This window comes from Silurus aristotelis (assembly GCF_946808225.1).
Source record: "Silurus aristotelis genome assembly, chromosome: 11".
NCBI classification, from domain to species: Eukaryota; Metazoa; Chordata; class Actinopteri; order Siluriformes; family Siluridae; genus Silurus; species Silurus aristotelis.
The window spans coordinates 6091609-6235067 of record NC_139584.1 but is presented as its reverse complement, the minus strand read 5'-3'; the positions used below and the strand labels follow the sequence as shown (position 1 = coordinate 6235067).

Sequence of the window (143459 nt, the reverse complement as noted above, 5' to 3'; positions counted from 1 at the left end):
AAACAGGAAAGGGCTCAGAGCCGATCCTTGATGCAGTCCTTCCTCCACCTTGAACCAGTCTGTCGTTCCTACTGCACACTTCACTACTGTCACACTGTCCTCATACATGTCCTGCACCACCCTCACATACTTCTCTGACACACCTGACTTCCTCATACAATACAACAACTCCTCTCTCGACACTCTGTCATACGCTTTCTCTAAATCCACAAACACACAATGCAGCTCCTTCTGACCTTCTTTATACTTCTTTATCAACATTCTCAAAGCAAATAAGGTATCTGTGGTGCTCTTCCTCGGCATGAAACCATAATGTTGCTCACAGATGGTCACCTTTTCTCTCAGCCTGGCTTCCACTACTCTTTCCCATAATTTCATGGTGTGACATATCAAATGTTTAAACTTGGGAAATGTACCATTTCAAGGAAAAAGGTCCTTTTGAATTTGATGCCTGCAATATGACTCATATGAACATTTTAGAGTTAATGAGGTTAATTGACAACATGTTAGTAACATGAATGGTATAAAAAGTGTATCTTAGAGAGGCAGAGTCTCTCAGAAGTAAAGATGGACAGTGCTTCACCAATCTGTGAAAGACTGTCTACAAATTGTGGAATAATTTCAGAATAAAATTGCAAAACATTTAAATATCTTATCATTTACAGTACATAATATCATCAATCGTTTAAAATAATCTCGGAAAATCTCTGTAAACAATGGACAGTTTTCCACTTCTGAAGTGGAAAACTGTTCTGTGTTTGGATGAATCTCTATTTGGAAACCATGGAAACTATATCTTCCATATTAAAGAGGATAGGGATCATGTGGCTTGTTGTCAGAGCTCAGTTCAAAAATCCACATTGCTGATAGTATGGGAGTGCATTAATGCTTGGAATGGGCAACTTGCACATTAAAAAAGCTAGATCAATGCTGAACAGTATATACAGGGTTTAAAGCAACACATGCTTCCACCTAGTAAATGTCTTTTTTAGGTAAGAGCGGGAGCTTCCGTTCTTACTTATCCTTTTCCTGTCATTTTTAATTAGAAAGTCAACAAAAAGAGAAAGTGGGTTGTTACAGGTTTTAGAGTAAGAAATGCTTCCATTTAGAAAACATATTTTTCAGGGAAGGCCATACATACTGTATTTGAGCAAGACAATGCTAATTGCATACTTCAATTACAATAGAATAACTTTATAGTATAAGCATCCTGGTGCTGAATTGGCATGTGTGCACTTCACCATTTGAAAACATTTGGCACATCATGAAACAAAAAATACAACAAAGGACACCCAGAACTGTTGACCAGCTCGAACAAATTTGGGACAACATTCCTCTCCTTTGCAACATACAGCTGTTGTCACTTAGGGTGTACTCACTTTTGTTGGCAGCTATTTTGACAATAAATGCTGTATGTTGAGTTATTTTTAGAGGACAGTAAATCTTTACTGCTATTGTAGCTGCACACTGACTACTCTAAAATATATCCAATTTTATTTTTCATTTGTGTCTACATTAAAGCTGCCATTTTATCACATTAGACCAGGGGTGGGCAATTAATTTTTACAAGGGGCCACATGAGAAACCTGAATTGTGTCAGAGGGCCACACCAACGATAATATTTTAGGGTTGCACTGAAATGAAAATTCTTGGCCGAAACCAACCCAAAAATGAGGAAACCAAGGCCAAAACCGAAAACCGAAACAGAGAAAGAAAAGATTGTGTCAATTATTAGAACCATTGCATTTCTGGCTGTGAGTGTGTACTAACCTCACTAAAATCAATGCATTGCAATTCAAAGAATAAATCAATTACAAAAGTGTTTTATTTATCATTATAAATTGTTATTTATTTGTTACCATTCATAGTACTGACAGACAGACAGCGGTCAATTATTATTAGAAACGTTAATGTTAAATGAAAATAATTGACCGCCGAACGTTTGGAAGCCCATTCAAGTGAAAGGAATGTTCTAATCTACAGCATTAAGAAGAGCCATGTAATAAATAACATTATATTATAATAATTATTATTTTCGGGATCCATGGGGAATGCTTCAAAGATCAACCTGTCGATCCACTGGCGACCAGTGATCTATGCAATGAATTCCATCATTTTTTGTGTTATGCCTTTTGCCTTGGCACCATCACTGGAAAACTTTCCTGCCTTTTCAAAAACGTCCTCTACAGACGGAGTGCGCATGCTCGGATTGACTTTACTGTTCTGCGCCGCGTTCTTCTCATATTTAGAATGGCAATCAGGATGTTTGGATTTCAGGTGATAAATTAAACCCGACTTGGAGAAACTCTTTGCAGATACACCCCCTCTTGAAATTTCAGCATTGCATGTTTTGCAAATCGCTATCAGCACACCGCAGACATGATAACCGTGTGCTGGCTGCGCTTTTTTATTGCATCATTACAATTGTGTTTCTGCCGTGTTGTTTCGGTGATTTAGGTATTTCGGCCAAAAGTTTTCGGTGGCCGAATTTTCAGTGCATCCCTGTAATTTATGTTTGGCCTCACGCGGGCCGAACAGGGACGTACAAAGGGCCGGATGGGGCCCGCGGGCCATAGTTTGCCCAGGTCTGCATTAGACCTTGATTTTAGCATTAAACTGACATTTGAGATTAGTGCTTCACCAAATGGTTACTCTGTGGCTGTAATTCTTGTAACAAGAGGGCAAAGGTCACTCACTGTAAACTGAAAGAAGAAACAGTCATTACAAGAAAAGTGCGTAAAATGAATGCAGAGCGAGAGATTACCAGGTCAGCAAACTCCCCACAGAAAAAAAACACGCTACTGTTTATATATAATAGGGAAATTAAGCAGAACTGAAACTTTACTGTTCTCTTTTTTCAAAAAGTAGGTTACAATGAGACTCTTCAAGGTCAGGAAGACAATGTTATATTTGACATATAATACCACAAAAAACAACAAAAAATACAGTTCTTTTATTGATAAAAACTTTGTTATTGCTGTAGTTACATAAAAAAAAAAGAGTAAATTTCTAAAAAAAAATTTAATAAATTAAATAAAACATGCCTTTCTGTTTCAGCACTGTTATTTTAAGACAAATGCATATGGCACAATTAAGTTCAATTAAAATCAATCCTTATTCTCATTAGGACTTCAAACCAGGGGTCATTAAAGAAAATGGTCCTCAGAATTTCCCGTACTGAATTCTTCTTCAAAAAAAAAAAAAAAGTTTGCCTACAGAAAACATGAAGTAATTAAAGATGAAGGTAATTGAAATTAAGAAATTAAAGGTAAATATGAGGGTATGACAATTTATCAATTAAATTGTTTTAATTGGTGCAACTAATTAGTTTCACTAACTAATACTAATTAATTAAATAGTAGTTAATTGTCCTTGTGGCAAATTTAACTTCAGATCGCTGCTGAGTTCACTCAAATCATCAGTGTCCACAAATTCTGGCACTTATGTCAAAACTGGATGGTTACAGAAGCAAACTGACCAGGAGCACGCAAAATGTGCAAAATAACTGCTGCCATTGACCAGGTCTGTGACGCATTTATGATGCTTGTGAAAAATTTCAGTTAATGTGATGTCATTGTCTCTACTCAGTGTGTCTACTCTTCTACAAAATGATATTATTTCAACTTGCATTCTCAGAGGACTTTCTGTGTATCTTAATGAAGACTATGAAAACCTAATGAAGAAATGTGCAGTACTGAAAGTGTTCTCAGGCATTCTTTTGTGAATATTTAAAGAAAATAATACTCCCTAAAATCTCTAGACAATACATTACAGTGCTCAAATACAGTATGGGCAAAATTCACATATTGTTACGACTTCTTGTTGTTAGTCTAGGGTTTGAAGCTGTAACATTCATACTGCGGTCTCTACGTGGATAGGCAGGGGAAAAGGACACGCAAGCCAAATATAATACAAAAGGTGTATTCAACCATGGGGAAGGAAGTGACAAATTATATACAATATTTACATAAATAATCAATAACAAAAACATAAATAATCCCACAGGAGAGCGGGGCGGGGAGTGGCGCTAAAGAAAGCAGCTAAGCAGCGCACACTCCTAGCTAGTGTCTCTATACATAACATTGTCTACGTGTTGCAAGATGTAAGTCACGTGACATACTACCTGCCCCAACACTCCTGGGGAAAATGCAAAGGTTGTTATCAGAATATAAGCACTCATGAAACAGGCAAGATAACAACAGCCCACTTCAACAGGGTGCAAATCAAAAGGTGCTCTCCTGAACATTCCTGCAGTCCTCTTTTTAAACCCCCAGCAGCAAACCGGATTGGCCACAAGAGCAGTCACGTGACAAACGATGATTACTTCCCCAGCCAATAGCAGTCCACATGGGGAGGAACCTTAAGAGAATGACAGGAAGGAGAACCAATAGAGAGAGAAAAAAACCCACACAAACGGACATCTACTGGGACGTAACACTATAGTTACACTAGGTATATTTAACTCAGTTCAAAAACAAAAACATAAACACAGTAGAGTAGTCTTTTAATGAAACTCTTAAAATGAATAGTTTAAGGTGCAGTTGCAGAAGCATCAGTTGTGTTTATCAATGCTGGTACCTTGTGTGAGATATCAGGTTATACATTTTTTTCTGGATGTACTGCTAAGTGATGTAAAATTTCCAACCTGCATTTGTTAATGCAATTAAAATGGCTGAACAGTGTTACTGTTTTTATGCTTCGTAGGACTCCGACTTTGAAAATGCAGAGTCGTGGCTACTAAAGTCACTGGAATTTACATCATCAGACCTGAAAATGCAGAAGCCTGTGACCCACCATCGGAAGTTGGTCTCATTGTTGAGGGAGTGAACGTTTTTCATAATCTTGGCAATGTAACCAAGGCTTGTGTTCTTCTTTTGGGAGCCTTGAATCCTGTGACATTTAATTTGTGTTTTTGGTTTTAATACTTTACCATTTTTAATGTTACCATTGTTGATTGCCAAAATTTAAAATTTGCAGCTTTTTGGGGTATGCTGCCAATCTTGAGCAGACTGATGTTTTATTGTTTTTAAAACTGTGAATTTTAAATTGTTCATGGTTGTACAGAAGAGTTGTAGTTAAAAAACTAGAGGACAGTTTTAATGTTACCTTTAATAATGGTTTAAAAGATCTGAAATAACATAAATGGAGTTCGGCAGCATTTCTGGCCATTTTGCTTAATTTCAACTGCCATTCCATTCATTTAATGTATTATTTTTATAAGTCAAATTACTACTTTTTCTTGAAGGAGGTTGCATTTTGGAAGATCTTGTGAAGTCTATTGTTAAACACAGTGGTGGACAAATTACCTTAGGTAAAATATGACTCCAGTAAATGTTAAAATGCTCCCTTTAAACTTTCACTTGAGTAAAAGTACAAAAGTATTTGCCTTTAAATGTATTTAAGTATCCAAGTATTATGATTTATTACGGCTATAATGTTCCTATTATCATTTTTAGCACAAAACTCTCAATCAACTCAGTTTATGTGAAAAGACTCTAATGTTACTCTCAGCACACAAATCCACCAATAGAATGATTTTAATGAGTTAAACACTGATTGATATCTAATAAATTATCATGAGGGCAAAACCTTTTTTTTCAAATACTTTTGCTTTAAAAAAAATCTATTTATTCCTCTCAAAATGTTCTGCTTTTTGTTGAACTGATGCTGAACTGTTTGTTGGTGATAAGTAGATGCCACCAAGCCAAGGGTTTTAGCTTAAATGATGCTCTTGGTGAATCACGCCATGACCCAACATCTCCCCATTGATTAGTTTCAGCTTTGAAAAGCTCCTCTCTGCTTCAGCTACCGTCATTGGATGAATAAGACATATTCTCAGAGCAGTCCACAAATCTGGAGACATTTCTGAGAAATCCATTTTATGTATAAATATTTTATGTATAAATATCCCACATTTATTGCACAATTAAATTCATATCATTTTGTACAATTGATCAAACTCAGAACCAAAAACCATAAAACTCCTTAGCTAATTAAAGCCATAAAATACATATGATACAACATCTATATCTGTATAATATATGCAAATGAGCAGTAATAAATAAATAAATAAATAAAAATTATGTTCGATTTTTTTGGACACCCCATGCCACCCCTCGGCAAGATCTGAAAATGCCACCAGGTCAGCTGCCCAAATTTGCCACTGTCAAGCGGCAATCAAAACAAATTTAAAACAGGGCGCACGCTCTACCCTGATTAGTGGATTGCTGCATGTTTGACCAGTTACGTTTTTATTCACTCACAAATAAAAAGGAACGACTAATTTTGCTAAATGTAGTTAAGTAAAAAAGTAAGATATTTGACCTTGAAATGTAGTGAAGTTAAAGTAAAAGTCTCCCCAAACAGAAATACTTCAGTAAAGTACAAATCTGTGAAAAAAACTACTTAAGAACAGTAACTAATTACATTGACTTCATTGTCCATCACTGATTAAACAGAATGATGTTGTTGTAGTTTAATTGTTTCTAAGGACATGTGAAATTGAAGTTGTTTCATAGTTTTTTGGCAGTTGAATAATTACAAGACCTTGCAAAAAAATAAATATGTTCACCGTATGTATTGAAGGATCATAAAAGTAACATTATCAAGTAAATGAAACATAAAAGTAACAGATCGGAAAGGGTTTTATTTATTGAAAGAAATTGTCAAATTTTCCTGAATTTCTTTTGTTTATACAATTAAATAGAAACTACTCAACATACTTGCATAGAACTACTTGACATTTTTCCAGCATATCATTTATTGAGTGTTTTTTCTCTTTTAAAAGAAAACGTGAATTAAAATATCTTGGCTTGTTCAAAGATTAACTCTCAGCAATTGGTGACAGTGTTTCCATTTCTGAAATAGTTCTCAATCTCCTCTAACGTTTTTCCTTTTGTTTCAGGCACACACTTGGCAGTGAAAATTATGTTCAATACACAGATAGCAGAGAAGAACAGAAATGGAACGTAGAGTCCGAATGATTCCTGGGAGAGGGAAGGGAAAAAAAAGTTATACTAGAAGGTGCATGCTATGACACATTGTGTAACAAACTGAACAATGATCTTTTCTTAACCACGTATAATTCAAATGAATAGTTTTCCGTGCTTGCTTTATTGAGCCTAATGGCAAATTTACCACTGCCTGCATGAAGAACTGTGTCAGCAGAAAAGCTGTGACATAACTGGCCACCACACAGACGCCTGAAACAATGCCACGCACTTTCACTGGCAGGATCTCTGACATCAACAGCCATGTGATAGGACCCCAGCCTACAGCATAACCTGCTCAGAAGAAATACAATTAGAACTTCACTTACACCACCGTGCTGTTGAATTCATGAATCTGATTGGCCAAGGTTAAAATTAATGCAAATGTTTTTTTACTTTGTCGTTTCAATAGGTATTTACATACTGATCTCTAATGTGGACATTTAAAATTAACAGATTTTTTTAAACTAAATTGTTTAGATCAAGAGTCTCCAGTGCTTTGAAAAGTCAGATGTAAACCTGCAGAAGGGTCTACAGGGCACAGCTTTGCATTTCATGGTTTCTTGCTTTTGCTGAGAGGCTGCTGTTATTTGTTTTTGATATTTTCTTTTCAAGGAATTCAAGGTTCTTTTTACTTGTCACATGTACATTGCAGCACAGTGAAATACTTTCTTTGCATATCCCAGTGTTGTTAGGAAACTGAGGTCAGAAGGCAGAGTCAGCCATAATACAGCACAGAGGGATAAGACACCTGTTCAAGGGCCAGAAAGTGACAACTTGGCAATGCTTGGATTTAAACCGCAAACATACCGATCTGTAACCCAGAGCCTTACCCACTGAGCTACCACTTCCCCCATACTGTTCAAGTAGCATGTGACCTCCTACAGCATTTTTTCCACCACACACAGTTTAAATATTAGCATCATCCAAGTATATTGGTGGTCACCAATAGATCAGTTAAGACACTTAATGTTCATATCAAAAATTAGAATGGAAAGTGGTGGCTCAGTGGTTAAGATGTTGAACTTCTGATTAGAAGTTTGTGAGTTCATATCCCAGCACCAACCAGTTGCTATTGTTGGTCCCAAGAGCAAGGCCCCCTTCAACCCACTATTCAAATAAGTCTAAGTAGCTCTGGATAAGTCAGTTTGCCAAATGCTTTAAAGGTAATATGGTTGTTGCCTGATTTTGTGGTATCTTCATCCATTTTGCAATGCACAACTGTCTGCACAGTTTACTCAGAAAAAAAGTCCTTAGAAACCACAATTCTATATGTGGAAGCTCCTTATTTCTGAGAGAGGTCTGATGAGTTGATAGGAAGTCTATGGTAATTCAAAAAAACACTAATTGAAAAAAGGCATGATAAACAGAAAAGGGTCTCAAAGGACCTTCAGAACAGGAATCTGTGGCTATAGTGAAAACAAGTTCAACAAAGTTATTTAAACTGTACTGTAAATGATTGTGGTATTAAAGAAATGTCACACTCCGGTTGAGTTTATTTAATTACATATGTAGCATAATGGTCTGACGTCATCTAGTCAGCTGAGGCTGATTATGCTCATTTACCTGCCTATAAAGTCGTTTTGGTTTGTGTTGTGTGTGCGTTTGCGCTTTGTCCGCGAGCGAGCCGAAGTGCTTCCGGGTTTACGTGTGGATGGTGGCAAGGTAGGAGCTGTTGGCAGTGAATGTTTTGTAATATTATGGTCTCACACTGGGTCTTTATGAAATAATTTCATTTAAGGGTGGACTGAGGAGCTTTGTGGGGAAGCCGCTAAGTGTTTAGGAAGACGTGCTTAAAAAACGTCTGCATCCGTGCCCAGAGGTGGCAAAAGTACACACATCCATTACTTAAGTAGAAGTACAGATACTCATGTTTTAAAATACTCGGGTAAAAGTTGAAGTACTGATTATACCTTTTAACTTAAGTAAAAGTAAGGAAATCTTGGCTCTGACATGTACTTAAGTAAAAAGTAGTTATTACTTCTACCTGTTTTAGCTGTTAACTGGACCTCACATCATATTAATATTTGACAGACAGATAGAACGAACATTGTCATTGCATAGTACAGGTACACAGCAACAAAATGCAGTTTGGCATCTACCAGAAGTGCAAAAAGTAGCAATCGTGCAAATAGTGCAGATAAATATGTAGCATATGTACAGCATGTGATAGATATGTAAGCATATGTACAGTGATTAAATATAAAGGCTATATCAGTGCAGAGACGTGTGGACATCATTAAGAGCCTTTGCTATGTTTCCACACGGACAGTTAATGAGGTGATACCGGAGAAACTGTACCTCTTCCAGTCAAGAAGTATATATATATTATATAAAATCATAGACATTTTACAGGTTTGAATGATTTATTGTTTTTTTATCTGTACGATCAATAAAGACAGTCATTTATGTTCGTGTCGCCATTATGAGTGAAAAACCCACAAAACGCCACCTAGAGGATTAATTGTGTAAAACATGGCGGATTTGGTGTTTGATTTGAGACTTTGTGCAAAAATAGAGCAAAAGTTTACTGATTAAAATAATTTTTCGGTGGAATTTTATATCTAAGTAAAGAAAGGACGTCGTGAATAAGTATGTTTTGCTGGTGGGTTTTTTTTCGCCTTTCATATTTATTTATTTATGTATTTACATTTTTTTTTATATAAAAATGGTAGAAACAGAAATGTGCGCTGAATTGATAGCGTGTTAATAACATTTAGTGCTGTTTAAAATCATTTTAATTTTGACAGCCAAATATAAATATATTAATACAAAACGAATTAAAAATGTTGTTACCTAATGAATGTATCCAGGCTGAAGATCCACATACAGAACACAAGCAGAGAAAAGATGATCATCATGAATGTGTCTGATCTCAGTCATGTTCTCATCACTGACTCCCTCTGTCTCATCCACATTAACCCCAAACTTCTAACTGCCTTCTGCCTGCTGATTCTTATCTTCGTAAAGAGTGAAGGTCAGGACTTTATACACCAGCGGATTGAAAAAGACGCGCAGTAACAGGAAATCGGTTTTTCGGCTGAAATCAGCGCGCAGTAAAAATAAAAAATTAGATATTTCACCAAATCAATGGATTAAAACTAAAGTAACGAGCCGGTTTTAAAAATGTAAGAAGTAAAAAGTGTAAAAATGTAATGAGTAAAAGTAAAAAGTTTTATTTTTAAATAGAAAAATTTTTAAATAGATTTTTAATAGAAAAATCTATTTAAGTACAGTAACGAAGTATTTGTACTCCGTTACTTCCCACCTCTGCTCGTAAGTCATCGTACAGGTATGTGTTGACACTGACGTTATTATTAACGATATATGGGCTTTAACAATCAGCTGATTAGTGTTTTTCCCTATTTAAGGTGCGGGTCAATGTGCAAGGGCTGCTGTAGTGGGCTGCTATAGTGGGCTTTTCGCTTGCTGTGTGGCTTTCCTGTGCTATGTACATCGTTTACACCGCTTTGATGTTGGCTTGACTGTCTGCTTTTTCCGACTGCAGCTGCTCCACGCTACATCATCTGTGCTCTGCTTTGCCTGCTTCGCTCTGCTTTGCCTGCTTCGCTCTGCTTTGCCTGCTTCGCTCTGCTTTGCCTGCTTCGCTCTGCTTTGTCTGCCTCGCTCTGCTTTGTCTGCCTCGCTCTGCTTTGTCTGCCTCGCTCTGCTTTGTCTGCCTCGCTCTGCCTCGCTCTGCTTTGCCTGCTTCGCTCTGCTTTGCCTGCCTCGCTCTGCTTTGTCTGCCTCGCTCTGCTTTGTCTGCCTCGCTCTGCTTTGCCTGCTTCGCTCTGCTTTGTCTGCTTCGCTCTGCTTTGCCTGCTTCGCTCTGCTTTGTCTGCCTCGCTCTGCCTCGCTCTGCTTTGCCTGCTTCGCTCTGCTTTGTCTGCCTCGCTCTGCTTTGCCTGCTTCGCTCTGCTTTGTCTGCCTCGCTCTGCCTCGCTCTGCTTTGCCTGCTTCGCTGTGTTACTTCCATTTGGCACCAGCTGATTGACATTTTGCTGCTCTTGTATGCTAAGTTTCCAGCGGTAGTGTGAGTAACTGATTTAGAAGTGGCGTGTTACAGGGTAGTCCTTACCTGATTCTTTGTGTTGATTTAATTACTTATTTTTGCATTAGCTTTATTTTGTTTATTATTTTTCTAACCTTATCGGGTTGAGGTTTCCCTACTTTAATGGGAATCCATTTCTTTTGATTTCTATTTTTATTAGTTTGAATTTGTGGTATAATGTTCTTTTTGTTTTAAGTGTAGTGATTTTTCTAATTTCTTTTTTTATCTGTGAAGTGCCTTTCCTCTGTTCATGTGCCTCTGTGAGGATCAAGTAACAAGCAGTTTTTGGGCTGTTGACTGTGTCGAGAGCCAGGCTGTTGTAATGCGATGCTTGTTTTAAGTTGTTTTAAATTACTTTTGTCTTTTCTTTTGCCTTCAGGAGTGGGGTGACCAGTGGCAGCAGATTAGCATCTTGTGGTGGGGGGTTCCTTACCTGATTGCAGTGCAGTGTTCACAGTGAGGTGTGGTGCGTGTGCACGTGTGAGTTCTCTCTGCTTAGGACCCTGTGTGCTCTCTGCTTAGGACATCAGGCCTTCTCCCCTTCTGAAGTGTTTCTTTTCTGTTTTTACTATTTGATGTAGTGAATAAAATTTGATTATTTTAAATAGTTTTTGTTATTTACTCAGCTCTGGTCTGATACCTGACCCAGTCGTGACGAACCTGTGCCTTAAGGTTGAGGGCAGTCCCGGAAATAGCCGGGAAATAGTCGGTACAAATTATTAGTTGGTAACGCCGCAGTTGGCGTAGCCGGTACAAATTACAAGTTGGCACTGCCACACATACAAACCTTTTGATTGTGGGTTTTATGGTCAGGCTGTGGTGTAACATTTCATTTCTGTTGGGAAACTCACCTAGAACTGTAAAAATGATGCTCATGAGAGGGATAAGTGTGCCAGAGCTTAACTCAAAGCCACTCATGGCTCCGAATGGCTCTCTTGCAGACAAGGCTTCACCGGTTACATTCCTATTGCATGGTGTTTTGTGGGTATATACTCCCAGTACCATCATGGACAGATACATTATAAATGCTGAAAAGGTATAGTGAATGTTTATTATTTGGGCCGTTAAAAAAGTAAAGTATTTTTATTAGTGATGTTTTGACTGGTTCACGCAAACCTGATGCATGGAGCAGAGATTTCCTGCCAGTTTTGTCCATTATACAGGCTGCAATCAGAACAGGGAACAATCTAACAAAACCCACTATGGCTGCGTCAACCTTGGGTTCCTTGAATAGTATTCGGAAAATAACAAGACATTAGCTCAGTGGGCAAATAGTATAGACACAAGTGTCTTTTGTTTTAGTTGTTTTTGTATGTGACTCACCAGTGAAACTGCTGTTTTCTCAAAGATTGGCTCCATATAAATCAAGATGGGTGTAATACCTGTCATTTGCTGCAGGATTCTCATAAACACAGAGATCAAGATTGGTTTGAGGTAGAATGACTTCGTAAAATCCGAGCAGCGCATTCCGCCCCGCTAAAACAGGATTACATTTTGTTAATTACCTGTTAACCCTAGGGGTATTCATCTAAAGCTCCCAGAAAATAAGAAATATATCCAGCTATATGAAGCATAAGTGTACGTCATCAACATTTTATATTTTAATGATTCAATTATTAATTAGTTTAATATATGAATAAAACATCAGGAGAGACTATGGAATAAATATGGGAAAATCCTGAGCTCAGGATTATTCCAGAAACCCTGGAGCTGTAAGATGACATACTTCCTACAGTATGCAGTAGGTTTTACCATATTAATTATTGTTTATATATTATATATTAATAACTGCTTGCTTTTTACCTGGGAAATGACACTTTGTTTAATTTGCTGAAATTCACTTTCGTAGTCTGTATCAGGGCCTCTGAGCCATTGAAGTGCTCTTTTAGCCTCGTCATCTTTGTCTTTGGTAAGGAGGAAGCGTGGGGAGTTTGGCATGAAGCACAGAAGGAATAGCATAATCAGACCAGGAACCTCTCCAGCTACAGCCAGCCACCGCCATGGCAAAACCAAGCCTGTTGTGCAAGAAAGGAAATTCCACTTAGATCCTGGACAGGCAGGTATCACAAAATGATGAGGGTAGTATTCATAATCCTGGTAGAGTCTTATTTTTAACACTTGCTTTACCAGATTGTGAACATTACAATGCCCAGAACATTATACTCATATGTAAGAAAATTCTGTACACCGAAATGCTAAAAAAAAAATACTTACCAAAAGCGTAGAGTACCAGACCTCCAATGACGGTCATGGTCTGAGAGCTGGATCCCAGGAATCCTCTAACACCTGGATGTGAAATCTCAGACACATAGACCTGCAACCATAAAGCACAATAGTTGTTCATTTAAAAACTCCCATTATACAATTTGTGAGAACCAAATGGAGAAGTTTATAGAATTATCTATTTGTTTTTTAGATGCAATTAAGTAAATTGAATGCTTAGATAAATATTGCAATATTTCTGAATGTATACTTTTGTAATGGAAAATGACGCTCCAATTAAATTTTGTATTGTTTATTATCATTTTTTTGTTAAAAAATGTGTATATATATAACCATTTAGAAGTGGAAAATATTCCATTATTCCTGTTTTTGTAACAGAAAGGTTCAGCATGGTATACAAGCCTCTGTGGAGCTGCTTGTATTTGCTAAGGAAGTATTTCAAAAGAAACAACACAGGAATCTGAGACTTGAATCACCAGGAACAGAAGTGTACCTACAGGAATGGAGCTGGCTGTAATGCCGGCAGCGATGCCTGTGAACAATCTGCCCAGGAGAAGCCACAACCATCCCTTAGCTAGTGCCATCACGAAAAAGCCTGCCGTAGAGGGAATTACAGAAATCATGATGCTGTGTTTCCTTCCAATTTTATCATTCAACACCATGGCACTCAAGCCTCCTGCTATAGCGCCGATCGCAAAAACAGACTGTTCAACAAATAAAAAAAGAAAGTCAATTTTATTAGTATTTTATAAATAGTATGCATGACATTTATTGTGCAGCCATAAGAGAGAAAATAAGTCACTGTATTAGACAGTGTCTTCTTTTCACCTTTAATGTGTATTGCATCTAGAAACATTTCCAACAGTTTTTAGAACAGCTCTTACCCCAAACCAGGAAATCTGACCAACATTCATGTGCAGATTAGGATCATCATCTATCTGAAGCTGTGGGATAGCAGCCGAGGGAAATACCATGGCGTATCCAAAAATAAAACTGCCCAAAACAGCTGAAAAGGCTGCAAGATAGAGCCGGCCATTTCTAAGAAAAAAGATTTACAGCATAAATTAAAATCCACACACAGTGTCATCTGCAATTCCACAGGATATCTAAGCTATAACATAGAAAAATGCTGAATAAAATAAATCACACAATGTGAAAAGTCACAGATGGAGCATCTAGTACAAACTCAAATCTAGATTTTTCAGGACTATCAGGCAACACAATACACTGCAGTGACACAGTATGCAGATCTATAGAAAGTTCATAGTATTAGCAAAGAGCATTATGCTCTTATACACAAAAAAGTAAATACTAAAAACTATAAATTTACAGGTAACTGATTTTTCACCTACCATGTAGCACCCACCAACCTTATGCGGTGGAAATTCAATTTTTCAATAATTTGGCTCTCTTCTGTTTTTAAAATAGTTTAATGGAGATCATTGATTAAGATAATTTTAGAAAACAGAACAATGAATATAGGCTCAGTTTACATTGATACATTTGAGTCCATGAATAAAAATGTTATTGAAGTGGACTAATACCACTCCTAATTCACATGCATCTTTGCTACCTGAAATGGCATGGATATGTACAGGTTCTAACCAGAAACAAGAAAAAACACTGTGAGAACTGCAAACCGCAGGTTCAGGAAGTCAGCTCTTGGACTACGTCTGTGCAGAAACACTTCCTCAGCATGACACACTTTCTAGTGCTTTTTTCTATATGTCAAATGCCAACATCCTATGCGAAACCTTTCAGCGCACAGTTTGCTTGTCGTTTAAAAGAAACCCATCATTTTGCACACGGAAAGAAAGCATTACGAATAAAAAATTTTAAAACTCAAAAAAAAAATTTATAAAAAAAAATAAAATGAGGTACAAGACTTATCACGCCAGTTCTGCCCCATACATAATTCAATTTATAGTACAGGTCATCACAAGCCTCAAGATACACAGGGTCACACGGAACCTTGAGCTTGATCACAAGGAACTAAGGATACAGGGTGGGTGATACAATTCCAACCCATCACACAAACAGTGCATCTAGAAATTCTAATCTGTCTTTGAACTGGTGGAGAAAGCTGGAGTACCCATTGGAAACCCCCAAAACACAGGAAGAACTTTCATATTTCACACACACAAATCAGGGGTGGGATTAAAACCTCCACCACAGTAAGCCTGAAGGTGCAAGACAACAGTGCAAACCACAAAGTCAGCACTTGACTTGTTAAACTAAAAAAAAGTGGTACCACTTAATCTGTATTTCTATATGTCTGTATATTATTTTTTTGTGCTTTCTGACTTCCTATTAAAAAAAATAGCCTCGATTTTATTTTTGTTCAATCTTTAGCATTGTATTTCTTTTAATGTATTTATTGTTAGCCAGAAAGCTCTCAGCATGCAGAAATAACACCTACATATATTTTTTTTAATTCCATATTTTCAAATGCCTTGAATTACACTGTAATATTGTAATATATGTAGAATAAATAAAAAAAAAACTACTCAAAACAAAGTATAATCCACATTCAGGAAAAATACTCAGGATTATAAATACACAGGCAGTTAAATACTCATAAAAACATTGAACGAGAACAATCCCACGATAAATACTCTAAATACGCTAAATACAAACACAGAAATACTGTCAATAAAGGTCATTTCCACACAAATAGAGGCACCAAGTTTCACAAATAATACAAGTAAATTTAAATTGTGTTTCTTAATTTTGACATGCAAGAGAAAGAGCGTATAGCATTTAAAGGCAATTATTAATATTTACTGTCCACGAACACCTGATCCCTCCAGCTGTTGCATACCAATGGAAAAATGTAATTATAACAAACTGATGGAACGGAATCCAAATTGATTACTTCTCATTGGAACTGATAAAATCAACCAACTGTACACATTAATGAGAGACCCAAAAAGAGTGAACCACAACATTAACAAAACACTTGATCTTTAAAAAAAAACCTTTCTTAAAACCAAGACAAAACAAAAAAAATATTAAAAACAACTCAATTCAGTTTCATGTTCAATTCTAAAGCAATTTATTCAAGTGAGCAATGAATTTCACTTAAAAAGGTTGTCAAATATACACATTGGGTTTTATCCACAAATTTAAATCAGAACAGCATAACTGCTTTAAATGCAGGTCTAAATGCACTAAAGTTCTGATTGAAACTATCAAATATTCGTCCTATTTACTGAACACTTTTTTCCCAGAGATCCAAACACTACACTGCAACCTACATACAGTAAGTGGTTACAAAGAACAGAGGTAAGAGAGAGAGAGAGAGAGAGAGAGAGAGAGAGAGAGAGAGAGAGAGAGAGAGAGAGAGAGAGAGAGAGAGAGAGAGAGAGAAAGATACCAGCCAATAGCATAAAAATACAACAAAAACAATTTTTTAAAGCAGTGTATATCTGGACTGTGCACATGACAGAATAAACAAATGCAAACAATAGTCTAAAACCAGTAAAAACAGAATTTTCACTATTATCAAATATGTGTAAAATATAAACATTTTGGAAATAGTAATATATATATTTAACTAGACAGAATATCTATCTATATATATATATATAGAGAGATATATAGAGATATATAGATATAGATATATACCTTATTTGGTTGTTTTGCAGTAATGGAGTAGTTTCTGTTGCCATTGCGTCCTGTGTGCCCTCAATCTCTGACTTTCAGTCTATATGGCAGCTTCATGGTATAGAATAAGCTAAAAAGTGAAACCGAGACTATACATGCATCTGACATCATGTACTGCATACAGACCAAAGAGTGGGTGGAGTGAGAAAATACTGAGAAAATCGCACGCTTTTTAACGTTAATGACTGCTGATTGTTTAAGAGGTTTAAGAGGCACGCTTGACGTCTCCAAGTGTGTTCAAAATACTGTATACACACATCTCTCTTCACGAATGTGGCATTGAAAAATGTCATCATTCAGAGGTAAAAGCTTTATATAAAAGAAGATTACATGGTTAAAATATTCATATAAGTGCCCCTTTAATTGGTTGGCTATTAAAGTCTGTTTTTTATTTTAACTATTGTGTCAAACTACAGACGCTCCCCACCTTATTGACTACGCATATCTCCTAATGATGTAAGAGCTATAAATACTATCATATAAACAATAAAATATACTAAAATAAATCGAAATAATTGAAATACTGTATACAATATTTTGTTTTAAGTAATAAAAAAATATAATAATAATTTTAAAAAAAATCACTTAAAAAATCCAATGTCCAGTGCGCATCATGTAGACTTGTTGGGGTCGACGACTACCTTAGCTGAGCAGTTCAGGCTGAGGGTCTTGTTTAAGGTCCCAATGGTGCCAGCTTGGTGGTGTTGGCGATTTGGACTCATAACCTTCTGATCACAAGTCCAACATCTTAACCATGGCGCTACCCCTTATCAGTGTCTATAATAATTTTCTCTCATCTTTCTCGTCTCTTTCTCATTACTGTATGTAATGTGTATACACAGTTATAAGTTTGCTAAGAGAGATCTTCTCTGAAATAATAATAAGGCCCAGACAGCATCTGCTCCAGGTTCCTTAAGACCTGTGCAGACCAGCTGTGCGGCATATTGCACATGTTTGGTCTGAGCCTAAAGCTAGGAAGAGTGCCACAGTTGTGGAAGACATCCTGTGTGGTACCTGTACCAAAGACTTTGGGGACTACAGACCAGTAGCACTGACCTTGCATCCGATGAAGACATTGGAGAGGCTGGTGATTACTCATCTCCGACCTCTGGTGAGCCAATCAATGGATCCACTTCAGTTTGTCTACCAGCCTTGCATTGGCGTGGAAGACACTAAGAAGATATTCCTCCTAAATAGGGTTTTTAACACCTGGAAAAGACTGGAAGTACAGTGAGAATCATGTTTTTTTACTTTTCTAGTGCTTTTAACACCATCCAATCTGTGCTCCTGAGGGGTAAGCTGGTGTAGATGGGAGTGGACCATCATCTGTCTACCTAAATACTGGACTACCTCACAGACGGACGATAGTATGTGAGGACTCGTGACTGTGAGTCTGAAATGCTTGTCTGCAACACTGGAGCCCCGCAGGGAACGGTTCTGCCTTCGTTCCTCTTCACCATCTACACTGCAGACTTCATGTTCAGCTCAGCAACCTGTCACCTGCAGAAGTTCTCTGATGATGATGACAGGGAGTACAAAAGACTGATCCAGAACTTTGCGTACTGGTGCCAATAGAGCTGCCTCCATATAAACGCAGGGAAGATCAAAGAATTGGTGGTGGATTTCCGTAAGCACAAAAAAACTTAATTATCATCAGTGAACATTCAGGAAAAGGTCATTGTGAGAGTGGACTCTTACAAATACCTGGGTGTTCATCTGAACAGCAAACTGGACTGGACAGATAATACTTTTGGTGTGCAGGGAGAGCTACTGAGAACCTTTTTTGACTCTGTGGTGGCCGCAGCCATCTTCTATGGACTGGACAAGCTGATCAGGAAGGCCAGCTCATTCCTGGGGATTTCCCTGGACACTGTATAGGGGGTGGGGGAAAGGAGGACGGTAACCCAGCTATCATCATTGCTGCAGAACGACTCTCACCCCCTGTATGAAACAGTTTTGTCTATAACCAGCATCCTAAGTGACAGACTGTTACATCCTAAGCGTCTGAAGGAGCGATACAGAAGGTCTTTTTTTTTTCCTTGCTGCTATTCGACTGTACAATCAGAGCAGCTCCCAGTGAACCAGTCACCAAAATACCCACTGTTATTGTGTTTTTAATGTGCAATAATAACAATAATAACATTTTGTGCAATAACTGTGCAATAACACCAATTTAAACTGTGCAATATTACCTATGTGCAATATGTTTGAAAGTGTAAATACTTTTTTGGTGGTCTCCTTTTCTTTTGTATTTATACACTATGATGTATATGCTTGTATTATGTCTCTACTTTTTATATATTTGCACATTTCTTTTCTTTGCTGCTGTAACACAGAAATGTTCCCACTGTGGAATGAATAAAGGTATATCTTATCTTATCTGATCTGATCTTATCTTATCTTATTAATAATAATAATAATAATAATAATAATAATCTTGATTTTATATAGCGCCTTTAAAAGTTGCATCTCAAAGCGCTTTTCAAGATAGGAATTAAAAAAAATAACTAAATAAGAAGAAGAAGAATTAGATTTCAAAACCACAACAAGAAAAGCATTACAGTAATTATGAAAAAATAAGAATACTGATCAATTTTTCAGCAACTAAAAAAGAGTTTAGCAATAGTCTTGCAATATTTCTGTTGAATTTTCTGAAAATGGATGTGTTACTGTATTCTGGAAATCAGTCGAATGTAAAGTTTTGTCTCAAAAAATCACCCCAAAATTCTTCAGTTTTGACTGATAATCCAAAACAGAGACCTCCACTTGTCTACTTTTCTAAATCTATCTTGGTGTGAACCCATTAACATTACTTAATATTGCTGAGAAATCTAATGACATTCTAATAAGCAGTAGGTGAAGTACCCTCATGTTTTGAACAAATCTTGCTTTTAGTTTTACATTCTCAGACTTTTCCATATGCAGGCTTTACTTTTGTAAATTCTGCACTTTTAAGAGAAACATGTAACATTTGTCCAAATAGAAAAAAGCTTCCTTAGTTAAACAAAAATAGAAAAGCTGTGAGTCTTGATTCATTCAATTGTATTGTTATGTAAACATCAAAATGTAATTGAAAAAAGGCAATTTTTATAAGTTCATCAGAGCTTTGTTTATGTGTGTGTGTGTGTGTGTGTGTGTGTGTGTGTGTGTGTGTGTGTGTGTGTGTGTGTGTGTGTGTGTGTGAGAGAGAGAGAGAGAGAGAGAGAAAGAGAAAGAGAGAGAGAGAGAGAGAGAGAGAGAGAGAGAGAGAGAGAGAGAGAGAGAGAGAGAGAGAGAGAGAGAGAGAGAGAGACTGCATATGGAAATGCTAATCATCCTCCAGCACATGTATTTGGCCTGGTGGAGGAAGCTGGAGTACCCAGGGGAAACCCCCAGAGCACAGGGAAACCCATCAAAATTTACTCTCTGGAAAAAAAGTGCAATCCACTACCAGACCATGACTTTTTTAAACTGAAAGAAATTGGTGATACTTAATCTGTATTTCTGTTTTGTGCTCTCTGATTTTCTTTTGCTCTTTGCTCTGTTAACATACTTGATATCAAATATAAACATTCACTTTTTCTTTTATTTTTAGCACTGACTTTTAAGTATATTTATTGTATATAATCAGAAAGCTCTCAATAAGCACAAATAACACTTATATATTTGACATACCTTGGCAAATGTGTTTTCTTTCATCTTATATAAATGATTTCCTTTTAGCCTTTAGCTAATGATCTAACATGAGGATGTGTTTGTGATATTGACCACAGAGCACTTCAGGAACACAGCAAAGTGACTCTGGACAAAGTCTTCCACTAAATCCTGTAATGTAAATATACATATTCAGAATAAAAAATACTCCACAGTATAATAAAGTTTCAGGAATCTTCTTCTTTTTTCGGCTGCTCCCATTAGGGGTCGCCACAGCGGATCATCCGTCTCCATACCACCCTGTCCTCTACATCTGCCTCTTTCACACCAACTACCTGCATGTCTTCCCTCACCACATCCATGAACCTCCTTCTTGTCCTTCCTCTTTTCCTCCTACCTGGTGGCTCCATCTTCAGCATTTTTCTACCAATATAATTCGTGTCCCTTCTCTGCACATGTCCAAACCATCTCAATCTCGCCTCCCTCACCTTGTCACCAAAACATCCTACATGTGCTGTCCCTCTAATAAACTCATTTCTAATCTTGTCCATCCTCGTCACTCCCAACGAAAACCTTAACATCTTCAGCTCTGCTACCTCCAGCTCCATCTCCTGTCTTTTACTCAATGCCACTGTCTCTAATCCATACAACATCGCAGGTCTCACCACAGTCCTATAAACTTTCCCTTTCATTCTTGCAGATACCATACTATCACAAATCACTCCTGTCACTCTTCTCCACCCACTCCACCCTGCCTGCACTCTTTTCTTTACTTCTCTAACACACTCTCCATTACTTTGCACTGTTGACCCCAGGTACCTGAACTCCTCCACCTTCTCCACCTCTTCTCCCTGCAACCGCATCACTCCACTGCCCTCCCTCTCATTCACACACATGTACTCTGTCTTACTCCTACTGACTTTCATTCCCCTTCTCTCAAGCGCATACCTCCACCTCTCCAGGCTCTTCTCAACCTGCTCTCTACTCCCACCACAAATCACAATATAATCTGCAAACATCATAGTCCAGGGAGACTCCTGTCTGACCTCGTCCGTCAACCTGTCCATCACCACTGCAAACAGGAAAGGGCTCAGGGCCGATCCTTGATGCAGTCCAACCTTCACCCTGAACCAGTCTGTCGTACCTACTGCACACTTCACTGCCGTCACACTGTCCTCATACATGTCCTGCACCACCCTCACATACTTCTCTGACACACCTGACTTCCTCATACAATACCACAACTCCTCTCTCGGCACCCTGTCGTACGCTTTCTCTAAATCCACAAATACACAATGCAGCTCCTTCTGTCCTTCTCTATACTTCTCCATCAACATCCTCAAAGCAAATAAGGCATCTGTGGTGCTCTTCCTCGGCATGAAACCATACTGTTGCTCACAGATGGTCACCTCTTCTCTCAGCCTGGCTTCCACTACTCTTTCCCATAACTTCATGGTGTGACTGATCAACTTAATTCCCCTGTAGTTACTGCAGGTCTGCACATCTCCCTTATGTTTAAAGATTGGTACCAGCACACTCCTTCTCCATTCCTCAGGCATCCTCTCCCCTTCCAGAATCCTGTTAAACAATCTGGTTAAAAACTCCACTGCCATCTCTCCTAAACATCTCCACGCTTCTACTGGTATGTCATCTGGTCCAACCGACTTTCCATTCTTCATCCTCTTAATCGCTGCTCTCACTTCCTCCTTACTAATCCTATCTACATCCCGCTTCACCAACTCCACATCCTCCAACCTTCTCTCTCTCTGATTTTCCTCATTCATCAGCTGCTCAAAATACTCCCTCCATCTTCTCAACACACTCTCCTCATTAGTCAACACATTTCCCTCTCCATCCTTTATTGCTCTAACTTGCAGTACATCCTTCCCAGCTCGGTCCCTCTGCCTGGCCAATCGGTACAAAATAAAGTTTCAGGAATAATAGTTAATAAATAAATTCAAAGTGTTTCATACTCATGGCATAATAAATTAAACTGCTTTATTCTCCTAACACAGTGGTACATAACATACATTATTACATTATTTCTCTTTTATTTATTATCTGATTCTGAACAATGTTTTATTTTGGATATTTACTGGATTCTCTCCGGCACATGTCTATGACTCACACTTGATGCAGGTCAAGATGCCTCGGTCACATGTCTTACCTACATCCGCTACCTTCTTAAAGGGACGGCTCCGGCCGCTAACACATAATACATTACCGTTAAATTGAAACCCCCAAGCTAGCAAAATGAACAAAAAAACAACATATATTTAGAAAATACCAGTTTTTATGCCGTTGTTGTATTTATCCACCACACCTTAAAGGCCGGTCCATGAAAATATTGTCTGACATTAAACCGGCCTGTAAAAATATTGTCTGACATTAATCCGGTCCATGGATTAATGTCGGACCACAGGACCACTGTCCTAACACATGTCTGTAACTATAAATTTTTGTTTCTTTGTTTGATCATTTGCTTTTAGATGCCCTTATCCATAATGACTGATTATCTAATATATACACTTGAGCAGTTAAGGCTGAGGGTCTTGCACAAGGGCCCAGTGGTGGCAGTTTGGTCTCACAACCTTCTGATCAAAAGTCCAACATCTTAACATCTGAGCTATTTCTCCACCATTACCAGTGTCTGTGATCTATACTGGGATTGAATAGGAAATTATTTTCAGGGTGCTTATACTGACTCTATTATAAATCTGCTTTATAAACCCACTTTGTCTTATCTTCAAATAACATCACACATTGTCAGGATTATTTCTCACACAACTTTACGTATAACAACCACTGCTAGCAAACATCTAAATCCTATGAGTACATATTTCAGGCCTTTTTCATTTGGTTCTGCTTCATTTTTGTCCAGTGGCCCTCTGTGTAATTGAGTAGAAATCAGCTACCAACCCTTTTCTTCAGTCAATTGGAAAGGCTTTTACTGCAAAAAACCATAGATTTCAAATTTAAACTGCTATTTGAGATGGTTACTTTTATGCTATAGTTCCTGCACAAGTGAGCAGAGGTCATTCGCTACAAACTGAGAGAAGAAAGCGAAAGTAAAAGAAAAGTGGATAATTGTAGTTGTGATAGGAAATATTTTGTGAGGGTGCAAAAACCCTGAAATAGAACTGAAGCGAATATCATTGTCCTCTGTATATTTGTTCTCCATAATGTCACACTGAGGGATGTTTTCAAAGATGGCAAGATGTTATTGTTAATCGCTGACCTTTTCTAGCATGTCACAACAATAAAAACTTAGTTCCAGGTGGGTAAAACTGCCTATTATATTCAGAGCACTCCCACAGATATGACAACCGAGCTGCCCCCAGTGCTGAACAGGTCCTTCATCATTTATGTAGCTATGTTAGATATAGTGCTCAGCTGGCAAAATATGTCTTATTAAAGCTTTAAAACCTTTTAAGCTATTGTTAACAATGCGTTAACAATAGGTTAGAGTACAGTACATGAACAATTCCCCTTGAAAAAGGAACCAAGGTTGCACTGTGTGTGTGTGTGTGTGTGTGTGTGTGTGTGTGTGTGTGTGTGTGTGTGTGTATATATATATATATATATATGTGTGTGTATATATATATATACAGTGAGGAAAATAAGTATTTGAACACCCTGCTATTTTGCAAGTTCTTTCACTTACAAATTATGGAGGGGTCTGAAATTGTCATCGTAGGTGCATGTCCACTGTGAGAGACATAATCTAAAAAAAAAAATCCAGAAATCACAATATATGATTTTTTAACTATTTATTTGTATAATACAGCTGCATATAAGTATTTGAACACCTGTCTATCAGCTAGAATTCTGACCCTCAAAGACCTGTTAGTCTGCCTTTAAAATGTCCACCTCCACTACATTTATTATCCTAAATTAGATGCACCTGTTTAAGGTCGTTAGCTGCATAAAGACACCTGTCCACCCCATACAATCAGTAAGAATCCAACTACTAACATGGCCAAGACCAAAGAGCTGTCCAAAGACACTAGAGACAAAATTGTACACCTCCACAAGGCTGGAAAGGGCTAGGGGGAAATTGCCAAGCAGCTTGGTGAAAAAAGGTCCACTGTTGGAGCAATCATTAGAAAATGGAAGAAGCTAAACATGACTGTCAATCTCCCTCGGACTGGGGCTCCATGCAAGATCTCACCTCGTGGGGTCTCAATGATCCTAAGAAAGGTGAGAAATCAGCCCAGAACTACACGGGAGGAGCTGGTCAATGACCTGAAAAGAGCTGGGACCACCGTTTCCAAGGTTACGTCATGGTTTGAAATCATGCATGGCACGGAAGGTTCCCCTGCTTAAACCAGCACATGTCCAGGCACGTCTTAAGTTTGCCAATGACCATTTGGATGATCCAGAGGAGTCATGGGAGAAAGTCATGTGGTCAGATGAGACCAAAATAGAACTTTTGGGTCATAATTCCACTAAACGTGTTTGGAGGAAGAAGAATGATGAGTGCCATCCCAAGAACACCATCCCTACTGTGAAGCATGGGGGTGGTAGCATCATGCTTTGGGGGTGTTTTTCTGCACATGGGACAGGGCGACTGCACTGTATTTAGGAAAGGATGACCGGGGCCATGTATTGCGAGATTTTGGGGAACAATCTCCTTCCCTCAGTTAGAGCATTGAAGATGGGTCGAGGCTGGGTCTTCCAACATGACAATGACCCGAAGCACACACCCAGGATAACCAAGGAGTGGCTCTGTAAGAAGCATATCAAGGTTCTGGCGTGGCCTAGCCAGTCTCCAGACCTAAACCCAATAGAGAATCTGTGGAGGGAGCTCAAACTCCGTGTTTCTCAGCGACAGGCCAGAAACCTGACTGATCTAGAGAAGATCTGTGTGGAGGAGTGGGCCAAAATCCCTCCTGCAGTGTGTGCAAACCTGGTGAAAAACTACAGGAAACATTTGACCTCTGTAAATGTAAACAAAGGCTACTGTACCAAATATTAACATTGACTTTATCAGGTGTTCAAATACTTATTTGCAGCTGCATCATACAAATAAATAGTTAAAAAAAATCATACATTGTGATTTCTGGATTTTTTTTATTTTAGATTATGTCTCTCACAGTGGACATGCACCTACGATGACAATTTCAGACCCCTCCATGATTTCTAAGTGGGAGAACTTGCAAAACAGCAGGGTGTTCAAATACTTATTTTCCTCACTGTATACAATATTATTTTAACCTATGTAAGACAGGAAAGTGGAGAGATGTTAGCAGAATGCCTCACCCCCACAGTTAAACATGAGGTGGAAGCTAAATGGTCTGGGGTTGTTTTGGAGTACAGACAGTTGGAGACTTATACTAGTAAAATACTGATCCAACATAGCTACAGTTCCATACCACACAGTCATAGCATACAGTCAACACCATGTAATTCCATCTGGACTGCGAATAATTGGAACCAACATTTTTATTATTTTTTTTTTTTACACACATATTCATACTGACCAGTTTCTGTACAGGAATTTCGGTATGTGTACATGTGTACCAAATTCAATCCTTGTTTTATGTGCAGAACAGTTCAAATCTGAGTTTCCTCACAAACATAATAAGTAGCAGACAGCAAGTTAGTTTAATCTCCAGCTAATTTCACTGTTTCTACTCGATCCATACCGTAAACACTATTTGTACTGCACAAATAAAGACTTGACTCTTCTATGAATGCAGTCTCTTTTAAACAGTGGATGCTGAAATATGTCTGTTACTTTAACAGCAAGAAGCATTTATGTAAATCAGTGTTTTCTGATGCTAATAAATCTAATATCTTATCCTCTGCAGCAGAGGTAGCTCTTGGTCTTTCTTTCCTGTGACAGTCCTCAGGGAAGCCTGTTTCATCATAGCATTTGATGATACATATAGTTCTTATTGACTAACTCTTATTTCCTTGAATAATGATGGACTGTATTTACTCTTTATTTAACAGAGTGTTTTCTACCATAATATGGATTTGTACAGTAGTAGCACTAATAGGGCTACTGACTCTTTAGTCATCAATCCCCTTCATAGAGTCACCTTTTGCTTTAATTACATCCATTAATCTTTTTGGATATGTCAAAACCTGTTTTCCACACCACAAATAAACAATACTTGCCCATTCTTCTTTGCATAATAGTTTTGGGGGTTTTTTTGAGAAAGGTTTAGTCCTATCCAAAAGCTATTGTGTTGTTCTTTTGGCAGAATTTTTAGGATTATCGTTGTGTTGGAAGGTAAGTTACATGCCCATCATCAACAGTCTAGAGGAGGGACGTAGGTTTTTCTCAAGTACATGAATATAAATGGCGTATTCATTTTCTCTTGAATCCTGACAAATTGCTCCCCTAGAACATAATAGTGCCACCACCATGCTTCACTCCATGTTTGGTGTGCTTTGGGTGTTTTTTTTTGCCAAACATAGTATTAGGACATCAGATCAAAAAGTTCAATTTTGGTCTCTTCAGACCAAAGCACCTTTTATCAGATGGCATCAGAGTCTTCTTGGTATGATTTAACATGACACTGAATACTGAGTTAGTTGTCACATGCACAGACCAACCAGACCCAACCATAAAGCTTTGTAAGTCCTTCAATGTTTCCTTTGGCTTCTTGGTAGCTCCTATAATCAATGTCCTCCAGGCTCAGTTATCCAGTTTGGATGGATGACCTAACCTAGGAAATGTGTTGGTGGTACCATTTCTTATTGATGCTCTGAACAGTACTCAGTACTCAGTACTACTTTTTTAGCCTTTGTCTATCTTGTGCCTTTCAACAATTATCCTGGTGGCCTTTTGAAAGCACTTTCCCAACCATGGTGATTTCTTTGCAGTACCATCCACTACTAACAGTGGAATCTTCAAGAAACAGCTAGTTTTATTCTGAAACAGTCAAAAACACTATAATTGATGTCAGGTGGGGCAATTAGTATGGTGTTTGATCTGTCAAACACTGGTTGCACCTGAGCAAGTTTATAATGGTATTCTCTGATGAGAGAATGGTTTCTTCAACCAAACACTGTATCACAAACAGCATTTTAATAAAAATGCAACTTATTTAAAAATTTTATTTTTACTTTAAGGATGAGGTTTACAATGTGTATATATATTTAGTGTTTTATTAAGATTGACAATCAAATCAAAATCCTAAAGTTTTGCCCATAGTCAACTGTGTAAAGTCAGCATAGTCAAATCGTGTGTGTGTGTGTGTGTGTGTGTGTGTGTGTGTGTGTGTGTGTGTGTGTGTGTGTGTGTGTGTGTGTGTGTGTGTGTTTGGGGGGGTGTTGTTGGTTGCGTAAGCTCTAAGTACAATGCAACATCAATGCAGTGGAAAAAATTATTATTTGTTTACAGTTCAAGACATTTACAGAATACATTCCCAGGCATTGCTTAATATTTATATCCCTGCTGCCAAGATGCTCCTGTGTCAATCATAGATCATGGAAAGTGAAACTTAAATCTCTCACAGAGGAGTTTGATTTATGCTTTTCATTACAGCACCATCATATCAGGTTATATATTAACTTATTGGGGGGGGGGGGGGACAGTAGTTCTTTTGTAGGTGAAATCAGGCATTGAGCACCTCCATAAAACCAATATGGTATGATCCTCATTTCATAACACGAATCAGACTCCTCCCATCAAAGCATAGTTAGACATAATTTAGATTAGACTTATTTATATTTTTTTTAACTGTGTAGCCTGTATAAATAATATATATTTTTTTACAGATTATGATGGTATGATGGCATGATGGCTTTCTTTAAAAAAAAATTATACAAAAAGTGCAACGTGCACACAGCTAATTTAAAGATTTATTATACATGTTAAAAACTAACTCTCTGCAATGGTGAAGGTGCGTCCTGTTCTGAAATAATTCTCGATTTCTTCCAGTGTTCTCCCTTTAGTTTCAGGCACACACTTGGCTGTGAAGATGATGTTAATCACGCAGATCACACAGAAGAACAAAAAGGGTGCAAAAAGTCCATATGCTGCCTGTAAGAGAGAAATATATGTAAAGGGGGAACTGTATCCTATTCTTTGCACAATAGTGGAAAGTACAACCAGTGACATTACATATGTGACACCACAAATGATCTTTTAAACTCTTTCTCACTGAGTGACTTCCAATCTGTCTTTTTATTATATATCAAATCAGAATGCATTGGCAATCTTATTTATAAATGCTAGTATGATGCAAAATATCATTTTATTTAGTAGCTGTAAATGTCCTTCTTGCTTCAGTAACCATTAAATAAAACATTTCAAATTTAGATTCAAAAGTTTTATCAAACTTACCACGGCATGCATGAAGACTTGTGTCAGTGCAAAAGCAGTGGCCCAGCTTACCAGGACACACAGGCCTGAAGCAACACCACGTGCTGCCATCGGCAGGATCTCGGACATTAGCAGCCATGTGATCGGACCCCAGCCCATTGCATAACCTGCTCAGAAAATAAAAAAAAATTCAAACGTAAAAAAAAAAACAAATACAAAATAGTAAGTGGTGTCATTTGTTTAATAGATAAAAAGCATCTGTTTGAAAATTGCTGTTATTGGAAACCAAAGCCTAGTCATTGTCATTGTTTATCGATACACAAACGTATTTTTTATGATTTAACATTTTATGTGTGGAAAAACATTAAAATAATTTAAAAAGTACATGGTAATCATAAGGACGTGCTGTGTATATGTTTTTCTTCACATATTGTAGCTTATACTTTAGGTCTCATACAACTCTATTCACAGCTTTTTCTTTTTTTCTTCTTGGTTACACAATTAAAGGTCAGGATTGCAGGAAAGGGGAAGGAGTAATAACAGAAGAGCAATAATCTTTCCTTTTATTTTAATCACTCAATTCTTGCACTTTGATTTACATAAAAAATAAATTAGAGCTTATTCTTTATAAAAACTCCTTTCTTTGGTTTCATATTGTCACCTAGCAGGCTGCTGTACCACCCGATTCCTGTTTGTGTTCATTTCAGTGAAACTTTGGGGGCAATGTAAGAACACATCAGCATTAAGAGGAATAAAATAATCTAAAATGTTGGTCATCCATCAGCAGATAAAAAAAAAAATATTTGGAATAAAACCTTGCATTCCATGGTAGGAAGTATAATTTAAGAAGACAAACATATGGACAAATGCTGATGTCTTCATGCATCAAAATGAAACCTGAACAATGTGAAATTTCTCTGATTCAGAAAAGATTGAGAAACAAATGTTTCCTAATACAATCTTGTGTTTCTGGTGCATAGAACATAACACTACCATAACTAAAAAGTTATATATGTTAACTTATATGTTAACCATAAAGTATATTATGCTTCACAATGATAAAAACAAAGAAGATTCATACCATCAGTAAGTAAAATTGGAGTTCTAAATGAACATCTTATTAACTGGCAAAATCTTCAAAATTGAGAAAAAAAAACCTTATTCTATATTTCCACCTGAAGACTGATGTTCATCTTTATATGAACTTTTGATACTTTATCTAGAATTATTTATAGCCATGGATATGTTTATAAATGTTGGTCAATGCAAGTGTATTTTTGTTGCAATTTAATAATGAGGAAAATCACTTTGTCCACATTTTTTATGATCTTTTATGAAGGCTAATTTAAAGATTATTATTATAGTTGAATGCACAATAATGTTGGTATGGAACAATAATTGTCACTGCTAGAAGGTAGATTATGATTTATTTTTTCTTTATAACAATGCACTCTTAGGTGTGTCATTCCTCTTATATCACACCAAATCAAACCCTCAAAGAAAAACATATCAGATCATTGGATATACCATCCAGGGGACAAGTTCCTGTTTTCAACCATGTGATGACGTCATTCCTTTTGCATATCTTTTTGTGTTGTAATGAAATAGAAACCAAAAGAACCATGGGAATTTACGATCAGGATTTTCCTTCTGATTATTTTAAAGTGCTGATATGGGAGAATCCTATTAAGAAAGCTAAATATTTAAAACGAGTGCATTAATATAAACCTCGCAGACAGGATTACTGTCAGGGGCGCTATTAATCACACCGAACTGACTGCTTTATGTATTAATGATGAGATCACATAAAACACTGTATGTCTGTGTTATTTTGGCTGAGAAATGAAAATATTCAGTAATCGTCTTTTCAGACTTTGATATTAGGTTGTATGGTTGTCATGGTTTTTAGCTTTCTTGTGCCATCTTCTATATAAACTAAAAACAAATAAAGAAAAATCAAACTTACCAAATATAATGAACATGATGCTGATGAGGGGGATAATTGTGCTGGAGGTAAGGGCAGAATTGTTCATGACTCCATGTGTGTACCCACTAGTAATGTTTACATGATCACACTGTGGGTTGTGGGTGTATATGGACATTGTCAGTGAGGCAAGAAACATTATAAATGCTGGAAAGAAAAAGTGCACAAATTAGCATACTAGACAAGAATTATAATATTTTGATGCACAAAGCAAATATATGGCAGAACTGCAACATTACGGAAAGTGCTGAGCATGCAAGAAACTGCTTGAAAGTAACCAAAACTTGTTTCTCAATACAAACCTGATGTGTAAAGCAAAGCTTTCCTGCCAGCTTTGTCCATCAAACTGGCCGCGATAATAACAGAGACCAGTCTAACACATCCCACGATTGCAGCATCGAACTTGGGTTCCTAGATTACATAGAAAAATCTGTGAGACACATTTCATGGGCAAATGGGCAGATGACACTCCATACTGATGGTATTCCTGGTCGAAGGCACTCACCAGTGAAACAGCTGCTTCCTCAAAAATGGGCTGCAGATAAACCAAGATGGGTGTAATACCCGTCATCTGCTGCAGGAATCTCATCAACATTGAGATAAGAATGGGTTTGTAGAAGAACGGACTCTGAAGATCCTTCCTCGTTATTACAAACTGTTGGAAAGTTTAAATTGTGTTAAAAGTTTATTCAGTTACTCTATGCCTGTGGTACACAACCTGATGTTTAGCGCAATATACAATTCTTTCTTCACAATGATCTGAATAATGAACTAAATGATAACAGTATATACATTTTAAGCATTTGTGCTAAATAAAGTTCTAAATAAACTGCTTTACATCTATGCATTCTGGACAAAACAAGCCACAACGGAGAATCTGTTACAAAAGATGCATTTTTCTTAGAAAAGATGGCTTTCACATTGTTATGCAGTCAGTTCATTTAAAAAGATTGGGGTGTAAATCCTTATCGTCATCTATATATCATCTGTACATTTTCCTCATATCTTACATACATAGTACATATCCCATAGTGTATATTTTCTATTGAACATTCTCTACACACATCCTGCATTAATATAAACTCTCAACATATATACAGTATTTCCCTGCTTTCGTGTGGTTCGATTGCTTTGAAATAATTACATTTATTAATAAAAATATAATTAGCAATTATAAAATAAAGTAAAATGTTAATACAGTATAGTACTGTAAACATTAAATACCGTTTTTTAGGTGGCGTCCATTTATTGCGATTTTCCGTTTATCGCGGATTACTATATATATATATATATATATATATATATATATATATATATATATATATATATATATATATATATATATATATATATATATATACATACTTCCCGTGGGCTCGCCACCTGCGGGAGGGACCGCAAGGGACGGTGCTGTGAGGATTGGGCAGCAGTCGGAGGCGGGGGCCTGCTTAGACTGCTGCCCCCGCAACCCGAATTACGGATAAGCGGAAGAAAATTAATGAATGGATATATATATATAGTTTTTTGCACAATTGCTACTATTTGCACTTATGGTAGGTGATAAAATGCATTTAGTTGATGTGTACCTGTTCTATGTTCTATCTATCTATCTATCTATCTATCTATCTGTCTGTCTGTCTGTCTGTCTGTCTGTCTGTCTGTCTGTCTGTCTGTCTGTCTGTCTGTCTGTCTGTCTGTCTATCTGTCTGTCTATCTGTCTATCTGTCTATCTCTCTAATAAAGAAGTGTAGTTTTGAGCTTTTTGATTAATAGTGATAGAAGAATCTGATAAAAGTGTAATGTGGCTGTTTCATTTTACCTGTGAATTGACACTGCGCTCAATTTGATTGAGTTCAGTTATGTAGTTTGAATTAGGACCCCTGAGCCACTGAAGGGCTCTGATGGCCTCATCTCGTTTGTCATTGGTGATGAGGTAACGTGGGGAGTTTGGCATGAAGCACAGCAGAAAGAGCATAATCAGAACAGGAACTTCCCCAGCTACAGCCAGCCACCGCCACGGTAGAACCAAGCCTGTGGGGTAAGAAAGGAAATCCCACACAGATCATGTAGTTTGTTCACATATCATGCATTTTTCTTCTGGTTTCCATAAACATCTCAAATCTTATTGATCAATTTCTAAAATCAAACTTACAGCATGTATTCAACTGGGTCTTCAAAATAAACAGCTGAAATGTGTTGCTCGCGACAAGTGTGCCACTTACCAAGAAGATAGAGTGCCAGACTTCCAAAGACAGCCATTATCTGTGGAGTAGATCCCAGAGCTCCTCTGACACCTGGATGTGAAATCTCTGACACGTAGACCTGCAATGGTAAAAGCATAATGAAGGCCTATCTTTAGAAAAATATTCCCAAAAGAAAGGTGTCATTCTAGCGTTGGCATTATGTTCTATTTACAGCTACAGAGTGGATGAAAGTGTATCATTTTCATGCACGTTTATTGTAGTATCTGAGTTATTATCCTGATGCCTCTTAACTTAGAAAACATTACATAACTTTTTTTTTATGTAAATCTGTTTGTATTTGTCTGTACTCTTTTGCAGAAGTATTCATTCCATTGAAAGTATTCCATTTGTAGTGGTAAAACCTAGAACTGAAATGGAGTTTATTGGGATTTTTACTATTTGATTTACAGAATTTCTACTTTGAGGTACACAAAGATAAATTCTATAAAAAAAGTTTTACATTTTAAATGTTTCTACAATTCTCTCCCTTGGGTCAGTATTTACAGTAGTAAATATGAATGCTAATGTAGAACCACTTTTACCTACAGTTATACTTCTAGTTTGTGTTTCTATTTCCTTTGCATAAACAGATTGTCATAGTTTGGCCATTCGTTCCAGGTAAATTTGCTTAAGCTCATTCAGACTTTATTAAGTCTTTTGTCTGTACATATTAATGCAACATGGATACCCTTTCTTTGATTGGTTTTAAAAAAGAAAAAAAGAAACAGCAAATTTGAGACATGGAATCTGATTCATGCCTGAGGAAATACCTACAGGAATGGAGCTGGCTGTAATTCCTCCAGCGACACCTGTGAGCAATCTACCCAGGAGAAGCAACCACACTTTATTCGCTGCGGCCATCATGAGAAATCCTGCCGTGGAGGGAATTACGGATATCATGATGCTGTGTTTTCTTCCAATTTTGTCATTCAACACCATGGCACTCAAGCCTCCTACCATAGCTCCGATCGCAAAAACAGACTATTCAAGAAATAGAACAGAATCAGAATCAAATGTATTGTACAAGTGCACACACATGTACAAAAACTGAATTGTGGTTGGAGTTGAAGCCTAAATATTGGTAAAAAAAATAAAATAAAATTTAAATAAAAGATTTTGCCAGATTTCGCTTAATATATTGCTCATAAAATCATTTTCAATGCAGTTTAGAATCGAGCGATATTCAGTGTAAAATGAAGAAGCTGCTCTTACCCCAAACCAGGAAACCATATGAACGTCCATGGGCAGATTTGGATCGTTTTCCATCTTAAGCTGTGGAATCACAGCAGAGGGAAATACCATGGCAAATCCAAAAATTAAATTGCCTAGAACAGCCGAAAAGGCTGCAAGAAACAGCAAGCAATTTCTGTTGGAAATCAGCACAAATACAATGTAAAATATGAGTAAATAGTGAATACACAGCTATACAATAGAATATCCAATCACAAAATTAAGTATATCAATCAAAACCTTGTTCCATTCCTGTAAAAATGACATTGTTTATGATATGCTCTCTCTATATATATATCGATATAGTAGAATAGGACTGCTATGAATAGGACACATTATAAAAGTGCACAAAAGTTCCAACAATTGTATGTAACTTATAGACTTTAAATAGATAATAAAAAAAAGTACAAGTAAAAAGAGAGTTTTTGACTGAGAGAAAGAGAGAGAAAGAGGGAGGGAGAAGAGTTACCTTGTTTTATACTGGTTATTCTTTCTATTCAGCAGTAATGGAGTTGCTTCGCTCTTTTCTAAAGCCATGGCTTCCTCTGTCGCTGTCTCTTGACTTTGTGTCTAACTTGCTCTCTGATAGCAGCTTATATATCTTTGTCTAAACCGAACCCGAGACTATGTGTCTGTTTAAGAAATCTTGGACTTTTTCTTGACATGTAGGCACAAAAGGAATTGAGGAAGCAGCTACTAAAATACGGATTAGGTGACCACAGCCCTTGTGTTTTTTGCTAAGCAAGCTGTGTGTTGCAACTTCATAAATCACAATATATGATTCTTAGAATACATAATGAACAGTGTGCGCTGATGCAGTATGCATGAGCAGTTGTGGTTGTGTGTGTGTGTGTGTGTGTGTGTGTGTGTGTGTGTGTGTGTGTGTGTTGGCATGCTTGTTGTCTCCAAGTGCTCCAGAAGACAACACACACAACCGTATCTCCTCACAAATGTTGCTTTGAAGAACTAGCAAGAGAGCTAAAGCTTTAATATTATGGACAATTATATGGTAACGTTTTTCTGGGAAATGTCTAATTTGCTGTATGATAGAATTTTAAATATCTTTTGTTGGTTTTATGAATTTTATTAGATTTGATTATTAAAAATAGCGTAACCCTGTATTGCACTGTAATAAGTTTGAAAAGGGAACTGGCTAGTGGTTCATTTGTCCACCTGTTTTTAGGTTGTAGATGTGATGTGTCAAGGGTCCTTTGGCCTGACTTTTTTTTTGTAGAAGACATACATTCTGGCTTGGACTACACATTGAAGAAGGTATTGAAGAACACAGTGAATGGGTTTATTCAGCTTTAAGTCATTCTTGAACCTGGATAATTTCTGTATTACATTTTACATGCTTAGATGGAATGTTTGGATGAAACTAGAGCCAATCGAAGCCTACATGAGGTAGAGAACCGACTAATTTAACCCTTAACCAATCTCCCTATACCAGACAAATAATTTTGGTTTTATATGCTTTTTTGTTTTTATTTGTAATCAGTTAGGTGTGTGTTGTTCCTTAGCTTTGTGTCTTATCGATGTGGATCATCGTCAGCTACTGAGAGTTGTTTGTATCCTGGAACAAGCATGTAATACTTGTTGCTGGTGTTGGTGTCGTTATTTCGGGTTGTGTACATAATTTGATTGATATATGACAGATTATTTAAGTCATTTTTACATAGATATCATCGTCCCTGATTTCAATGGTGATGAACTGTTCATATGCGACCACCCTCAACATAGTCATTGCCTCTCAAAGTAAGCTAAAGTAAAGGTTTGAAGATACCATTTATATTATTTATCCAGCTATAAATTTGCCAGATGTCTAGCAATTTAGCCTTTTGGCTTCTCTTCATCTTTCAGTGTTATCAATGTCTGTGGTATTTGCCGTACAGTGCTTACAGATGTTCTTGGGACAAATGGTGGATGCACTGGCCTACCTCCATGACAGAAACATTTTACACAGGTTATTATAACGTGTGTACATTATAATACCGATTTACCAAGTTATTGTTAAAATCGTTGTGTTTCGACGTCCAGAAATCTGAAACCATCCAACATTCTGATGAGCAGCGACTCTGTCTTTCGCATGTGATTTTGCAACAGCAACTATCACACAAGATCGAGCAAAGGTTCGTCGAATCAAAGAAAGTTTAACCTGCATTGTGTACAACAATAAAGTAAGACATTTCAATATCTATGTGACAAAATCATGTTAAGGGTCAGAGTTTTCACTTGTTTTCTGGGGTTTGATTGCAAGTGGGAACAGAGGTAACACACTAGCAAATCAACAAAAGCATTTTTTTTTTTAAATATAAGCTTGTAAAAACAATAAAAAAGAAGGGGCTGACATCCAATATTTTGCCTGTTGCCATGTTGCTTATTCGACACTGGTACACCATTGGCAGAGGTGGAAAGTAAAGGATTTTATTTGCTTGTGTTACTGTAATTGAGTAGTTATTTTTTTGTGTGTGTGTGTGTGTGTGTGTGTGAAGAAAGAGAAATGGAGTGATGGACTCAAGTCAATTTCAAATGAGCTACTTTTTACTTTTACCTGAGTAGATTTTTAAACCAGCAACTTTACTTGTACTTAAGTAAAAGTTCACTGAAGTTACAGTACTTTTAATTGAGCAGAGTATTTTTTGAACCTCTGACCATTGGTTGCACACCAAATTAGTTTTACATCAAAAACTCCAATTTTGCCTCTTGAAGAAACAGCTATGAACCACTGCTTTAGAGATGCATTGCCATCTAGTGGTCAATAGTTGTTTACTGTTCTTGAGGTTGCCAGGTTGTATTTAAAATGTTGACATGCAATTGTTCGTCTGCTTTCTAGGTGAAAAGTGTTGGATGGCCCCTGAGAGTGTGAAACTGCTCTGGTGGAGTGAGAAGTCTGACATTTGGACACTTGGCTGTGTCCTCCTGGATATGCTGATATGTCACATACTCACTGTACATTGCACTGTTTTTGTCTTTAGTCAAATATACTGTCAAATAACAAATGGCTGTATTTTCTGTTTTGGTTTGTAAGCTATTTATTAACATAATTCCTCATTTAATGAAAAGTGAACTCTCCGATTTGCCGCTAGATTTGAGGTTTTACAGGTGTTTCACAACAGATCATAATTAATCCTGCATTTCCAGGATGAGGCCTCTTTGGATCTTATCACATGGAAAGATCTTCGCAGGCTCTCTGACAGGATGTTAAGCCACAATCCAAAAAATAAAGCAAATGTCTGGCTAGTTTAAATTCAAAGCTTAAATAACTGTATATTACAGAATATACAAAAAATAATAATATTATATACAGTATAATGCATCACTTAATGTATATTTTTCAATGAAAACTGACAGGAAAGTTGAGGGGGTTTTTTTGTCAATGCGGATTGATCTTTTGGTGAAACAATGTCTGATCCTTTGTGGTTCCTTACCACATTCAGTTAAGAGCACTTTTCCTCAAGGAGTCGCTGAGCCACCATTCCATGAAGGGATAGACAGTGTTTTGGGTATGTACACATCAATCTACACATCCTAAACTCATTCAAAAAACTGCGACAATAGTCAAATTCAATAGTCAACGACAAAAAAAGTCAAATTAAGGACAAACATTAGTACATTCATTTTATCATTGTGTCTTTAGGAACTACTTTTTCTTGGTGACTTGCATTATTGTAACTTGTATTAAGAAACTTGAACAGTTGTTCACTCTATCCTTCAGAAATCATGAGATCAAATTTGGACAATTCCACAACCATTCATAGAAGGCAGATTAAAAGCAGAACTGGCAAGACTATCTAGGGTGGAACGGGTGTCATATTATGTCTCCCCTGACCATCAAATTAACACTGGCCAAACTTGGGAAATGCGTGCAAAAGGCTGGAAACAAAAAGTGTTGCCACTACAAAAATGGTAGTTTTGTACAGCTGTTTGAGACATGCGCAAAGGAGGGACATGAGTTATATTGGTAGGAGAATGCTGAGGATGGAGCCACCAGGAAGGAGGAAAAGAGGAAGACCAAAGAGGAGGTTTATGGATGTGGTGAAGGAAGACATGCAGGTAGTTGGTGTGAAAGAGGCAGATGTAGAGGACAAGGGGGTATGGAGACGGATAATCCGCTGTGGCGACCCCTAATCTGTATTACTTCACTGCATTACGGATTCCTTGAAATCGTCACATGTTGTCAAACTTGATGCCATTATATCCGAATTCTGGCAAAAATCCAAAATGACAACAAAAATATCTGAATATATCAGCTCTAACTATAACAGCTGTTGGATTGGAAATGAAAATGTAACGTAGTTATCTGATACTGGATGTCAAAATGTTTGCTGCAATCAGAATGGAGTTTTTCATCCTTTTTACTTTTGGGAGAAATCATTTTTTTTATTTTTGCATACAAAAGAAAAACATAATTCGGTTCAGGAACAGTTGTGGTTCAATTTGAAATACATTAGAAATGTGACATTTAATGATGATTATTGATTCAATATCTACAGCTTTGTTTTAAAATAAATGTGTATATGATTGTTTTTAATCAGAGAAGGCATGTGAACTGATTGTGAAACTGAGAAGTGTTCATCAAGTATTAAATACAATAAAGGCCTACCCACAGGAGAAGGATGTCATCATTCATGGCTGCAAAAATCATAAAGTGTGCACTAGACAAAGGCCATTGCAATAATAATCACTAATACATTCATATGAACCAAATGACTAGCTAGCAGCATATTACTGTGATATTTTTATTGATATGCATGCAAGTATTCAAAGTTCACTTCAGTCTATTTATCTTTTAAGGCAGTAGTTTTCTAGAATCATTTCCAGATGCTGTTGAAAAATTGTGAATTGTGGGTGAGATGCACCTGCAAGATGCAAATGTGGCAGAATTTGTGTGCACTGCACTACAGTTTCAGTTGAATGAAGGTACAATAGTGCAAGTAAAAGAACCAACGACACACTTTCGTTTCTGATGTATAAACTGAACATGTCTCAGCACTAAAGCTGAGTTTTCTTTCACTTTCATTTCACTTTCACTTTTCATTTTTACTTCCATAGCTCAGCATGCAGATATCGAGAAAGCCACTTGTCTCTTGATTCATGAACTCAAAAGTCATCCAAATGTATCTGCAATAGTGAACCATGTGTTTGTCGCCATGACCAGCTCAATCAAAACCATAGGTACCAGAGCCCACAATCTATGGAGTGTGTACATTGAGAGACATTGTCCAAACTGTCTGAATTATAGTGGCTTCTCATTATAGTTAGTGTACTAGATGTAAGACAGAGATTTTATCATCAAAGTCATGTCTATGAAACTAATGTAAATATTCTATACATTCCCAAAGACAAGTCTCTATGTGTCCACCTCAGGTGCTGCACCTTTACAGCTCCTCCATGTACCAAATGAAAGGAATGGTGTTTTTTACACCATGGCTGCAAGGAGACACCATTTAGAATGTCCGAAGGTCATAGAGAGTTTTTGCCATTTTCTGAAGCAGCTGGTGCAGCATGGTGAGTGCAGGAATATTAGATCTGTGGAAGGTCAATAATTTAGAATAAACATGTTTATTTACAGAAAAATAGTAGTAATAATTGCAAATTAAAGGAAAACCAACATTAAGTGTGCATATATATATATATATATATATATATATATATATATATATATATATATATATATATATATATATATATACAGGGGATTTCATGGACTTTACAGTAGATATATATATAAACAATTAATTGATTGTTATACATTTGGATTTTGATTCAGGTTCTATTATTTCTGAATTGCGTGCTGAAAATGTAAAGGAAGAATTGGAGCAGATTTTGCAAGAACATGAGTCCATCACGGTTTGTAAAAAAAATCATTTTCTATCATATTGCCCCATATGGATCTGACTTCACTTAAATAACTATAATCTCCCACTTAGGAGACTGTACTGGTGGCACAGGATGTCCTGTCGAAAATGATGAGCCTAAATGATGTTGAGTCGGCGAGTTTGGCATGGTCGCGGGGCATAATATGAATAATGATTTATCCTTGCATTGCTTTCTGAGCATAAAATTGTACAAATGATATTTATTTTTCTTTTTTGAAGTTACTAAAACAAATTCAACCATTTGTAATTATAAACTGATAATTTGTGATGGTCATGATGTTGTTTTTTTGTACTATAAATATATATATATATATATATATATATATAACCAAAACCCATATATGGACCAAAATCCATAATTTTTAAGCTACATATCGGTCAGTTTGTGGATTCATACAGGACTCTTGACTCTTGTTTTGCAGTTGTGCAATATTGTGTAAGATGTGTGAATATGTTATGATAATATACCGGTTCACTATGAACCGTTTTAAGGAAGGCATTCGAGACAAAATTTTCAGATGAATGTTTTTTGACTTTCATAAGCAAATAAAATAATTTATTTTATTTGACAAATTAATTCATTGTTATTATCTACCCCAGGTAGATACTTGGTAATGTGGAAAATGCAAATAGCATACACACGTCTCCCACAATGATACAATTCGTTGTTTTTTTTATTTAAAAGTAAACACTTTAACCATTAAAAAATTATTAACAGTTTCCTTCCTATTTTTAATAATGCATTACATTCCAATAAATCAATAAAGACATTTCATCAAAGCAAAGAATACCAGACACGATTAAACACACAAACAGAAGAGCTGCAGTTTTAATCTGCACTCTTACACACTTCTTCATAATTTATGGCTTTTGATACAATACAATATTAATGGTTAACGTAGTCATTAATATGCGACTACAAAAATAAAATATAATTATTTTATAAAATACAAATAGTATTCTAATCTGGTGATTTAGGGCCCCCTAGCGTCTTGGAGGACCCATACAGTACCAGTCAAAAGAGTTTATTTCTTTATTGTAATTTATTTCACATTTTATATAATACTGAAGGCATCCAAGTTATGAAACAACCTGTATAGAATTATGTAGTAAACTAAAATTTATATTTTATATTATTCAAAGCAATTACCTTTTGCTTTGATCAGAGATTGCAAAAGTTCACACATCCTTCACTCAAGTAGAAGTACAGATACTTACGTTTTAAAAGACTCTGGTAAAAGATGAAGTTCTGATTACACTTTTTCACTCAAGTTGAAGTAAAATAGTTTAGGCTCTGACATGTACTCAAGTAAAAATGTAGCCGTTACTACTACCTGTTTTAGTGTCACACTGGTACCTGGACCTCACATAATATTAATACAAAGGAATTTAATTTTTGTTGTATCTAATGAATGTATCCAGGCTGAACATCCACCATATAGAACACAAGCAGAGAAAAGATAGTTATCTGGAATGTGTCTGTTCTCAGTCATGTTTACATCACTGACTCCCTCTGTCTCATCCACGTTAGCCAGGAAATTATAAATTAAACCACTGGTAAGTTGAAAAAGCTGTGCAATAACAAGAAATGGGTTGATGGGCTGAAAACAGAGCGCAACGAAAAGAACAAATATTGATCATGTCTAAACTAAAGGAACGAGCCTGGTTTAAAAATGTAAAAAGTAGAAAGTGAAGATATTTGTGTAAAAAAAAATGTAATAAGTGAAAGTAAAAAGTTGTCTAAAAAATAAATAGAGAAGTTAAAGTACTGATACCAGAATACCAGTATACTTAAGTACAGTAATGATGTATTTGTATGTCGTTACTTCCCATCTCTGGCTTTGATGACCACTTTGCACACTTTTGGAATTCTCTGAGTCAGCCTCATAGGGTAGCTACCTGGAATGTTTTTTCAACTAACTTTAGAAGTTCCTAAGTTGTTCCCAAGTTTTCTTGTTGGCTGCTTTTCCTTCACTCATCAGTCCAATTCATCTCAAACCATCTCAACTGGATTCATATTTAATGATTGTGGAGGCCAGGCCACCTGATGCAGCACTCCATCATGCTCCTGCTTGAACAATGGGCTCTTACAAAACCTAGAGGGATGTTTGGAGTTGGAAAACAAATTATGGTCCCACTATGTGCAAAACAGTTGGGATCCCTAAAAAGAAGTCGTAGACTTACTGGTTAAGTGTACCCTAATCTTGGACTAAATCTCAGAGTGTCACCAGCAAAGTTTCCCCACACCATCACACATCTTCCTCCATGCTACAACAGTGGAAACCACACATTCAGGAACCACCCATTCAAACACTCTATATATAACAAAGACACGGTGGTTAGAACCCAAAATCTTACATTTGGACTCATCAGACCTAAAAACAGTTTTCCACTGATCTCATGTGAAAATTGATTTTTAAGTATGTCTGAGAGCAAATTAATTTCTCTTCCTCTGTCAGTTATTGTGGGTCTTACTCAGATGTATTAATGTGTGCAGAGCTACAGACGTGTTTTGCCAGTTGAACTCGGCTGTAACAGTTTCCCTCTGACCAACAAATCAGAAGACGGATAAATGCTGACGCTATGCTGAGCCAGCTAGCTGCCCTGAGAGGCGAATATGAAATCTGATTGGTTAAAGAAACAGAGCTAATTTTTAAGGAGACTATGGTAAAAAAGGCCAGTAGTACAGACTTTGAAGGCCCTGGGCAGATTCGATTGACATGTCAGCAAATAGAGGCTGAAATCTGATTGGACAAAAAAAATCTAACATCCATATACAGCCCAGAGAAACACTACGAAATTAAGAAAATAAACTATTGGGAATAAATGAATACAATTTAATGGAACAAATATTAGAATTTAGGTTGTAAATGTAGGTCAGTGCTTCTGATAGTGTTTAGGCCAGCAGAGAAGGCTTTACTGGACCTGACCGCCCGCCACTGGTGAATGCACTTGGGGATACATTTAGTTCTTGAGATTTCTTGAACTTTATTTTGTTAAAGTAATGATAACCTGTCTTTTCGCTTGATTGAAGTGTTTTGCCTAAATATGTATTTGTACATTAGTTGTAAACGAGCTTCTGACTCTGTACTCACCCTTTCCTCCGCACAAGAAAACTGATGGTAAAAAGCACATTAAGAAAGCCAGAAATATCATGAATGAACACTCGACCAGTCTTGTGAATGTGATGAAAGGATGCCATGAGTTTCCCTACACGTTCTTTCATAGCTTGGATGTCGTGTGTATAATGGTATTGATGTAAAAGTCTTCTTCTTTCGGCTGCTCCCATTAGGGGTCGCCACAGCGGATCATCCGTCTCCATACACCCCTGTCCTCTACAGCTGCCTCTTTCAACCCAATTACCTGCATGTCTTCCCTCACCACATCCATAAACCTCCTCCTTGGTCTTCCTCTTTTCCTCCGTCCTGGCAACTCCATCCTCAGTATTCTCCAACCGATATACCCCATGTCCCTCCTCTGCACATGTCCAAACCATCTCAATCTGTCACTTTGTCCCCAAAACGTCCTACATGTAATCCTTGATTAGATGAAAAAAAAAGTAAAACAAAAAAAAAGGGTGTGTCTAAAGTTTTGAATGGCACTGTATACATGGCAAGCAGGTAGCTTCACTCCAAAAACCCCGTCCACCATCATACAACCCATGTGACCCCGCCCTCTATTTGCGTAACCACGCCCCCGCGTGCGTGCGTGCGCGTGTGTAGAAATAAATATATATATATATATATATATATATATATATATATATATATATATATATATATATATATATATATATATAAAATCTGATAAATTCGTTAAACCAGAGATTTAAAAAATATGGCCGTTATAAACTAACGGTTATTGCTAAATGAAGCAGGCAGCCATAACTATTACTATCTGTTCTGATAGTGAAATATAAGCATATAAAGAGAAACGTGTTTATTGTACACTACCCCTGCTCCCCCGATGTGTGAGCAGACCTCGCCGGCGTGCTGCAGCGCCACATCCAGCGACCACCAGCAACGGCAAACCGGAACAGCGGGTCTGTGGACGCGACACAAAATGGAGGCGCTGCGCCGCTTTTAACTTTCTGTTTCTTTTTCGATTCTCGATTCTTCGGAAGCTTCGAAACGGCGGCGGCCCGCGCACTCCTACACCCAAACTCAGTTGTGAGAGATTCGTTTTCCCCCAACACCCATCACCAATACAACACAACCCAAAGCGCATTTAAACACTAATGTGACACTTTGGTTTTGTAAGACGCTGGTGTTTCTAGTTACGCCCCGACCTTTAACGGTTTAGCAGCGAGCTAACAGAGCTAGCTTCACTTCCTGGTTACACAATCGTATCCTTGAAAGCTGAGACCAAACCAGTTTTCAGGCGAGCTGGAAAAAAAAGAGACAAGAGATATCTACAGAAAGTATGATCGCATAGCGTGTATGGTTAAAACTCTAATAATTCATTGGAAATCTAAAAAACACGTATACATTTCGATGAAGAGTAATAACGCCAGGAAAGGAAAGTCGATGTGATTTTATATCAAGAGGAACGCAGAAACGCCAGCCAATGCCTCGCCTTCATGGAGAATGACACTAATATACCGAAAGAAGGTGAACATCTTCCTCTTTTCCCCAACACTCATTAAACTAACTCGGTGTTCATACAGATAATGTAAATATTCCCTGAATGATTAATGACTACATGGAAAGTAAGTGTTTAATATAGCAGATGGAGATGTTTTTTTTTAGCAAGCTAACCGGCTAAAGCAAGCGCCTGCGTGTTTATATCGCTATCTCAACCCCGTGGTGGATTTCTGAGCGAAAACTCGAGATCTTTCCGGGGTTTGGACCCTAAAATTAAACCCGGTTTCGAGTCGGTTGACGCGAATAGAATAATAATGGCAACGTTTCTAAATGAGAAGAACCGTATGAACGCTTATAAACGTTTTATTTGGATGTTAGGACATGCTGTGATTTCAACGCAGTGACCAGCGGGAAACCATTTTTGAGGTCTTTTTTAATAAATATTTTGGCCCAAATATTGTGCCTTTATATCTAATAAAACAGAGGGAAGACACGAAGTAAAGCACACCGCATACTTCTGCTTTATTAATTCAATATTGATGTTGATATTGTGCCTGCATGCCTTTACCCATGATGCCATGCACCAATCAAGAATGGTCATGTAGACCATCTGGATCAGAATGACTGAGACCCACATTCCTGAAATGTTTCATAAAGAACAAGGAATAAACAATAATTACACTCATGATCATTGTTAAAAAAAAAACTCACAGAGCAAACCGCACACCTTTCTGTTATACATGTACATGTATATATATGTACGAAGATTTCCGCAAACAAATATACGACTGTACAGACGGCACACTTTATTTTCTTTGAAAAATCCAACCTCGGCATTTGTTCAACAGATTCACACGCTCTTGGCATCTGGACAGTTCGTTTCTCCAAACATTCAGCTGAAATACTTTGCCATGCTTCTTGTAAAACCTGCCAAAGATGTTCGCTAGTTGGAGATTTGTTTCTGATTTTGCGATCCAGTTCATCCCAGAGCAGTTCAATAGGATTTAGGTGGGGGGGATTGGGCAGGTTGTTCCATGGTAGATAACATTCAAGACCACTGTTTAAAATCTAAATAATGATTACGGTGCTTGGACGTACGCTCTTCGTCATTGTCTGGTTGTTTGGTGATGTGTGTGTGTGTGTGTGTGTGTGTGTGTGTATATGTGCATGTGTATGTATGTGTATATGTATATATATATAATATACAGTAATCCCCCCTTTACCGCAGTTGGAATCTCGTGCCCCCGGTTTATCGTGGAATTGCGTTTGCAACATAACTAAATCGTTTGGCTGATTTTCCCGGTCTCTCTTCCCGGATAGCACGATAGACAAAAAACTTATAAGGAATTGTTTTTATGGAGTTTTATGTTGAAATAATGAAATGTATTAATAAGAATAAAATTATTAATTATAAAATGAAGTAAAATGTAAATACAGTACTGTACATTGGGGTGGTGTCCGTTTATCGTGGCTGTTCGTTTACCGCGGGCGGTTTTGGAACGTAACCACGGGGATTACTGTATATAAATATATAAATAATTGAATATACAGTATATATGCAGAATTTTGTATACTATGGTAAATATCATGGTATAACATAAATGAAATGCAGATACTTTGTTAGTAAAATGTAATGGTTTTGATGGTTTCTTTGTTTTAAAGCTTTTTATTGAAAAATGTTGGGGGGGGAAACAGTATTTATAGTCATTAGATAGCAAATTTGATACAACAAGAACCACTGTATTTCCTCTGTATTTGCAGGTCCTCTTGAGCCAGTGCTTTCTGGCTCAGTAACCTTTGAAAACAGTATTTTAGCTCCTCTTCGTAACAACTATTTGTGTGAGGAGTCCAAAGAGTCTTTTACCTACAATTCAGCACTGCTAGTCAATAATCCAGACCTAGAAAAAAGAGTAAGTATACATCTTCATTTTATACATTTTTTTTCTTTATGGCATCTGTGATCTTCCTGAACTTACCCAGATTAATATATGTTTTTTTCTGTGCCCTGTTATTCCACAGTATTCTGCTTTTCGTGATGAAAAACGTAAAAATGGGTACTCTGAAGAGGAACTCGAAGAGTCATTTGGCTTTATGTTGCTTGATGACAAATCCAGGGTACATGTAGCACCATCTGAGTTTTTAAATCCGGTTAATGAGTGATTGAATTATCTGACCACCTGTTCACTTTTATTTAAAGGCAAAGAGACTTGCGGAAACAGGCCTAATTGTTGGCCATGGGACATGCACCATTCTTGGGGATTGTTCAAAGGGTAACTATCATTACATCGTGTGTGGGTGTGTGTGTTTGTTGTCAGACTTTTATGTTTCCCTTTTGTTTAGTTTTTTTTTTTACCTGAAATGTGGTTTTCAGCTTGATCCAAAAGCAACCACGGTCAAGTGCTATAATTAAAGTGTTGAAAATGCATTAGTAAGGCTCAACACACTCAAGTAAAGGTCCAACATGAATTAATGTATCATATAATGCATTGAGTGATACAGCAATAAGACGATAGGAAGCGAACTTGAATTAGTTTCAGTTTCTACTGTAACTGGACTGCATCATTAGAAAGCAAGCCGAGTCAGTATTCTTAAACCCCAGCAGGTCACAGACTGTTTTAAAGACCTCTGAATTTATACAATTTCCAACACTTGATTAGACAACCCCTAAAAATACAGCATATGAAATACGTGTTCTGTTACATAAGCTTGACTAGCACAGCCCGAATACCTCCCACCTTCACAGCCTGTAAATAACAAACCACAATGTGTTCGAAATGAAGAGTATGCATGGTATTAGAACATATAAATTGCTAGCTCTTACCGAGCAGTGTGTAGTGGTCCTGTAGTCTTCCAGGTTTGAAAGTGAAAGCATGAATGTAAAGCTCAATATACTCAAGATCATGAGAAATAGAAACAGAAAGTGTTCGAGGGAAAGGGCATATAAAGCAATCCAGTCCCTTTCAGCCAAACATGAAAATGAAACACACATTCCATTAAGGGTTTCTACAGATATTAATGATGGATTGTTCATGCATGTTTTAGATCTTAATTTCTAGGATCATTAAGAAGCTAGTAGTTAATTATGCCTTTAGTTTTATTAGCTATTCTTGTGTATAGCAAACACTATACTAATTTTTTGTTTGTTTTTTTGTTTGTTTTTTTTCTCTATTTTCTTTCTCAACTTTTTAAATTAGAAAGGATTAGGTGAGGCTCGAACACACTGAGCAGACGTAGCTCTTAACAACACAATCTCTTTCCAGGAAAACACACCGTAGCTCATTCTTCTAAGAAAAGATTGTGGCTGGTTATACTTAGTGAATTATTAGTCAAAGTTTGTTGAATATGCTGGACTTTTTTTATTAGTACTTAACCTCTCTTTTTTTCATGTTTTTGTTTTCAACTTTTAGTATGCTACAGTACATTGTTGGCAAAATCTTATTGTTCCAGACATGTTCTTTCTACTGTTAAGCAACTGAAATTTAATGTCACCACTGTTTCCACTTTTTTTTTCTTTCTTTCTTTTTTTAAATCGTGTCAGTAGTCTTCTTTTAGGGAGTCAGAGCATGTAAAATCAGAATGCAAAAAATAAAACCAAACAACACCGATTCGTGTCAGCAGATTGTACACTGTTAATTGCGACCGTGTACCGTTTTATTGTACACATTTCACCAAAAGAAACATCTTGTTTCTGTGGGACAGGATGTGCTGTATAACCTCTGTCTCAGTTTCTCATGAGGAACTCGTGTTTTTGGCTCACCTATGCTAATATCAATGAACTGGTTTTTCCTGAAAGTTTGGGCCATTTGCATGGGTACACAGCATGTTGGAGCTTGAAATGTTTGTAGGCTTGAGGTCAGAAATATCAAATTCTACAGTATGTTGTGCTTAAAACTCAGGACACCAGCTTTTATTTAAGAACTTTTGAATATGTAGTTATAGCAAGCCGCATTGGATAATAATTTTACATACAGAACTGACTTGTGCAAGGTATCTAGAATATTGGACTGATGTGTTTTATATGTTGTATAAGTGCATAGGAGGACTCGTGTGATCAAATATAAATGCCCTTCATTTGATCTGAAACAGGTGTATATATTTCCAAGTACTCTGACTGCCTCGACCTAAAGCGCTGGTATGATGGGAAGACGGGCTACATCGTTCTGTTAAAGTTGACAAAGGTATTAAAATATATATATATATATTTTTTTTAAGTAAAATGTTTTAGTATTTACATATAATGTAAATGTAACCTTATAATGTCTGTAGTTAAAAAAAACCAAAACCAAAACTTTACTTTGTCAATAGGGTCGTGTAAAGGAAGTGACAGAAAACTACACACAAAACTTCACACCTCCAACCACCGGGTTTGACTGCCATGTGTCGGAGCAGCTCAGAGCAGTGTGTGCAACCACCAGTTCCTTTTTAGCATTTGAAAGAACCCAGGTGACATTCAACTCATTGTTCTTTCGATTCAGCTTTGACATGCGAGACTTTATTTTGTTGAGTTTTTTTTTTTTTAACGCCTTTAAACCGTAAAACCCAATTCTCACGCACTATAAACTTGTCTGTCATCAAAATTCTCATCATTCATGCCTGTGTATATAGTGGTAGTGTGTATGCTGCTTAGTACAGCTATGAGAACTAAACTACTAAATCTCCCAGGCCCCTGCCCCCAATCTCACACACCCAAATGTGTTCTGTCTTACATATCTTAACGTCTGAGCCAGCCCCGGATTATCTTTAACCATTTATCTGTGCAAATGTTACTAATAGATGGGTGGGAAATGACACTTAAGATAATATAAGCTAGGGAGGGGAAGAAGAAAAACAAAAATGAATACAATGTATGATCTGTAAAAACCTACAGTTCAGTGCAGGGGTTATGAATAAAAAATTAATATTTATATATATATATATATATATATATATATATATATATATATATATATATATATATATATATATATATATACAGTGAGGAAAATAAGTATTTGAACACGCTGCTATTTTGCAAGTTCTCCCACTTAGAAATCATGAAGGGGTCTGAAATTGTCATCGTAGGTGCATGTCCACTGTGAGAGACATAATCTAAAAAAAAAAATCCATAAATCACAATGTATGATTTTTAAACTATTTATTTGTATGATACAGCTGCAAATAAGTATTTGAACACCTGTCGATTAGCTAGAATTCTGACCCTCAAAGACCTGTTAGTCTGCCTTTAAAATGTCCACCTCCACTACATTTATTATCCTAAATTAGATGCACCTGTTTGAGGTCGTTAGCTGCATAAAGACACCTGTCCACCCCATACAATCAGTAAGAATCCAACTACTAACATGGCCAAGACCAAAGAGCTGTCCAAAGACACTAGAGACAAAATTGTACACCTCCACAAGGCTGGAAAGGGCTACGGGGAAATTGCCAAGCAGCTTGGTGAAAAAAGGTCCACTGTTGGAGCAATCATTAGAAAATGGAAGAAGCTAAACATGACCGTCAATCTCCCTCGGACTGGGGCTCCATGCAAGATCTCACCTCATGGGGTCTCAATGATCCTAAGTAAGGTGAGAAATCAGCCCAGAACTACATGGGAGGAGCTGGTCAATGACCTGAAAAGAGCTGGGACCACCGTTTCCAAGGTTACTGTTGGTAATACACTAAGACGTCATGGTTTGAAATCATGCATGGCACGGAAGGTTCCCCTGCTTAAACCAGCACATGTCCAGGCACGTCTTAAGTTTGCCAATGACCATTTGGATGATCCAGAGGAGTCATGGGAGAAAGTCATGTGGTCAGATGAGACCAAAATAGAACTTTTGGGTCATAATTCCACTAAACGTGTTTGGAGGAAGAAGAATGATGAGTACCATCCCAAGAACACCATCCCTACTGTGAATCATGGGGGTGGTAGCATCATGCTTTGGGGGTGTTTTTCTGCACATGGGACAGGGCGACTGCACTGTATTTAGGAAAGGATGACCGGGGCCATGTATTGTGAGATTTTGGGGAACAACCTCCTTCCCTCAGTTAGAGCATTGAAGATGGGTCGAGGCTGGGTCTTCCAACATGACAATGACCCGAAGCACACAGCCAGGATAACCAAGGAGTGGCTCTGTAAGAAGCATATCAAGGTTCTTGCGTGGCCTAGCCAGTCTCCAGACCTAAACCCAATAGAGAATCTGTGGAGGGAGCTCAAACTCCGTGTTTCTCAGCGACAGGCCAGAAACCTGACTGATCTAGAGAAGATCTGTGTGGAGGAGTGGGCCAAAATCCCTCCTGCAGTGTGTGCAAACCTGGTGAAAAACTACAGGAAACGTTTGACCTCTGTAATTGCAAACAAAGGCTCCTGTACCGAATATTAACATTGACTTCCTCAGGTGTTCAAATACTTATTTGCAGCTGTATCATACAAATAAATAGTTAAAAAATCATACATTGTGATTTCTGGATTTTTTTTTTTTAGATTATGTCTCTCACAGTGGACATGCACCTACGATGACAATTTCAGACCCCTCCATGATTTCTAAGTGGGAGAACTTGCAAAATAGCAGGGTGTTCAAATACTTATTTTCCTCACTGTATATATATATATATATATATATATATATATATATATATATATATATATATATATATATATATATATATAATCGTTTTCAACATGATTCAATTTTGTTTAAATACTTTTTTTTATCTAATAATAGATTTTACATGTCTCAGGATATGAAGTTTTGGGTTAAAATTCAATCACCATTTTAATACCTTGTGTTTTTTTTTTTTTTTTTTTTTTTTTTAAGATTTGCTGAAAATGATGGTTATCTGTAAATGTGCTGTTTAAATCGAGGTTAAAATTCAAATAAATGTATATTTGTGCCTTAATAAATTAATGTTTTTCAGTATTATATGTATGAGCTGCTGGATGGATGGAAAAAGGTTGAGCCGTGCCCAAGGCACGTGTGCCCATTCGCCGTTGTGGCTTTCTCCTATGGAAAAACTAGCATCTCATTAGAGCTGAAAGAGAGAAGGTGAGCCTCAGTGGTGTTATGTTCAAACATTGTCTGGAAAGTTTGCAAAATAAGTTGGCGCTGAACCGAAAACTAGGTTAACAGACAAAGTATCTGAACACCTGACTTTTCCAGCCGTAGGTTGTTCTACCCCAAAACGTTCCCATAAAAATGGGAGGCTCACAAATGTCTTTAGATACAGTAGCATTAAATGTTCCCTTCTCTTGAATTAGGAGACCGAAACATGTCCCAGGATGCTAATGAATGCTTACTGCATCCCAGGCCTCCTTACCCTGCATCAATACCTGACTTTACTAACACCCTTGTGACTGCATGAACACACATCCATATCACACCCACACTCCAAAATCTAGTGGAAAATCTACCCTGAAGAGCCGACGTTAATATAACAACAAATGGGGACTGAATGTGGAAGGAGATAATCAAAAAGTACAAATACGAATCTCATAAGCAGATTTTTACAATGTTATAAAGAATACCTGCATACTACATCAGCCAATGATATGGCAGCAGCAAAATGGATAAAACCATGGAGATGCAGGTGAAAAACGTCAGTAACATCAAATGCACAAATCCAAATGTTCTGTTCGGGGAAGCCTGTGCCTACAGTTGCCTCATTAGAATGGCTGATAATATTGGCGATATTGGATATATTGGCAATATCCTCTGACCTCCGTCATAAGAAGATCATTTCTGCGGGCGGATTTGCAGCTCACTGGATGTTTTTTGATATGATATTCTTACCATTTTGTATTTACTCTGACAAAGACTGTTGTGTGTGAAAATTTCCAGGTTCTTGAATTATCAAATGGGTCAATCTGGCACCAAGAACTGATATTAACTTGCATCATCATGATTTTCTGTAAATAATTCGATAATGCTAATAATATTTCCTGGTAAATTGCCTATCCAGTTTTGCTTCTTTTGCAGTTTGTAAATGCAACATAATTTCAGATTAAATATGAACACACTCCTGCATCTTTTTTCATTGTATTTTTTATGACATCACCTAATGTTCATGTAAATATACAGTTTCTGAAAATATTTTGTAAATGTTTAAAGGTGCGTCTGTTGTTTTCCTTTTTCAGCCAAGAGAAATTATGTAAGCATTTCATTTATATTTTACTATCCTACACAATTGTTCTAATTGAACACTACTTATTACATATTTTGGTCTCGTTGGATTGTTGTGTTTGCTTTCATTTCAGCATTTCAATACCAACCCTGGAGTGGCCAGCTGAAGATTGAGTCCATTCTGTACGACATTGGGTTGAAATCCAGCCATGGAGCCATGTTCCCAGCAAAACTGTATGTTGGATTATTGAAACTTTTTGATATTGAATTGATAGTGTTTCTATAAATTCAAATTTCTGATATGATCTGGGGTTTGTTTATTTTTTTTGGTTCTTTTAGTCCAAAAACAGTTCAAGTTAACCGTGCCATTGGAGTCTCTGAACTGAGGAAGAGATTACCCCAAGCAGTTTTTGAAACTTCTCCTCTTGGTGAAGGTATGATCAAATTATATTGTAATAATGTTAATGATTGAATTTTATTTCAATATTTAGAAATGGCAACTTTAGAAGACTGGTATTTATTACAAATAGCCACTTGTTTTTTATTTCAAATATATATGGATATTTTTCATTTCTTGTGGAATATTTATCTAACATCTTTTTTTTTAAAGTTTCATTTGATGGCAAATGGTTTACCATGTACGATGTCATCTCCTTTGAGACAAAAAATGACCTAGCTTCCTTAACTGAAGAGCTGAAGGAGAAGGACATGGTAAGCATCGGGCTTGAATGACTTTTAAACCATTGGCGTAAAAGCTGGATGATGGATTTAATTATATTTTTCCTTTTCCATTGCAGGCCCTTGTAATATGCTTGGAAGATGGTGGTTTTCTTATACTCTTACATTCATCTAATTTCCTGTCTTATGAAGGTAACGGTAGTCTAAAGACAATCTTCTGAATCTGATTAAACTTGTTTAATCTTTTGCTTTCTGATTAGTGAAATGTTTGGAACATTTTTCTAGGTGTAAGCACAGATAAAGCTTTTGGTCTTCAAGGAATGTTTGTTTATCCTGACTCCAGAACAGTGCCAAGAGGTAAGTACACATTTTCTTTTAATTGTGAAATATTTCTGGACATTGTTCTTATGATGTCATTACTTTTAATTATTTGCTCTTTTGGGGTTTAGAGACCAAGAGTGGATACCGTAAGACTGCCGTTTCATCCGAGGTTCTTCAAATTCTCCCCGCCCTGAATTATGCTGAATTAGAAATGGAGAAATGTCCTCCAAAGCAGCGTGAGGAGCCCCTTGGCATAATGGAGAAACATTTGCAGAACTTTGCTGCTCTCATATTACCAGGGCTAACTGGCAGCCCAACTAGGGAAGCTAGTATGTTTCCTGATCAGTATGATGTACCCGATGGTTTCCCTCTGTTTGCACCAAAGTGGACGGAACAGACTGGGGATCGCCTCAAGACATATTTAGAAAGTCCTCATGGTTTTCAAATTCCAGTGGCCAGGTCATTGGAACTCCTTGCTGCTGGAAAACAGCAGCGCAGTGATGATAACGATGATGATGTCTATTACTATATTTCATCACCTGAGGCGCCTCAGACTCCCGCTGGAATGGTTCTGGAAAGAAATTTGAATAATGAAACAGATCACATAACTAGCAGGGATGTTTCCGATGACATAAAAAAGACAGCCGAGCAGCAGGCTGAACCGCAAAAGACTGAAGCTGCTGAACTGCCTCATTGTGCTACGATAAAGGAAGTCACACCCGCTGCAGCAGTGGTTGCAGCGCCTGACGATAAACCATTCAAAAGCACAGACCCCTCACCCACATCAGGTGACCTCCCAACAGAACACTATGCTCAGGACATTCATACAGTTAATTCTGCTCAGGACAGTGAGGAAACATCAGAGCGTGTCTCAGTTGATGAAAAATGCAGTGGGAAGGAGAATTCAGAAACCGTTCAGCCCACGAATGTGGAGTCGCCATCCATAGAAATGCAAAACGACTCCTCAACTCTGGCGTCTAATGCCGAAATGGAAGTCGATCGTTCCGAGAAAGTCGATTGTTTATCAGATGTGCTGTCTGAAGTTAAAGGTCAGATACCCGTTGCAGACAAAGTTCTACAGGAAGCCGACCTTCCGACATCCATTTCACCTCTGACAACATCAGTAAACCGGACTGAGGCATTAATTGAAGGTTGTAAAGAAGTACAGCCGGAGGCGAGCGGTAACGTTATTGCTGAAAATAAATCCGTACCAAACCGGCGTGGAAAAAGGAGGAGAAGGAAAGCATTAAAACGCAATGCTAATACAGTCAGTCCGATTACATCCACACTTCAAAACACTACTTTAGCCTTAAGCTTTTCAACAGAAGCTACTCCTGAACAGAGTAGTAACAGCGACACAATACATTCCTCACCCAGCACACTGAAAAAAGATTGGCGTTCTCTCCCACGGCGGAAGAAGCACTGGAATGCTGACGCCAGTGTGAAGCGGACATTGAGGTCAGATTTTAAAAGCACAGAACTACCCAGTGATCAGAACGACGAAACCGAAAATAATATTCTCGTTACAGAACTTACAGGAAATGTTGTGCCCAGTGCACCGAAACGGAAAATGGAAGGATTTAATATGAGGGAACGGTATGGCCTTAAGAATATTGTCACAGATTGCGGCTTCGTCTTTGTGCCCCATGGCTCAGAAGTTGCACCCGGAGACATAAAGTCAAATGAAAATATGCAAACACAAGAATCGTCTAAGGTTTTAACCAGCAGTCCTATTGCGGAGAAGCCAACAACTCCATCGACACTTGATAAACCTCAGCTATCAGAAACGGAAAACACTGGTCAGCATACGCCTGAAGCAAAAAACATTTCACCGAATCCAGCTGAGGCACTATCGTACGGGGACATTACAGCAAAAGATCCAGTACCTTCTCAAAGGTCTGAGGAAACATCTGTCCCCGAACCTGCAGAACAAAAAAATAAAATTACAAAGAAAGGCCATGTGTACAAGGCAATATCCATAAGTAAACTAAAGACAGTGCTCAAAAGAGCAAAAAGGACTAAATCCCCTGCTTCACCGGATCACAGGAAATCAGTATTGGATAATCCGGAGCCTGACCCGAAAAAAGCCAAACCACACAATGATGTCGCGTTGCCCAAAAACAGCGAAGTGACTCCTCATGCTGAATCAGCTGGGAGTCGAAAGCCAGTGGAAAATACACAATCCAAACCACCCCTGAGGACCACGTCATCAAAGGAGAAGCGGATCTCAAAGATCCCAAAAGAAAATGGTAAGAATTTAGAAAAGCCACTGTGCCCCATGTATTTTCACTGTAAAATGATCTCTGCATTATCGATGAGCATGGGACAGATGCATTATTTGTAACTCCAGTACTATTTCTTCTTCTTCTTTCGGCTGCTCCCATTAGGGGTCGCCACAGCGGATTATCCGTCTCCATACCACCCTGTCCTCTATATCTGCCTCTTTTACACCAACTACCTGCATGTCTTCCCTCACCACATCCATGAACCTCCTCCTTGGCCTTCCTCTTTTCCTCCTACCTGGTGGCTCCATCTTCAGCATTTTTCTACCAATATAATTCATGTCCCTTCTCTGCACATGTCCAAACCATCTCAATCTCGCCTCCCTCACCTTGTCACCAAAACATCCTACATGTGCTGTCCCTCTAATAAACTCATTTCTAATCTTGTCCATCCTCGTCACTCCCAACGAAAACCTCAACATCTTCAGCTCTGCTACCTCCAGCTCCACCTCCTGTCTTTTACTCAATGCCACTGTCTCTAATCCATACAACATCGCAGGTCTCACCACAGTCCTATAAACTTTCCCTTTCATTCTTGCAGATACTCTTCTATCACAAATCACTCCTGTCACTCTTCTCCACCCACTCCACCCTGCCTGCACTCTTTTCTTTACTTCCCTAACACACTCTCCATTACTTTGCACTGTTGACCCCAGGTACCTGAACTCCACCACCTTCACCACCTCTTCTCCCTGCAACTGCACCACTCCACTGCCCTCCCTCTCATTCACACACATGTACTCTGTCTTACTCCTACTGACTTTCATTCCCCTTCTCTCCAACGCATATCTCCACCTCTCCAGGCTCTTCTCAACCTGCTCTCTACTCTCACCACAAATCACAATATCATCTGCAAACATCATAGTCCAGGGAGACTCCTGTCTGACCTCGTCCGTCAACCTGTCCATCACCACTGCAAACAGGAAAGGGCTCAGGGCCGATCCTTGATGCAGTCCAACCTTCACCCTGAACCAGTCTGTCGTACCTACTGCACACTTTACTGCCGTCACACTGTCCTCATACATGTCCTGCACCACCCTCACATACTTCTCTGACACACCTGACTTCCTCATACAATACCACAACTCCTCTCTCGGCACCCTGTCGTACGCTTTCTCTAAATCTCCAAATACACAATGCAGCTCCTTCTGTCCTTCTCTATACTTCTCCATCAACATCCTTAAAGCAAATAAGGCATCTGTGGTGCTCTTCCTCGGCATGAAACCATACTGTTGCTCACAGATGGTCACCTCTTCTCTCAACCTGGCTTCCACTACTCTTTCCCATAACTTCATGGTGTGACTGATCAACTTAATTCCCCTGTAGTTACTGCAGGTCTGCACATCTCCCTTATGCTTAAAGATCGGTACCAGCACACTCCTTCTCCATTCCTCAGGCATCCTCTCCCCTTCCAGAATCCTGTTAAACAATCTGGTTAAAAACTCCACTGCCATCTCTCCTAAACATCTCCACGCTTCTACCGGTATGTCATCTGGTCCAACCGACTTTCCATTCTTCATCCTCTTAATCGCTGCTCTCACTTCCTCCTTACTAATGCTATCTACATCCTGCTTCACCAACTCCACATCCTCCAACCTTCTCTCTCTCTGATTTTCCTTATTCATCAGCTGCTCAAAATACTCCCTCCATCTTCTCAACACACTCTCCTCACTAGTCAACACATTTCCCTCTCCATCCTTTATTGCTCTAACTTGCAGTACATCCTTCCCAGCTCGGTCCCTCTGCTTGGCCAATCGGTATAAATCCTTTTCTCCTTCCTTAGTGTCCAACCTCTTATACAGTTCCTCATATGCCTTTTCCTTGGCTTTCGCCACATCCCTTTTAACCTGCTGCCGCATCTCCTTGTACTCCTGCCTACTTTTCTCATCACTCGGTCGATCCCACTTCTGTTTTGCCAACCTCTTTCCCCTAATGCTCTCCTGCACTTCCTCATTCCACCACCACGTCTCCTTGTCTTGCTTTCTATTTCCAGATGTCACACCAAGTACTTTTCTAGCTGCCTCCCTCATCACTCCTGCAGTAGTTGCCCAATCATCCGGCACCTCTTCACCACCACCGAGCCCCTGTCTGACCTCTTCCCTGAACCTCACACTACACTCTTCCTCCTTCAGTTTCCACCATCTTATTCTTCTTTCAAACCTTACTTTCCTCCTCTTCTTCTTCGCCTCCAAAACCATCCTACAGACCACCATCCGATGCTGTCTAGCTACACTGTCCCCCGCCAACACCTTACAGTCTCCAATCTCCTTCAGGTTGCATCTCCTACACAGAAGATAATCCACCTGTGTGCACCTTCCTCCACTCTTATACGTCACCCTATGATCCTCCTTCTTCTTAAAATACGTGTTCACCACTGCCATTTCCATCCTTTTAGCAAAATCTACCACCATCTGCCCTTCCACATTCCTCTCCTTAAAACCATACCTACCCATCACCTCCTCATCACCTCTGTTCCCTTCACCTACATGCCCATTAAAGTCTGCCCCAATCACCAATCGTTCTTTCCTAGGTACACCATCTACCACTTCATCTAATTCACTCCAGAATCTTTCTTTCTCCTCCATCTCACAGCCAACTTGTGGAGCATAGGCACTGATGACGTTTATCATCATCCCTTCAACTTCCACCTTCACGATCATCACCCTATCAGAAACTCTCTTCACCTCCACTACACTCTTACTGTACGCTTCCTTCAGAATCACCCCTACACCATTTCTCTTCCCATCCACACAATGATAACAGTTTAAACCCACCTCCAATGTTCCTGGCCTTACTCCCTTTCCACTTGGTCTCCTGAACACACAACACATCTACCTTTCTCCTCTCCATCATATCAGCTACCTCTCTCCCTTTACCCGTCATAGTACCAACATTTAAAGTACCAACCCGAACCTCTACTCTCCTACACTGCTCCTTTTCCTGCCGTCTCTGTAGACGCCTTCCTCCTCTCCTTCTCCTCCTTCGGCCAACAGTAGCCCAATTTCCACCGGTACCCTGTCGGCTAACGATACCTGTGGCGGTCGTTGTTAACCCGGGCCTCGACCGATCCGGTATGAAATTCTCATTTGTGATCCGCATATTTGATTTGGCACATGTTTTACGCTGGATGCCCTTCCTAACGCAACCCTCCCCATTTACCCGGGCTTGGGACCGGCACTAAGAGTACACTGGCTTGTGCCCCCCTAATGGCTGGGTTTTTTGTAACTCCAGTACACTTTCTTAATTCTCTTTCTTGAAATTTGAATCAGTGAACACTTTATGGCATTTACATGGTAAACAAGGGCCCACCAAATCCAATACACACTATGTTAATGAACATGGGCTTTTCTGTGCTCTCTGAGCTTGGTATCTGAGCTCCTGTGACTTTATTATCGAGTCTTTTCTGTTGGTTTATAGAATTTCAGTTCATTTTAAATCAATCAAGAAAACAGATCATTTCCTTTTTTAACAGACACTTTGTGAACAAACCTCTAAAGAACATTACATTACGTATATTTAATAAGCTCAGCATAGTTCATAGTTCATATTTAATCAACTTGCATGTGGACCTTTTCTTTTTCTCAGCATGCATATAGCTTGTTTAGCTTTTATATATACACACACGTACATATATATACTGTGTGTGTGTATGTATATGTGTGTATATATATATATATATATATATATATATATATATATATATATATATATATATATATATATATATATACATGCATACATACAGGTAGTACTCTACTTACGAGTAAGTCAAAAATATCGTAAGTCCAAGATGTTGCTATGACTGTGACAGTCTTTCATGCTTCATGCCAGGATGCGGCGCTCTCACCGCTGCGGCCCGGGTTTGATCCCCGGTCAGGGAACCAACCCCAGCCACTTTTAGTGCCGGTCCCAAGCCCAGATAAATGAAGAGGGTTGCGTTAGGAAGGGCATCCAGCGTAAAAACATGTGCCAAATCAAACATGCGGATGATCCGCTGTGTGCGACCCCTAATGGGAGAAGCCGAAAGAAAGTTTTTATTTCAAATGTTGTGCAGCAAATTTTAAACGAGCTTCAACTTGGAATATGTTTACTGAGAAAAACTGGACGTGTTCAATACTTATTTTACCCACTGCGTATATGTATGTATGTATGTATATATATATATATATATATATATATATATATATATATATATATATATATATATATATATATATATATATATATATATATGTGTGTATATGTGTATATATATATATATATATATATATATGTGTGTATATGTGTATATATATATATATATATATATATATATATATATATATATATACATATATACACACACACACATATACATATATATACACATATACATATACACATACACACATATACACACACATACATACATATATATATATATATATATATATATATATATGTATGTATGTGTGTGTGTATATGTGTGTATGTGTATATGTATACGTGTATATATATGTATATGTGTGTGTGTATATATATATATATATATATATATATACACATATACACATATATATATATATATATATATATATATATATATATATATATATATATATAATGTATGTATATGTGTGTGTATATATATATATATATATATATATATAAATTTTCCCAAGCATTTTTATGTATTTATTAGTACAAACTCTGTTTTGAAATGTTACTCCGCACTTTCGAGCCAATCGCAGCTTCTCGTAAACAATCTGATTTTTCGCGAGTTCCTCTCAGTCCGGTTCCAAATGAAAAGTCGTGAACTATCGAGGTTGCGAGTGTCGAGGTTCCACCGTATGTGTGTGTATGTGTATATGTGTGTGTGTGTATATATTAGATTCAATATGCATTATATAGAGTACAAATCTAAATATTATTACATATTTAGTAAAGACAGAATCCGTCACTGCTTTTTTCCTTCTACAGCTGCTCCCATCTGTCTTATGCTACTTCATACATGCAGCGATTTTATTACTATTACACTAACGTTCTGCTGCTTTTATTGCCACTAAATTCTGGAGTTCGAGAGTTTGCATGTAGAATTTACAAGTTTATAAAGTAAATGCATCGTATCATATAAGAGGAGGAAGCGTGCACTCTTTGTGATTTGCATAAAAGCGTAAGCACCTAACCATCACATGCTGTCTGTCCCAGATCTATCTTCACTCCTGTTGGTAATTGCTGCACCAGGTCGCTTATATTTTTGCATAAATGTAAATATTTCTCAGCTTTGCCCTGTCGCTGGACACCCCACATGTAGTCATGACCCTGGGTGTCACCAGCTCTTATTGAAATTAATGGTCATTTGTTGCTTTGTTTCTGTGTGTCACTGTATGTGTAAAGGAAGCATGTATGTCCGCCTGTGTCAAATTCTGCTTTTTGTGTCCATTCTCTTGCTGCTTTTTCATCCTCTCTTGTCTCTGTTTTTTGTTCTTTTGTGTTTTTACAGGTTTTGACATCCTTTCCCCTAATGCAATAGTTAAACAAGCCGGCCAGCAGCTCACATCTAAACCGATAGAGAATAGAGTAAAAGGAAAGCGTGTTAGTTCTGATGGCCAAACCAAGAAACAGGAAGTGGCTGTTGGTGTGCCTGCACCTTCAGATGCTCTTAATCTTCTGGCTGATTTGGCCCTCAGTGTAAATAGTGATGAAATTCTGCCTAGCCTGGGAGAGAAGCATCCTGTAGCCAAGACCAGTAGCTCACCGCAGTCAGTCATTCATCTGTTGCAAGACCTCAGGCCCAGATTCAAATTACCCACTGAATCTCCTTTTCCAGAAGGTCTTGTTGTGACTGGAGATTTGATATTAGAAATCTCAAAAGAGCATTCTTACTCACAGCCCACCTCTCTGCCGTCAGGTTTGAAAGGCATATGCCCCCAGGTTCAACCCCCAGTTGGAAGTGTTGAGTCTTGCCTGTCCTTGAAATCTGGCATTCTCCTGAAGTTACCTGACCTCACTAATTGTCCAGGCTACACAAATAAAGGAGGCAAAAATGGATGGAGATCCCTACCATCTTCAAATACACCAGCCCCAGATGCCGTCAAGAACAAACTATGGAGTTCCCTGTTTTTCCGGTGTAGGAGCGTCAGCGAAAAGGAGGGCTCCATTCAAGTGACAAGACGTTGGAAAGAAAACTATGATTACAAATATGACAGCAAGTTTACAAATGACCGGCTAGACAAATGCGTGACAAGAGCACTACATGGGTATGCCATATCTATCTATCTATCTATCTATCTATCTATCTATCTATCTATCTATCTATCTATCTATCTATCTATCTATCTATCTATCTATCTATCTATCTATCTATCTATCTATCTATCTATCTATCTATCTATCTATCTATCTATCTATCTATCTATCTATCTATCTATCTATCGTAAATATGCTTAGTAATGTAGCCAATATTGTCTACAGTGTATCTACTACACATTCTTGTTTTTGTTTTTTCCTCAGCAAATGGGATTTCAGCATTGAAGACACACATGAGCATGTTCATCTCATATTTCATATGTGGATAGGCCTGTTCTACAGTAAGCCCACTTCTAGATTCTTTCACTTTGATCAAATCTGTCCACCTGTGGAAAGAAAAGATCCCGCAAAGGTGTTACAGGGTGCCGTCCAGACTCCCACAACGCTGCCTGATGTCGAGCCGGCCTCAAAGGACGACAAACCTACTTCCTTAGATCCTGTATTAGATGCTCTTGACTTTTCAGTGAAAGCATTTGGGGCCGAGGATCACTGCACTGTTGAAGAACATCCTCAGCCTATTTCTGGTATACAATCAAGACCAGAACACATGAAAGAAAAGGAAATAACCTGTATTAGACCCGATGTAGACTATTCTTCCACTGTTATTGCAGGAGTATCGCTCATGGTAAGCATTCCTAGGGTGAAATTGTGCCTAATATTGAATTTATTAATTTATTTTTTATTTTTTTCCTTCTCTAGAAAAATGGCAATTATATGCTCAATGTATTTCTGTTTGTACAACTGATAATGGTTTTAATCATCCACTTTCTGGACATAGGCGTGGAAAATTGAGAAAAGTCCAAGCAAAAATGCAGTATAGCATTTTTTTATAGCAGTTAAAAAACATAAACACTGATTTATTTATGTTTTGTACATGGGCCATAGTCAGTGTTGCATGAAACAGGATTAAACCACTTAATTCCAATTAAGGGAAATAGTGATTTTACAGACTACAAGACATCTTACAGAATGATGTGCTTCCAATGTTGTGGCAAAAGTTTGAGGGAAGAACCATATATCAGTGTAAGAATTAAGTGCTCTCAAACCTTTGGCCATAACGTGTGTTAAATTCTAGCCGGTACGACTGTCATAGGCTGCCGTTAGGAAATGCTTGAAAACATTCAGATTAATCAACTGGTCATGTTTGGGGAATTCATTAATTCATTGTTAATAAGTATAACTGTTAGGTGATAAATGGCTGAGAATGTGAAAACCTTCATGGATAGTCTTTTTCTAGAAGTCTCCAGAAAAAAAAAGACTTTGTGCAACTGTACTGTTGTGGCCTTTTGTTCTAAAGTAGAGGAAATACACAGCTGCACAAAACTTTATTTTTTCTTTTTTTTTCTTTTTTTTACTTTTGCAGGATTACAGGTCCAATGTGGAGACCTCAGAGGAAATTTCCACCCCTGATCATAAAGACTGCAGTGACCTGGAAGAAGATACGACCGATGTCACCGAAAGCCTTTGCACGAAACCCTTGGAGGGCAACAGTGGATACAGTCAGTTGTGCGATCACGCAGCAAGCATGAGAATAGAGGAGCAAAAATCGGCGAATGTTCAGAAAAGCGAGCCTGCTAGCGCGGAACGGTTTACATCGATGCCCACGAGCGTAAAAATTGCCGGGATGGCGAGCACTACGAGGAAAAATATGGGTATATTTCACCAGATCATTGGGCATGTCAGGCCTGTGATCATTTCAAAAGTGCACGAGTCGTTATCTGGAAGAAAGATTATACTAAAGTCGTTGAGTTTTAAGGAAAAGTACAAAGATGGAGCACGTGTGTCTGTACACAGCGAGAGTGTATTCAATGATGAGCTGCGTGTTGCGGCGGCTAACGAGGGGAAACGCGAACGTGCGTTGGCGCGTGACGATTCCGCACCGAAAGCTAAGACAGGAACCTGTCCTGCTGTGCCTGTTGCTGTGAGTGATGGAAATGACTCAAGAATTGAAGTGAAATCTTTGCTTCTTACCAGAGATGAAACACAGAAGGTCATTCGTGATGGCAATAGTAGTACAATAGAGAAATCCGTGTCTGGTGAGAATAATAATAAAGCAGCCTGTAAAGATATAGGAAACACACCAGTGGATGGGCTTGATGTAAGCGATCAATGTGTGATAGATGACTCACGGAGCGACATCGGAAATGATAAGGTGCATGTGGAGACGTCCGTTAACAATGAAGCAACGATAAAGGTTGGACCTGTACCTGATTTCCAGGATGAAATGTGTACAGGAATACCTGACAGGAGTCATAGAACAAAGGAGGCAGTTAAACCTGTAACTGAACCTGAGGAAGTGCTCATTGATGGTGAGACAAAGGCCACAGTAGCACCTGTGCATGTTGGAGACGATGCAGCTTTGAACGTACCTGATACAGTCAAGTCAAACGAGACCGTTGAACCTGTGAGAGACACCACGGGTTCACAAAGCGATACACATTTGAGGGTACATGTTAACGACGAGACAAGCAAGGTTCCAGTGGAGTCTGATATGTCCGTGAACGATGGAGAAAATACTTGTGACGTATGTATGGACGATGAAGCATTGAAGTCTGTGGTGAGCATCAGAGATCCATCTGTAGATGTATTGGATGAACCCAGAGATAAGCTTGGTATCATAGATGACATTATAGCTGTACGGGACGTGAATAACACCAACATGGAAGCTGAATCTGAGCTCGATGTCAGAGCCGATGTTTCTGCAGATGAACAGGATGTGAAGAACACAAACAAACCTGGGCTTGATGTAAAAAATGAAACACCTGCAAATTTACAGGATGTGAACGTTAGCACAAAAGATGAAACCCAATGTCAGCTGGATGTCAGAGACTGCAGCTCTGTGGATAGGCAGCATGATAGTGATACTACAGAAGATATGGCAATCTACGAAGAAATGTATGCAATGGAGGAGTGCGTGTCTGAGAACGATGAGACCAATACCAACGATAGTGGTAGAAAAACCGCAGCCGAGATCAATCATGATGCTGACATTAAATCATGCTCTGAGGAGCAGAACACTATCGAAGAGTCTCAAGATTGGACAGATTGTATAGATATGGATATCAGCGACGATGATTCAGAACATGAAAATCAAGAGCAGGTGCATGAAATGACTGTCTCTGGTGGTGAAATCCTTCCTAACGTGCTTGAAGAAGATTCTGTAAAGCTGCAAGAGGGTGAAATAAAAGCCGAGGCACACGTGGCAGGCGGTTATAAAGAGCCAGAGATATCTGATTATTCATTTGCAGGTTATGCGAGCGCAACATCCGATCAGTTAATTACGTTGCAGGAAGGCAATAGCTCATCTGCTGTTAGTGACCTTTGCATCCCGGAACAGAACGAGAGTGAAAGAACTATCGTGGTTAAACATGAAACCCCTGAGGTCAATCAGTACCAACCCAGAAAAGTGTGCGATGATGTCCTCTCTGTAGCCGAAGTCGCTGAACCATGTGAAATAACAGACTGTAGCATCCAGGGCACAGCCAAAGAAGCTGATGATTTAGCAGTTTTAAATGAAAATGTTGGGTCATGCATAGAATCCAAAATGCTAAAAAACAGCACTGACCAGAAACCTAATGTCCCTACAATGTGTAAGAAGTTTGCTGCTAAAAGGCTTGAGATACAGGACGATTTTGATGCATCTTCACCAGCTCTGCAAATAGATACTGAGATTGAGGTAAACAGCAGATGCTGTACCCCAACTCTGGATGAACGAACATACAGTTCTGGGACTGATGCAGGTTCAGGCAATCAGGAAGTGAACGTAGAGGACACTTCTGAAAGAGAGGACTGTGGTTTACAGAAGATCCCCACTAGTTCATGGCTAGCACTCGATAGTTCTGACAATTCCCAGTCTGGATTAGAGAAGTCTCCAGTTCACAGAGAAGAATGCTTCACTGAAGATCCCATTTGGCCAAGTGATACGTCTGCAGCCACAGTTAAAGAGACCAGTGAAAGCAAACCATTTACAACCAATGACCGTGCGCCAGAGGAGAACTTGGTTGATTATGACTTTGATGCGATTCCCACATCTAGAAATTTTAAAGAAGTTGAGCTTCAACAAGATCAGTTTGACCACTTTTCCGGGCCGTATGAAGACGAAGCCTACGAAGAGCTCCAGTCACCATGGACATGCAGTTCTAGCTTTAAAACAAAGGAACAAACCGAATTTAGTGAATGGTACGCACCCGATGAGGAGAGACGTTACACGAACAGCATTTCCGTCCGTAGAAAAGTTGCGTACAGGCCAAGAGCGATTACAGAGAGTAACTCCGACTTCATCGGTTGGGTACAAAGAACTCATTATTCCCAATCCACTCCCAAAATGGAAAAGTCAGACGAAAGAGCTTATTCTTTCAGACATCGAGCAGCTTTATACGAATCGAACGACGAGTCCGAGAGTCACGGAACGGAGTCGAAGCGCTGCAGTAAAAAGAAGCGCAAGAGAAAGTCCTGTCAAAATGACTGGGATGAAGAAGACTTTAATACAACCGTAGACTACAGCTTACAAAAAACCTTTTCGTGCAGTTCAGATCAAACAAGCGTATCAAGGACACAAACATCGAGCCCGAAGCAGCACAAAGGGGAAAGCAAGCAGTCTTTCGACTGGCGCAGGTATTTCAGAAGAGAGGGAATATTCGATTCGAACGAAGCGGACAGTGGACCTTTTCATGATGCACCTTCTTCTATCGTTACTATGCTCGACAAGAAAGGTAATAGGGTGATATTTGAAAGTCCTTCCACTCAAAGGAGATCATCAGACACACATAGTACGAATAAGAGTGTGAAAGAACAGCAATCGAATTCGAACACCCAGTCTTTAATGGAGCACGAGTTACTTATCTTTTCAGAGAAGATGACTCATTTGCTCAAAAACTCCAAGAGCACCTCCAGAGCCAATAAAGACAGACGCAGAGCTACTATCAGCCCCAGTGAAAACCCAATGACCATTCAATTCTCGAGACTCGATGAGCAGAACAGTTTTTCCTCCCACAATCATATCTGGCCAACTCTTTCGACGTTTAAGATAAACGTGGACATGTCCGAAAGGACGGCTGCGAAGAAACCTGCAAATTACAGCAAGCCCTTGCATCTTCCAAGCCTTTTCTGCGAAAGAGGCACTCAAGCAACTTGCTCCAAGTTATCCGACATATCCAAAGAATGTTCAAAGTCCTACCACACCATGATGAACGACGTCTGCGTCGGCAAGACTGTTCCCCATCAGAACGACGAGTTGAAAAGGAAATGGGATGCCGAGCGCGCGGCCACCGGCAAACAGTCCGGATTCTGCGGTCGCATCAAAAAAGACATGTTCAACCACCTGCATGACAATTTGAACTCGGTTGTGAGGCAGGCGTGCAAAACCAAGTACAAGTTCTACATCTTGGTTACATCAGCGGACCCCTTTTTTGAGGAAACCAAGGTAGGAAAGTATTGAAGTTGAATTTGAGGGTAAAATAAATTCATCCTGAACAACTTGCTTGTTCATGTTTACAATGAAAATGAATTGAATTTAAAAACTCTATAACAGGCCAAGTTTTTGCCGTAACTTGTCGTATGGCTGCATTGCTTTGGAACGTTGACACTTATACAATAGATTTTGCATTAATATTACACTGTGGAAAGAAATAGTGAGGTAAAGAAGCTAAGAAATCAGGAAATTAACCTCAGAATCAATATTTCAGTATAAACTCATAGTGCTTCAGGGCGGCACTTTACTTTAAGGATGGAAATAAACGACAGCTGTAGAAAAGAACATTGTTCTGATTTTTCTGATTTTCAGGATCTGTTGGAAGCTGAGGGCCACACTGCAGTTGAGCCGTATCAGTTTGACTTTGATGGCAACGGGCAAACTCCTCTACTTATTATCCTGAGAAACGAAGATATTGCAGAACACATATTTGAGGTAAGTCGTGTGGAGTTTGAGAAAAGCGATCTATCGAACTGCAGACAAGAACTCATGTCATGTCTTCACAGGTCCCACATTTGCTCGAGTTAAAGAAGTCATCCAAAGTTCTGTTTGCGGGCATCGATCAGCCCGACGATGTTGTTAACCTCACACACCAAGAGCTTTTTGCTAAAGGAGGATTTGTGGTTTTTGATGAAACCGCGCTGGACACACTAAATCTGGGTAGTGTATTTTTTTTTATATACGGAATATTACCAAAAATAAAAGAAACAGATTTGTTTTTTTAAATAATAATTTTGTTGTAAAAATCAAGATTTTGATTGTGTTCTTTTTTTTTTTTTTTTCCTTTTTGATTTTAACGACATGTATTAAAAGAAAACATGAAAAAGGTCGTGGGCATTATGGAAGAACTAGATAAAAAAGGGAAGTGGAAATGGTTTCTGCACTACAGAGACAGCCGCAAGCTTCGGGAAAATGCAAGGTGAGAACACAGTTTCTGTTCCAGGACAAATAAGGTTTTGTACATAAAACACACAGCTAAATAGGCCAAAAAGAAAATAGTAACTTAAGTAACAACTCTTTACAACAGTGGTGAGCAGAAAAGCATCTGAGAGTGTACAATACATTAAACTTATACGTTAGCTAAGCAAAAGACCAGTTTGGATTCCATTCCTACCAGCCAAGAACAGAAATCTTCTCTTTTCAGTGCTCATGGTAGCTTTAGATTCTTCAGATTGTTCTTGGCTGACCAAAGTGGAACCTGCATTTGAATTATATAATAAATGTGTGCTACTGCCTCATGATTGATTGGATAAATGCGTAAATATTTAGGTGCACAGGTTATGTTTGCTCCTTGTATATACAATTTATAGAAGGCGCCTGCTATTAAGATGTATTTATAATTTCTATATTGTATTAATGGCAAATGCAATGTAATGCTAAATAATATATATATAAATATTATATTGGCAGACGCCCTTATCCAGAGCGACTTACATTTATCTCATACATACAACTGAGCAGCTATGGAGTTAAAGGCCTTGTTTAGGGGCCCAAGAGTGACCAATTGGCATGACTGGGATTTGATCCTTTGACCTTCAGATCCAAAGTCCAATGCCTCAACCGCTACCATCTCCCCATGTGAACCAAACAAGCATGCGATTGAAGTACACGTAAAAAGAAAAAGAAGAGAAGCCGTCACATTCCAAATCAAAAATATATTTGCGGAGCATGAGGACGAAGTACAACATGTGCTGGTATGAGCATGCAAGTCTCAATTCTGCATCTGCATCAGTTAACCAGCGCTGTGGCATTTTAGGTGCAGACCTGAAGCCCAAAGGAGGAAACAGTTCATTGACTGCTGCCAGGAAGCAGGGATAGTGGAGGTCTTGCCTTATCATGAATGCGACATCATTTCAAGGGACAGACCAGACTACCTTCGCTGTCTAGTCCGTCTCCAGATCCAAAACGTCTCTGCCCGGTTCCCTGTTTTCATTACAGGTGAGGTTTTCGTTCTTGTTTTTGTTCATTCAAAGGTTAGCGACGGTGAACTTCACTGACTATTCCGAGCTTGTTTAAACGTTTTGGATTAGTATTTAAAAGGGAAAAAAAGCTCAAATAGAAAGATAGTGTTTTAATGAGAATGCACTGTTCAGTATTAGTCCACCAATTGATCTGACAGTATATGATTGTTGCTTAAAAAAAAAAAACTGTCATATTTAAATAAAAAAAAAATGACAGTAGTTTTATTTTAAATTTAAACTTCAAATAAGCATGATGTTTGTCTGAAACCTATTTTTCCGAAAGGAATATTACACAATATGGGAAAACGCTAGTCTTGGAAAATAATTACGGACATGGCATGACTGGTTACATTTATCTTATTTATGCACCTGAGCAGCTATGGGGTTAAGGGCCTTGCTCAGGGGCCCAGGAATGGCAGCTTTGTGTGGCTAACTCACTAATCTGAAATCATGACTACCTGATCCAATGCCTAAACCACTAAACTACCACCATGCACACTATGTGGACAGGATTCATCATGAGCTCGGTTAAATTGGTTATAATAGCTAGAGTAACGTACCAGGGTTTGCTTTTTTTTTCTTTTTTTTTTTTTTTTTTTTTTTTTTTTTAGATAGGATTTAAAGATTATACACGTTTCATACATATTTAATCTATTCGTTTCTGTCTTCCCTGTTTAGACACACCGGATGACACTTTTGAGAAGAACGGGATTTTAACAATGAACATATACACGTTCTCACGGATTATTTCAAACGATACATGTTCTGTTTCATAAACTACACCCTTTCTTTTTGTACAAATGGATTTCTGTTCAGTTTAGTGCTCTTTTGTTTCATAAATATAAATTATTTGTCAATGTACATGTTCTGCTAAATGCCTGTTACTATTTATACTGTAGACCAAATTAAAGCTTTCAAATGGGAGGCTTTATGTACAAAGTTTGATATGTATTAATTTTAAATACTGTAAAAAAAAAATTATTTGATATTTTAGTGTATCTCAGTTTTTCATATGGTTTTATAAATCATATTGACCAATTTTAATAAATCGGTTGATTTACCTGTGGTGATGGTTTTTATTTTCTATGTGAAAATGCCAGCGCAGCACATCAAGGACTGCACAAGGACTTCACATCCTCTTTTTTTTTTTTTTTTTCTTTTTCCAAACGATGGCGGTGGTGGTGCAATCCGGGAGTGTTACTGCCTCGCAGCTTTAGAGTTTCAAGCCTGAGCTCAGGTTACTGTCTGTGTGGAATTTCCTCTGAGTTCTCTGGTTTATTCCAACCACAAAAACCAGTAGGTATGATAGACTTACATACCATCCTGGGTGTTCCATTTACTGCTACAGATATAAACATTGCTGCTACATAACCAAATAGTTTTTCGCCCATGTTCTCTGTATTTATTGTCCTGCATGCACCATATACTGTTGTATTTTTATGTAATATTGTGTACTGATACACTTGATAGACAAAAGAATTGGGATACCTGACCTTTCCTGCAATATGTGGTTCGTCTCCAAACTGTTAGCACAAAGCAGGAGGCACTCAACTGTATACGGTTATAAATCTTGCGTTCGCTTGAGCCTGTTCCGTGTCCCTGTGCACTAAGCGAGCTCCATGAAGATATGTTTTACATGGTTTGGAGTGGAAGATCTTGAGTGGCCTGCAATAGAGATCTGATCTCAACCCTACTGAACACCTTTGCGATGAATTGGAACACGGACTGCATCCCCAGGTTTCCTCATATTACCTCATCTACATCAGTGCAGGACTTTACTAATACCCTTGTGACTGGTGAACACAAATGTCCACAATCACACTCTAAAGTCCAGTGGAACATCATCTCGAAAGAGTGGAGGGAATTATAATGGATTAAATTGGCACCAATGAGGAACGCAATGTTCGAAAAACACACCATATTTATGAGCAGGTGTCTGCAAACTTTTGGCAATGTAGTGTATGTTGTGCCATGGTTTTTAAAATTAATTTTTCCTATTGTCTCATTCCTTATACACTTGACTTCATAAAGTGAAGCAGATTCTCCATAATACCCTTCATATATACAGCTAAGAGGCAAATGCTGCTTTTTTTTATCGCTCTGGAGATGTAATGATATGAACATAGTGTAATTCACTCACTAAGACATATCGTTCCAATACATAACTATATTAATCATTGACATTCTTACATTTTGTAATTGTTTGCAAATTGCTGCTGTGAAAGAACAATAAAACACAACAGCACTGGAAAGCTGCACTTAAAGGTACAATATGACTGCACCATGTCATTTGTTATTGATTCTTTTCCTATAACAGTATGTCCTGTTGTGTTTTACTGCTTATGTTTATAACATGTTAACTTGGGAACCTGAAATGTAGCAGGTGACCTCCTGCCAATACAAAATGGTATTGGTGATGTTCCCTAAAGATACAATATATAGACAAATGTTTGTGGGCATCTGACCATAAGACTGGTATGTGTTTTTTGAGCATTCCATTCCACTTTTAGTCCTCATTTGCTGTTACCTCCACTCTTCTGGGAAGATGTTCCACTAGATGTTGGCGTGTGCTTGTAGATATTTGTGCTTGTTCATATTCAAGGGCGTTAGTAAAGCTAGGTACTGATGTAGGTGAGGTGAGGTGAGGAGGCCTGGGGTGCAGTAGGATTGAGATCAGAGCTCTATAGCAGGTCATAAAAGATCTTCCAGTACAAACCATATCTTCATGGAGCTGGCTTGGTGCACATGCTGGAAACAGACATCCTATACAATTGTGATAACTGTTTGGGGATGAACTACATATAGCTGCAGAAGTCAGGTGTCCAAATACTTTTGTCCATATAGTGTTCATTGTGTCCTGTTCATGTAAATTGTCTCAGTGATTATAAATACATCAGTATCCACCTCAACAAAAGACTAGTTTGGAAAACCAAAAGCAACAGAGTCGGTTAATTTGGCTCAACTCACTCGTCAAAGTCGACTCTTCCGGCTCCTACACGTTATCTTTTTTTTCTTTTTTGGAAAACCAGACGAATTTTGCTATTTTATCATAGATTTTAACTAAATCGTTTAAGAAAAGGTATAATATAATTAACAAAATGGCATTATTTCAATAGCATTGTTTAAAAAAATTACACGTGTGCACTTGACACAATACGAGTCCCTATTCGACTCACCTAACCCACGTGACCAGTAAAGCGGCTCCCCCACATATATGTATAAACTAGTCTCTCTCTGTCTCTCTCTCTCTCTCTCTCTCTCTATATATATATATATATATATATATAAATATATATATATATATATATATATATATATATATATATATATATATATATATATATATATATATGAATATATATATATATATATATATATATATATATATATATATATATATATATATATATATATATATATATATATATATATATATATATTCGGCTCTCAACGTCCACTTAAGAGTCGGTTCAAAAAAGTGTCGATTTCTCAACGTGCACCTAAGAATCGGTTCAAAGTGTCGACTCGTTCAACACATGACTAGTGAGGAAGCGGATTATTTCGTCATGGAGACTTTCTGATGTGATGTTTTTTTTATCTAGCTTCTGCTGCGGTACTTTTATATGGAAAATGTCGAACTTGTGGTTTGTTAGATGTGATAGATTGCATGCAAAAGTTTGGTTTAGGTCAAAAAGTTTGAGTAAAATTATCTTAATACCTCTATTCAGTCAATCACTGTGATATAAAGACTTGAAAAGAGATCATATATACAGTTTTTTTCACACACATATGCACACAACTGTTAAAAGAGGCAAGACGAGAAACGATAAGATAAAGATCTAGATCTGCACGCATCAACAAAATGACAGAGAAAGCCCATATCCATTAATTCATCTTAATTCTATAAATGTTGCATGATGAGTGCGAGTGTGTTTCCATGTGAAGTTGCATTGTGTTTGCACTCTGTTCCTCTGCTTGTGTTGACCAGGTTATACACTATATTGCCAAAGGTTTGCAGACAACTGGTCATAAATATGGTATGTGCTTTTTAGGCATTGCATTCTACATTTAGTCCCAATGTGCTCATATAAATCCCTCCACTGCGCTGGTCAGATGCTCTACTGGATTTTTGAGTGTGTTTGTGGAGATTTCTGCTCATTCAGACACAAGGTTGTTAGTAAACTGATGTAGGTGAGGTGAGGAGGCCTGGGGGTGCAGCCAGCCTTCCAATTCATCCCAAAGGTGTTCAATAGGGTTGAGGTCAGAGCTCTAGGGCAGGAGATCTTCCACTCCAACCCATGCATGTTCATGGAGTTTGCTTTATGCACAGGGACATTGTCATGCTGGAACAGGTTTGGGTCTCCTAATTCAAGTGAAGGGAAAATGTCATGCTACTGCATCCAAAGACCTCCTGTACAATTGTTTGCCTTCAGCTTTGCCATAACCTTTAGGGGAAAGAACCACATATGGCTGGGAATGTCAGGTGTCCCAATTTCTTTGTCCATATAGTGTTTATACAAACTATATCTAAATGTGCACAAGTGTTAAAAGAGAAAAACAATACAACATAGATCATGCATGCATCTCCAAAATGACAGAACGCCCATGTCCAGCAATTCATCTTTATTCCACGGTGTGGAATACGGAAAGAAAACGAGAAGATAAAATTTTTCTGAAGGAGACAACGCCATCTCTAGATCTAGATCTGCATGCATCTACAAGATGACCGATAAAAACCCATGCACGTTCACTCAGCCATCTCTTCAATCATCATTCCATAGTCTGTGGTTCAAGTCGCCATAAAAGTTGCACGGTGCGCGAGCGTGTTCCCATGCGGCGTCGCGTTGTGTGTTTGCACGCTGTGCCACTGCGCGTGTTCCTCTTTCTGTGCACAAACGGAGTGCACACACAACCGGATGCGCGGTTTTGGTTTTAACTCAACGGCAAAGTCAACCCGGAAAAAGGGCCATGTCACTGCTATCATGTGCTAACGCTAACTCTCGGGCTCGCGCATCCAAATCCGCGTTGAATCGGCACGACCATGCTGTTCCGCCGCGCTCGCGACTTATAACACTGTAGCACGAGGATCCAGGACTGGGTGGGGGGAATTAAATACCTCCTGGGGACGATCAGTAAGTCAGTGTCTCTTTTTGAGTCTCTCTCTATGTGTGTGTGTGTGTGTGTGTATGATGGTGTTATTAAGGTGTGGCAGCTTGACTTGTTGAGGTTCAGGAAGAACTTCAGTCCTGCTCCCAATCCTGCCAAATGACGTCATCCTTCCACCTCCTCTTTGATCTCAGGACTTCTTGGAGACACATGGCTTCGGAATCCAGATGCTGAACTTAAACCTAAACTCAATCCCCACTCCAAAAAAAGGACAAAAAGCTAACCCTGAATGCCATGAGATACTCATAAGTATCTACTCCTAGGCAGTATGGTAGTATCTAACCTAAAAACAGTGCATGGGATTGGATAGAGATGAATCATAAATATTTATTCTGTAAGCAGACTTTGCGAATGGACAACACTTCCTTGTTTCCAACAATATTATCTCCACTTGTTTACTGTTTGGGATGTGCCATTTTGGATGTGGCCCCTGTCAACTGTTGGTCTTTTCAATGTCAAACAGCTTCCAGGCAGTATTTTAGCTTTTTTGTTTTGTTTTGTTTTTGAAAGAAAAAAGACAAGCATTCATAAAAATCCAGGTCAGGTTGTTTTGCATGCCATGTGAGAAGATAAGGATGTGTCTCGGTTGAAGGTATTCAGTCTTCAAGCTCACTACTGAGTACCTGCTCTTAAAGATCTTGCAATCCTTGGAACCGGGTTGGAGCACTCAGGGTATATCATTTGTTGATTTTATTTATTTATTTATTTATTTATGTGTATGTGTGTGTATATATATATATATATATATATATATATATATATATATATATATATATATATATATATATATATATATATATATATATAATTTAAGATCTGTGAATTGACCGTGATTCATTTCCAGAGTTTCCATTTGCAATGCGTTTCTAGTTAAACGATACCTACTCGGTGTAGGAAAGGTGTACACTTGAAGGTACCAGGACAATGACATGGAAAGGTCGGTAATTTATTTAGAGAATACAACTACATCAGGTAGTTTTGTCTGGTTTCTATAACAGATGGTTTTTGACTAGTTTTGCATAGATTATAAGTCGATATGGAAATATCAGGAGGGTTCCTGGTCGACGTGCAGAAAAGACTTCACCACTTGCCCACTTCTACGGGCTGGATGCCAAACTGCACACTACCTGCACTAACTATGGCAGTCTTTGCTTGTGTGCTATTTTTAACAGCCTACTGTTTGGGAGTACAGCACCGGAGATAAAGCGTGACACGAAACGAACTTGTATGGCCGAGACACAACGTGAACTATAAGTGGTCGTAAGTGTTCCATGTCGTTCCATAATAGATTCGATGTTGTAATTGTTGGATTAGTGTGCGGTAAAGAATGAGAAACGGTTCATAATGTGCAGGTTTTGAGGAGTAAGGACTTAAAAGTGTACACACAAACAATGTTTTTTGATAACCGCATCACTTGTAGTGTTGTATTCCTGAAGTATTTACGGCAGACGCTCGGTAAGTTAAATTTAAACTGTAATATACACCTAGTGGCCAATTTAGTAGTTACACCTTTCTCGGGTGCAAGTTATTGCACAACCCTTTCAGGTGTAATAGTGATGTGGTTTTAAGGTGTGTTTCGTCAGTCAGAAACACAGCAAGAAATGTTTCCCTGGTTCAGAAGAAATCCAGTACATCAGTCCAGCATTGGCTTGAATATGCCTTCATGCAAAAATATGGTGCATACATAGTGTGGATTTAAAGACAGCAATTTTTGTAACCATGTTATTATATAAACCATCTGAATTTTTTTTTGTGTGTGTGTGGTAGGGTATTATGCTGTGCATTTGTACGAGTTTGACAAATGTATTTCTTCTCATTTCGAACAGAATATTTTGCATATGTGCAAATCGTGCTGTAAAGCCATTTGGGCCAGGGTGCAGTGAGACAGCGTTTCCTTCAACTTTCCCTTTTTTTTTTTAATTTATGTGAGTAGCATTCGATGCTGCGCATGGCTACGATGAATTGGGGATAACTTGATTTCTAAAACGACTATCATTTTGAAAGATTTTTCAATTAAGCGTTGGCTTGTTAAAATAATGTTCTTTAAATCAGTCGATCTTTAGTTTAAAGACTTTACTGTATTGTGAACATATACCAATTTTTTTTTGACTATTTTAATCCCCATACTAACAAATTTCCAAAAACCGACTACCTAATACAAGCCCATACACCTTAAATGCTCAAGTTAGCCTGTCTGCCTCCAACAAGTCACCGAGCTCACATTTTCTATCTTTTTTCTATGTTTGATGTGAGCATTGACTTGCTACCACATGATTGGCTGTTTAAATATTTGCATAAATGCATAAAAGGTACGCTGTGATAAGTACTCTAAATAATTGCCACAATTTTGAATCAAATGTTCATGTTTCCTAAAATGTGTTATGATTTAATAGCCAGACGAGTAGCAAAGGCTGGTATGTGGACACCCGACCTTCACAGCCATATATGGGTCCTTTCAAAAACTATGGCTTCAATGTAGAGTTGGTCCCTCCTTTTTTTTGCTGTTAAACTCTCCTTTATTCTTTTGGGAAGGTCTTATAGAAATTTAAGGAGTGTGGCTGTGGGGATTTGTTCTCATTAAGCTAAGAGTATTACTGATATCTGGGAGTGGTAGCTCAGCGGTTAAGGGTTCAAGCTGCCACTCTTGGGCCCTTGAGCAAGGCCCTTAACCCTCTGTGCTCCAGGCCGACCCTGACACTAGCTTCTAAGCAACCTGGGATATGCGAAGAACAAATTTCACTGTGCTGTAATGTGTGACAAATAAAGGCTAGTCTATTCTTCTGACAACTGCCTCTCAGAAGTGTTTGCTGAGGTTGAGGTTGAGGTCCAGGAACTTGGGAACCCATGCCATTAAGGATCTCGCTTTGTGCACTGGTACATGGTCAGGGAACAGGTCTCTTTGTTCCAGTGAAGTAGAAAACTTTACCGATACAACAAAGACATTTTGTTAAATTGTTTTCTTACATGCTTGTGGCAACAGTTTAGGGAAATAAAGATGTGATGGCGAGGTTTCATAAAGAAAATGTATAATTATTAATATGATTGGAAATGTTGTCTCCTGTGTCAGGTGCCGTACATTATTTTCTTCAGGACAAGGAATTTTTGCATTCTGGTTTATTTTTTTGTCTTTGAAATCTAGTGATAACAGGATCTAACTTGTCTTGCGAACGTTTGTGCTATTTAACGATAAATGGTTTAAAAATAACGACCTTTATTAACAAAACTAAGACCTGCAATCTTTGACATTTTGCTGTGATAAAAGTCGCATCACCTGGTCGATTATTTTCCTAGAACATCCCTCCTAGCCATGTTTTATGCCTTACTTATAAACAATAGTGGATGGATGAAGTACACACTTTTTGAAGTTGAATACAAAGTGCAAATCCCCTGCTTAAACATTACTCCAGCCAAAAGTCCTCCTTAGCCATTTCTACTCGCTTTTGAATATACATATGCATCAAAAGAAGAAGTCCTGATTTTGAAGAGCTATATTTTAATAATTGATTCATTTAGTTTTCTATTATTACCGGCACAGAATGAGAGAACCCTGAAATGAACCGTGGTGTTGTTATAGGTTTTACTAATTCATTTCAAAATAACAAGAAACAGCATGTTTTTCTAAAATGGAAGATATTTTGCATTCAAATGCTGTGAAGTCAAAGTTTCCTACAATGAACTTAGTACATAAAGTACAGATACATGAACAAAGTACTCAAGTGCATTACATTTACATTTGCATTTGCGGCATTTAGCAGACGCCCTTTTCCAAAGCGACGTACAAAAGTGCTTCGAGTCTCTAGCGATAAATAAATCTATACTGGTTTACAAGATTACAAACTTAAGATAAATATAGCTCTTGAATTCTACAAAGCAAACTTGGAAAGTGCTAATTTAAGTGTTTCAGGAAGAGGTAGGTCTTCAACCATCGCTTGAAGATCTAGGGGAAGTTCATTCCACCACCTCGGTGCCAGAACAGAGAAGAGCCTTGAAGTACATTATCCAATACTGTTTACAAAACGCATGCACAATATGTATAGAAGATTTTGGACAGATTCATATGTGCTTTAAGTACATTCCATTTCACAATTCAGCCTCCATTCACTCTTATAATAACCTCCACTATTCTGGGAAGATGTTTTTGGAGTGTGCTAATGGAGATTTGTGCTCATTCACCCACAAGGGGGTTTCCCAAAGGGGTTTAATTGTGTTGAGGCCACTCAAGATCCAAGCTCCAAAGCCATTGCATCATGTTAGAACAGGGTTTGCGTCTCCTTGTACAAGTGAAAGGGAAAATTAACCGCATCGATTGTGTGTCTTTTAAATTTGTGGTTACTTTAAGGAAGAACTTCACAAGGTTGGAAAAGTCGGGGGTCCCAATACTTTTGTTTTTAGAGTATGCTGTGAAATCACTGTGGCTAAACCGTATTTGAAGCTGATATTAAACACTATATTCTGTCTGCATATCTGTGACCACATAATAATAATATTAATAATAATAATTCTGTATTAATGCTCTTGGCATAAAAATATTATGTCACACTGCTAGTTACAGTTTTACCTGTTGTTTACCTGTATTACAGCATCATTAATAATATATAATTAATATATTATAAACTAGGGTTCGGCATTGCATGGTGATATTGTTATTGAAATGATCTTACATTTATTATTTTGAACACTTTATTTGTATTTTTATTAATATATTGTTTGGTGCCATGTAAAAAAAAAAAAAATTAAAGTGGGGATTTCAGGTACTGGTCACATGTGACATGAAAGTGTTGAAGTACACGTGCGTACCCGCATACGCAGGCTTTAACAGGTCACTTCTGTGTCTTTTCCGCTAGATCTGGGACATGCCTTACCTGGACAGAAACAATCGTATTTGTGGATTCTTGGACATAGAGGAGAATGAGAACAGCGGCAAGTTTTACCGGCGTTACTTCATCCTGGACTCGCCGCACAACTCTCTCCTCTGGTTCATGGACAATCCACAGGTAACTCAAAGCATGCTCATTACCCATCCACAGACCATGAGGTTTCTGTGGTTTTCAGTGTGTGCACTTTATTGCTCTTAAACAATTTCCCATGTCTCCTTGGGAGCAGAATTTGCCGGAGGGAGCAGAATCTGTTGGAAATATGAAGCTGAGTTACATTTCGAAGGTAATCTCATTATTATTAGTAGAAACGTTAGTATTTAGAGGTGGGAAGTAATGAATTACAAGTACTTAAGAAGATTTTTCTGGTATCAATACTTTCACTACTTGCACTTTTTCACTATTTATTCTTTGAACAACTTTTTACTTTCACTCATAACATTTTCACACAAATATCACTTTCTACTTCTTACATTTTCAAACCAGACTTGTTTTGTTTGAATCTTTTTCTGTGACATTTTTCTTCTCATCGTTTTTCTTCGCTGTTTTCAGCCCATCAACCTATTTCTTGTCGTTGCGTGGCTTTTTCAATTTACCACTAGTGTATCATTTCCTGGCTATCACACGTGAAAACAGAGACATTCCTGATCACGTGATCATCATCATCTTTTCTCTGCTTGTGTTCTATATGGTGGATGTTCAGCCTGGATACAATCATTAGAGAACAAAATTTTTAATTATTTTGTATTAATATATTAATATTATATGAGATCCAGTTACCAGCGTGACACTAAAACAGGAAGTAGTAATGGCTACTTTTAACTTAAGTACATGTCCGAGCCAAAACTTCTTTACTTCAACTTGAGTGAAAAAGTGTAGTGAGAACTTCAACTTTTGAAACACGAGTATCTGCACTTTTACTTGAGTGAAGGATGTGTGTTCTTTTGCCATCTCTTGTATTTTATATGTGCAGTATAAAAAGAATGCATAGCAATAATTTTGCTGGTTTTCAGTACTGCACAGCTGCCAAACAAGCAACCAAAAAACTATAGGTCCATTTATGTATTGAACAAATATGTTTGTTTGTTGCTTGGACTTCCTAAAGTTTGGTCCATGCTACATTTTAATAAATAGAAATGAATGGAAATGATCGTTACAAGTGTTTAAAAATTTTTTATAATATGGGACATTAATTTTGTTCCAAAGGGACAATCAGAAAGTAGCTTAATTAATTTGACTGTTTTCAGAAGTCAAATTATGAGGAAATTATTAATTATAACTACTGCCTACTATTGAAAGATATAAATATACAACACAGAGCTTCTCATGAAGCCTTTGGCTTGATGTGACTTATTGTGTTCAAATTGTGATTCAGAAACCAAAAAATTGTGTCTTTCACTGAAAGAATGATCATATAAATATAAAAAATGCTTTTACACATGGTGCTGGCAAATGTGCTTGTATTTAATATACACTGTTTTGCAGCCGTGCATTTCTTTTCTTTTCTTTCTTTCTTTCTTTCTTTCTTTCTTTCTTTCTTTCTTTCTTTCTTTCTTTCTTTCTTTCTTTCTTCATGAATTTATTTATTTATTTATTTATTTATTTATTTGTTTCATTTCTTCTTAACTCCTAAACTGTTTAAAGGTCAGTGAGGTGTCAGCCAAACAGAAGCCCAAGACAGAGTTCTGCTTTGGTGAGTGCCAGTTTTAGTGTTTTCTCCATTTCTCGAAGTCATTTAACATAAATAACACTCTTGCTTTTAAACGCAGTGATAAACGCTTTGTCTCGACGGTACTTCCTGCAAGCCAACGATGCCGTGGACTTGAAGGAGTGGGTCATTGCGCTGAATAAGGCCACTAAAATTACAGTAAGACAAGGGTGCATGTGAAACTTTGCTTTTTTGTTTTTAAATGCGTGTGCTGCTGGTGGTACAGCTCCTGCAATAACACACAATCAGATCAAGATACGAGGCAGAATTAGATTAAACAGACCAGAATCAGATGAGGATCAGAGTCGGGATCAAAAAATTATTTTGCACAGTACAAATGGGGGGTGTCAGCACCAGAAAACGCAATTCACATAAAGGAACTAGATAGATAGATAGATAGATAGATAGATAGATAGATAGATAGATAGATAGATAGATAGATAGATAGATAGATAGATAGATAGATAGATAGATAGATAGATAGATAGATAGATAGATAGATAGATAGAGAGAGAGAGAGAGAGAGAGACAGACAGACAGACAGACAGACAGACAGACCAATCGATCTGTGTATATACACTGATCAGGCATATGACATCATAATATTATGACTGGTGAAGTGAATAACACTGATTATTTCTTCATCATGGCACCTGTTAGTGGGTGGATAAATTTCTTAGGCAGCAAGTGAACATTTAGTCCTCAAAGTTGACGTGTTAGAAGCAGGAAAAATGGGTGAGCGTAAGGATTTGAGTTTGACGAGAGCCAAATTGTGACGTCTAGACGACTGGGTCAGAGCATCTCCAGAACTGCAGCTCTTGTGAGATGTTTCCGTTCTGCAGTGTTCAGTATCTATCAAAAGTGGTCCAAGGAAGGAACAGTGGTGAACTGGCGACAGGGTCGTGAGCGGCCGAGGCTCATTGATGCACGTTGGAATGAAGATCTAACAAATGAGCTTCTGTAGCTTAAAGTGCTGAAGAAGTTGATGCTGTTAATGTTTAGAGCAGGATTATATATATATAAACAACAACAGTGAATCAGTGTGTGAGGGCTTCACATTAGGAAGTAAACTGATTTGAATTTGGTTTCCTAGCATTAGGGGATGTTTGTGTGTGTGTTTGTGTGTGTGTGTGCTGTTCCTCTTTTGTCTTTACCACAGTGCTCCTGTTTTCACCCTACTGGGTTTGGAGAATCTTTAAATATACTCTGTTTGCAGATCCTCTTTCTAATTCCTGGTTTACCCATGCAAAATTGATTTGCACATATTTTTTTAACAGATGCGTTTTTGTTTTTTTTAAAAATCCGCATTTTCTGATCCATGTTCAGGTTCCTAAAAACCCAACACCAATTACTCAAAGCACAGACAGTGTCCCTGTGCCGAGCCAGACTCAGCCAGCAACGCCACAGGCCTACAAAGCAGAGATTGTAGGAGGCGTGGTGGTCCACACTCCGGTCCAGCAGGTTCTTAATTGCTTTTTTCTCTATTCACAAGAATTATTTATTAGTAGGTGATGGTGCAAGAAAAAAAATGTCAAAACCTTTGTTCTATTTATTTCTAGAACGACTCGGACGATGTGTTCAGTAATGAAGTGACTCCACATGTGACTCTGAGAAGATGCCAGAGTTTACGGCCAAACGTTGTGAGAACAGGCTACTGCGTCAAACAAGGCAACGTGGTAATGCCAGATGGGTCATGTGACTTGTGGTGCTAATGAAACTTTTTTTATTGACCCTTTATGCATGTTTTCTCTTTTCTTTATTCAGAGAAAAAGCTGGAAAAGAAGATTTTTCGTTTTAGATGACCAGAGTGTGAGTTACTATAAAAATGAAACGGTGAGTGTGTGTTTGAGAGAGAGAGAGAGAGAGAGAGAGAGAGAGAGAGAGAGAGAGAGAGAGAGAGAGAGAACTTTTCCCGGCTTTTAAACAACTCGCATGGTTTGGTCTGGGAGTAAAATTTATATTAACCATTAAAATGTCTGGTTCTCTTGTAGGATAAAGAGGCATTACGCAATATTCGTTTGAGGGACATACAGAAGGTTCATGAGTGCCTTGTAAAATCAGGGTAAGTACATAAAATGTTGTAGTACGATATAATTAAGCGATAAGTAAAGCACTCGGGGATGTGCAGTTAAAGGAAAATAATTAATGACTGGTGGTTCGGTGCAGCCCCCCTGAGTTTATTAGTTTCCTGCATATACCATGTCGAGAAGTTCGCATTTACATAATGTCCTTCATTTATAAAAAATATAGCTTGTACTTTATCATTCAGACACATGCACGTTCCTTTGGTTTGTAACAAACTAGGTAATTTAATGATATGAAGATTTATTTTGACTAAAAAAATGTATAAATGAACAAATGTTCAACTTAATTTTCATTGTAAAATCCTCCCTTAGCACTCAAACAGTTCGTTTCTCCAAACATTCAGCTGAAATGCTTTTTCTACAACATGTCAAAGATGTTATTCACTAGTTGGGGATTTCTTTCTAACCCTAATGATCCGGTTTATCCCAGAGCAGTTCGATGGGATTTCAGTGTGGTGCCTGAGCAGGCCGGTCCATGTTAGATTACACTCCAGCTGGCTGACATATGCTTCGGGTGAAGTCGGTTCCAATTGTCTGCAGTCCAGATGGAATTGTACTGGTAGAAATATTGGTTCAAGATTCCTTCAACCGGGAATGAGTCTCCAATCTTTCAAAACAACCCGAAACCATTACACTGTGAGGCAGTTTGGCAACATCTCCGTCTTACATAAGTTCTTCTGTTAGAGCCAAAAATGTTAAATGGACTCATGTGTCTATAGAACTTCCATTTACGGTCCAATTCTTGTGTGTTTTTGCCTTCAAACAAAAGAAACTGTTTCAAAAACGAAAATGATAGTTGTCCTCAAACCAAACGCATCACTTATTTCTTCATTTATTAAAAAATGTCATACTTTTATATAACAGTTTAAAGACATTAGATTTAATGTTGTGGAGCATGAGACAAGTTAGTTCCAGGTGTCAACCACATTATAGCAGCTATAATAGGTATAAAGTTTCCTCACTAACGTCTGGGGTTTTTTTTTCTTATACGAATAATAAGATGATTGTCATGTCAAGTCCCCTGTCCTGAAAACTGCTGCGTCAAAAATGACTGTAAAAATGCACTGACACTGGCGACTCATTCTATATATAAAAGAGATGAATAAGTGGGAATATGCATACGTCTACGTTAAAAAGAATTTGATTCCTGTAAAAACTACATTTGTTCATGAGAATCATTGAGTTTTATAGGATCAGGATTTAAGATTTGGTATTTATTTGATGGTTTTATTGAGTTTTGTGATAAACCTGAGGTGCTGAGGCTACATTTCTTTACCTTTAATTCATAGAGCACTTTTCTGCAGCTTATTTAATTTTTTCCCCTTGTTTAATTGTCAGGGATCTGCTGTCACGTGACAACCTTTTTGAGATCATTACAAACGCAAGAACCTTCTACATTCAGGTTGGTTGAGGGTTTTTTTTTTACGTTCTTGGTAAAAACACACATACGTTTTGCTGTGCACCTGTGCGCATTTTGAATGTTGCTGTTTTTGAATGATGTCCGCCTAAAAGGACGACTGCCCAAGCGTGGTGTAAACAGCTGTTTTTAGACCATCCAATGACTCTGAAGCGTACAATGAGCTGTGAAGCATTCTGTAAGCATGATTAATAAGCTGTAGTAAACAGGTTCAATCTTGCCATATGTCATAGTGTAGATTTATCATTAAAGGAAGTGATGGGTTTCTGCATGATTAGTGATGCATAACGCTAGCTAATCTCTACCACATTTTTATTAATTAAAGTTATATTGTAGGTATTTTAGTGGTTCAGTTTAAAAATTGAAGGTTGAAATTCTGGGAGTATTTTATTGTATTGATTTTGGGTTTTTCTGTTTTTTTTAACAGACAGACACACCTGAGGATATGTTTGGCTGGATAAGAGACATTTCCTCAAAAATTCAAGACTTCAGAGGACCAGCAAAGGTAATGTGTACATGTATTTTCATGTAGTCTGAGAATTTAAAAACATGATAAGTAAATAAAAATTACATTTTGACGGAGTATAATATATATATAATTTTACCCATTTATCTACTCATATCATTACTTTATTCTTTGTAGAGGGAAATATAATGATGAGGTTGATCCTTATAATATTACTACTACTACTACTACTAATAATAATTATTATTATTATTATTATTATTATTATTATTATTATTATATTACTACTACTAATAATAATAATAACAATAATAATAATAATAATTATTATTATTATTATATTACTACAACTACTAATAATAACAATAATAATAACAATAATAATAATCATTGTTATTATTATTGTTATTATTATTGTTATTATTATTATTATTATAATTATATTACTACTACTAATAATAATAATAATAATTATATTACTACTATTACTACTACTACTAATAATAATAATTATTATTATTATTATCATTATTATTATTATTATTATTATTACTACTAGTTCTACTACTAATAAAAATAATAATAATATTATATTACTACTAATAATAATTATAATATTATTACTACTACTACTACTAATAATAATTATTATTATTATTAATATTATTATTATATTACTACTACTAATAATAATAATAATTATATTACTACTATTACTAATAATAATAATAATTATTATTATTATTATTATTATTGTTATTATTATTATTATGATTATATTACTACTACTAATAATAATAATAATTATATTACTACTATTACTAATAATAATAATAATTATTATTATTATTATTATCATTATTATTATTATTATTATTATTACTAGTTCTACTACTAATAATAATAAAAATAATAATATTATATTACTACTACTACTAATAATAATTATAATATTATTACTACTACTAAAAATAATAATAATATAATTTTTTTTACATAATAATAATAATAATAATAATAATAATAATGTTGCATTGTTGAAGCAAATGTGAAATCTCTTCCACATTATTGTTAATATACACATCATCTTGACTATCAAAACCATTTCTGTGCTTTACCTTTCAATTTTCTTCCTTCTGTTCAGCATCTACTTAATTATTTCCCGACGATTATCATTGTCATTTATTACTCACATTAAATTGTGAACCGTCTTTACAACTAAATTCAATAAAATTGTGTTTACAATTTCCAAAATGCAAAGTGAATGAACAGAAGAAAAATCTATTTCAAATCGATATTCGCTGTGACCACATTTTGGTTTCAGTTCTTCCTTTTGCCCAATTCTGTACAAGTCAGGGATTTTGCTGATTCAGAGTCAGGTGTATGATTAATCAGTTATATTTATAACATATGTCGGTTGAAACACAGTCATTAACAGAAACAGAAACAGCTGTGTAGGAGGCTTCCAAACTGGTAGCTTGTCTATCACAATTTTTTTCCATCTATTCAGCACCTACTTTATTTTTTTCCTAAAATGCATTTGATAAAATCCCCTGCCACCAAAATATTAGCGCATGTGGTAAGGGGGAAAAAAAACAAAGGGTGAGACCTCAGCTATCAGTTGCATTTTCTTTTGTAATGCTTCAGCTGTGTGGTTATATATTATGTGTTCTATTTTGGAAACAGTGCGTAAATGCTCATAACCCCTGTGCCAATAGGGTGGGGTTTAATAGCCTGCATAGCATGCGTGAAAGGGTGTTAGCGTTGTGTCATGTAAATATGTGTATGAGGAAAATTATGAACGTGGATTGGTTTCACACAATGGCTCAAGTACACTTTTATTCCCTTCACACTTTCAGTGCCTTATAAGAGTAAAATGAAAGAGAGTTCACACATTATTATCTGCATGTCAGAATCTGTGCATTTCAGAATGATGTAATAATGCCATAAGAACCTGTAATTCTGTAATTTTTCATTTTTGCCTTCTCTTTTTCTTTTTTTTTTTTTAATTTGTCTCTCCAACAGAGTTGCCGTATCGGACCCATGCAGGTGGCGAAACCGCTGCTGATCAAATCCTGCTCCACAGCACAATCCTGGCAGCCATGGACCCCCGTCCCTAAGAAAACGACTCATTCGGCCGATGAAGATTTAAGAGAGAGCGCTTTCTGCTCGCTGCCCTCTCTCTCGGACACACGGGAGACTTCAGAGTCCAGGATACGCCAGAGACATCACTCTCAGCCTCATCAATCGGTCACAGACCCACACTTTACCATTGACCATGACGTGCACATTCGCACCTCCGATGTCTAAATCTGTTTTCTGCTATGGCTGCTCACTAGCACACTTTGCTGTATTACATTATCACTTATCTTTTTGTTTCTTTTCTTTCTTTTTTTTAAAACAAAGGTCTTCAAATTTCCCACAATATACAAAAGCTTTTAGACATAATAAGTGTGACGGAAAGCAGTAAACAAGGTCGAATGGCTTTGAGATTTTCATCAGTGAGACTGTACAGGTGAATAGGTTTTAGGTGCTGAAAAGAGGAGCCGCACACAATTACTTTGTGTGCAAAAAAAAAAAGAAAAGGAAAAAATTATACGACTAAGTCAGGCTGTATAATCTTTTGTGAATATAGAAAGTTTTACATTTACGAGTAACCACACACTTTGCTCCACAATTTAACATGTAGGGCATAGACTTGAAAGTATTACGGATGATAAAAATTGTCGACAGATTGTTTTTGATTGTGTTGTACCTTTTGATTGTATTTTAGTGTGCATAAGATGCTGCTGCGCTAAAGAATTTCAATAAAGTATCAGTTTTGAGAATCGTTCACGGGTATTTTTTTTATTAAATCTGAAGAAATCACAATTGACTCAATTTAGTTCATCTTCATTTGTATGGCACTTTTAACACTATTTTTTATCCCAATGCAACTTTACAGATATAATGAAGTTATGAAGTTGAAATGTAGTTGGTGAAGTTGGAAGTTAGCGCTTATGGTGAATGTGGCAAGGAAAAAATGATGGTATACCTTAAGTGGAACTGGACTTCCTCATCTGGGTGGCACCAAATGTCCATTATAGTTTCATCATTGTTGCGGTAAATTGTGCAGTAACTTTCTACTGTGGTACACAGGGTGTGAACCAACAGGCATTAATAAAAGGTATAATGGTGTAATGCTTTCTTTTCCGTGCTAATTGTTAAATCTGCACTGTAAAATAAAAGCAGGGAGTTAGCACAGCAGCGGAAAATGGTGCGCTCCTTCGCTGCATTGTTGCCGCAGGAAAAGAATGGGTAAAAGACCTCACATATCATGTGAATGTTATGATATAACTTATATTTTAAACATTTACAGCTGCACAAAGTTAGTTCTAATTATCACTTATGCTACAGCAGCTTCAAGCCTTATAATTTCCCTTTTGAAGATTAAAACACCCAAAATAAACCAGGTTGTCATGTTACTAATTAACCAGAAAGCACAAAGTCCTTTTTCTGCAGTCTCTACTATTGTGTAAATCTTACAGATGGTTACTAAGCGCCATCGCCCCAGTGACACCATCAACGTTTATCATTGTCATTTATTATTCAGGATAAATGGTATATCTGTCATACCACTGTGAAAGATATTACTATATAAACGATTATTATTCGATGGAGTGCATTGAAATAAAACTGTGATTAGTCTTAAAGCCAGCACTATTACCAGAAAAGGGATCAGCTCCCTTTGACCAAACAAACTCACCATCCAGTGGTATAAACATTAACAAATGTTTTTATAATTTACATAAATACAGTACAGTTGAAATGTTTTAGGCAGCGGTGAACAAATGCTGTATTGTAAGAATGCATTGAAACACATTTTAATTGTTTCGACAGTGAGCGAACAAAAGAAAAACCTTAAATAAATTCATATTTGGGGCAACCACCCTTTTGCTTTCAATTTTTACTTTCGCACACTTTGTGCACTTGCAGATTTTAATGATCAATGTTATATGTAGGTTGAAACACAGTCATGAACTGAAACAGCTGGGTAGGATTCTTTAAACTGGTTAAGGAACTGCCAAACACTGCTACTATGGTGAGATGTGGAAGTGTGGAAGACAGAGTCATGTCACAACTCATAAACCATGGCAAGTCTAAGCACAGCAACAAGTCACAAGGTGACTCATGTCAGCATGTGCTGTTCAAGCTATTTTGAAGAAGCACGAAGAAATGGGCAGTGTTGAGCACCGTAGACACAGTGGTCAGCCAAGGAAACATAATGCAGTAGATGAAAGACATACCATGCTTATTTCTCTTTGACATCAGCAAAAAACTGGTGGAAACCGGTGGGCCAGTTACACTCTTGTACTGTCCAGAAAAGTCTGGCCAGAAGTTTGTCTTCATGGAAGAATTGCAGCCAAAAAGTCATACCTCTGATATGGAAAAAAGGTTAAGCGACTTAACTATGCATGAAAACAGAAACTGGGGGCAGAAAAATGGCAGGGCTGGAGAGTGATACAATAACGAGTGTCTGGGGGCAACAGTAAAGAATGGTGGAGGTTTCCTGCAAGTTTGGGGCTGCATTTCTCCATCTGAAGTTCGAGATTTGGTTGGTATGCTGAGGAATACAGGCAGATAGGAGGCGTTTGATTGGCCCCAGATTTATTCTGCAGCAGGACAACAAGCCCAAACATACAGCCAATGTCATTACGAACTTGTTTTAGTGTAGAGAAGAACAAGTCCTACAAGTAATAGTTTCTGCACCAACAGAGTCCTGATCTCAACGTCATGAAGTCTGTCAGAGACAACATGAAGAGACAGAAGGATGTGATGCAGCCTACATTCACAGAAGATCTCTGGTGAGTTCTCCAAGATGTTTGGAACAATCTACCCTGCCAGGTTCCTTCAAAAACTGTGTGCAAGTACACATAGAAGATTTGATGCTGTTTTATAGGCAAAAGGTGGTCACACCAAATATTGATTTTATTTGGATTTCTTTTCTGTTCATTTACTCTTCGTTTTATTTATTTATTTACACCTGCCCTAAACCTTTGTTCAGCAGGGACAGAGAGTATAAAATATATGAACAGGCACTTCCTAAACCGGAAACTGACTTGTGCTTTCTTTTTTATATATAAATTATAAATGTAAAATATATTTCTTTAGCACTATATCCTATAAAACGTAGCATCGCAATGACATTAAAGTGTGCATTTGACATTTTGCAGGCTTGTCACTAGGGTGCCTTTACTTAGTTACTCCAGAGCACTAGACCGGAAGTAGGAAGTGCTCATTGCAAACAGTCCTCCGAGAATGTGAACCAGAAACCAGGGGAGTTTAGCTAGATACCTTTCTTTTTGTGCTGCTGTAAGTGGAGCTTATTTAAACACATTTTTCTAGAATGAAAAGAAAAAATGGACATGCACACACGCCCAACGCTATTTAGTGAAATCGGTAAGGTCATCAACTAGGAAACTGGTTGCTAATTAGAACAAATAATAAGATCAAATGCATGCTCATATCGCAATAAAAATCAATAACACACTTTTCGATGTAACCATAATAAACAGGTTACATCGAAAAGTGTGATATTGATTTTTAAATCTTGTAAATCTGGTTCCATTTCTGTATGTTGCCGACCGGACAGTTTAGAGAAGAGCACCGGTTGTTGGATGGGTATTATTTTCAATGTAGAAGAAAAGGAGTTGATGTTTTCTGTCTTGTTCTTGAAAACATTACCGAACCATTTATAAATTATACAATATAATAATAAACTATCAAATTTCACAAGGCTCTGTTATTCCACTTTATAAAGGAAATACTCTGTATTGACCATGTTCATGGAGTATAGTGTTGTATATACACCTTGCTTGGTTTTGCGTTGTTCCAATTTACCGATCCATCCATTAATCCACTCACCCATTCATCCTTTCACCAACTTACCCATGTATTTATCCAACCCATTTATCCACTCACCTACAGCATTCATCCACACATCCATCCTACCCATTTGTCCATTTACCCATTAATTCTTTCACAAACTCACCATGCATCCTTCCACCCATCCATCCTATCCATTTACCTACTCACCTATAGTATCCATCCTTTACATCCATTCTATACATTTATCCACCCACCTATCCATCCTATACATCTGTCCATTTATTCACTCACCAATTCATCATATCCATCCATCCACTCATCCATCCGATCTATTAATCCGTCCATTCATTTATTTACCCACCCATCCATCTATTTACCGACTCACTCATGAATCCATTCATCCCTCCTATCAACTAATCCATATATCCCCTCACCAATCCATCCTATCCATTTACTCACCCATCCATCCAATCCATTCACCAACACACCAATGCATCCATCCACCCATCCTATTTATTTATCCATCTTCTTATCCATCCTATTTATCCATCCAATTTATTTATTTATTCACCCACCCACCCATCCATCCAATTACCTATCCATCCATATTATACATCCTTTTATCTATCCAACCATGCACACATCCATCTATCCATTCATTAATCACTTTTGACTGTTGAAAATCTCTATTTTTTCCAATATGTCTCCTTATTCAAAACATCAGCTTGTCTATCATACATTTTCTTTATTTTTAAATTTACTGTTACGTATTACATATATATTAACATATTAGAGCCTGTCTGTGTTGGGCTACAAGTGCACTTGTTTATGTATCTCACAGCTCTTTGATAAAGTTAACACTGTAACTGTAAACGGTATCTGTTATGTGCCATGCATAAATGTGCTGAAACGATCATGATATATAAAAAAAATGTACCACTTCACTTTGTGTTTTGCCCATCCAGCTATACTGGATCATTTATAACTGCTACATGTCTAATCATATAAATTATTTATACATTTCTTTTGTGTGTTTAGCACATGGCCTGGGCTTCTGGACGGACCGATCAGAAGTCCACGAAGCAGCCGCTCATGGTCGAGCAGCAGAACTTCAGCAGCTCATTAAAAATGGAGCGATGGTCAACATCGTGGCTGTGGACTCCATAACGCCGCTGCACGAGGCTTGTATTCAAGGCCAAACACAGTGCGTCCAGCTGCTCCTGGAGGCTGGAGCTCATGTAGGCTTTAGTTAATATTGGACATGTAAAGAATGGTGATGTTTGACAAATTCGCTTAGTCTGTTTGTTGACTCGTTTTCAAGGTGAACGCCCGTAACATAGACGGGAGCACGCCGTTATGTGATGCTTGTGCAGCTGGAAATCTAGAGTGTGTGAAGCTGTTGTTGGAGTACGGCGCCACAGTAAACCCTCCTCTCTTCACATTCTCTCCCCTTCATGAAGCCTGTATGGGGGGTAAGAGATTATCATCTAGACAAGTTACACAGGGTCTCGAGGAACATTCAAAATGTAGACTTTTGTGTGATGATAAGAAGTGCTTTCATGCGAATTGTTGTTTAATTCCACTCAGTACACACTGCGTTGGTAAATTCTTTGATTCTGATTGGTCAGCTTGGACAGTAGTGTCAGATTAAAATCACAGACTTCTATTCATCATGTCAAGTCAAGAAGCTTTTATTGTCATTTTAACCATATATATAGCTGATGCAGTACACAGTAAATTGAAACACCGTTCCTCCTGAACCCTGGTGCTACATACAACAATCACAGACAACAGAAAACACAGGGCTAAGGACTAGTGTCCTCACCACATAAAGTGCATGTGTGCAACCTGGTACAAACAGTGCAAAGACAAAACAAACCAGTGCAAGACAACACAAGTGATGTAATGTGAGTGGTACTGAAGACATGGGTGTGCGAAGTGAGTACGAGTGTGTGTTGAGTCCGGGTTATACAGATCAGTCACACAGTTGTCTGTGTGTGTGTGTGTGTGTGTGTGTGTGTGTGTGTGTGTGTGTGTGTGTGTGTGTGTGTGTGTGTGTGTGTGTGTGTGTGTGTGTGTGTGTGTGTGTGAGAGAGAGTTCAGTTCTGTGTTGAGAAGCCTGATGACTTGAGGGAAGAAACATTTCGGTCCGTTTGAATTTAAAAAGAAAAGCTTTGACACATATGTATATTTCATTAACTAGAAATTGATAAAAGTATGACATTTTAGATTAAATCATCAATAAAAAAAAGAAGAAGGAAAATAATGAACTGCATGATTGTATCAGTGACTCATCTTTATTGATTTTTTAAAACAGTATTCCCTGTTGTGTTTTATTCCTCAGATGTTTAATAGGCTTTTATCTGTGGGGATTTGTATAGCATTTACAGCAAATAGTGTGTTTGTAGTGTAAATATTGTTTTTTATATACCAGGTAACATCGAGTGTGTGCGGCTTATGATAGCCAAAGGAGCACTGATGGAGGCTCATGACTGCCACTTTGGGACTCCTCTTCACGTGGCTTGTGCTCGGCAGCATCTAGAATGTGTCAGGGTTCTACTAAATGCAGGTGAAGGCTTTGCTTCAAGAGACTGAGCTGGTAGAATTATTTACTTTGTTCAATGATCTCCTTCCTATGTATGATTCACATGTGTTTTTTTTTTTGTTTTTTTGTTTTTTTATAAATCTAATCTAAAGGTGCAAATGTAAATGCTGCAAAGATTCATGAGACGGCCCTTCACCATGCCGCTAAAGCAAACGATCTGGAGATGATCGAGCTGTTGGTCGAGTTTGGGGGTAAAGTGTTCGCCAGAGATAACCTCGGGAAAAAGCCCATCCATTACTGTAGCCCTGGCTCGGCTGCAGCCCTCTGCCTCAACTTCTACGAAAGTATGTTTTATTTCGTGTTTTAGGTAATTTTTTTATTTGTTGTGTTGCAGCCTGATACTACAATCATTCAGATTGGTTTTGTTTATGAATCTGCGATCAGTACCCCTATAATGCCAGAGGGGAAACAGAATTCTTTTTAAAATGAAAAAAACTGAAATCTCACGTGTACATAAGCATTTAGACGCTTTGCAACAACACTTTTCTGGCTGAGATGTTTCTACACCTTGTTGACCTGTGGAAAGGTTTATTGATTTGACATGATTTGGAAATGCACACACCTATCTACACAAGGGCATATCAGATTAAAAACCAAGGCATGAGGTCAAAGGAACTGCCTGCAGAGCTCAGAGACAGGATTGATGCATGGCCCAGATCTGGGGAAGGCTACAAAAAAGTGCTTCTGCGCTGAAGAGCACAGAAGCCTCCATAATTCTCAAATGGAAAAATTGTGGCACAAGCGGGATCCTTCCAAGAGCTAGTCGCCCAGACAATCTGAGCAATTGGGGAAAAGGGCCTTATTAAGAGAGGTGTCCAAGAACCCAGTGGTCACTCTGACTGAGCTTTAAATACCGTGAGTGGAGATCTGGCACTGAAGCCCCCAACCGAATTTGGGCTTTATGGCAGAGTGGTTAAACAGAAGCCTCTCCTAAAAGCAAAACCAATAAAAGCTTGCTTTGAGATGCTTGGAGAGGCACCTGAAGGACTCTCAGAATTTGTGGAACAAGATTCTCTGGTGTGATGAAACCAAGATTGAATTGTTGAGCCTCAATTCTAAACGTTATGTTTTGATGAAATTAGAAAAACAACAGTTTTTGAGAAACTGAGTAAAGACCAGCTCAGTCTGAAATACCACAGTGTGCAAATATAGAAGTGCAGAGAAATGAGGTAAAAATGTCCAGTGACCATCAGGTGACTATATACTATATATACTATAGAGCATACTGTGCAAAAAGCAAGATTTGGACATTCTGGAACGAATGAAGTTCGACTTGCAGTGTCAACAATACAGTAAAATTCAGTTTCGTGTGTGTTTGTGTAGCGGAGCCGCCCAGTCTACAGCAGTTATGCAGGGTTGCACTCAGAAGTATTTTGGGAAAACGGGTGCTGGAGGCGGTGCCACGGCTGGGTCTGCCCAATCGGATGATCTGCTACCTCACTTATACGCCCACTCCGTTACCTGAGCTCCTGCCCTGCACGTACACCGATACCAGCCATGCGCCTGGAGAGTAAGGACAACTGTACAATTACTCATGTCTGGAAATACATCTTGTTGTTATTTATTATTATTATATAACAGAGACTCTTATTCCATTTATCTCTCTATCAATGCCACACATTCTCTCCATCCAGCTTTTTATCAATCTGCGAGTAACACACACACACACACACACACACACACACACACACACTCTATCTTTCCTACTTAGGATGCCCTATCCATCTATCTATTTCCGTCACGCTCTCAGTCCATCTGACTTTCTACTTTCTACTTGTATCACTCTATTTGCCATCTGTCTTTCAACCAGTAACTGTCTATAAGCTCTACCCTTTTCTTTTTTTCTACCTTTCAACTTCATACTAACTTCAAGCTTATGAGATAACTCTCAGACTGGCTTTGTTAAACCAATATCAAGGTTTGTTATGGCAAATTATACCTGTGGTTGAAACAGCGTATACATACACTATATGGACAAAAGTTTGTGGACACCTGGTCATAAGAATTATATTTGTTTTTTGAACATCCCGTTTTTCAACCTCTACTTTTCTAGGAAGATGTTCCACTAGATTTTGGAGTGTGCTTGTAGAGATTTGTGATCACCTAGGGTGCAGTCAGAGTTCTCATTCATCCCAAAGGTGTTCATGTAAAGCATATCTTCATGGAGCTCTATTTGTGTATCGTCACGCTGGAACAGGTTTGGGCCTCCTAGTGTACGTAAAGGGAAATGTTTAATCTACCCCCCCCCCCCCCACCCACCCAACACGTCCTAAGCAATTGTACGTCTCCAAATATGCGACAACAGTTTGAAGATGAACCACATATGGCTCTAAATAGCAAAACTTCCCCAGCCAAAAAAGTACAATCCCGTGTTTCGATTTCATTTCTGTGCAGCATTTACGTGTAAGATATATTTTTATTGTCATCACTATAAAATGTAGTGTATATTGTAAATTGTATATTTGTACTTCATGTAGATTCCTTCGTTGTACATATTCTGTTTAAATGGCTGAAACTTTCTAAAATATAACGCTGTGTTTGTTTCAAAGTTTTAACTTTTTTTTTTATGTATATATATATTTTTTTAACAAGTCCAAGACTGTCACTGATGCCCCATATCGCTAAACTGGCATTGGGGAAAAAAACATTTTCTGTTTTTAAAATTGGTAATACTGGTCAATTTCAACACGATGCAGCTTCTTGAATAAATCCATGGACTCGGTTTTAAAGGTGACATTTCTGCAGAAAGTCGTAAACTGAGCAGAGAGAAAGAGACAATAAATGACGAGTCGAAAAGGCTTTTATTATCATTTCAACCATATACAGTGTAGTACACAATGAAAAGACCCCCAGGACCAAGGTCATGGACATTCACATGGTCCAGTCCTGCTCATAACATTATGACCACCTGTATATAATTGTGTTGGTCCCCCATTTGCTGCTAAAACAGTTATGACTCATCAAGTATTAACAGCATTCAATTCTTTAGCAATCTGAGCTACAGGAGCTTGTCTGTTGGATCGGACCACATGTCCAGCCTTTACTTCCCATTTGCATCATTGAGTCTTAATCACCCATGACCCTGTCACTGGTTCACCACTGTTCCTTCCTTGGAGCACTTTTGATAGATACTGAACACTGCAGACCAGAAACATCCCACAAGAGCTGCAGTTCTGGAGATGCTCTGACCCGGTCATCTAGACGTCACAATTTGGCCCTCGTCAAACTTAAGTACTTGCACTCGCCCATTTTTCCTGCTTTCAACACGTCAACTTTGCGGACAAAATGTTTACTTGCTGCCTGATAATTATATCCACCTACTAACAGGTGCCATGATGAAGAAATAATCAGTGTTACTTCACCAGTCATATTATAATGTTATGCCTGATATATATATTGTATATATATGTTTATATATGTTGATATATATGTTTATATATATATATATATATATATATATATATATATATATATATATATATATATATATATACAGTATCCCACAAAAGTAAGTACATCCCTCACATTTCAGCAACCGTTTTAGTATATTATCTCAAGGGGACAATACTTTAGTCATGAAACTTGTACTCAAAGCACCAAATTGTAACTGCTCTAATACACAAGATACGCAAATTTGTATGGTCCTGTCAAGCAGACAAAAAACATAAACCTTATGAATAGGACATGTGGCTTTGCATGGTTACACAACATGCAGCTGTTATCACTTAGGGTGTACTTACTTTTGTTGCCAGCTGTTTCAACAATAATGGCTGTATGTTGAGTTCATTTAAGAGGACAGTAAATCTGTATTCCTATACAAACTGCACACTGACTACTTTAAAGTATATCCAAGTGTTATTTATATAGGATTGTCCCTTGAGAAGAAATATGGTTGTGAAATGTCATATATACTCAACAAGATTGATTAGTAAATGTGTAATATTCAACTTTTTTGTTCACTTGTAGAAATATCTTAAAAAAGAATACCTCAGGAAACGTTGAGAAAACAGGAAACTGGACCACAATGTTTGTGTATGAATGCACCTGTTGTCAATCTAAAAAGTAGTGGAGAAGTGGTAGCTCAGTGGTTAAGGCTCTGGGTTACTGATTGGAGGGTTGGGGGCCCAAGCCACACAATCATTTAAGTCGCCACCCTTGGGCCCATAAGCAAGATCCTTAACCCCCCTGTGCTGTAATGTATATTTGACAAGTAAAAATCATTGTATAAACACTCTGTGGACCACCGTAGATCCTGGAGCTGGAGTTTCATCAACAAGGGTGTGAAAGTTGACACTGCAAAACTATTGGAGATCTAAACATGAAGGGGGAAAAAACCCTTTTTGCACCTTTAAAGAGTGTGATACCTCTGTTTTTGTGTATTTTTTTTCATATTTCAATAGTGTTTTTTTTTTTTTTATTGATTTATTGGTATTAATCAATGGCCTTAATAATTAGAAGAGAAAGAACGTCATCCTCCAGCAAGACAGACGGCAGTCTTCCTTAAATCTACGTTAAATGAAACCATTACTGTGGTTTGAATCGCCGAATAAGAAGTAAGAGCTCCACACTACCAGGAAGTACAGCCCTACACTGAAGAGATCCGGCCTATGTATTTACCACCTGTATTGCAATATTAGTCCCGCCTTCTGTTTTATGATTGGCAAATGTGAAGTCATTTTCTATATTCTGATTAGCCAATGTTTTCACGGGCGACAGGTCTGGACTCTGGACCAATCATAATGAGGGAGGCGGGGTTTAATGAATATGGGTGTGAAAGACAAACGCTGCTAATTCTGCGAGAAAGCTGAGCAGCCAACTTAGAAACGAACTTATTATTTCTTTTATAGATCAGTACATTTGTAGGTTTTTTTTGGCGTTGAGAGTGAATTTGTTGTGTTTTCCATATTGCCGCTACAAAGTCCTGGTAGTTAAATGGATAAACATGATTCTATGTAGAAAAATTAAGTAATTAGCATTCAGAAGCTAGCTCACAACCGGGAGTGGGAGATCTGCAGCTACACTGGGTGAGTTGCCTTCAGGATGATTTTATGTTACGTTCTAAATAGGTAGTTTATAATTTCAGGAGACCTCGTTTTTATTAAATTCGGACTTTTTAATTCGATTATAAATGAGCGAACGTGGTCCAGACGATTAGCTAGTGAGTCACCTGAATCGGTTCTTTGGCCTTTGGTTTGCAGTGGGGGACTTACTTCATGTACTTCCTTTCATTCATCCGCAAAATGGCATTTTAAACTAACGTTCTGAGAAGTTTTTTTTTTTTTTTTTTTTTTTTCTTTCAACAAAAAAATAAAGACTAGTAATTAAGTCATCGTATCTTAGCGTGAGTCGACTACACCCTCTGTGGAGTCGATTCTTAGCCATAAAAGTGAGACTGTATCATATTTCGAAATAGATTTTCCGTTTATTTTAAAACCTAAGCCAAATGCACGTTTTATACATAAAAAAATGAAAATAAAAACATATCAGAAAGTCGTACATGATGTATAATTTTGTAGTTGCCTACCCATAAGAGTTCGGTTCATTTAGCCTTCACCATCTCTCTAAGCAAAATTAAAATGGCAGCCGTTCCTCAGGGAATAAATTGCACCATATTCAAAGTGTAAACATATTTAGCTCCATTGGTATTCGTTCTGTTTCTTATGTTAGTTTGTGATATGTTTTCCTGTTGTGTGGTTTTGTTTTGGGGTAGTGACGCTGCGTGGAGTCGACTCGAGTCGATTCTGAGCACGTGGACTCGGAATCGGAGTCGATTCCTTATTGCTGTGTGGTTCAGTTGAGGCAGAGGGAAATTAACCTCTCATGGCTGCCACATAGCAGGTTTTTTTTCCCTTATTCAACAAAAATGTCCACCATTAGATGCAGGGAAAAATGCATACAAATGCATTTGCATTTATAGCAATTAGACGCCCTTATCCAGAGTGGCTTACACCTGAGCATTTAGGGTTAAGGGCCATGTTCAGGGGCCCAGCAGTGGCAGCTTAGTTGTGCTGGGACAGCAGAAAAATATGTATATCCCAGTGTTACTTCTGATTCTTGTCTTGGTGAATGTAACATGGGAATAGCACTGAATACGTTTTGGAAATCATCCCACCCAAGATATAAAGCCATTACGAAAGACCCTTTTATTATATTTTCTATAATCCATTCATGCATTACGAAAGTTTGCTGGCTTTCAATTTGGGTGAAACTGGAATGAAATTCTAGCCTTATCTGATCCTCTGGTCTGGTTTGCCAACTACAGTTTCGGTTTCCTGTTGGTGAAGAATACAAATAAAGTGGATAGAGATAAAGAAATCTGAATGGAGAGAGAGATTGATATCGTAATGAATGAATATATACAAAAAGAGATGAATAGAATGATATGGGTAAAGATGGACATGAGGCTGAGTGGGTTTCAGCATTTGGATGGGTGGCTAGAGATCTAGTTGGGAGATGGAAGGATCGAGATGAATGAGTGAATTAACAGAAATTATGAATCGGTGGAGGTGGATGGTTTGAGGTACTGATGGATATAAAGGTGACTGAAAAGATGACCGCCAGATGGAGAGTAGATGATACTTTACGGTCATGTTCGCTGGGATGGTTTAGTGTTGGTGTGTGTAATGTAATCCGGTACGACCCCGAGCAAGCACTTTTACTGCTCAGCACGTTTGGTTTGCAGCTCATGAGAATGCTCCCATAAAACAGAGTGAAGACCACCAGCATTTTTTCCTCACTTTTTAGAGTTAAATCTGATATGAAGCAAACGACTAAAGCAGCAGAAAGAACTCCATGATGTAAAATCATCTCCATAACTTTTGCACTATTATATAAAGCTCGTCACGTGTCTCTTTGCAGCCCTTATGTAACGAAGCCATTCCATTTCTTAGTGTGTTGCTATTTTAAATAAATTTCCAGCGCTCAATTTGCAATGCGGATCAGTGCCAGAACCCGCACTCCTCCTCTCACCTTTTTTTTTTTTTTTTTTTTTTTTTTAAATAAACTGCCTGATTCTAAGTGTTTTTTTGACATGTTCGATGGTGTAAGGTGAATAGATTGATTTGTATTTTTGTGTTCAACATGATTCATTGCCAGTTTCGTGTGCTTGTCTGTCCAGGTGAGACGACGGCAGCAGAATGACCGAGTATAAGCTGGTGGTGGTGGGAGCAGGTGGTGTGGGAAAGAGTGCGTTAACCATCCAGCTCATCCAGAATCATTTTGTGGATGAATACGACCCAACAATAGAGGTACTGCAAAGTCACGGAGCAGTGTAAACCGTGAATTTTCCCAACTTAAATGCTATGTGATGCATGTCTGTTAAAGATTTTTAGTCCCCACTGGCTAACGCTCACCTATCAAATGACAGCTTCTAATCCGGGAGGGTGAAGCCTGACCTGAGCTTCATCTGAAACACGTGATTCCGAAAGTGCTATCAGGTCCCTTCAAGTCAAATCAAGAGGCTTTTATTGTCATTTCTACTATACACAGTGGTACACAGTGAAGATGAGGGAACGTTCCACCAGGACCCTGGTGCTACACTTAACATCATAGAGCAACAACACATAACATAAAGCTATGGCAGCAGAATGACCGAGTATGACCGGGTGGTGGTGTAGGGAAGAGTGCGCTAACCATCCAGAATTATTTTGTGGATGAATACAACCCAACAATAGACTAACAATGCACTAACCTGAGCTGATAGATTGGTTAGCGTTATGATGATTGACAGAGTATGGCAAAATGTGTACCTCGTTAAGGGTTTAATGATTCGCTAATCGGTGTGTTTGAAAACCAGTGCTGGACGAAGTACACAAAGCATGTACTCAAGTAACAGTAGATACACTCAATAAAATATGACTCAAGAGTCTCTTTAAACTTTCACTTGAGTAAAAGTACAAAAGTGCATTCAAATTTACTTAAGTATCAAAAGTACTATGATTTATTACGGCTATAATGTTCCTGTTATGATTTTTATCACAAGACACTAATGTGACTCTCAGCACAGCAAACTATTAATAGAACGATATTAATGAGTCAAACACTGATCATTTTAATAGAAATCAATCATAAGTCCCAAAATTTCAGCTACTTAAAATAAATAATAATAAATCATGCAAATCAGGTAAGTAGTGTTGTGGCGAGTTCGAGTCTGGAGTTTCTTTCATCATTCATTCCTCTCATAATGTTCTGCTTGCTGTTAACTGATGCTGAACTGTATGTTGGTGATCAGTAGACGACACCAAGCGCCGATCCAAACCAGTTTAAAACGGAGACCCTGATTGGTCGCTTACTGCAGGTTTGACCAGTTAAGTTTTTATCCTCATGAATAAAAATTTACGATTGATTTTGCAAAATGTAGTTGCGTAAAAAGTGATATTTGACTTTGAAATGTAGGCAAGTTAAAGTCTCTCCAAATGGAAATAATTAGAAGTACATATACAAAAAAGCTTTTTAGGTACAGGAAGAAATTACATTGAGTTCATTACTGTCCACCACTGAGGAAAACTACTCGCAGTGCAGCGTACGAGTCGAGAACCCGTCTATTACATTAGTCCATCGCCAGTCTACACAAACTATAATGCGGTTTTCTGCATTAAGCTGTGAGTTTATTAAATGGCTGCATTTTTGTTCAGGACTCCTACAGGAAGCAGGTGGTGATCGACGGGGAGACGTGCTTGCTGGACATCCTGGACACAGCCGGACAGGAGGAGTACAGCGCCATGAGAGACCAGTACATGAGGACTGGCGAGGGCTTCCTATGCGTGTTTGCTATCAACAACACCAAGTCTTTCGCGGATGTGCATCTGTACCGGTGGGTCAAACTTTTGTGTCAAAATGTAGTATTTATTACAAATGCCTTTGATTAGAGTGGTCTCCATGGTTTCAAGACTAGCTCTGTTTACAAGCAAGTACTTTATTTAGCTACGTTTATACACGTTATCACTAGTGCACAGCAGTGCAGTGCTCCCAGCAGCTCCCTGCCATCTATAGAATATGTCCTGGAAGTCTTCTTTTTAAAGCGTGTCAAGAACCGGGATCTTCGCAGTGGTGTCAAAACGGCAATCTTTGAGCTGGAGCTTCATCTTCGGGAAGAGGGCGAGTTGGACAGGTGCGGAAGTAAGATCATGTTGCTTGGTGAAGGGGTAGCGCACGTGGTCAGAATAGCAGACGTAGTAGCGCACGTGGTCAAAATAGCACCAGTTGCACAGCTCTCTATGTTCATGGGATGATGTCTTTCGGCACACTGACTTATGAAGGTCGGTGCTCCCTGTGACTGTGCGTGCAGCCTTGTGCTGCCATCTGTTGGCAGACATTTTTGATCGCACCATGTATATCCCTGTGATACCTGTTTCACAAGGGTGAAGGGTGTTTTCCTGAATATCTCTCTCGCTACATCTCATCCACTTTCTACCCATCTGCTGAGGTGATCGCTTTATTTCCATCCTCCATTTTTCTTTGTTGTGTAGATTATTTATAATTCCTTTCTTGCCAAATTTGTTCTGTAGTATGGGAATTGTTACAGATTATTCCATTAAGTAATCAGATATGAGGTACTTTTTCTTCATTAAAGAGCGATACTAAATACACGAGAAAATAAGACGGGTCTCTTAAAATCAAGTAATTTGTTTCCTTTTTAGAAAATCTTTCATATTTTTTTTTTGTTGTTGTTGTGGTCTGTGAAAACTAAACCCATTTAGTGCATTTCATTGCCATATATCAAAATGCAAATACAAATGTATAAATAAATAAAAAATCAATTTCAAATTACTTAAAAAAAAAAAAAAAAGGTAAACATGGTACATCCTAAAACTTAGGCATAACATCAAAGGCAAAAATTACTGGACGAGAAGGTAACTTGGAACATCACAATTTATTTTTATAAATTTTTCTGCAACATGAAATTGGAGTTATTGGATAATAAACCCCCTCGTCTCTCTACGTACGTACGCGCGTGTGTGTGTGTGTGTGTGTGTGTGTGATCCCCAATTTTGGAAACTTTGTCATTTTCTTTGGCCTAAATCACCTCTTCGCCACCTGCTGTTTTTTCTTCTTTTCCCATTTTTTCATTCTACAGCATCTTCTGTGTTACCTGTCCAGATCACTCCAGAGTTTAGAGGGCGGTGCGTCAGTAATACTGGTATGTGGGGAAACGCAGTGCTCAGCGTGTAGTTAAATGGTTGAAACGAAACACTGAGGAAGATCATTTGAGATTTGTGCTCATTCAGGTACAAAGGTGTTGATAAGGTACTGATGTAGGAAGGAGGAGACTTGGAACAGGGTTTAGGTTTTAAAGTTCAAGTTCCTTTATTCCTTTCAAGCTTTTTTCCTTGAATCATACCTTCTTTCAGAGTATAAAAGTATAGAATTATTTTTTTTTTTCAAAGCAATGTTACTATCTTTTATTACCTTCCTTATTTGCATACTTTGCTTAAGTAAGTAATTTCTTAATTCCAGGGAGCAAATCAAGCGAGTGAAGGACTCTGATGACGTTCCCATGGTTCTGGTTGGAAACAAATGTGATTTGTCCAGAACCGTCGACACCAAGCAGGCACAGGAACTAGCCAGGAGCTACGGCATTGAATTTGTAGAAACGTCAGCCAAAACTAGACAGGTGAGTAAAAATGGACAGATTTTGTTGGCTACTTGTACAATGTAACTTAGAATTACAAGACCACCAGTATTTGAAAGTAAAAATCAGCTGAATGCACGTCTTTCTCAGAGGTCACTTTTAAGCGCTGATTTTTTATTAATTTTTTATAATGCACAGGGAGTTGAAGATGCTTTTTACACCTTGGTTCGGGAGATCCGTCATTATCGCATGAAGAAACTCAACAGCAGGGAGGACCGGAAACAGGGCTGTCTTGGAGTCTCCTGTGAAGTCATGTGATCAGGAACACCACCGCCTCTCCAGAGATTCCTCGCAAGCTCATTGGCCAGCAGCTAAAAAAACTCGATGCCCACTCACTTGTGACTGAAACCCTTTGTGATGGGGTTCAAATCTTTTTTCACTTTTTAATCTTTTGGCCTGAAATCGACCTCGAAGGTGGAGTTTTCTAGCGTCGTGGCCCGAGCTGGCTGAAAGGGATCATTTCAAACGCGCTCACTGTGTGGACTGTTGTGTTGGCCTGCTGAGATGGACAAGAGGAGCTCGATTCAAGACCTTTGGCCTCTGCGTTTATCTCATTAAGTAATTAAACGATGAAATCTTGCGTCTTTTCCTGTTTAAATTTTACCTGAATATAATCTGTAACTTCAGTACTCAGGAATACTGTGAAGGGTTTTTTTTTTTTGTATCTGTAAACCCATTTCACATTTAGATGCGTCTATATATTCCTGCCCCACTTTTAAAATTATATTTTGTTTTTATTCACACGAGCATTCAAAGTGTTTTAGTCAAAGACACTTTTATAGAAAGAGAACATGTTTATACGTTGCTGCATTGAACGTCTACATTTTGCATAAAACACTGGAACAGCAGCAGCAAAAAAATCTCGATTAACAGGCTTTGTTTCATTTTAACTTGCGTGCCTTATTTGTATCTTATGGTCAGACAGATTTCATATAGAATGGACCTGTGGCTGGACATGGCATCTGTGGGTTTTGGTTGTTTTTTTTTTTTTGAAGGGGGGGGGGGGGGGGTCGGTCATGCAATTTAGTGCCTTTTTAATTTATCTGGGGTTTTGTTTTGTTTTTGTTTTGTTTGTTTTTTTTGGGGGGGGGGTGTTCTTTGATGACAAATAAGTTGCAGACTAAGTTAGGGGTTTGGTATTCAGTGTTTAGAAAGAGGAGGTCGTGGACTGGCTGTTATGCGCCCGCTGTGTTTCTGTTTGTGTTTAAATTTGGCCAAAAGTATGTGCTGCCTTTTAGTTTTCCCACAAGACATACTTTTTTTTATTCTAAGAACATGATCCTCATTTTGTTCTCAGATTGTGGTGCCAGTCATTTCTTTCTATAAAGACAGAACTCCATCTGATTTCCTGGTGCTAAACAACTGTTTTATTCTTGGGGGCGGGGCTTCAGGGGGAAAGCATTTCAGCCAGAACTTTTATCTTCCCCAAATGGATTTCTTGTTTACTGGAATTATTTTCTTAGCCTTTGCTGATGCTTACTCTTTGATTTATTTTTCCCATCATGGCTTTAATCAAGAAATCTATAAATGAACATTTTATGTCACAACTATGACTGTTTTAAATTGTTTAAAAGATGTTTCATGTACATCATACTCGTTTCATAGTAAATTAATTGTAAACGCCGGTCAGCGCTAATCAATTGTCTTGTGGTTTTTGGGGGGTTTTTTTGTGTTTGTGTATTTTTTTTATTTTTTCCCCACGGTAGTTTTTTATTTAATTTTTTATATATAATATACAAAACGTTGGTCTCTCCCTTCTCCCGTGTCTGGCCGTGCTCGTCAGGCGAGCCTAAAATAGAGTTTGGAGCCTCCTGCACTCCTATCCAGTGTGGGTACATGGCTCTGGTTACACTCGAAAGCTGATGTCTTATTGCAGCTGAACACGGGCGAGCCGCACACTTTCCCGCTGCTGAAGCACCGTGTGTGTGTGTGTGTGTGTGTGTGTGTGTAAAGGAGCGAGCAGCTCTATCTGTCTACAGGGAGACGGCTCTAGTGTGAGCGACACACCTCCATCATGCCTAAGGGTAAATTGTCAGGTGAGTGTCTGAGCACCACCCAGAATCCTGTTTATAACACCTTTTTGTGCAGCTTTTTCCATTTCTAATATTGGCTACATGAAATTCCAGACATTTTCGATGCATAATCCAGGGATTCTGTGTTCCAATTTTTTTTAATGCTTTGGAGATTGGCTACTTTCAAAGCTGTGCTATCAAACCCGAGTGACCTGTGCTCTATCAAGGGTTCACAGGGCACATTTTAATGGCGTGTTCACTTGGGGGGTTTTTTGGGTTCTGAATGTGCAAACATCAAGACCTCTGCAATTTTTTCACTTAATTATTTTTCTTTCCATGTACCATAGTTCCAAACCTAAAATTTCGATAATTTGTGAATCCCAGATCCAAAATAGTGCAGAAAACTGAGCTAAAATAAAGGACCACACACAAAGGAAAATGTTTTGATTTTTTTTAGGGGAAATCCTGTATTTGTCATCTTTCAATCTGTTTTAACTTCACTAATGTTCACACCAAAGTTCATGGAAGCACACAAAAATGGAGAATTCCTTCATCTCAAAAAGCTCAGAGGTTTTTATTAATGTGGAGACTAAATATAAGGTACAGAATCAAAGTACACTAAGACATTATTAGCGCCTCTCTGCTTAGAAATCCAATTTATCGCTACAATAGGAAAGAAACGCAGGTCTGTTTGAAGCCTTGGCATTTAATCCAAACCGATGGACCTGCTTTAGACAGGATGACCCGGGACACCTGCCCTGCCATGACTAATCTGAGCCGATGATTCGTGACTTGCGAAGGCTAGAAATCAGGTTACTGTTTCACCCTCCAGTCTGGTTCGGTAACCTAAGAAAGCATATAATCCGCTCGATATATGTGCATTTGGACTGGCGTGGGCCACAGGATTTTGGTGATATTTATTTTTAGAGTTGCTTGTGGTATCAGAATAGTCTGCTGTTACATATGCACGCCAGCAGTTTATGGGTCACCGATTTCTTTTTCAGTTTGGCCAGTTTCCTTCTTAAAGACATTGCAATTCAAATGATTAGCAGGATTAACCTGTGCTTTAACAGGTAAATCAATAAACTGTTCTGGATTCAAGATTTGGATTAGTGATCAATGCTGTATTGTTTTCTCTGCTATTTAAAATGGGATATAACTCAGCCAGTCATTAACTGTTTTGTTGCTATTTTAAACTTTAGTTCTGAAGCATGTAAAAGAGCATTGACACTGGAACTGAGAACCACTGCTTGCTTCTCAATGAGGGACATAGTTTGACATGTTTGTGATCACTGATGATCACTTTAGACCTGTAAAACAACGTGGTTCAGAATTGTGAGGGAACCCCATGCTCTGCACACATTTTTCTGATCTAATTTGCCTTTGAGAGCTGTCTGAGCTGATAGTTGTATAAAGAAAATGCTGTCCACAGCAAAGGAAATAAGTACATGGTCAGGACGGTGTTTCCGCAGCTAACATTGCTGACTCACAATACCAGGGTTATCGTCATGTTTTTTCATGTCCAGCTTTTATCTTCATTGGGTGTTTCCAGTTTCCTCCTGTTCTCCATATTATAAGTTGGAAAGTGGAAGCCCAGTGGTTCATTCTTATGTCCCTCTGGATAAGTGCATCTGTCAAGTGTAAATGTAAACAAAATCACTTCTATGTGCATATGAATGTGTGTGTGCTCAATGGACTGGCATCCCAACCCATCCCAAGTGTATCCATGCCATTTACTCGGCATTCCCAGAGTAGGCTCCGGATCCACGACCACCTTAATCGCTATACGGTGGTTGCTAAAAACAAACGCGCTAAGGAATGATCTAAGTAAAGTTTCAACCACTACACCTTCAGTGAATAAAGGTTCCTCAAGTGATAATTAAGGGGTCTAGCCTCCTAAAAATCATCTACTTGAAACCTTTTGCATCACACATAGAATCTTTCTTGCGGGAAATGAAGAGCCTCATTGTAAAAACTGTGTTTTGAAAGCAGGTTAGTTGTTATTTAGTGAGTTCTATTCTAAAATTCTTATTAAATAGAATAAAGTGTTGGAAGATTTTTGTTTTAGGTGAATATTTGGGTGAATTACTTGCTTTCACCCAAGATCCATAGTTATCAATAAGAGTGGCACGTCTACAGCCTGGGTGTGTTCCCCTTCTCATGGCAGTGGAAATTAATCACAGTTCTCGCAGCCAATTGGCTAGAATAAGTTTGGGCACAAGGTATTTAAAAAAAATAAATAAATAGAAACACTTCAGCTGAGAGAAATCCAAACAATTGTCCAATGTAAAAAAAACTAAACCAAAAAAAACCCTTGTACAATGTTACTGTCAGCAGATAGTTGCTGTAGTTCATTGTACTATTTGGCTCTATATTATTTGAGATATTCCATCTTTTTCAGATGGCTTAAACTTTGCACTGTTTATTATGATATACGCCATATCTTATTACCTACTGCACCTTGTGTACATTAATCACTCTCTCCCCTTGTACATATGGACCCGTACCCTCATTTGAAATATTGCTGTTTATTGTAAATAGGTCCTTCTGGTTAGGTGCTAACTGCATTTCATTGGTGCATGTACTTTGCACAATGGCAATAAAGTTGAATAAAAACGAATTTAATCTAAAACCCCAGTTTCTATCCTGATCTTGGGTTATTTTTTGTGTGCAACATGTTCTTTTCTAGGTTTCCCCATCATTCAAAAAAATGCAGGTAGGGTTTATTGGCAAAACTAAATTGCGAACATGTGTGCATGGTTCCCCTGCGATAGTATATTCCTGCCTCATGGCCTGAACAGGGCTTTGTATGCACTGTCATCCTGACCATGTCAAAAGCAGTTACTGTGTGAATGAATTAAAATGTTTGTATCTCTAGCGGGAAACAGGGCAGGAAAATTTCACATATTATACACTAAAGATCTTGTTGGAATAGGTTTCATGTGTTACAATTCTTTTTAATTTGTCTTTTCTATATGCCCCCTTTCCCTGTGTGATTGGGGGATTTACTACATCAGATCAAGGACCACGTAAGTATCGGGGGTTCACCTAGGGGGCTGCAAATTTAAGCATGTACGACTAGATACATCCAGTTTTTTTAAGCACCAACCTCAAAATTGGGAATTGTAGAATTAACAGCTAAAGGTGAAGAAAGGTTCATGGGAACAGGAATTGGTGACTAAAAAGTGGTTTCTGTACAGAACTCTTTGTTTAATGTTCACCATATTCCCTTTAATAGTCTTCATCCAAAACAAGAACAATAAGGAATTTATGTATATTTTCAAATAGACAGAAATTCCTATAAACATTCATCATTCAGTAGTTTTTGTATATTAATTGTATGATTTATCATTCTATAGTATGTAATAAGTCAAGTACATGTGTGGTATAATATTGTATGTAGTATCAGCATGTCTTCATTATTACCCGATGAAGTTCCTTGCTTGTGAAATGAAACATTTCTGAGATTAAACCAATATACTTAAAAAGTTTTGACTTATTATGATCGGATAATTGGACGTCGAAAAACCCTCTCTGGCAACTTGGGACCTTATCATGACTTCCAAAAGGGTTTGGGTTCCCTAAACGCCAACAGTGCCACGTTTTGTGATGTGAAAGACTGAAACACTAAGAGAAAACAATATCATGATCAAAATTACTAAAAAAAAAAGAAGGTATTTACAGCCTTTGGTTAAATAATTCTTAAAGAAACAGCATCATGTGAAAGTGAACCATCAAAATACAAATGAAGTCGATTTCAGTTTTAACACTACAAAATGTTCAAGGATGGAAACACTTGTGCGAGCCAATGCAATTGCTCAGGATGCATGCATTTTGTGATTTCATAATTTTCCCTTTCATCTTTCCTTGGTCTACCCTGCTGCCTCCCTCTTTTCTCCATCCTGCTGATGGATCCTCTATGTTCGCCTCTGGGCAAACGTTTTCAGCTAAAGGTAATTACAATACAATGCTGCACTTTGTGCTTGACCTAAAGCATTTTATTCACAAGGGACTTGAGCAGAAAGGAAAATCACCCATGCATCCATTTTATTCATTTGCTCAATCGGAATCACGTGACAAATGAATAAACTACATGGTGTTGCTGTTATTTGGATCGTTTTATATATATAACGGAAATGCATGATGAATTTCATTAAGGATCATTGCGATCTTTTGATATACAAACTGGCTATTTTTCTCACTTTCATTGAGGTATTCCATTCTCTGCTTGCACATATTAAACGGTCCCAAAATACAGATTAGTACACATTTTGCACTGCTCGTGATATTTGAAAAATGTATATATAGTATATATAGGTGCATCTTAATAAATTAGGTGCATCTTAATAAATTTGAATATCATTAAAAAGTTAATTTATTTTAGTAATTCAATAAAAAAAAAAAAGTGAAACTTGTATATTATATAGATATTTTAATTGTTTATTTATTTTAATTCGGAAGATTTTGGCTCCATAAAAATATGAATACTTCATAAGACCAATCAAAAACACATTTTAGTGAGTTGTTGGCCTTCTGGAAAGTATGTTCATGTACTGTATATGTACTCAATACTTGGTAGGGGCTCCTTTTGCTTTAATTACTTGCATTAAGGAATTGCTTTAATTACTGAAGATGATCAGTCTGTGGCACTGCTGAGGTGGTATGGAAGCCCAGGTTTCTTTGACAGTGGCATTCAGCTCAGATTCTCTATGGGGTTCAGGTCTGGTGAGTTTGCTGGACAGTAAAGCACACCAAGACCATGGTCATTTAACCAACATTTGGTGCTTTTGGCAGTGTGGGCTGATGCCAAATTTTGCTGGGAAATGAAATCAGCATCTCCATTAAGCTGGTCAGCAAAGGGAAGTATGAAGTGCTCTAAAAGCTCCTGGTAGACGGCTGTGCTAACCAAACTTTACACTGAACCTCAAGCAACGTGGATTCTGTGCCTCTCCTCAGACTCTGGGACCTTGATGTCCAAATGAAATGCAACATTTTCTTTCCTTTCATCTGAAAAGCAACAATCCAGTCCTTTTTGTCCCTTGCCTAGGTAAGACACGTCTGACATTGTCTCTGGTTCAGGAGTGGCTTGACACAAGGGTGTGGTGGCTCTTGAAGCACCGACTTCAGCTGCAGTCCACTCTTTGTGAATCTCCTCACAATTCTTAAATGGGCTTTTTTTCCACCTTTTTCTACCACATTTTATCCTTCCATTCAACTTTGCATTAATGTGCTTGGATACAGCACTCTGGGAACAGCAGCTTTTTTAGCAAAGACTTTTTGTGTCTTACACTCCATGTGCAGGGTGCCAATGATTGTCTTCTGGACAACTGTCAAGTCAGCAGTCTTCCCCCATGATTGTGTAGCCTGAACCAGACTGAGACACCATTTAAAGGCTCAGGAAACCTTTGCAGGTGTTTGGATTTAATTAGCTGATTAGAGAGTGACACAACGAGTCTCCAATATTATACTTTTTCACAATATTCTAATTTCCTCAGCTGTAAACCATAATCATCAAAATAAAAAAAAATTAAACACTTGAAATATATTAGTCTGTGTGTGTGATGAATCTATATAATAAAGGAGTATTATATATATATATATATATATATATATATATATATATATATATATATATATATATATATACATATATATATATATATACAGTGAGGAAAATAAGTATCACCTGCTATTTTGCAAGTTCTCCCACTTAGAAATCATGGAGGGCTCTGAAATTGTCATGGTAGGTGCATGTCCACTGTGAGAGACATAATCTAAAAAAAAAAAAAAATCCAGAAATCACAATATATGATTTTTAACTATTTATTTGTATGATACAGCTGCAAATAAGTATTTGAACACCTGAGAAAGTCAATGTTAATATTTGGTACAATAGCCTTTGTTTGCAATTACAGAGGTCAAACGTTTCCTGTAGATTTTCACCAGGTTTGCACACACTGCAGGAGGGATTTTGGCCCACTCCTCCACATAGATCTTCTCTAGATCAGTCAGGTTTCTGGCCTGTCGCTGAGAAACACGGAGTTTGAGCTCCCTCCAAAGATTCTTTATTGGGTTTAGGTCTGGAGACTGGCTAGGCCATGCCAGAACCTTGATATGCTTCTTACAGAGCCACTCCTTGGTTATCCTGGCTGTGTGCTTCGGGTCATTGTCATGTTGGAAGACCCAGCCTCGACCCATCTTCTATGCTCTAACTGAGGGAATTTTTTTCTGCATGAGGGATGTTTTATTTTATTTTCATGCCTTTGTCTTATGAACCATACTATACTGTTTTCACTTTCTCCTTCATCCATTATCACCATCACCTGTGCTGATTATACCAATTTATTTTGTGTGTTTAATTTGTAATTTTTGTGTGGTCTAGCAAAAGGGTCATGACAGTAAACTGTGTATTCATGTATTGGTTATCGATTCAAAACAGATGATCACATGCGTGCCTTCGCTGAGAAGGTGTTTGCCTCTGAAACAAAGGATGAAGACGTCCGTGAGGAGATCTCCCTGTTCGGAGTGGCTGAATGCCCCATTCTCCACCAGGAGCTGGCACACCACATAACCATGGATGATGATGATGAGAGACGGTAAGGAAAAACAATGCAATAAGTAACAACCATAAAGCATTCCTTCACATGGATATACTCTATTAAAATACATCTAATGGCCAAAGGGGGTGTACAACTGACCATCACACTAACGTTCTTTCTCACATCAGTGCATCCAATTTGGAAACACATGGTTGTCTATACATTGTATGTTATAAATGTACAATTGTGCTTTACTAGGAATAAAGGGCCTCTGATTACCTCTGATTTTAACTATCTAACAGCAAGAAGCATATCCTTCGCGCCCAACAACTGGAAGAAATACCAACCTATCTCGAGGTGCCTCATTTTCAGAGGGTGGCCATCATAGGAGACTATGCTGCTGGGGTAGGTTTAGATGAGCAAGCTCCTGAGTCTTATTTAAATCAAGCAGGAATGTTCTAGTTTTTAAGCTGAAGCAGTTGTGTGTTGTCAGTTTCCCCAATGCATAGCACCTGAAACCAAATCTTGTTATGCAGTATCATGGTTTTAAACATGGTTAAAAAATATGCACTTTATAACTTCCTGCACATCACTGCCCACAACAAGATGTGCCACAGTGATAGTCTCTTACCCGAAAAGACTGAGTGTGTAATAAGATCAAAAGCTTCTTTACCAAACCTCTTTTTTGTTATATTATGAAATGTTTTCCACTACAAAAACCTGTTATTTTAACAGAAGTCAGTTTTTTTTTGTTTTTTTTTTACTTTAAAATCAAGAGGTCAGGTCTGTATAACTGAGATAACTGTAAGTTGCACTGGATAATGACGTCTGCCAAATGCAATGTAAATGGACACATGCATGGAACCTTATTTAGCATTAGCCAACTTTACATCTCAGTTTATTCATCAGTATAGATAATATATACTGATAATGTACTAAATGGTGCTTTCAGTTTGCAATGTTCCTCTAAAAACATTTTACAGTACTCCCTTACTTGTAGTCTTTAACATTTTAATCTAAAATCATTTGTGTAAGTATTTTTAACATAGATAATTTTGACCAGTGACAACTAACTATTACTGCTTTACAATACTATATACTATATAAACTATATTTATAGTTTATATATAATTATCTGTTATATATTTAAAAAATTATATAATTATCTGTCAATTTCTTATCTATCTATCTATCTATCTATCTATCTATCTATCTATCTATCTATCTATCTATCTATCTATCTATCTATCTATCTATCTATCTATCTATCTTATACTATATACTATAGTAAAGATCTCAATCAAAAAAAATATTTATTTGTTCAGGTGACAATGGATGATTTTGAGGTGGCCTGCCAGGGTCTGTACCGTGCTTTAAACATCAGGGAAAAGTACATGAGACTGGCAATACAGAGATACCCCCAAACCGCATCTCAATACTTGCGTGAGATTGAGGGGGAGCAATGGAAACCAGAGGATCAGGTGTTGCCAGGTAAGAAACAGACAAATCTTATACTCCAGATCAAATATAGTTGATTATAAGATTGTTTACTCTATTTTTAATTATGCTTTGTACTCAGCACTAGTTAATTTTCTATTCTGATTGGTTTAGAATGTAATTACTTTTCTCCTAAAGCAGCTCTAGCTGCAAGTAGTGAAAAAAGGACAAGCAAAAGTCGAAACACAATATTACAGGCTATGGTCATGAAACGGCTTGGTATGCGCACAGGAACACAATACAGTGAGGCATTAGCTTAGCATAAGAAGGCTACAAACAGGACATGACCCTTGACCAAGAGGTGTTCACAATTCAGGCAAAGGTTTTCTCTGGGGGGGCAAAGGGGGGACTGTAGTGGGAGCTGTTACAGAATCCCCCTTCCTAGGAACACCTCTGGGTGTTCTCCTACAGGGCCTTCCTCGGGGAGTGGGTTGGTCAGGATGGTTTCTGTGGAAGTCATCAGTCAGTGAAGGGTCTAGAATATCCTCCCAGCTTACCCAACTCTGCTCCTCCAGTCCGTACCCCTCCAAGTACACAAAGTATTGGAGTTGACCCCCCAATCTACGTGACCATAAGATGGGGTACCTTCAACATCCAGAGAAGGTGGAGGGTCCAGTCTTGATTCCTCGTCATTTGCGGGCACGTGTGCCAGACTAATAAACCTCAGACTTAGTTTTCTGCATGGTAGTTTTAGCTTATTGTTTCGGGTTGATAGCCACACCATCTGGCTGGGTTGATTTAAGGGGGCGTCTTCTACAATTGTCCTCTGCAAATGCACATGGGCCCTTTTTCAGATTTCTCTGCTCCTGCCTAACCAGTCGTTCACCACTGGGATGTCTGTGACTGCTTCCGGCCATGGGAATGGAGTAGGTTGTTAGCCCAAGACACATTGCTATTGGGTGAGAGGTTGGTAGAGAAGTGGTTTAGGGAGTTTATGGGAATATTTCACCCACACCAAGTACTTGCTCCAGAGGTGTTGTTCCCTATTGCAGTAGCTCCTAAAGGAAGCATCCCAATTCTTGATTTATTCATTTAGACTGCTCGTTGGCTTGCTGGTGGTATCCAGACGTGAGGCTGACCTGAATTCTCAACATATCACAAAACACTTTCCAAACCCTTATGGTGAATGGGGTTTGGTGATCTGAGACATTTCCTCTGGTGGACTAATACATTGGCTGTTTCTTACGCCTTCAATTGCAAAAATTTGGAGGGCTTGGAGAAGTGATCAACAGTGATTAACACGGTAGTGTAACCTCGAGAATTGGGAAGGTCTATGACAAAGTCTATAGCGATATGTGACCAAGCCAGTTGTGGTGTTGGGAGTGGTTCTAGGAGGCCATATGGTAATTGGCACAGGGTGTGGCTTAGCGTTTCAACATATTTATTTACGTCCGTCCAGAGAGATGTCCATCAAAAGTTGTTCTGAACCAGGCTGACGGTGCGATGGATACCTGGATGCCCAGTGCTGAGCGATGTGTGCACCCATTCTAGAAGTCGTTGCTGATGCCCAATCGGGACATTCTGTTTGTCAGGAGAGCAGTTCTGTGGGGTAGGGGAATTAACATGGGCTTTGGATCTCCAATATCATGTCCAAAAGGATAGGGACAATAACTTAGGGGTAGAATGGGCTTCGGCATTGTCATTTGTTCAATGAAGTCGTGGCAACATAAAAGGGTGTTCGCCTTGACATTAATTTCCGTGAGAAGAACGCATATGGGTAAAGATTTCCTGGATTACCATAGCGTTGTGGGAGTTCCACAGCTGAAGACACCCACTAGGGTGTGCTGGGATCTGGGTGGTGTAGGATTGGGCCTGTGGTGAGTCCTCGTTTTAAAGTCTCAAACGCGCTCTGAGCTTTTTTGGACCATTGAAGTTTTTTAGGCTTCCTCCTAAGAATGGTGTGGCCATGGTACTGTAGTTACGAATAAAGTGGCGGTTAAAAATTTGCAAAGCCCAGAAAGTATTGCATTCCTTTATGGGTCATCAGTGTTGGCCAAGCTGTCACTGCTTCAACCTTGCCATGATCCATCTCCACTTCCTGGCAACTGATGACATACCATAGACAGGTGGTCCATTCTTAGCTTGACCATAAGTGGATGTTGTAGCATTAGGTTTACATGTAGGACATGAAGGCTGTAGGTAGGCAGGTACTGTTCCAGGCAGTGCTTTATGCACCTTGGGGTCCATCGTAGCAGCTCCTACATTACCACAAGATCACAGATCATGGGCCTTGAGCCAAGGGAACCCTAGGATAATGGGGTTGCAAAGGGGGGGAGATGACAGAAAGAGTAATCTTCTCCACATGGAGCAGTTCAGTAACATATTCCTGGGACCAGGTGGAGTAGACTCAATGTGCGGTTCATTAGACAGTTCAAAAACATAAGACAGGATGCAGAGTCAAAGAACAATCAGGAGTCTGATACATAATATAATCAGTCTGCGAAGCAAACTGAACCAAAACAAACAAACAAACAAAACACAGAACCAAAAGCGTAGTCAGGAAAGGATAAGCAAAAGTCGAAACACAATAGTACAGGTTATGATCATTAAACGACTTGGTATGTGCACAGGAATACAGTGGAACCTCGATACTCGCGACTTTGACACTTGCGATCTCAATAGTTCATTACTTTGAACCGGACTATGAGTAACTCGAGAAAAATCTGATAGTCCACGAGTGGCTCGAAAGTTCGGAGTAACATTTCAAAACAGAGTTTGTACCAATAAATTACATACAAATGTTTGAAAAACTATTTTATTATTGTATTATTCATTTAAAGTAGTAAATAAAACATTTATGACAAGTAATTCACAATTTTTGTTGAGTTTACAGTACAGTAAATGTACAATTCCCCTTGAAAAAAGAACCATCAAAGGGGGAGTCAAAACCTCGCCAGTTTTAGTTATTTTCAAGGGGTCATAAAACGTAACTCCGGCAAGTATTGAGGTTGCACGGTACAATACTTCACAAGGCAGTAAACATAAGAAGGCTGTGAACAGTTAGTGACCCTTGGCCCGGGAGGTGCTTAGATTTAGATTTAGGTTCCCTCTGGTGGAGTGGATAGGGAACTGCAGTGGGAGCTGTTACAGGTGGCCAAAGCTCATTGATGCACAAGGGGAGCAAAGGTTGGCTTGTGTGGTCTGGTCCAACAGACGAGCTACTGTAGCTCAAAATGCTGAAGAAATTAATGCTGTTAATGCTGATGGGTCAGGAATGTTTGGGCAGCAAAAGAGGGACTAATTCAACATTAGGCAGGTGGTTATAATTGTATGCCTGATCGGTAACCATAAAGTTATGCCTCGTCGGTGTATATAATCAACACTGTTGTCTTTTCTGCTCAGTAAAACAACTTACCGTAATGTATATAATTCTGTATTGTGTGTGTCAGTCTTCACTTCACCTCCTAAAAAAGGAGAGGATCCTTTCAACACCAAGTCTCTGCCATCTAAAGCTGGCTACGTGGCTCGAATGCAGGATGGAGTTATCTATGTCTATAAAGATGAAGCAGCGGCAGACAAACACGAGCCTTTGCCCATGCCTGCTTCCGACTACAACACCTTTATCGATGACATGAACTTTCTAATCGCCCTCATTGCCCAAGGCCCAACGTGAGTTCTCCACAAGGTTTTTTGTAAAAGTTTATAGTACACAAAAATCAAGAAAGAATAAAAATCTGTCTTCAGTATAGAAAACAAGCCTCAAATTCACAAAAATTGCTGTGACTCTAAAGATATTTTTCATGATACTGAACCATATCCTTTCCATTATTGTTACAAATGTATTTGGTGGGGCCTTTTTTTAGAAAGACGTACACTCACCGTCGTCTGAGGTTTCTCATGTCCAAGTTTAACGTGCATGAGATGCTGAACGAAATGGAGGAGATGAAGGAGCTGAAGAAAAACCCCCACAGGGACTTTTACAATTGCAGGAAGGTACTGCAGATTTCAAGATCTAATCCGAATTTGCATTTATATATTGGAAGCTATGCTGGCACTTTAAGAAAGTTCTTTGCCTGTAGGTCGACACTCACATTCATGCTGCTGCCTGCATGAACCAAAAGCATCTTCTGCGGTTCATTAAGAAGTCCTACCGAGTAGATGCTGACCGAGTGGTGCACAATATCAAGGGAAAGGACGTAACTCTTAAGGAACTTTTCGCCTCCCTCGATCTGCATCCCTATGACCTGACTGTGGATTCACTGGATGTCCATGCTGTAGGTTCTCGTGTTATGCCGATGATATTGATATGGCTGATTTGTTGTGCAATTTATAAACAAAATGCTATTAAATCCCAGTTGAACCATTTGCACCACTGGTCATTTAAGGAGACCTATGTTTGTAATAACCAATAATATATTACCCCCTGGTGATAACTTGTGAAACCGGTATGTTTGCACCTCTGACTTTTAAGCTCTCATCCGATCCTCAGTCCTATTCCTGCAGGGTAGACAAACCTTCCAGCGCTTTGATAAGTTCAATGCCAAGTACAACCCTGTGGGAGCCAGTGAGCTGCGTGACCTTTATTTGAAGACTGAGAATCACATTGGAGGAGAATACTTTGCCACCATCATTCAGGTACACAGTGAAATTGTCAACACCTAGAAAGTTACGGTAACATCACTATCTGGAGGTTCTGCATTGGATTGCTATTCTTTGCTTGAAAAAAAATGGGGTTTACATTAAAAGAATTACAATCTAATAACATTATTCCATTTGATGATTGATCAACCAATCAGCTTGATTGATTATTGACACAGGAAGTGGCCAGCGACCTGGAGGATGCTAAGTACCAGTATGCTGAGCCTCGTCTCTCCATCTATGGCTGCAGTCCCAATGAGTGGACAAAACTCTCCAGCTGGTTCAATAAGAACAGGGTGTTTTCCCCTAACCTTAAGTGGATGATTCAAGTACCCAGAATCTAGTATGTTCTGATGATGTTTTACAAAACATAAAACATGTTGAGCTTGCATATCACATTTGTTCTGGAGTTCTGAAAGATATAGTAGATGTGTATGTGTTTAAAGGGTTTTAGTTTATTATATGCATGAAGTATTGTCTAAATTTACATCCAGCAAGGTTGAATTTGTTCAAAACCTTTCTATTTTTGTCCTAGCATTTGACTGGTACAAAATATATTCTGCTGTATAGCTTTTCTGCCATAGACACCTACCTTTTTGGAGTCAATGGATTTAAACATGAATTGCACATTCTGTTGTCTCCTCATCCAGTGACATTTTCAGAGCCAGGAACTTTGTTCCTCACTTCGGGAAGATGCTGGAAAATATCTTCATGCCCATTTTCCAGGCCACCATTGACCCCCAGTCCAACCCTGAACTGAGCATCTTCCTGCAACATGTACGTGACTCAGTGAGAATGATAGACAGACTTCGTATATATAGAATACTATAAAAGTCACAAAATCCTTTTTATTGTTACCCAACATCTTAACATTAGAATAAAGATTTTATTTCTACAGTGTCCTGAAATAAGTTAATACTCCAAAAAATAAGGCAAAATTCCAGAGACAGTTTTTTTTATTACAGATATGTCAGAAATGCATGAGTAATGGGCAAAGATTGGCCATGCCATCTGACAGTCTGTTGGAACAACTATGACAGATGAATGATTTGAGGATTTAAAAGCAATTCAGAGGATATAAAATAAGTAAAAGGAGGCTATTAGAGGATATTTATATCAAATTTAAAAAATAATGTGGTACTATAATGTGGAGCAAAAGTATTTTTTTTGTTCATAATCATTAATGTTAATTTGTCCATTTCTAATACTGTATGTTAAATAGGTAAATTGACTTTCTTGTTATTTGGGATAACAATCGGCTTTCAGTCACATAATTACATTTATTTGTCACCTCACCTTAATTATATATTACATCTTTTGTTTTTTTCTTGTGCCCACAGATCACAGGCTTTGACAGTGTGGACGATGAATCCAAGCACAGTGGTCACATGTTCTCCACAAAAAGCCCTAAGCCAAATGAATGGGACATTGTGAAAAACCCATCTTACACTTACTACATCTACTACATGTATGCCAATATTGCCATGCTCAACCAGCTGCGCAAGTAAGTGTCCAGAAAACAGGTTGTGGAAAATATCAGCTAAATCCAATCAGTGCTATGTTTTAGATGTGTTTGCTTTAGGTAGATATTCCTGTTTTGTGCATTTGAGACCAGCAGAGGTCCTAGAGACCTCATGAAGCTGCTTCAGCTCATTAGCTGGCAGGATAACTCTACTACAAGAGAACTTCATAGCTCTCTGACACTAAGACTACATGTGGATATACTTTTGTACCGTATATAGACTCTAAAACATTTATGTATATTTTTTCATATGCGTATTTGCGTTTCCCAGGGAGAGAGGAATGAATACATTCCTGTTCAGGCCACACTGTGGAGAGGCAGGAGCTATTACCCACTTGCTGGCCTGTTTCATGACAGCTGACAACATTTCTCACGGCCTCAACCTCAAGAAGGTCAGTGTGTTACCTGTCCTTATTAACAGGTGGCGCTAGCTGCAGCTGTTTTTGTTTTGAGAACTGTTGAGTCCAAATTGAGCTTTCCATGATAATGATCAAACATTTGTTACCAGACTATAAAAAATATCAGTACATTTATAGACTGAAAGTTATATATAAATACAGACATACATTAAAAACAAAATTAACTGACATTTGTAATGTAACTCTAACCCCAACCACCCCTGTAGAACCTTATATTTATACAAAAGGCCCGGTCCAGACTGTCACTAATCATCTTTCACAGTTTAAAATGAGTGTTTGTTCACACAGAAAACACAGTTTTGTAACAAAATTTGTTTAAACCTCAGATACCCACATCCCACTACATGACATATAAATCCTGTTCTTGTGAAAAAACATTCTCAGTCATGTTGAGTGATGAAAACTACCAGACTCACTATAGGACTGGTTTGGAAGACATCCAACACACACAATGTGTTCTGTATATCTTTCTGACCCACAGAGCCCAGTCCTGCAGTATCTGTACTTCCTGACCCAGGTCCCGATTGCCATGTCTCCTCTTAGCAACAACAGCCTTTTCCTAGAGTACAACAAGAATCCACTGCTGGAGTTCCAAAAGAAGGGCTTGATGGTGTCTCTGTCCACTGATGACCCCATGCAATTTCATTACACTAAGGTGAGATATGACTGGGCCAAAATAAAAAGCTTGCTGCAACCAATGTGCGGTTATTATTGATATATGCTAAAGTACACATAACTCCATTAAGTACCAATGATGAAATAATGAGCAAGTCTTGTAACCTTGATCTAGAACACACCCCCAAGAAAGTCCACTCAACATGGCATTCCTTTCTCAAGCTCAGCATATGATTTAATGGCTATAGAATTGTAAAAAAAAAAAAAAAAAAAAAAGGTAAAACAGCAAACTAAATATCTATCTGTCCTTCAGGAACCCTTGATGGAGGAATACGCCATTGCAGCTCAGGTGTTCAAGCTCAGCACCTGTGACATGTGTGAAATCGCAAAGAATAGTGTCCTTCAGAGTGGCCTGTCACATGAGGTAGGGTTTATATATTTAATATATTATTATATTGAGCAAAGGTTTTATAGCACACACTTCCCAGACTGACAAGACTCTAAGAGTCCATGTGAATAACCCCTGCCCACAGTCAATCAACCTTATAAACATTTTATTATGCTAGACTTTATGTATGGTACATAAATAGTCATTACCAGTCTTTTAAAAAGAATTATGCTTCATTTTTATTTGGAAATCCTTAAGACTTACATGTCCATTGTAGTTTAATTGACATGCATTGTGCATGAATACAACTAAAGTCCACTCCTATGTGATTTAGGATGCAATTTATTCTTTTTCTGTCTTTAACAACTATATAATTTACCCCTCTTACAGGAGAAGGTTCAGTTCCTGGGAACTAATTATTTGAAGGAAGGTCCAGAAGGCAACGATATACGCAAGACAAACGTGGCTCAGATCCGTATGGCCTATCGCTATGAGACTCTGTGCTATGAGCTCAACCTCATTAAAAAAGGTGTCAAGGGTGACTAATTGACTTGAAATCACACTTACATTTACACAGATTTCTGCCTTACTCTCTAGCACCTAAGCTTATATTTTAGACCCAGTGACCCCTGGTTGTTTAAAAAAATACAAAAAAATTGACGCTGATATCTTGATTGCAGAATAAACTAGTATATAAAATACATATTTGGATAGCTCATGGTAAATTTTCTGCTCAACACAATTGTCAAGCCCTAAATAAACAATTGGGATGAACACTCTTTACATAACGTGTGTGACGGTATTTATTTTATCCGTGTTAAACTTCTTGGGATTTTGGGGGATCTGTAACACTAATTTCATGATTGTCCATCACATCCATGAAGTCTTATATACACTGTATTGCCAAAAGTATTGGGCCACCTGATCATAAGTATAGTATGGGATTTTTTGAGAATTGCATTCCACATTTAGTCCCAATTTGCTCCACTCTTCTGGGAAGATGTTCCACTGGATATTTGTGTTCATCAGCCACGAGGGTATTACAAAAGACAGGTACTGATGTAGGTGAGGAGACCTGGGGTGCAGTCGGGTGTTCAGTAGGGATGAGATCAGATCTCAATAGCAGACCACTCAAGATCTTCCTCTCCAAAGCATGTAAAGCAGATCTTTACAGTTCTGGAACAGTTTTGGGTTTCCATGTTCGAGTGAATGCAAAATTGTATTATAGCGCATCTAAAGACGTCCTCGACAGTGGTGTGCCTTCAGCTTTGTGGTAACAGTTTGGAAAGTACCACATATTGCAGGAAATGGTAGGTGACTCAATACTTTGGGCAATCTAGTGCAAGTCTTAGAGATATTTAATCAAAAAAATTTACATTTTAACTGGTTTGGTATCTATAGAAAGGAAGTGCCTCATAACTTTTAGAATATTTTGGAGTTCATAGTGGAAAATGTGATCCTCTGATGGAAAAGCAGGTCATTTGTGGATGTTATTTAGGAGTTCATTGTTGAAAACCTTCATCAATTCTAATAAAAGGAATGACTAATGATGTCGTGTTTGATTTTTTTTTGGGGGGGGGGGATATTTTTGCTTCTTGAGATATATTTCCTTCCTAAGATCTCATTTTCTTTCCTAAAGTAGCATATTGTTATAATTCAGTGCATTTCCCGTTTAGATCAGCAGGAGAGGATGAAGTGTTGTATGGTCGCAGCCCAGCTGCTCATCCACCACAGGAAAGTTTCCTCAGATGGCAGTGTGACAGCAGGACACGGAGCTCACAGGATTAACTCCGAAACTCCTAGTCTGGTTTTATTTATAAAACATTGTTTTTTTATTTTTATTTGATACAACTTTACTAAAGGAATGAAATTAGCGTCTTCCGGAACCTTTTTCTTTCCTCTCACCGAGAAGGACATGAATAGGAATGAATAGGGGGGAGCTAACAGGCTAATTAGCTTGCGTTAGCTCGCTTTTCCATGTCAACTTTCAACCACGTTTAGACGGTTTTTATCGTCGTTTATCTCTTGAGGGGAAAAAAAAAAACATTTCGTACAAGAAAACGAGACGCCTGGGAGAAGTTTTTGGTTTTTTTAACACATAAAAACCCTCATGAAAATGTGGAGCCGTATAGAAATCGCTTTTTGTCACTGGTATGAAACTCAACGTGAGGTGAGTGTTGGTGTAAATAACAATAACAATAATAATAATAATGATAATGCATCTTTTATTATCTTAACTTTCATACGATACAAACTTGATTATTCAGATGTTCTTAAATTATCCAACCGATGCTTGTTTATGAACTGAAGTTATAAGGTAATAAAATTGTTATTTATGTCTGAGATTTCAGTATGTCAGTCTCTGTGTCAGGGAGTTGTTGAGAGATATTGTCTATTGGAAAAAACAATAATCATTTTAATGCATATTATCCATTAAGAGATGACTTTTTATACCAGCAATGAGGTGAATTCAAGCTTGGTGCATGTCTAACATCTAAACAGCTTAGGAGCATCTCCTGAACATCTCATACCCACCATCCATGGCAAGTCCCCTCATGTAAACTTCACCTGAAGCCACTTTCGGCGCCTCCTGTCAGCCTCGTTTAGGACGATGTGGGATAATTGAGGGTTGTATGTCTCATTTTCTTCTCTCGTGGAGGTGTAGCTCCATCTCCTAAAAGCAGTCATTTGGAGCTGTGTTGTGTTATGGGTAAGCAGGTGGCTCAGACAACAAAGCGACTCCTTTATCCCGGCTCTGAGACGGCCGTTTTATCTTCAACCACTCCGCTTCATCCCTCTCCCGCAAATGAAAGCTTTCAGGTTTTTCCTTTTCCCACTCACCTCTGTTTCTCATCCCGGCTGAAGGAATAAAAGGTCGAACACGTGGACCGTTTTTCTTTAGAACGAAATCCGTAGATGCATCCTGTAAATTGCCTCGTGTTGTTATTCCGCCTTCCTTCCTTATTAAAAGCTTTGTCTCTGTAAGGATCGGGGATGGGTGGGATGGCGGGGGTCTGAAGCCCATCCCGGGAACACTGTGAACCCCGTCTGGGATGCCGATCCGTCGCATACACATGTTCACATATTCATTGACACCTTAGCATATGCACCATTCTGCCATCAGACATGTTTTTGGGCAGCGAGTCGAAATTGGAGAACCCAGAAGAAACCCATGCAACTTGAGGAATGAAACACGGGTGGGAACTTGAACTCAGGGCGACTATTAAAGGGGGAAACCCTTACGCTCATCATGTGCCGTGTAGTGTTCTGGTGTCAGGGAGGACTAATCATTCTTCTTCTTAAATGTGTGATGTGACGTCTGTTACGCACTACTGCCTGAGGTCAGCACAATCATGAAGCACATCTGAACACCAGCACAAGTAGCTCTTATGTGAACACTACCAGGTGTTTTCCTTCTGCATGAGAACAGATAAAATTGAGCTTTTATACCGAGCTTGAAAGCGAGGCGGTGGTCAACCTACGCGTTTTTTTTTTTTATTATTCTTGCTCTTGGAAACAATGAGAGTCTACAAAAACAAACTATAAAATGCCATTATCTATTTTATCACCTGGGTAATATATGGCAGATGGCGTTTATCGTGTGTGTGTGTAAGGCATCGATGCTATGCTTGTATCGAAATCAAATCCTCCTACAGCTCGTGCTTCATCGCTACATCCAAGAGCTGGGTAATTAAGGGAAAAGTTTGAGTAATGAACATGGAATCTCAGATTGTTGGAATGTGCCAAGCTTCGTTGTCATCAAATTATGCTTTGGGTTTTTCTTCTTCTAAACAGTTCACACAGCCTGGAAAAAGCACAGTCTTACTTACTCTTCAGAAGAAACCAAAAACATTTGACGGAGTGTTTTAAGAAAACCCGAGAGAAATGAATTATACTGAGTCATGTGGTTTGTTTGCACCAAAATGACATTGTTTGTGACCCCGCAGCCAAAATCTTGTGGGCCAGAATATGCAAGAGCTATAAAACTCAGCCTGCAGAATCAGACTGCATCCAGTTTTAAATACCCCACACCCCACTAACACAAAAAATGACAAACCATCATTATGGACTTTCTGCTGATCCTTGTTTCCTGCATCTCAGGAACAGGGGGATATCTTCCAGCAAAAGAGACAGACAGACTCACACACACACACACACACACACACACACACACACACACACGCTTACATGCGCACACAAGTGGGTCATTCAGGTTGATGTGGTGGTGATCCAGGGGGCAGGATTTTGGCTCTGATCTTGCACGGATTCCAGCACATAATTATTTTAGGTCAAAGCCCCATATGTGTCCATGTTGCTACAGGAATGTAGCACGTACAAATAATCATCATTACAATAAGACTGAGACGCTCGGGACCGAAGAATTCCATCGCGTCTTTCTGCACGAGCGCTTTTTAGTTTCCTCGGCGCAATGTGCAACGTGTCCAATGCACTTTGGCTGTGGATGAGGCGCTTGCGTTACTGCTGCCAGGTTCCATCCCAGCGTCAGCAAAGGCCGGAGAAACAGATTCCCTGAAAGTATTTCATGTGGTCTTTACTTGCGTTCAGCTTGTTCCACAGACATCGGCTTACTAACGTACGTGAAAGGGCGCATATTTGATTATTTTTTTTTTATATGCCTGAGGGTCCTTAAAAGGCTGCTTTTGTGCCCTGACAAAAGGCTGTCTATTTTGTGAGTATGGATGTAAAAATGCTTGAAATGCCTGTCCTCTTTTCATGCAATGCTGAAAGGGTATAGTGAAATTGAATTACATTATTCTCAAGTGCGTTAATGCACAGTGGTACTTGGGGACACCCTGATTGAGAGGGAAATGCGACATGGTGTAGGAGGAAGAGAAGGTTTGATGGGCCTCCGCTGATGACCTGCACAATGCCTCCAGTTCCTGTCGTTGTCTCTGTCCTTCTCTGTTTTTGATTATTTTTGGCCATGCTGCTGACCTTGACAAAGAAAGTCCTTTGCTGCTTCCTCTCTTTATACTATATCTATGCAATGTCATTGGCATGCAGCCAATCTTGTCTATTGTTTGGACTCAGTTTAGCTCTTGCATTTTGATGTATTTTTTTTTTTTATGTCTACTTTTGTAGGAGGTGGTTTGATTGAATAATGCTGCGGAAAATGAGCATTGGAAGCATCAATGTATATGACTACCAAGCAGCAAAAGTGAACCCTGTTAACTTGTCCTGAGGGTGAAAAGATTCATCCTGAATAGATTCGCCATTCTGCTGAGTACTTTATCCTGTCCAACAATGGCGGACAGATGCATGCGCTTCCTGCAGTGATGTCTGTGCAGTGAGTACTGGCTTGCTTTGTAGTCTGCTCGCCATGCTGGCCCTGGGAGTGGACTATGACAAACCAGGAGGACGAGGAGGAGGAAGAAGAGCAGGTACTGCATGCCAGTTGCCTGTTTCAGGGAGAGCGTTGGCACGGGAGTCCGGCGTCGGTATCAAGCAAAAGATCTCTCAGTGGGAGGGTTTCAGCCAGCAGGAGGACTCGCACGGGGGGAGGCCCAATGCCCAGAACCCCCCTGCCTCACACCCTCCTTCTGGGGACATGAGACCTTGCATTCCCGTGGACAATAAAAGTGATGGACTGCGTGGAAAAACAAGCCCGGCTAAAGCCAAAATCCTGGGTTTGGATTTCAGTGAAAACCAAACCATGCACAGACCGTTTACAGCGGGACGGAAATCCGAACCCGAGCACAACCAACCACTTTTATACGAGGGTATAACTTCGACTCCCAGGACTAAGTCTTCACCAGGCCTGACCCGAGCACAACATCCTGTAAACAAATGGGATGCTTCAAAGCAGACAATCCATTACAGTGCCATTGACCATGTCACTGCCGAGGATACGGGATTGCTGCACAAAGGTGACGAAGACCCCGATGACTCGCTGCCCCCTGGGAATTTCTACACCTCTCGGGGCTTTTGGAGGCGACTGGAGGGCGAGGATTCTCCTTGGAAAAATGAGAAGGAATCCTCACCCGTGTCTAAGCATCTTATCTCGGTGGGTGCTGAAATGACCCGGCAGAATCCCAACACACCACCACCTAAACCACAACGCACATTCCAGTACCAAGGAGCCAACAACACATCTACGAATTTAACGCAACGGGAGAAGACGAATTCTCCCCTGAGCCAATCACAGCAGCTCAGAAAGCGTGATGTCATGCGCCCACCCAGTGTCCCGCCTCCACCATTTCCTGTCGCCACCGGCAACGGCATTTCAAGAAACAGAAAAAACAGGTGAGTGAATGAAAAACTTGGTGGGTTTCAAAGATGCATTCCTTAAACAAGGATTTTATAGGTTGGTGTGCATCAAGTAAGGAATTAAACAAGATGATGGAGGGAAAAAAATGACAAATATCATGACAACAGCACAAGTCTTTTCCCAGCAAGCAGTTTGTCATGATATTTGTTTTTTAAGCCAAATAGAAAATAAAGCTACCACACTATTGTCTTTATTTGTCTTATTAAAACGTATTTTCTTTAAATAAAATACACTGGATGCATCTAAATATTTTCTACAAACATACTTTGCATTTATCTTTTATTGGTCTTTTGAGGGTCATTTAGGATTCGTGTTTAAAAACCTAATGCTACTAATCTTAAAATGAACGACTGATTGAATGGAAGACTGTATTTGCTGTAAAACTTAAATGATAATAATAAAAACCAAAGTAAAAATAACTAGCAAGAACCAGTTTAATATATTACGACACAGCATTTTTAACTGATCTCTGTTCAAACACGAAAGACTTTCGTCTTCATGTCCCCACCCTTTTACATGTTTTGGGTCTTGATTTGTTTGGCATCTCCTGCTAGGAGGGGGGCTTCTCTGTCTCTGTTTAATCTCTAGTGTAACAAATGATCTTCTTTCTTTATTATAGATCTAATGACAGAATGGCTTTTTATGATGCTGGAAATTTCTACTAAAAGTTTTAAAAGACACAGTTTGCCTTGTTTGTGGTTGGGCAACGGATCAGATGTCTGCTAATCAAAGATCCAGATTTTTGCTCCGTTCAAGGCTGGCGATATAGTCATGAAATCACATTTTCCAATTTTGCGTCAATTTCCCATCAAGATGTTGGGAATTCCACAGGCTTGTTGTCAAGTAAACAGTCTGTATGTCTTTTTTTTTTTATTTAAAGACTGGCCCTCAAACTCAATTTAACACCTAATCCAAATGATTACATTGAGGTGAAGCGTGCGTGTAAGATGAAGAGAGTGAAACCTGGCCCGTGCGTTCCGCTTCTGACATCCTCCCCGTCAGTTTCGCTTCTTTGCTCGTCAAAGCTTAGGAGCTAGAAGCGGGAGAGGGTGAGAATGTAACCCTTTTGGCTGTGTTCCAGCTGTGAAGTCAGGTTTTCTCTGTGGGAGTCTGAGCCTATTGTCTCTATTTGGCCTACTTCTGCCTCAGCCAATCGTCCAAAGGTCACATGAGGCATTTTTATTACATTTTCACATGATTTTGTTTATAAATCTTTTTTTTTTTTACATTACAGTATAAACTTCTTGTTTTTTTTTTTTATCTGGGCATATGGTTTACGTTTGCATCTGTTTTGTAACGCATTCCCGCTAACAGCTGTAATTCGACATGGAGGCAGGATGTCACCTGCCCCAATTATCACACTTCCTCTGACCTCAAGAAACCTTGCTATTGTTATACTTAATTTGTGAGCTTACACACACACACACACACACACACACACACACACTGAGAGAACTGTGTACTATTAAGTCCGATTGTTGATTGTACTGACAGATACATAGTCAAAGATCAGAAGTTGCACTAAAGGCTGATTTCACACGTGATGTGCCGTGTCACTCGACAGGAAATCATTCGAATTCGAGGACGTGGTCCGTTGGACGGCTCAGCAGGGGTCCAGAGAGACGGAGTCACGCCGCTCGGGGCTGTACCACACCCGGTCACAAGACAGCGTTTACGAAGACATCATCTGTGAGTCTTTGACTTGGAACAAGAGGAAGCCAAACACATGCGTAACCGAAAAGCTATGATGATGAAACACAGAGTGCAAAATGACAGGTTTTTGGACAAGGCTGCGACAGAACAGCTGCAGCTAAGCAAATGTTAAACACACAGTCCGGAGGCAAGCTAGGAAATCTGTTATTTGAGAGACCAGTTAACACTTTAGGGAACACAGAATAAGCACCGAGAGCACGAAACATCATCAGATTTGACAGAATGTTTAATCGTAAAGTGTGTTTAACAGATGGTTCAGTTCACACTAATAACAAGCTTATGATCGGATTTTGCCCGCTACAGGGCTACTCAAGCGGTCAGCTAAACAGCACACTATGGTAACGGGATCCAGTTGTCAGGAATTTTGATCAAACTGAAGGATTGTGATCTATAAACTGTTATTCCTTTATTATATTTTCAAACACAAAGTGTTTTTCCCCCCAGAACTCAAAAGTGCCCTATGGTGTGCAGCCTAAAGGACTTCCAAATAAACATTTTGCCTACCAAAGGAAGCAACCTGAGAGTGGATTCATTAGCAGTAAATATCATGAAATCAAAAATTACACAATGGATCAAATAACGGTTACCATGCCTTCGTGGATTGTTACTAGGCTAAATAAATAACGTCTCGTAGGAAAAACTCATAACAATCATCAGCCAAATCCAGTGTAATTTGTTATTCTGGAAACAATAAATAACATATTAGGAGGAGTACATTCATATAAACATGAGATTTGCAGTTCGAGCTGCTGTTGAAGAAAATGAATCAAGACTTTCTGACCAATCAGAATCAAGATTTCCGCAACTGCTACTAGGAAACGTCTCTAAACTAAGATCTTTACTAATTGTTAAGAGACTTTTAACTGACTCATGTAAGCGGTTTAATTCCACGTACTAGGAATATGTGTAAAACCACAGAATTGTTACTAGATTATTGTAGAGTTTATCAAAAATCTTTACACATTTACTCCACATTAAGCACCTTGTGACTCAAGTGTGTCTCATGATGGTAACTTCTTGCATGTCTCAACTCTTCCTGTGCAGCGGACGTATTAAGGGAGAACCCATATGAAGACATCAAAGTGTCTCCGATGTGTCTTCCTATCATGCGTTCCCGAAACTGGACCATTGCTCAGAGATGGACGCCGTGCTCTCCGAAGGTGACCATCAGTAACTACTTCAAGTTCTCCAATACCCCAACACGGATATTTTAGTCTGATACTAGAACAAATCGGGCATCTGAAACCAACAGACCTGACCGCAATGTATTTCTGCAGTATTTCTGGTGTGACTGTACAGATTTGAATGGCAATCAGTAGTGTTTTGTCTGCCAGTTTCCCTTTTTTTTTGACTTCCTTTGTGTTTTTCTCGCACTGTAGTTGCCGCGGAAACCCCTCACGTTACGAGCCGATGCTGACAGGCTACACGAGGCCTACAAGCAGACTGCAACGCCACAGCTTCAAACGTCAAACACGAACACGCCTAAGCCATCAGCAACAAAGCAGGCTACTGCCTACAGAACACCGCGGCAGCCTCATGTAATCCCACATGCCAAAACCTGATTCTCCGGTTGTTCTATAACATTATATCCGTGCTTCAGAAGGTCAGCGTAATGATGAGCAAAAAAAAAAAAGTCTAGGATAAAAAAAAAAAAAAAAAAACAATAATTGAGCAGGAATGTTGGGGGAAGTGATGAGGAAATGCATGGAGGAGGCAGGAAACACCTTTTATGGAGCGGAAACAGGGAGCGTTTATCATCGGTCACATGTGGCTCTTACTAGCGACTTTTGACTAACTAGCTTTTAATGGACATGTGTTCAGGTTGGATAGAGTCAGTTTTGAACAGCTGCTGACAGCTGATACATTCAGAGGGATTCTTATTCGAATGGTCTAATTGGTGAGCTTGGGGCGGTTTAAGCACACTCAAACACATGAAGCGAATGGAGGGAAGCTGCGCTCCTGATGTTAGAGAGGCGAGGGTAGAGGTAAGAGCCACTCTTGCATATTCCTCACGTGTTTACTCTACTCGAAGAGGATAAGAGCTAGATATTTTCCATTAAATCGAAGGGAATCATCATTATTAAAAGTTCACCAACTCAACTGTCAAAAAACAGTTGATAGATTTGGTACTTTAGTTCGATTGGCTGATTTATGTTCAACCGCATGATAAACCCCTCAGTATAGTCTCGTGACTACATCACCGCTGCCGACGGTTGCTAGTTTATTATATATTTTATAGTAGATATTTTATATTTATATCTAATTGTTTATTCAAATTAGGCGTCCACAACTACCGGGGCATGGATCATTTGGAACTGGGCTGTTCAGAATGAACAAACTTTTATTTATAATAATAATAATACAATTTTTATTCACAGTCTGCAGGGGGATTTATTGTTAAAAAATGGCCACTTGTGCCTTGATTTAGTAGCTTTTTTCCTACACATCGATAAATTAAGCTTTGATTCTGCATTATGGTGAGTTGAGTTACATTTTTATTAAACACTGATCAGGTATACCATTATGAGCGGTGACGTAAATAACACTGATTATTTCTTCATCATGGCACCTGTTAGTGGTTGGATATATTTAATAGGCAGCAATTGAACATTTTGACCTCAAAGTTGACGTGTTAGAAGCAGGAAAAATGGATGAGCGTAAGGATTTGAGTTTGACGAGGGCCAAATTGTGACGTCTAGACGACTGGATCAGAGCATCTCCAAAACTGCAGCTCTTGTGGTATGTTTCCTGGTCTGCAGTGCTCAGTATCTATCAAAAGTGCTCCAAGGAAAGAACAGTGGTGAACCGGCGACCGGAAGGAATGAGGGAAGTCTGGCCAGGTGATCCGATCCAGCAGACAAGCTCCTGTAGTTCAAATTGCCGCAGAAGTAAATACTGTTAATGCTCGACAGGTCAGAACTGGTTTGATCTGAAGAAATCTTCACTTGTGTTTAATTGGCTAAAAATATCTCAAAATTTTATACCAACAATTAGACAGACATTTGGGAATGATGAAGTTTGAGCTACATTGACTTAGAATCATAGAAATGGAGTCTCATCTCTAAAAGCATGAAATGATCTAAAGTTATACCTCACTTTATAAATATCGCTGACTGAAGACGGTATTTGTTTACTTCCTTGAAATGCAAATGTGTGTGGGACTCGCTCCTTCAGTACAGATGTGAAAGTATGTTCATAAATAATGTTTTTTTTTATCACCTGGTTTATCTCAGTATGTACTTTGGTAATTAAATTGGCTAATTACTTTGGTAATGGCATGCATTGTGTTTAGCTTGAGGTTTTATACACCAATGCTTGAGGTCTACATTTGGATGATAAACTACATTTCAGTTGTAATGCATGCTCAATTCATCTAGTTATTCATGATGACTAAAAAAGGACTGGGTTTTATCAGAGGAAGAGCAGAAGACATTTCTCTCCCACTACTTCCTACTCAGCTGTCACATTGTCTATAGTGCAAGGTTGGTTCAGTGACATGTTCCCCTATAAAAAAAAAAAAAAAAAAAAAAAACTTGCCCAACTTGTTTCTTCTCTTGCAGTATGAACTGAAAAAGAAAAATACACCCTTTTAATTACATGTCCCAGTTCACATTTATTTCATTCTCTGCATTTTTAATAACACGTGAATAAGTTGGTTAAGCCTTCGATGAAAACCTTGTAACCTTGTAACCTGTGTGCTTATTGTGCAGTATGTGAGCAGGATCGAGGAGATCTTCCAGGCCAAGAGAGGCAAAAAGAGAGTGAAAAGCCAGACAAGTGCCAGCAAAGGTACAACCGTGATGCTCACATATTAGTAATTTCACACGCTACCTATTTTTGCATTGAGGAAACGCATCATTCTTTTTCTGTCTTTCTTGTTGTGCAGAGGAATTGAGTGGAACAGAAAGCGATCCAGAAGAGAGCACTAAAAAAGGTTTGCTACTTCGTCCAAGTTGCGGGCATCCGAAAGTCCAATTATTTTCTTACTCAACTAAAACGGCTTTTAAATGAATTTCGATTTCGCTGATTCAACTGTAGAGTGGAGAAAGTGTTAAGCTAAGCTGAGGGGTTTTGGGCTTGATTCCAGGAACCTGAGACACATTTCCACCAGATGAAAGAGCCAATTTTAGTTCACTGTAGTAGTTCCAACAATCTTTTAGTTCCTGCTCCAGATCAGGTGTATATATATATATATATATATTTTTTTTTTTTTTTTTTTTTTTTTTTTTTTTTTTTTTTGCAAACAGGGGTTATTGGGTTTAGAGCTTGGCATATTGAATATCATTCAGAGTTTTAGAAAAGACTGGCATTAAATGAAGCGTTTTAAACCCTTAGAGAGATTGGAGATGTGGCAGGGCTGGTAAAGCAGAACTTTTTATTATTGCTAATATACCAATTTGGGAGAGATTTTGTTTATTACAAATACAGCAACTAACTATCCAAATGCACCATGCCTTGCTTATGACAACGCTTAGTTAATGTGTGTGTGGGGTCCATGTACAGTGCATCCGGAACGTATTCACAACACTTTATTTTTTCCACATTCTGTTATGTTACAACATTTTTCCAAAATGGATTAAATTAATTATTTCCCTCAAAAAGAAATCCCATGTACATAAGCATAAACAGCCGTTGCCATGACACTCAAAAAGTGAAGCGCTGTGAATACTCTCCAGATGCCCTGTAGATCTCTGAAGGAATAATTGTTCTAATTATAATCATTGCCCTGATAACAAATGGCCTGTGTTTATTTTTACTCCGTGTTCGGATCAGGTGGCTCCCAGCGCTTGGTCTATGTGCAGTCCACTTTAAAGAGGAGGCCAGGGTATCGCACCCTGGAGAGAGATCTCATCCAGCTGCAGCAGCAACAACTCTTCCAGCTGTTTGTTGTGGTGTCCCTTAGAAAACGCTCCCCCGGAAACGCGTACTACCCAGAGATCACACAACAGTTCCCAACTAAGGTACGGAACCAGTGGAGAGCGTTGATATGTGATTACAGCAAACAACACAGGATTTGAGGTGTACAGTCCACATAAACGTGCTCTACTAAATATCGTGTGCAGTTTGAGAAGACTTCCCGGATGTCTCGTGAGACCGAGGACCGGTTGAAAGCCATTCCTAACTTCTGCTTCCCCGATGCTCAGGACTGGAGACCATCTGCAGATATCAACAGGTTGGATTGCAAACCGCATTTCCGCCTCGTTTCTGACTCATGTTTTTAAAGTTTGACCAAGTTGCTGAGTCACACAACACTCGAAAACAAGCTTGTAACTTAGTCAGTGTTTCTTCTGACCAGGCCCATAATGGTTTTGTTCTTCAAAATGACTCACTTTTTTTTTATGGCGCCGTAAAACATATCGTAGAGTTCTGAACCGAGTTCCTCAGCAGTGCTTAGATCTGAATCAACTGTTGTTCCTCTCCCATAGTGAAACCTTTTCATTCGTTCTGACCGGAGAAGACGGGACGCGATGGTTCGGTTATTGTCGGAAAATCTTGGTGAGTTGGAGCAATGACACACGCCGTCAGCAGGAACATAATGAATACGTGTGATGGAATATTAATAGGTTGTGTTGGGGTACGCTGCCATTCTGCGGAGTCATTGTCACTTTGATGTGTGTCGGTTTGCCTCTGTGTCCTGCAGCCCTCCGGAAAGGGGAAGAGGCTGCCTGAGGTTCACTGCATCATCAGCAGGCTTGGTTGCTTCAACTTGTTTTCAAAGGTCAGGGGAATTTCCAGTGTTTTTCTCAAGACTGAATTCTGGGTTGAAAACTGACTTGATCTTTAAAAAAATAAATAAATAAAAACAACCATGCAGGAGGAATTAAACACTTCACCATGTCTAGGTCATGTGACAACAAAAGTTAATAGAAATACATGTCCGCATGTGCAGATCCTGGAGGAGGTGGAGAGGAGGAGAGAGATCTCTCCTGCTCTCGTCCACCCGTTCATGCGCAGCGTCATGGAGGCTCCGTTTCCTGCTCCAGGACGCACCATCACTGTGAAGAGCTTTCTGCCCGGCTCTGGCAACGAGGTGAGGCCGTCCTCTGTGCATCATTCTGCAGATATGACCATAATGCCATAGCATTATAATCTCACTATAGTGGTATAACCAAATAATGAAAGATTGATTTGCCTTCCAATTAAATACATTTAAGTTACTGCAGTCTTTTATTAAACTTTGTTCTGTTTAAATCATGCCTTAAAAGCGTGTTTATTAAAAACAGCCAAGTCTTGTGTCACAAAACCAGTCTGGCAGCAGATCAGGGGGAAAAAAAACAAAAGAATAAACTTGCTCTTTGTCTTTATATATATATATTTTTTTGGTCACACAGATTTTAGAGATCTGTATTTCATAAAGCTACATTAGCGCAAGAGACGTGTTCAAACGAGTACAACTTTTTATAAAATCAGGCCAACCTTTTTTTTTTTTTTTTTTTTTTTTTTTTTGTGCATAAACCGGTTTTAAAGCTTTGTTTTCCCACAATGCCACAACCTTAAGGTCAGAAGATTTTCAACAGTTATTGTTTTTGTCTCAGCACATGAGCCAACTCTGTGAAAATATCTGAATTCTGGTCAATTGTCCACTTGCTTAGTGTTCAAGCTTTAAGTGATACAAATCCTGTTTCTGATATTAATATAAAAGATCGAAGTGCCATAACTGTTGCTGCCTGAATTGATTTCTATGGGACGTTCTAGAAACCTCCAATGTTAAAAATTATTATTTAGAACTGGAAAACTGGACATTGAAATAAAAAAAAATTTTCCTCTGATGATCTTGTACTTTAAGCACAGAAACACAAAGACAAAATAGAGCATTGGTTCATCCTGGTTTTATTTATTTATTTATTTATTTTTAGACATGTTAGTTGCCTTGCACATCCAAAGCCTATGAAAAAACAGGGCTTGAAGTGGAAATACCAGGCACACACATTATTCACACACTCTTTTATGCTTAGGGGCCATTTTAAAGTAGTCACTCCACCTTTTCTTGGACCCTGAATCTGTGGTTCATCAGCTCAAGTTGTGCCAAAGTTCTACTAAGACTTTTTTCCCTCCGTGTAGGAGCTGACTCTATGTCGGCCGGTGGACTCGCGACTGGAGCACGTGGAGTTTGAGAGTCTGCTGCGGTGTCTGAGCGTGAGCAGGCTCCTGCAGGTTTTCGCCTCACTGTTGCTGGAGAGGAGAGTCATCTTCATCGCAGATAAACTCGGGTACGGTGCGGTAGGATCTGATTTTGGTTGGGTATGCCATTTGAAGGATTATTATACATGTACGAGCAGTCGCAGTAAGATTCTCTCTCTCTCTCTCTTTTTCCTCCCAGCACCTTGTCTCAGTGTGCACACTCAGCACTTGCTCTCCTCTACCCTTTCACATGGCAGCACACCTTCGTGCCCGTGCTACCTGCTAACATGCTGGACATTAGCTGCTCTCCAACTCCCTTTGTCATGGGAGCGCTGTCTCCATCCCTCGACCAGCTGTTGGATTTGCCCATTGAGGAGGTCGGTCACTTCAAACTAACCGTTTTACAGAAAAAGTCGGAAGTTGTATAGTACTGAAATTTGTCCTTATCAAATATTCACATCGTGGTGCATCAGTGCAAAACCAGATGTGGTCTTTGAATTCATTTAATGAAACATGAGATTGTGTTACACTTATTGTAAAAACTGAATATTGCAGACTTTGCTAAACTGATAAAATGTCTGTTTGTATTTGTTATTAAAAAAAAAAAAAAAAAAAAAAAAAAAATAGACTTTTATCTATAATTATTTCATGGAAATATATTCTAGGTTTTGAGATTTATGCAAACAATATATGATGTGAATCATATATGAATGAATATGATATGATTCTTGTATCCGTATTTTAAAAGGCTTCTGATCATTAGGTAACACTTTGTTATTAAGGCATGACAGAATAATCATATTCAGCCAATACAAGTGAACCAGTTAATATTACTCTCCTTTCAGGTGCTCATTGTGGACCTGTGTGCGGACAAGTTCGTTGTGCAGGTAAGTGTCGTATTGTGGCCACTTTTCCAGTAAAGAGGTGTGTGTGTGTGTATACTGTTGTTAAAAAGGTGTGGATCTTTTATGTAAGACTGGAGTGATCTGAGGATCAAGCCCAGGCCTGTGTTATTAATTATTTGCATTCAAACAAATGACGTTTCTGGATTTGGATGTTCTCAGTTCTAAAATGTTTGAACTGAGTGAGCAACGCAGCAGGACGTGCTGTTCCAATTTTACCAATGAAGGTGTGGTACTGCATGAAATAGTGTTATTCTCACCACATGGAAGTGTTTCATTTTTCCACAGCTATTTGCTATTAATAGTCTATTTTCTATTGATTTTATTCTATTTATCAAATGATATATTTATACTGTGTGTACAATTATGAAAACCAATCAAATCAAATTTAATTTGTCACGTAAACAAACATACAGAGTACGACATGAAGTGAAATGCTTTTTACGACGGTCCGGCATGAGGGAATAGAATGAGGAAAAATAAATCAAGAAGGTAGATAAATAAAAGGTATAAACTATATAAAATATATGAAGATATATGTGAAAAAATAAGTGTATATACAAGGATGCGTATGATCGTAAAACACTAAAATTGAAGGTGATTGATGTGATTGTCCTTAAAGTGACCATGTGCAGTATGGTGTAGTATAAAGTGCACTGTGCTGTGCAAGTCCAAAATTTAAGTGACAGTCCAGAGATTAAAGTTTTATAGTGCAAAAAAAGGTGTGCAGACAAACTATACGTAGTTACGGAGTGTAAAACAAATTATAACTTTTGATCAAGTCAAATCTTTTATTGTCATTCCAACCATATTCAGTGCAGTACACAGTGAAACAACTCAACGTTCCCCCAGGACCAAAGACAAATAAGAAAACTACAGTGACTCTGTAGCACTGAGCAGTACAGTACAAAAGGTTTGTGCAAACAGCAATACAGAGAAGTGGTGGCTCAGTGGTTAGAATGTTGGACTATTGATCAGAAGGTCGTAGGTTCAAATCCCAGCTCCATCAAGCGGCCACTGATTAACAAGACCCTTAACCCCCCCCACTGCTCAGCTGTATTAATATGATAATTGTAAATCGTGCTGGATAAGGGCGTCTGCCAAATGCCACGAATATAACTGTACACACTAAACAGTTGTTCATGTATTCTTTATAATAAAGCAATAAGCCACTTGTAACACAGAGTTCAAACTCCCTCTGTTAAGAGATTAGGTACTAGATTAGATCAGATTACTATTAAAGGAATAGTTTTAGCTCTCGACACAAGTTCACATTTTGTGCGTGAATCAGTCTATGGGCAGTATCCACCATTTAAACAGCACGTTGTTACTATAGAAATTAATTCTGTATGACAACAGTATTCATTTAAAAGTGTGAGATGTCAGAACTGCCATTATAGAACATTACTCAACACCTCCTGACCAATCAGAATCGGTACTACGATGTTGCTCCTGTACGGACACATCTGTTGCAGTTACAGTAACTTTGCTGTACTGTTAGATCATTTTTATGCACGTTTCACAGGAGTAATAATTTCCTGAGTGCATCTCTACTTTTACTCAAGTACATGGTTTGTGTATTTGTACTTCTTTTACTGTTATCTTCTGCATCTCATGCTTGAATATTTCTGCATGTCTGCCAGATGGGAGATGAGGACTGCATCCTCCCCAGTAAGCTTCAGGCAGCCCTGCAGGAAGTCCTGGACTGTCGGGAGGAGATGCTGGAGCACAGTAAAAACGACAGGAAGGGAGGTCAGTGCAAACATTTGGCACGTGTTTAAACAGATGAACATACAAAAGCAATGCACATTTTTTGTACATTTTTTAACAGTGTGGCCTGAACCTTCTGTATTTAATGATTTATAAATGTTTTTTGGTTGAAAAATCAAAAGTAAAAGACCCCACGCTCATTGATGAATAATCTCAGTCAGACTGCTGAGTAAGGATTTTTTAAAAAGCTGGACAAAACCTGATTAATGCACAAAAGCTGCTTTCAACATTTTAATGAATTTTTTTAAAATGTTAAAATGATGAACAGCTGGTAAATTTCTGCATCTAATTACACTAGCTTTTCACTTTTTTGATAATGAAATTGAATTCATTTCCACACTATTTTCAATTAAATTTCATTTTATTTGTATAGCGCTTTTTACAATGGACATGTTTTGTCAAAGCAGCTTTACATGGATAAAGGTAAAAAGAATGTGTATGTTTATTTCTTATAAGTTAGTTTCTTATAATTGTTTATCCCTTATTAGCAAACCAGTGGCAGGAAAAAACTCCCTGAGATGGTATGAGGAAGAAACCTTAAAAGGAACCAGACTCAAAAGGAAACCCATCCTCATCTGGGTTGCACCGAATGTTCATTCAAATGACAAAATTTTCACTTGCTGTCTAGTTAATAATGTTATAATGTCATAATGCTACACCTTGTGTGTGTGTGTGTGTGTGTGTGTGTGTGTGTGTGTGTGTGTGTGTGTGTGTGTGTGTGTGTGTGTGTGTGCGCGCTATGGATGGATGGATGGATGGATGGATGGATGGATGGATGGATAGATGATGTCTGTCTCTCTGTCTGTCTGTCTCAAAGCTATCCGAAATTAAATCTCAAAATCCAAGGAACACATTACAACGTAATTTGCTGACTAGTGCTAAAATCTATCTGACCATTATCTCCACACTTTATTTATTTATTTTTTGTAGAAATGACCCAAATATGGATTTTTTTTTTTTTATTTTATTATTATTTATTTTTTTTCTTCAGCTGTATAGTGAAAAGAGAGAGGATGGTTTGTTTATCACATAATTCTGCTCGGTATATATTATTTGACTTCTGCCTCCGTGCGTGTAGAGGAGTGCAGCCTGAGTGCGCTGGTGTCCGAGACGTTTGTGAGATTCTTCGTGGAGCTGGTGGGCCATTACCCGCAACACATCCACGAGACGGGATACAACGGCGTCCGCGAGCTCAACAGAGACACTTTCAGAAAGTCACATCCGTCCCGAGGCGTCCGTCAGTTCCTCCAGCTGTTTATGGACACGCAGATGTTCGCCGGCTTCATCCAGGACCGAGAGCTCCGCAAGGGCGGAGTCAAGGGTGAGCGAAGACACTGGCGTATACATAACACATGATCGTCGCACTTGTGTCTTTATTTACAATATGGTTTCAAAAATCATATTTGATCTAAAAAAAAAAAAAAAAGTTTACATTTTGTTTTATGTAGAACAGAGTGTGGATTTATGAGAACTGAAGCTGGATGTTTTAGTTGTGCAGGAACTGAAAAGTGCACGTACAGCTTTGTTTCCTGGTGCCAGCTTTTAAATGGTTTACAGCAGGGGTCTCCAATCTTTTCCAGAAAGGGCCAGTGTGGATGCAGGTTTTCATTCCAACCAATCAATGGTCACACCTGATAGTCATTTACAATGAAGATCATTAGATTTGAACAGGTAGAATTTGGTGTGGACTCGCTTGGTTGGAATAAAAACCTGCACCCACACCGGCCCTTTCTGGAAAAGATTGGAGACCCCTGGTTTACAGGAACTGAGGCACAAAACAATAATTGTTAGGAAAATAGAAGGGAAATTGACTTTTCAGAAAATTCCAATAAGTCTATACTTCCACAGTGTGAGATGATTAATGGCAAATTATACATAATTGTAGGTAAAGTCAGGTAGTGATGTAGGTGAGGTGAGGAGGCCTGGAGTGGACACAATTGTCCACAAGCACACTCCAGAATCTAGTGGAACATCTTCCCAGAAAAGTGGAGGGAATTTTAAGGGCAAATTGGGACTAAATATGGAATGCGATGATCAAAAAGCACATACCATATTTATGACCGGATGTCCGCAAACTTTTGACAATATGGTGAACAAGTGATATGAAACTCGGTCCCTTTGAGAAGCAGTATATAGAGCAGTAGTTATTTACCTACACAGGCCACGAATGGGAACGATTAAACGATTCTCTCTCTCCCTCTTCCTCTCCCTCTCCCTCTCTCTCTTCACAGGCCTGTTTGAAGTAAGAACAGCAGAATATCTCTCCTCCTTTCCTGAGCCTGAACCCAGTGGCGTCAACAAATTTCTCAAGGGTCTCGGTAAAGCCTCTTGGTTCACCTCAGCCAAAAAAGGGAATCGTTTGTATTCTGAGTTTGCTCACTGTGACGGTCTGTTGTGCTTTCAGGGAACAAAATGAAGTTCTTACAGAAAAAGTGACGGATTGCCTAAGGAGAGGAGGAAAAAAGCCTAATGTGGCGTGCAGGGTGAGTTTGAGCACTGAGAGGGGAGCTGTGAGTCACCGCACCGATCGTTTGCTTCAGAGAAAAACCCGACCGGCTGGGTGGAGACGAGATCGAGCCTGGACCGGGGTGGTTTCGCCCTGACAGGAGCGCCTGTGCAATGCTTAAAGGATGGTAAAAAAAAAAAAGGAAATGGAGTATTATGATTATTCAAAAGAAGAGAAAGACTGTAGGCCTGGGAGAAAAGTGTTGTGGTTAAAGCTGTTCGTTTTAGAGTAAAGGATCAGTCGGAAAAGTATTTTTATTTTTTTTTATACTTTCCAGATTGGAAAGTAGTATTTCAAATTAAATGCACCTGAAATCAAGAAATGGTTTTCCATTTCTTTCAGAGCTGATGTATTTATACGTGTAATAATAATATTAATACCTCTGAGGCACACTGATTTGCTTCTTTCTGTCTGTAATTTTACCTTTTTTTCCCTCCTTTTATTAAGCGTTTGTGAATAAAGTGTACAAAAAATGTTTTAGATGCTTTACATGTTATAGAGGTTTACATGCATAATAACCAGAAAGTGTTTTGCCCTGTGTTCAAATAAATGACCTTAGCTGAAAACTGAAACATTTTTTTGTGGTCGGTCTGTCTGTCTTTTCTATCCTTCTGTCTGTCTGTCTTATCTACCCGTATGTCTCTCTATTTATCCATCTTTCTATACATCTAGCTGTCTGTCTGTCTGTCTGTGTTTCTGTCTGTCTGTCTCTGTCTAGCTGTCTATCTACCCCTTTAATTGTCTGTTTATTTGTCTGTCTATCTGTTTGTGTGTGTGTCTATATCTTTATTTATCTATCTGTCTCTTATTTATCTATCCATCTGTGTCTATCTCTGTCTGTTTGTCAATCCCTCTTTTTGTTTGTCTATCTATCCATTTGTCTGTCTCATCAATCTATCTGTCTATCC

The 143459-nt window shown here is 38.4% G+C and overlaps 9 protein-coding genes and 2 long non-coding RNA genes across 19 annotated transcripts; 8 read left to right on the top strand and 3 right to left on the bottom strand.

The window, feature by feature from the left end:
• Positions 1–6629: 6629 nt before the first annotated feature.
• Positions 6630–17064, bottom strand: LOC310733808 (solute carrier family 2, facilitated glucose transporter member 6-like). 2 transcript variants are annotated; one of them, XM_083555236.1, is made up of 10 exons: positions 16891–17064; positions 14148–14301; positions 13761–13967; positions 13255–13354; positions 12844–13055; positions 12364–12516; positions 12157–12265; positions 11892–12068; positions 7138–7283; positions 6630–6986 (listed from the first exon to the last, which is right to left on the bottom strand). In XM_083555236.1, exons 1-10 carry the CDS (start codon positions 16932–16934, stop codon positions 6831–6833), a joined length of 1458 nt encoding a protein of 485 aa, XP_083411362.1. In that variant the 5' UTR covers positions 16935–17064; the 3' UTR covers positions 6630–6830. The 2 variants fall into 2 exon arrangements, with proteins under 2 accessions (XP_083411362.1, XP_083411363.1); XM_083555237.1 differs by lacking the exon at positions 16891–17064 and adding an exon at positions 14616–14897.
• A 10608-nt stretch (positions 17065–27672) lies between these two features.
• LOC310733807 (solute carrier family 2, facilitated glucose transporter member 6-like) lies at positions 27673–34925 on the bottom strand. The gene is made up of 10 exons (XM_083555235.1): positions 34770–34925; positions 34283–34436; positions 33845–34051; positions 33050–33149; positions 32647–32858; positions 31333–31482; positions 31130–31238; positions 30810–30974; positions 28865–29010; positions 27673–28561 (listed from the first exon to the last, which is right to left on the bottom strand). Exons 1-10 carry the CDS (start codon positions 34835–34837, stop codon positions 28400–28402), a joined length of 1473 nt encoding a protein of 490 aa, XP_083411361.1. The 5' UTR covers positions 34838–34925; the 3' UTR covers positions 27673–28399.
• Positions 34926–36168: 1243 nt separating this feature from the next.
• On the top strand, positions 36169–37450 carry LOC310733732 (serine/threonine kinase-like domain-containing protein STKLD1; the record flags this gene model as incomplete). Its single annotated transcript, XM_083555137.1, has 3 exons — positions 36169–36263; positions 36338–36384; positions 37134–37450. 3 exons carry the CDS (start codon positions 36169–36171, stop codon positions 37325–37327), a joined length of 336 nt encoding a protein of 111 aa, XP_083411263.1. The 3' UTR covers positions 37328–37450.
• Positions 37451–44008: 6558 nt separating this feature from the next.
• Positions 44009–70921, top strand: tasor2 (transcription activation suppressor family member 2). 2 transcript variants are annotated; one of them, XM_083555188.1, is made up of 22 exons: positions 44009–44789; positions 46524–46672; positions 46782–46877; positions 46960–47032; positions 48849–48940; positions 49068–49205; positions 51660–51787; positions 52876–52889; positions 52996–53095; positions 53201–53295; positions 53472–53572; positions 53659–53731; positions 53825–53896; positions 53989–56109; positions 62033–62381; positions 62635–63055; positions 63794–67852; positions 68213–68335; positions 68407–68560; positions 68714–68819; positions 69657–69838; positions 70540–70921. In XM_083555188.1, exons 1-22 carry the CDS (start codon positions 44759–44761, stop codon positions 70635–70637), a joined length of 8775 nt encoding a protein of 2924 aa, XP_083411314.1. In that variant the 5' UTR covers positions 44009–44758; the 3' UTR covers positions 70638–70921. The 2 variants fall into 2 exon arrangements, with proteins under 2 accessions (XP_083411314.1, XP_083411313.1); XM_083555187.1 differs by having other exon boundaries at positions 61625–62381.
• LOC310733823 lies at positions 69038–70456 on the bottom strand. The gene is made up of 2 exons (XR_014535887.1): positions 70231–70456; positions 69038–69353 (listed from the first exon to the last, which is right to left on the bottom strand). It is a non-coding gene; the product is annotated as an uncharacterized lncRNA (long non-coding RNA).
• A 3605-nt stretch (positions 70922–74526) lies between the features above and the next one.
• On the top strand, positions 74527–88404 carry plekha2 (pleckstrin homology domain containing A2). 4 transcript variants are annotated; one of them, XM_083555244.1, is made up of 12 exons: positions 74527–74993; positions 79872–80021; positions 80131–80187; positions 81546–81594; positions 81671–81768; positions 82936–83070; positions 83169–83285; positions 83374–83442; positions 83601–83671; positions 85032–85095; positions 85538–85615; positions 87602–88404. In XM_083555244.1, exons 2-12 carry the CDS (start codon positions 79881–79883, stop codon positions 87884–87886), a joined length of 1164 nt encoding a protein of 387 aa, XP_083411370.1. In that variant the 5' UTR covers positions 74527–74993; positions 79872–79880; the 3' UTR covers positions 87887–88404. The 4 variants fall into 4 exon arrangements, with proteins under 4 accessions (XP_083411370.1, XP_083411372.1, XP_083411371.1 ...); XM_083555246.1 differs by having other exon boundaries at positions 74603–74997; XM_083555245.1 differs by lacking the exon at positions 74527–74993 and adding an exon at positions 75412–75699.
• Positions 88405–90815: 2411 nt separating this feature from the next.
• On the top strand, positions 90816–95710 carry asb13b (ankyrin repeat and SOCS box containing 13b). Of its 3 annotated transcripts, none has more exons than XM_083555252.1 (6): positions 90816–90928; positions 92483–92682; positions 92766–92916; positions 93879–94013; positions 94142–94333; positions 95373–95710. In XM_083555252.1, the coding sequence occupies exons 2-6, from the start codon at positions 92581–92583 to the stop codon at positions 95561–95563; spliced, it is 771 nt and encodes a 256-aa protein (XP_083411378.1). In that variant the 5' UTR covers positions 90816–90928; positions 92483–92580; the 3' UTR covers positions 95564–95710. The 3 variants fall into 3 exon arrangements, with proteins under 3 accessions (XP_083411378.1, XP_083411377.1, XP_083411376.1); XM_083555251.1 differs by having other exon boundaries at positions 90819–91015; positions 94142–94347; XM_083555250.1 differs by having other exon boundaries at positions 90821–91015.
• A 3082-nt stretch (positions 95711–98792) lies between these two features.
• On the top strand, positions 98793–106321 carry nras (NRAS proto-oncogene, GTPase). Its single transcript, XM_083555256.1, has 5 exons — positions 98793–99073; positions 101167–101296; positions 102683–102861; positions 104505–104661; positions 104818–106321. Exons 2-5 carry the CDS (start codon positions 101186–101188, stop codon positions 104935–104937), a joined length of 567 nt encoding a protein of 188 aa, XP_083411382.1. The 5' UTR covers positions 98793–99073; positions 101167–101185; the 3' UTR covers positions 104938–106321.
• Positions 106322–106522: 201 nt separating this feature from the next.
• On the top strand, positions 106523–123037 carry ampd1 (adenosine monophosphate deaminase 1 (isoform M)). 2 transcript variants are annotated; one of them, XM_083555223.1, is made up of 15 exons: positions 106523–106715; positions 113131–113287; positions 113533–113635; positions 114556–114721; positions 118117–118336; positions 118531–118660; positions 118747–118941; positions 119171–119302; positions 119485–119648; positions 119956–120082; positions 120646–120809; positions 121099–121219; positions 121728–121901; positions 122175–122285; positions 122640–123037. In XM_083555223.1, exons 1-15 carry the CDS (start codon positions 106694–106696, stop codon positions 122793–122795), a joined length of 2142 nt encoding a protein of 713 aa, XP_083411349.1. In that variant the 5' UTR covers positions 106523–106693; the 3' UTR covers positions 122796–123037. The 2 variants fall into 2 exon arrangements, with proteins under 2 accessions (XP_083411349.1, XP_083411348.1); XM_083555222.1 differs by having other exon boundaries at positions 106523–106721.
• Positions 107168–108914, top strand: LOC310732959. The gene is made up of 2 exons (XR_014535593.1): positions 107168–108759; positions 108796–108914. It is a non-coding gene; the product is annotated as an uncharacterized lncRNA (long non-coding RNA).
• Positions 123038–123910: 873 nt separating the features above from the next.
• dennd2c (DENN/MADD domain containing 2C) lies at positions 123911–143123 on the top strand. The gene is made up of 19 exons (XM_083553706.1): positions 123911–124419; positions 127353–128513; positions 130103–130227; positions 131296–131411; positions 131631–131789; positions 133962–134040; positions 134138–134185; positions 135025–135212; positions 135315–135424; positions 135678–135747; positions 135893–135970; positions 136142–136282; positions 137314–137462; positions 137573–137750; positions 138219–138260; positions 139919–140027; positions 141124–141366; positions 142277–142363; positions 142450–143123. The coding sequence occupies exons 2-19, from the start codon at positions 127591–127593 to the stop codon at positions 142479–142481; spliced, it is 2877 nt and encodes a 958-aa protein (XP_083409832.1). The 5' UTR covers positions 123911–124419; positions 127353–127590; the 3' UTR covers positions 142482–143123.
• The last annotated feature ends 336 nt before the right edge of the window (positions 143124–143459 follow it).

Coding starts and splice junctions, on each gene's coding strand:
- ampd1 (XM_083555222.1), top strand. CDS start 106,694: ATGCCTAAGGGTAAATTGTCAGGTGAGT. Junction 118,661..118,746: donor ACTTTTACAATTGCAGGAAG/GTACTGCAGATT, acceptor CTTTGCCTGTAG/GTCGACACTCACATTCATGC. Junction 119,303..119,484: donor ACTTTGCCACCATCATTCAG/GTACACAGTGAA, acceptor TTATTGACACAG/GAAGTGGCCAGCGACCTGGA.
- LOC310733807 (XM_083555235.1), bottom strand. CDS start 34,837: ATGGCTTTAGAAAAGAGCGAAGCAACTCCATTACTGCTGAATAGAAAG. Junction 33,150..33,844: donor TTACAGCCAGCTCCATTCCT/GTAGGTATTTCC, acceptor TTACCATTGCAG/GTCTACGTGTCAGAGATTTC. Junction 31,239..31,332: donor AGGAAGCAGCTGTTTCACTG/GTGAGTGCCTTC, acceptor TATGTAATCTAG/GAACCCAAGTTCGATGCTGC.
- asb13b (XM_083555250.1), top strand. CDS start 90,976: ATGGACATGCACACACGCCCAACGCTATTTAGTGAAATCG. Junction 92,683..92,765: donor TCCTGGAGGCTGGAGCTCAT/GTAGGCTTTAGT, acceptor CTCGTTTTCAAG/GTGAACGCCCGTAACATAGA. Junction 94,334..95,372: donor CTGCCTCAACTTCTACGAAA/GTATGTTTTATT, acceptor GTGTTTGTGTAG/CGGAGCCGCCCAGTCTACAG.
- nras (XM_083555256.1), top strand. CDS start 101,186: ATGACCGAGTATAAGCTGGTGGTGGTGGGAGCAGGTGGTGTGGGAAAG. Junction 101,297..102,682: donor AATACGACCCAACAATAGAG/GTACTGCAAAGT, acceptor ATTTTTGTTCAG/GACTCCTACAGGAAGCAGGT. Junction 102,862..104,504: donor GCGGATGTGCATCTGTACCG/GTGGGTCAAACT, acceptor TCTTAATTCCAG/GGAGCAAATCAAGCGAGTGA.
- LOC310733808 (XM_083555236.1), bottom strand. CDS start 16,934: ATGGCAACAGAAACTACTCCATTACTGCAAAACAACCAAATAAG. Junction 13,968..14,147: donor GTCAGATTTCCTGGTTTGGG/GTAAGAGCTGTT, acceptor TTTGTTGAACAG/TCTGTTTTTGCGATCGGCGC. Junction 13,355..13,760: donor TTACAGCCAGCTCCATTCCT/GTAGGTACACTT, acceptor TTATGGTTGCAG/GTCTATGTGTCTGAGATTTC.
- dennd2c (XM_083553706.1), top strand. CDS start 127,591: ATGCTGGCCCTGGGAGTGGACTATGACAAACCAGGAGGACGAGGAGGA. Junction 135,213..135,314: donor CACAACAGTTCCCAACTAAG/GTACGGAACCAG, acceptor TATCGTGTGCAG/TTTGAGAAGACTTCCCGGAT. Junction 135,748..135,892: donor GTTATTGTCGGAAAATCTTG/GTGAGTTGGAGC, acceptor TGTGTCCTGCAG/CCCTCCGGAAAGGGGAAGAG.
- plekha2 (XM_083555244.1), top strand. CDS start 79,881: ATGCCTTACCTGGACAGAAACAATCGTATTTGTGGATTCTTGGACATA. Junction 80,022..80,130: donor GGTTCATGGACAATCCACAG/GTAACTCAAAGC, acceptor CCTTGGGAGCAG/AATTTGCCGGAGGGAGCAGA. Junction 81,769..82,935: donor ATAAGGCCACTAAAATTACA/GTAAGACAAGGG, acceptor ATCCATGTTCAG/GTTCCTAAAAACCCAACACC.
- tasor2 (XM_083555187.1), top strand. CDS start 44,759: ATGGAGAATGACACTAATATACCGAAAGAAG. Junction 53,096..53,200: donor GCCATGTTCCCAGCAAAACT/GTATGTTGGATT, acceptor TGGTTCTTTTAG/TCCAAAAACAGTTCAAGTTA. Junction 53,897..53,988: donor CTCCAGAACAGTGCCAAGAG/GTAAGTACACAT, acceptor TTTGGGGTTTAG/AGACCAAGAGTGGATACCGT.